The sequence below is a fragment of the Trachurus trachurus genome (genome assembly GCF_905171665.1).
Source record: "Trachurus trachurus genome assembly, chromosome: 4".
NCBI classification, from domain to species: Eukaryota; Metazoa; Chordata; class Actinopteri; order Carangiformes; family Carangidae; genus Trachurus; species Trachurus trachurus.
In genome coordinates this window covers 9,464,510-9,608,688 of record NC_139898.1, presented here as the reverse complement: position 1 = coordinate 9,608,688, position 144,179 = coordinate 9,464,510, and the positions used below count along the sequence as shown (strand labels likewise).

General features: G+C 41.8%; 4 protein-coding genes across 5 annotated transcripts; 2 read left to right on the top strand and 2 right to left on the bottom strand.

Annotated features, from left to right (window-relative positions):
- Positions 1–12,287: 12,287 nt before the first annotated feature.
- LOC310984759 (protein-glutamine gamma-glutamyltransferase K-like) lies at positions 12,288–22,212 on the top strand (the record flags this gene model as incomplete). The annotated part of the gene is made up of 13 exons (XM_083970074.1): positions 12,288–12,576; positions 12,667–12,858; positions 16,477–16,728; positions 17,997–18,115; positions 18,211–18,318; positions 19,628–19,805; positions 19,888–20,026; positions 20,138–20,330; positions 20,449–20,602; positions 21,035–21,319; positions 21,570–21,730; positions 21,822–21,958; positions 22,059–22,212. The coding sequence occupies 13 exons, from the start codon at positions 12,288–12,290 to the stop codon at positions 22,210–22,212; spliced, it is 2,361 nt and encodes a 786-aa protein (XP_083826200.1).
- A 25,792-nt stretch (positions 22,213–48,004) lies between these two features.
- Positions 48,005–52,810, bottom strand: LOC310984317 (histamine H3 receptor; the record flags this gene model as incomplete). The annotated part of the gene is made up of 3 exons (XM_083969503.1): positions 48,005–48,862; positions 51,864–52,030; positions 52,573–52,810. 3 exons carry the CDS (start codon positions 52,808–52,810, stop codon positions 48,005–48,007), a joined length of 1,263 nt encoding a protein of 420 aa, XP_083825629.1.
- A 2,573-nt stretch (positions 52,811–55,383) lies between these two features.
- Positions 55,384–89,468, bottom strand: impact (impact RWD domain protein). The gene is made up of 11 exons (XM_083969820.1): positions 89,313–89,468; positions 87,498–87,626; positions 87,332–87,384; positions 87,141–87,203; positions 86,920–87,005; positions 75,456–75,590; positions 75,275–75,369; positions 73,416–73,489; positions 72,831–72,921; positions 59,037–59,171; positions 55,384–55,598 (listed from the first exon to the last, which is right to left on the bottom strand). Exons 1-11 carry the CDS (start codon positions 89,358–89,360, stop codon positions 55,539–55,541), a joined length of 969 nt encoding a protein of 322 aa, XP_083825946.1. The 5' UTR covers positions 89,361–89,468; the 3' UTR covers positions 55,384–55,538.
- A 319-nt stretch (positions 89,469–89,787) lies between these two features.
- Positions 89,788–118,379, top strand: LOC310984653 (oxysterol-binding protein-related protein 1-like). Of its 2 annotated transcripts, XM_083969921.1 has the most exons (29): positions 89,788–89,997; positions 92,178–92,307; positions 92,383–92,468; positions 92,559–92,633; positions 92,779–92,890; positions 93,047–93,132; positions 93,702–93,846; positions 94,673–94,740; positions 94,847–94,891; positions 98,078–98,151; positions 98,321–98,384; positions 98,488–98,589; positions 100,876–100,998; positions 101,088–101,169; positions 101,262–101,368; positions 105,220–105,382; positions 106,943–107,129; positions 107,891–107,966; positions 108,691–108,825; positions 108,954–109,051; positions 109,775–109,957; positions 110,061–110,168; positions 110,274–110,363; positions 112,488–112,614; positions 112,818–112,931; positions 114,141–114,264; positions 114,354–114,444; positions 114,792–114,812; positions 117,568–118,379. In XM_083969921.1, exons 2-29 carry the CDS (start codon positions 92,184–92,186, stop codon positions 117,668–117,670), a joined length of 2,913 nt encoding a protein of 970 aa, XP_083826047.1. In that variant the 5' UTR covers positions 89,788–89,997; positions 92,178–92,183; the 3' UTR covers positions 117,671–118,379. The 2 variants fall into 2 exon arrangements, with proteins under 2 accessions (XP_083826047.1, XP_083826048.1); XM_083969922.1 differs by lacking the exon at positions 114,792–114,812.
- Positions 118,380–144,179: the final 25,800 nt, after the last annotated feature.

The following is a 144,179-nucleotide window of genomic DNA, read 5'->3' as shown; positions in this document are numbered from 1 at the left end:
TTTCATTACTGGATTTTGTTTATTAATCATGGAAACTTTGACTATTTATTATTCACTTCTTCAAAATCAAACCATTAAATACATTACACTTTTTATCTTAATAATACATATGAATGCCACTAATCAAAATTCAACAAATGCAAATAATTAATTAATTTAATTAACTTTTAAATTCCGTTATTCTATGTTTGATCTGTCTTTTTTGTCATTAAAAACTTTTTATAAGCCTGCCACTTGTTTCTCAATAATGACCTTGAAGTGGCTGTTTCAGGCAGACAGCCGCTTTAACCTTATAACGACCTTCAAATGGCTGTTTCCAGCAGCCAGCCACGCTCGCTCAGCAACCAGTATCGTATTTTTTTCACAAAAGCTTAAAACATCATTTAACCACCGCCAACAATAACTGCGCTGATTTATTCTCAAAAAGCAGTAACAAGTTCTCAAGGATTCTTCCTGTTTTTCACTAAACCTTGGAGGCACTATGTCTGATCCTGGCGGTCAGACATGCCCACCTTCACAGGTTTCACACGGCTTGTCGCCAAATTCAATAACCTTTTATACCAAACCAGTATGCCACATTCAAAGTTATTTATTACAACCAACGATTATCGTTATTTATCTCACTCGACTTCATGCAGCGGCTTTATGCTTTCAATCTTATCATCCATCACACACCTCCCTTTCACTCCTCCGCAGCTCTCAGATCTCTGCCACGATCTCAGAACTCTGCCACAATTATTCACACATCACATTTATTCATGTATCAAACCTATTCACTCTGTCACTCTTATTCACTCTATCGCACTTTATTCACAAATCACACTTATTCACTCTGTCACACTTATGTCCGGACCATTCGCTCTCACTCAGCAGTGCGCACACACACCTGCCACACCATATACAGAGATTATTTGAAATTACACGATGCACTGTGGACTAATTTTCTACTTTGTTATTACATGTATGTACAGTATGGCCACAATTATAAGCTTATTTCTACTTCTAGTCTCGATAGAAGTCTTCTGTACCTGACCGATTAACTACCACTAATGTGACAGATTTTACTATAATCTTACACAGGACAGGAATTCTTTGTCTCACCTCCTGACTGATCAAACTTCCACTAACGTGGGAGATTTGCTCTTACACAGGACAGTTCCTGACTGATCAAACTTCCACTAACGTGGGAGATTTAATCTTACACAGGACAGGGATTCCCTTGAGTTTTTCTTGTTCCTGACTGATCAAACTTCCACTAATGTGGCAGACTTTGTCTTACACAGGACAGGGATTCCCTTGAGTTTTTCTTGTTCCTGACTGATCAACCTTCCACTAACGTGAGAGATTTAATCTTACACAGGACAGTTCCTGACTGATCAAACTTCCACTAACGTGGGAGATTTAATCTTACACAGGACAGTTCCTGACTGATCAAGCTTCCACTAATGTGGCAGACTTAATCTTACACAGGACAGTTCCTGACTGATCAAGCTTCCACTAATGTGGCAGACTTAATCTTACACAGGACATACACAGACAACTACTCTTTAATAGATAGAAAATAAGAGGTTAGTAGGACAAAAGAGAGGTGTTAACAAGGCACTAGGTCAGATCCACCTTAACAGCTTCATATTACTTATTTCTAGGTTCTTTTGGAAGTGAGATGTAGAGAATTACCTGAGAGCAGGCACGCCTTTCTCATGTTTTCCAATTAAAATCTAATCAGTAGCCGGCCGGGCTTACCTTTTTGTGTGATTTAGGAGAAAGCGTGGCTCTGCTCCCAGTTGTTCTCGTCTCAGAACTCCTCCTGGCACAGGGTCGCCAATTATGTCGTGATAAAAAAGCTCGTCCTTTGGGCCGTGAACTTATCCGACATGTACTTTAAAGACTCCAATTAAAACGCTGACCAAAGATGGATCCGACATAGAGTTGTCTTTTATTTACTCTTGAACAGAAGTAAAGTAAAAGCATACACCCCGAGTCACTTACAAAATACAAAGTACACGAAAAAGAGTTTCGACAGGAACAAACAAAACAAAGTGACTGACTTCATATCATCAAGGTGTGGTTTATATACTGGTGGGCAGGTGTTGATCTCAGCATTTCTCACTCCCACCTGTTGAGGTCTGATCTGTTGACGGTGCACTTTATTCTGTGACCTTGATTTCACCCTGATACTTTTCTCCGGATGTGTCCCACTTTACTAGCCTTATTTGGACTGTTACCATAGACTTCCATGCACTAAGCGCACCTCCTCGATCCTTGCCTGGTGGCCATTCTATGTAAGTGCGCCGGAAGCCAAAACTACTAGCTCAGCAGAAAGTATTATACGGGTCATTCATAGTTCACATCCATCCCCACTCACCACTAACACCTTGCACTCCGCATCCATCCCCGTTCACCACTAAGCCTTGCACTCCTTCAGAGAAGTGCACATAGGTGGTGCTAAGGAGCATGTTGTAATTTTGGAGATCAAAATGGCTGCCAGTAGAGATAATGCAATGTTGAAATGAAACAATGTAAGAACACAAAATAACTATACTTTAACTGTTCAAACCCACACAAAATGACATTAAATGTAATGTAGTCATTATTGAAATAATAATACAGTTCATACGTGATCTTTAAAGGTGGCATAACACTCTGTTCACTGGTCTTGTTGTTATCAAACTTTTATGTCATTTCCCATAGAAAAATGCCACCACACCTCCCCATTCCCTGTCTCTCTCAAATCAAATAAAAAATAATTTAAAAAATATACTTTTAAAAAACAAAATGCTTTGCATCACACTCACTGCGGTCACTTTAGGCTATTTGTAATTTTCTAATTATCATATAAAACAATCATATTCTCTGTTTTACAAATAACTATAGAAAAACAGTCCCTACAATAAACAGAGACAGATCAAACCCAAAATCAACGTGACAAACTAGTCACAACAGACAGGCAAAGACAAGAGGAAAAAACAAACAAACAAAAAGAACGAAAGTGTGACTAATACTTCTTATTGCTCAAGGGCAGGTGTAATCATTCAGAGTTCCAGTTCCAGACCAGGTAAATTGTTCACATAACTTAATTAAAATGTTGTCCTCTAGTCTCAGTCGTCAACTACAATCTACAGTACAATTCACAACAATATGACTATAGTGTGAGTTCAATGAGGAAAAGTCTATCCACAATTCTCTCATTTCCCCCTCTCTCAGCCCACTCCAGCCGACTTCATCGGCAACCAATCGAATGTCACTACCGTCTCAACCAGCCAATCACAACGTTCCTGTCATACTACTACTACATACAATCTGTTCTCCTCTCTCCTGCCGTCAGCTGTCACTTCAGTGTATTTTGCTGGCCCCCTCCTCTACCCCATTCACCTCCACCCTTCCTTATAAAGAGCAGCCCGCACTCACCATCACTCCTTATCACATCCCGAGCTCAGCTTGTCTTTTTCCCATCAACAGGACCGCAGCCAGTGTTAAGACCCCAGGGTGTTTCCCAAACCCACTTTTCACATATGATGACATCATGATGGGTGTTACTGCCAAACACTATACTCTCACTTTTCCTGTCTTCTTTGGTACATGGCAATAAAAGTTTACTAACATAAACAATGTTATAGGGACTGAGACAATTAGTATAATGTTGCATTTCTATTTAGATAGGGTAGTCTCTTACTGTTATGGAAATTAATAGAAAATAGAAAAAGGTCATAGGACTCAAAAAAGCTTTCTGCCTACTCCGTTTCAATCTGCAGGGATTTTTGGAACACCTTGATTTCATGTGCTTGGTTTGATTGTTTATATACTATTGGTTATGTTTTTAATTCATTTGAAATAAATTGATAATAAACAATAAGTTAAATGAAATCTCCTGATTGGACTGGACCATTGCACTGAACATTGCACTCTTGCCTGTCTCTGTTTCCAATGGCAACACACAAAAAAACAATAATGTAATATTCCTCATAGGATGTGACATTTGTTCACTGTTTCCCCAAATGATGCAACAGAATTAGGCAGCTTTAAGTCACCTGTCACACAGTTGAGAAACATGGTAAAAAACCCACTCAACCAGTCAGTGTGGATAACAGGTGATTCATTTGCCCAGCCCCTTTCATATCAAGCCCCTTTACATACGTAACATACAGTACCTCCTATGAACAAGGTGTGAACCCTCCCACACAGAGGGTTGAGCCAATTTGGACTAAAGCTCACCAGCTGATTTATGGACTTTCTTTAACAGAGGACATTGCAACATGTCAGAAACGGAGAAGCACAGGGCGTGAATACTAATAATTAATGATTTTTGGGAAATCCATTAAGCTTCCTTAATTCTGGTATTGTGGATGCTGGCTCGCCGTCATGGCGTAGTTGGACACTTGAATAGGATGGATGCTGTTTAATAAATGAATAAATTAATGCATTAATTCGGGATAATGATGGGACACAATGGACTTCAATATCACTTGTGCAAATAATGATAATTATGGTAATGTAGGATTCACTGGCCTGGTTTTTCCATCAGATATTTACATATCCCAGAACTATAATCCTAAAGAAATAACTTGTAATAAAATACAATAATGAAACGCTGATTACTCAGACATATCACTAATCTGCAGCTTATTATGGATAACACATTGCAGATGACAAAAAAAAGAAACTGTTATGCCCTGCCCAGATGTTTCAGCTGTTGTTTTTGGACAGCTATATTGTACGCTGAAATTGCTGTGAGGGTGTGTCCTCTCTGTCTGAGCTCACAAGTATTTAAAGGAGGTCTGAACGTGTAGCCACCAACAGAAGACTTCTTCCTCCAGTCTGCATTGTCACACCTCTCCAGCCACTGAACTGAGTGAGTTTGAATCTGTTTCACATGGAGCCTATGTCTGTCTGTAGCCTGGTAGTGATTTGACTTAATGTTGTTAATATTAGCTCAGGTTCACTTGCAATCAAACATTTCTCCTTACACCGTGCTGTTAGATTTCATGTAGTACAGTTACAAATCAAGTTCTGTATGCCAGATATGCCAGGATTATAAAAAGTCTTTACTGCCTGATAAATCTGTCAAACTTTGTTCTTAGTGCTGATTGGCTCGCTGAATTGACTCTTTGTCCACTTACAACTGCATGAGACATCTATGAGTTATACTGTTGTTTAAAACCCCATGACCTGAGACCACTAAGGGCAAAGGTTTGATAAATATGTGGCTGTTTATTATAGTCTGATTGGTGTGAAACACATATACATTACTTGCCTCAAGATCAGGTAGAAAGTCTGCATTATAAATTAAGCCCTGTGACTGCTTTAATTCTGTGAGGGTCCCTTTGTTTCTCTCTTAATGGCCCCTGAGGCAAACTGGTCATGAGTGTAGCTGTGGGATGCTTCCTGGATCATCACCCTCCCGGGGCAAAATATTCAACTTTGACGAATAGACATGGGTATATCTGCTTTTGATGTCATGGGAGTGAACTTAGACCCACCTCATGACATTGACTGAGTTTACTGGGCCTCTGTGTGTGATTCAGTTGTGCAGGCTCATGCAGCAGTCACTGACTGCACAGACAAGTGCAAAAGCTCGGTGGGAGCCAGAGAAAGTCTGCTCTGTAACGCAGCAGGTGATGAAGTGATGACAATCTCAGGCGTCTCATCATCCACACTGTGTCACACGGTGTCACTCTCACTGCTGTGCAGCCCCGCTTGTACATCTCACTATATTAGCGCCAACATCTTATGTTTTATTTAACACATATTGAACATGGAGGGGAGGGGGTCGGGGGGGGGGGGGGGGGGGTTGTTGATCTGTGTGGGTGGCTTGCCCTTCTGGGTCTGAGAGATCCTGCAAGCAGACTGTAATCTCCAGCATGGAGCACAGTTCCCTGCAGTCTTTATGCTCACTAACCTCTCCTTGTGCTCCTTGTGTGTGTGTTTTGGCTCTAAAGCAGGCATTGATGGATTTTATTTTCACGCTAAACAGGTTTAGAGGGCCGACCCCATGGTAAACTTTCACAGATTGTTGAGCTTTCCAAGTTATAAAAGTTTTGGTGTACTGGTGTTGAAATCACATCTGTGAGAAAGCTGAAACAGAGACTCGATAGAAACATTTAATTATGCGGTGCCAGCATGGCAATAAGGAAGACAACTATAAGATGGACTGACTTGAAATGTATGTCTCCCTCATGGAATCAGGTGACCTGTAAAACATCTCATCTCATCAGTCAAATACCTTCACCACCAAAAACCGGACAAGTCACATTCTGGTTGGGTCATATGTCACAGGTCAAACATAACTAAAATAAAATAAATAGAAATAGAAAGTGGCCTCAAATGATTCATCAAGTCAAAATGTAATAGTATTAGTAGTAGTAGTAGTAGTATGGTAGAGATAGTAATAATAGTATGGCATTCAGTTTCTGGATCCAACACATACAGTATAACATACAACATACAAAAGTTAATGGACAAGCTGCTATAGAGCCAGTTATTACCATAGCAACGTGTAAGCAAATGTAAATATGCCAACATGCTAAATGTGTACATGTGCATGTGTACCATTTACAGTACACACTGTAAAACATTACATCTGTAAAAAGTCAGTATTTAAGCTTTGTCGTGGAGAGCATGTTGGCACACTGGCTGACTGAAAACACTGTTGTGCCTCTGACATGGCTGATCATCAAACAAACAAACATAAAATCCCAAATTGTCATTGTCATATCAAGTTGATCGTAAAATAAAATGTATGCTTTATAATTATAATTAATAATAATAAATCAGCGCAATGTTATTTGCTAAGCAGATGTTGTATTTTTTTACAGGACATGAGGCTTTCATTGCACACACAGTGGTAGTCAGCATTTCTCCGAGGCTGTGCACCTTGTTACGTTAAAGGATCATAGGGCAGGATTTGTGAGAAAATACCGGAAAATACCCATGCGTTTTACGTTTTTTAAATAATAATGGGTGAGGAAGCGTTCAAAACCAAAAAGAACGAGCCCACCCGCGTATCTCTCCGTTGCTCTGACCGGGGTCTGTGCTGCAAAATGCGCTGCAATTCAGGGGGTGAATTTCGCGCGCTGGCCGGCGGACCTGACGTCAGCGCGTCCACGACTGCCTTCGAATGGATCAATGGAATGGTACATGAAGAGGGCAACCGCGGCAGAGCGACTGATATAGTAACAGAGTGGCGACACTCCCCGTTATATCAATCGCTCTGAACCACGGTGGATCCAAATTACTGTTACTGCCAGCAAACGACCCAGCACAACTGAAAGCCCTGTTAACCCCCCCCCCCCCCCCCCCCCCGCCGCCGCCGCCACTCTCTCTCCCCCTCCCTTCACACAACAGCAGCAGGCAGGTCACTAACTTACACACCCTCTCCCTCATCACTACTGTCTTATTATTAGCCGTTAGCCGCAGCTAGCGGTTAAAAGCCGACGTTATAACTTTAACAACGTTATCAGGCAGGTGGACAAACGTCCTCTTTTGCCCGGACACGTCCACTTTTCACGTCCTGGCCGGCGTGTCCGCGACGCGTCCGCGACGCGTCCGTTTTTTTTTTTTTTATGAAATCATGAATATGTCCGGTGTTTATTGGTTTTCATGGGACCGCGGACCCTGACAGATGCGGTCCGACACCCGGACCCGGCGCGTTAATTCTCGGTACCGGCCTGTAGGAGTAGGAGCCCATACAGATCCATGCAGAGGAGCTCAGAGGAACAGACACGCAGCCTCCTGCTGCAGCACAGTGAAGGTGTGTGTGTGTGTGTGTGTGTGTGTGTGTGTGTGTGTGTCTGTCTGTCTGTCTGTCTGTCTGTGAGAGCGAGAACCTACAGTAAAATACCCCCCCTCCCTCCCTCCCCAGATAGGAAAGACTGTAAAGAGTAAAGTAAACAGTGAAAAGTCTGTGCGCGCTCCCGTGCCGGTGGCTTCGCTGGTTGCTGTAGTTACGCGCAGCGGCCGTCGCGTCACTGGCCGTTCTCATTAATCCTGCCCTATGATCCTTTAAGGTCTATTTAGCCCCATCTCTCAGCAGCAAATATGACGCACAATCCAGAATGAGGAGGCGTTCACTTCCTCCTACTACTGCACTATATGCACTCCCTCTCAGCCTAATAAAATTCTTTCTCAGTTGTTTTTGTTGCTTCATCAAGCCTGTTTGTCACTCGCTCTGTTACTGTCACTGCTACTGAGGAATGCAATGCATTGAGAGAATAGAAGGGCTTTCACAGTTCACACGTACGTACAGGCCTATTCATTCAAGGCTGCTGGAAAGAATAAAGACAAATCATAGTGTGATCAGCAGAGAAGAAGCCAACGTACAAAGGGAGAAAATGAGAAATAGGATGAATTTTGATGATCTTTTTTTTTTTGCAGCATTCATTTGCCTTTATCCTCAATTCTTTAATAGTTGAGAGATGTGATGCTATTTTCCATTGTCAAGATCTGACAAGGCATTTTGAGTTTTTACACCAATAAATTATTTTATTCCATAGCACAGTTTGAAACAGGAGCATTATGCCTCCCAAGAAAAAAGAAAAAAACTCCTGGATACTTTCAGTGACTCACTGCAATTCAACATCAGTGAATCAGATCCAGATGTGTTGTTGTGGTATCCCATTCAAAGTGCACACACCCATTATCTGAGCCGAAGAATACATCCTCCCTCTCTGTGTTTAGTCAAACTTTAACTTGGGTTGCTGGAGTGCTTCTCTTTTCTAGATATTTTATTGCAAACAAATTGTTGTATTGTTTCGTATTTCTTTGAACTTGATTGAACTTGATGATTTTAAAACAAGCTACTGAATACATTGACTTTGCAGACCCTGTGAAATAACAAACTCTATGGTACAAGGTTACTGTAGAAATAGACATGAAAATGCAATTAACTCAACAAACAACTTGTCATCTTCTCCCATTATACTCAATTAAATATTCAAACAAGCAATATGCTTCAGTACAAAACTCAAGTAAAAGCACCTTGTTCTGTCCAACCCCTGGCATGAGAGATATGTGTCTGTACAGAACTATGATAACCAGTTCAAGGCCATTGTATAAATAATTCTCAGTGTAATGGATCAAAGTAGTGCATAATAATGTCTTAATGCTTAAAAGAATTGAGCCATATGATCACTCATTCTGTATGTCTGCGAAATCATTTCTGTTACTCTATGGACTGTATCTGTACCTAGTGCATAACCCTATATGTGCTGATGATAGGAGGAATATTAATGGGACATGTATATGCAGTGCACATCATTCTAGGTCGAACCCTAACCTTAATTCATGATTCTCAACTAGAGGTTCTAAAAAATGTACACATCCATATGTAACAATGGACACTTATTCACAACTGATTGTGATTGAAAATGTATAGTTGTAACTGTATAATTAAAATAGTTAAATAGAACATTTTAAATGCTAAATAAAGGTAAAATATACGACATAGCTACAAATAAATGGATAAATTAGACAACCAATTATTACCTATTTAATTTATTATCCATTCTGTTTACCTTTATCGGGTCAGAGCCAGTCCTGGGGTATGGTGGTCACCAGTCTATCACAGGCCTGACCAAAAGAGTCATACAGTCAATAAGTAGGAATTAACCCCCAGGCAGGGGAAAGGCTTAATACATAATTCATAAGGCTTAATAAGATCCAAGTAGTTTAATTTGGCACATTTGAATGGTATTAGTGAGGGCTTGTGACAGGGCAATTGAGAAAACTGACCGCTGTCATAAATTGTTATAAGATTATCGATATAATACACTCTTTTATAATTCCTCTGTTGTTGATGGCAGCAATTTTTTTTTAAATAAAATAATTTTATATTTTTTGTTATGAAAGGCTTGACTCACTTAATCAGTGGATCAGCAAAACCCACTCATTCATAAATCAGGGGATTGATGTAAAACTTAAAACAAAACAAATGAACATAAATACTATATGTATTATTGATCAAGCTCATTCAATACGCTGTCAGTCCCACGGCCAGCTGTGCCATTGTTGCTGACTGCTCTTTGTAATGGGGCAGGTGTTTGCTCCTCCATTTCTCTGTAGTATCTGTTTACTTCTTGAAATAGCTAAAATAATCCATCCCCTGGAGCTCAGTGGTTGAGCTCCAGATAAACAGCTTTTCAGAGATTTTGATTTTTTTCTTTTTCTTTTTGGGTTTAAACAGAATCCATCGGATGTTATTCCACCAATTTTTTCATAGCTCTGTCAAGGATCTACTGATATTAGGCTCCATTCATGTAGTTGTTGTGGTGTATAATACCATCTCTGTGTTATTTCCAGCTGAATTGCCTATTCACTTGAAATAATGTTATTGAAATGCCACTTATAATGTGCAGAAGATATGTCTGCAGACAGGTCTCTGTAAACTGCAGATCGTGGGAGTTATGTCCTGGCATGAATATTATGTAATCAGCAGATCTTTAGTCTGGGCGTGGGACGGGTAAGAGAGCTTTCCATCCATTTAGACCTGGCACTTTCCATTTGGTCATACCTCCATATCTGATTATGCGATAGTTGGCATTTGAATAGCATCTGGGTGAAGTTCAGGAAGTCAAAGAAAATGCAGGTAATCCCAGTTTGGGCCACTGAGGTTATTTTTTTCTGTTTTTCTGTCTGTCTCCAATTACAATTCACTTATTACTCCAGAGCAGTTACAAAAGGACGGCTGCAGGCAGATAAACCACCGCCAAGTTGAGCCTCTATCTGGAACCTAACTTGCCCTCCTCACAAACTTAAAATGAATAGTCCAGAGTGCCCTTCGAACTATAGTGTCTTTTGAAGACTAATTTTAACTAGTAGAGTCACACTTTTGAACACACTTTCTTCTGAATGGAAAATTGTGTCAAACACTTTTGACTGACTGCGTATGTATTCATTCCAATGGACAGATATTATTAAAAGAATAGTTCACCAAAAAATGAAATTCAGTCATTATTGACTCACCCTCATGCTGATGAATACAAGTTTTTTATTCCTCAAAGTGCATCTGGAGACCCGGGAGGCCGGTTCGTAGTCCAACAAAAACTTTATATGAGAGTAATAGCGCCCGACACAAAAACGTCCATAAAACTACACAAAAACATTTAATATTCCTCCACACTGCTCGTCTGCTGCAATCCAAGTGTCCTGAAGGGATATAGTCCAGAGTTTATTCGAAACAACGTCATTTAGGCAAGTCCGGTCATGTCGGCGCCCCAGGCAAATTCAAAAATTTAGGCTGTAAAAATGTCCTAAATGATGTCGTTTCGAGTAAACTCTGGACTTCAGGACACTTGGATTGCAGCAGACAAGCGCAGTAAGGAGGAAATACAGTAACAAGGTTTTTTGTGTAGTTTTATGGAGTTTTTGTGTCGGGCGCTATTGACTCTCATAAGGATTTCGTTGGACTACAAACCGGCCTCCCGGGTCTTTTTTGCCTTTATTTGATAGCACATAGTGAGATAGACAGGAAAGGGGGAGGCAGAGAGAGGGGGAATGACATGTACGAAAGGTCTGCCCGACGCGGGATTCAAACCGGAGACTACTCTGGAGTATTCATCAGCAGGAGGGTGAGTCAATAATGAATTTCATTTTTTGGTGAACTATTCCTTTAACAACCACATTTGTCGGCACATAGTAATTTCATTCAATTTGTTTTGAGGCTGTCACACACATCACAAAACAGATGCTGCACTGACAGTGATGTTGTGCTCAGCCGAGTTAATTGAACTGATAACATCTGCATGCACAACAGCATGTTTCAATTCCAGCAACGTTGCACAGCCGCTGAGGAGGAGCAATCAACAACCTGATCAACTATATCTGTACCTTTGTAGCTCAGGTCATTTGAATCATTGAATTATGTGCTTTAATTTTTTCCCCAAATATTCAGCTGTCCTCTCTAACATTACCTTTTATTTTGACCAGTCCAAGCCACAACCTAATCAGCATCTTGATATGTCACCTGTCAGAAGGACGGATTACCTCGAGAAAGAAGAATTGATTTAAACACACATGGACAAAATCTGAGAGAAAGGAGCTTTTATGTGACTAGAAGTTTAAGATCTTTCATTTCAACTCATCAGTAAAGCAAAAGCAAATGTGTTGGATTTATATTTTTGTTGAGTTTATGTCGAACACCTATTGAAGCGTGAAATCCTACTGGATGTTCACTCCTATTAAAAATAACATTTTTTGGAGCTGCACATATATATATATAAAAAAAAAAAGTGATTTAAGGAAACTATTATAAGTGAAAAACTTCTGATTTCCTCACTGCCTGTGTTATTGCCAGGATGCCTGCAGAGATCAGTTCGATCAGGAACAGAGCTGCCGTGGGTCGGTTTCCCACTGTCACTTTTGGATCTACGGAGGACACAGAGGCAGAAAAAGAACAACCAGCAGAAAATGACGCCCCAAAAGGAAATGCGTGTCAGCAGTGGCTGCGAAAGGTCTGTCCGTGCTGCTATCCCAGGCCCAACAATGATGACATCACAGACACTGTAATCACAGGTATCGATGATGGGGATAAGGAAGAAGGGACAAATGGCGAGAAACCTGACACTGATGACAACGAGCTTGATGGTAACTGACACCGTGAAAAGCTGCCAGATGTGTTTTTTGGTCGCACACAAGATAAAATGATCTCCCTCTCACACGTATTTGTTTTTGCAGAACTCCTCCTCAAAGTACAATCAGTGGACCTGATGAAGAGCAGATCAGGGAAGAACCGCACAGAGCACCACACAAATCTCTACCAGAGTGATAACTTCATTATCCGCAGAGGGCAGACCTTCCAGATGTGGATCACCTTGTCTCGTCCTTTTAACCCAGACAGTGACAAACTTCACTTAAATCTTGAAACAGGTCAGTCAGCAACTATGCAGTGCATGTGAACCTTTACTTTGAACAATTTGTCTCTTAAATCCAAGCATTTAAAGGGATAGCTCAACATTTTTGGCATTGCCATAATCCCTAAAGTCTTAGGAGGTTCGTTATCTTTGTCGGTGCAAGCTATTTTTTGAACGGCAGAGCAGAGCCGCAAGCCGCTCAGAGCTACGCTATACGGAAACTAATGAAATCTCTTGGTTTCCCTCATCAAACTCATCAAATACACAATCCAACAACTCCAGGAGAATACAAAGTTTATGTCACAAATTGATATGACATAAAAACAGAGTGATAGAGACAGAGAGATAACTCAGTGCATCATGGTCGTTTCAACAGCAGCCTGGGGTTCTGTCTGAATCACTCATTCATTCATAATTCCCCACTCACTATCCTGTGAGGTCATTGTGGATGACTTATATAGTAGTGAGCTCATCAAAAACAGGAAAAAACACTTCCAGATATATGCAGTGCATAAGCAGTGCAGTGCCTCCTGAACCCAGGAGAGGTTTAATGTCATCTGGGTTCAGTTTGGCTTCTTCTTCTAAACCACATACAGTATATCAAGACTCCATAGGCCGATGCCATGCTTTTGAATACTAATTTAATTTCTGTATGAATTTCTCACATCGGTGGTCTTTAATCTAGAAGGTGTGAAACAGGATGGGCACAGTCCAGCCTGGCCACACTCACATGCTTCCATGACCCCGTGAGAGACCCTGTGTAGAGCTGCACATGATAACTGAGGGTCTCTCTCTCTCTCTCTCTCTCTCTCTCTCTCTCTCTCTCTCTCTCTCTCTCTCTCTCTCTCTCTCTCTCTCTCTCTCTCAGAAGGAAACGGCAAGAACTTTTGCTTTATGCTCATATGCTCTGTGCCATTTCGTATGAGATTTAAAGATGGAAGAAGGGTGGGGGTCTTAGTTACAATTGCTATGGTAACCCCTCTGGTTGCTATGCTCCAGGTAGAGCATTTTACAGATGAGTCCTCATTGCTCTAACTAAAAATCCAGTGACAGTTTGCCATCAGCTGCACTGACACCACCAACTGTCTGAGCCCCCGGCCTGTCACCTGTTTACTCACATCATGTTCGTCTCTGCCCCCTCACCCATTGTGTTGAGTGCTGCGAGACCAACAGACCAACACGTATCCCACAATTACAGCTGTATGTGATAGTTTGAAGAGAATAATTACATTGTGTCTCTTTATTGCTGAAGACTGACTAGAAAATGCACAATTGTATGATTGCTACAATATTGGTTGGGAAAGAGAGACAAAACGCATGTTGTTCTGCCCTATGAAGCTCACATTGATATGTATTAACAAAAATAACAGCACTGCTGATCTTGAATAATTATTCAGTAACATTAAAAAGCCATCTGTCGTACACTAATAGGCAGAAGGACAGCAGCTCCAGCTAATGCAAATTTTCTACGCTTTGCGAAAATCATGCCACGGCTCTCCAAACGGTTGAGATTACATTTCATGAGAAAATTCCAAGAGCAAAGAGACAGTTTTCATGTTTTCCATTCATATCTCACTTCAAACTGTTTTTAGCTGTGCCTACACAACCCTGTACTCAGTCCAAACAGTGAGGCGCAGAGATGCGAGCAATGCGGCATGGAGGTAATCGCCGCTCAGTCCACCGACACGGAGGGTTGTTTTTGAAAAATTCAGGCGAAAGTCAATGAATGCTCTGACTTTCTGATTTGCTGTGTGTTTCAAAGCTGTACCAGCGGCTGAGAGAGGCTGCAATTTTCAGACTACCTCGCAGAGTGAAGGTCTGAGGCAGGTTGAACTGCACAGTTTTGCAAGCAGTTTTCTGTCTAACTCACAACTGCTGTCGAAATGAGATTGTGAGGTTTTCTTCCTGAGGGCGACAAAATGTAATGAAAGGAATTCATGATGTTATCAACAGCTGTTTAAAGATGATTAGATGATTAGATTAGTACCGGATAACTTTTGTAGTCAGGACTCACCAATAAAGCATTCAAGAGCAGAACTGCCAGCATATCAGTCTCCCATATCTCAGCAGACCATCAATTCCTCTGCAATACAGATACACATACAATGCTGCAGAAGCAAAGACACTATCGGCAAAAAGACTATTGGCCAAATAGATAGATAGATAGATAGATAGATAGATAGATAGATAGATAGATAGATAGATAGATAGATAGATAGATAGATAGATAGATAGATAGATAGATAGATACATATCTCTACAACAACTACTGTCTCACTGATCATGACCAAGCACCAGTATATTAGGACGAGTGTACAGTACAGTCCAGCACTGGATAGTTTGATACTGCCACTTATATTTACCATCAGAATCACACAGGGCAGATAAATACAATGCAAGCCAGTGATGTAAGTAAATACATTTCAAGATTTATATTAGGATTAGGAAGTGGTATGATCCACTTATGAATCTTCAAGGCATGGATATGGGAAAGAGGTATAATTCCAGTGTTGCTTTTACCTCCTTTGGTCCAGGGTCCATGTCTTTATTTACAAATCTCCCCACTGATTATGAGAAGATCATAAGAAGATCAATACCAAAATATAAAAATATGACTCTAAGCTACAGATGATTTGCTAATTTAGCATATAAACTTGAAACAGTGCTGTCCTCTGGGGCTGAATAATAAAGCAAGCACTGAATTGCTAAAAACTGCAGTTCCTCTAAAGACCACTAGGATCTGGTTCCAACAGTGAGTCAGTGCCCACAATTGGTTTTGCTCTGGATCTATAGCTCCTTCAACTGTACATTTTATTGTGACGTCAAATTATGTTTAATTGAGGGCAGTGGCACCTTGAGTGACAGGAAATATGTTGGATATTTAAAGTACGTTGCACACACGGCGCCACTGTGATGTGTCACTGCGTGCCAACATGTGATAAGTGCTGCCCCCATAGAAAGCTTTGCATCCTGTCGATGGCAGGAGGATGATGCCAAACAAGCTGCTGAGGGACTTAACTCTTAGCTCGCTGTTAGCTGGTGACTCATCGTGCCACTCTTTAATCTCCATGTTAATGTTTTAGTTTGCTGGTTGGTGTAATGCAGTGGCCTGTACGTCTGTTTACAATGGTAATTTCTTTCATCTCTGTCGAGTCAGGTTCACGTTCAAGTTGTTACATAATCAGAAGTCTGTCTCTCAGGATAAATGTCTCATGGGGAAATGCAGTGGTGTGATTACACTATTGTGAGCTGTCCATGAGAAAGCTCAGTATTTTTTTCTGTAAGTGCAGTTTCTTCATTATAAACCAAACTGTGTTATTTTGGTAGCACTTGCTTAAGATTAAGATCTGCTAACAAAGTTTCATCTCATAGTCCTGCTGCATAGAGATTAAATACGGTTATGAAATGCTGTGTGAGCATGTTTAATGTGAGCACACCTCACATAAAGGTGCATAACTGGATTCTTTCTGTTGGGTTTCTGTTTATTCAAACAATGCAACACTAAGTAGGAATGCAGGTGTGGCAAAAATAAATACAGTGGTTATAAACCATGTGGTGCTTTGTCTGGGCATGGTATGACCAAGAGTTAGTCATAACTGTCACCTGTCCCCTGTGTCTCTCTGTCTCTCCTCAGGGCCGCTGCCGACAGTGTCAAAGGGAACCCATGCAATCGTCCCTTTGGTGGAAGAGCTGCAGGACGACCGTTGGGAGGCTGCTATTGTGTCAAAGGACGACAAAAGGATTAAATTGTCAGTGAATTCTCCACCCACTGCGATCATTGGTCAATATCAACTCACAGTGGAAACAAATAGCACCAGCGGCCAGGCTGTTTCCACACATGACCCTGCCAATGACATTTACATGTTGTTTAACCCCTGGTGTGAAGGTAAACATAATACGATTAAAAAAGTTATATTGTCAGCTTCAGCTGGATTCACTCCTGTGGTTGAAAGTGGCAAAAAAAGAAAAACAATACAGCAACATGAAATGTGATAATTGCTTTTCAGCAGAGAGGTAAATGAGGCTTTTATTCATGGCAGCCAGCTAGTTTAGCATTAAGACTGGAAACGGGAAACAGAAAACCTTCCTCTGTTTATTAACCTGCCAGCACCTGTAAAGTTAGTTGATGTAACATGTCTCTCCACTTGTTGCCTGGGAAAAGCTCAGTGCAAAGACATTGTCCAATGAACTGCTCTTTTTGGTTTATGGCTTTTGTTTATATGAACAAGACATGACATGTTAATGATAGAGCTTAACGGGTGTTGGCAGGTGGATTTTGTTTAGACAATGTAAATGTTTCCTCATGGTGTTAGGGTGTTTGTGCTCACCCAAGTAACAAACCTCATATATATACAGTATATGTGGTAGTATTTCATACTCCAAAAACCATATTACCATATGTCTGCTGTTTCCTCCTCCTTCTTCTTTCCTTTCACCTATCTTCATTAGTTTATTTATGCACGCGAAATGTGCGCTCTGGCTGGCTGGATTTTCCATTCGGGCTGCCGTACAAACATGGCAGCACAAGATGGTGAAAGAAAAAATTTAAAGAATAATTATAAAACTAAGAAAACCAAACTAATTTTTATTTTATAGCGATTACACACTTATACTAATATATTCATGGTTAGCATATTCAGATTTTTTCCAATAAACCTTGACAAATATTACACACTGGACCTTTAACAGACAGATAAAACAATGGCCTTAATCTTCCCATCTGAATGAAGAGATTAAAAAAGTCATGTGTCATTAATGGCTAATGGAGAGACTTCAGCATCACTCATAGGGCACTTCTCAGTTTTGCATGTTTTTAATCTTGGCTAGACACATTAATTTCCTAGAGAACATGTAGGAGGCTTGTTTAAATAATGAGCAGAATGGGCCTTAGATAAGACATTTACTGAATAAAAACGTGAATAAAAAAAGTCTTCGCAAACGAACTGACAGACAGTCCCAGCCTCAAACAGTCAAACTTTACTGTTAAGTATATTGTTTTACATTTTCTGTTTTGTCACAGTGAAACAGATACATCTTACTGATGTAAGATCTGAAACTGACAAAAAAAAAAAACTACATAAAAATAATGGTAACAGGTAAAAGGATTAAAAAGCTTATCTTCTTTTGTGTCATTTCTTTCCTGCTCTCTGTCAGATGACGCAGTGTTCATGGACTCTGAAAGCGAGAGGCAGGAGTACGTCATGAACGATGTCGGACGAATCTACTACGGCACAGAGAATCAAATAGGAGCGAGGACCTGGAACTACGGCCAGGTGAGTGGGCTGCTTTAATAAGGCATAATATACTGCCACATCGGTGTGTGAGTAGCAGCAACTGAACTAATTGTTTACCTCTTTTTCTGGTTCAGTTTGATGATGGGATCCTGGCTGCCTGCCTCTTTGTGCTGGGAAAGAGTGGAACTCCTCCATCTGGCTGGGGAGACCCGGTTAATGTGGTGCGGATCGTCTCCGCCATGGTGAGACTGTGCTTAGTGTGGTTTTTTTTTTGCCTGATTTATCCTAAATTTATATCTCTCTTCCCCATGTGCCAGTGCACACTGACCACAACAACAGAACCCCCTACTCAGGATATGATGTTCAACCACCTTTGGCCATAATAGTCTCAGCAGTAGGTCAGCAGGATGCCTGTAGCATAATGTGGTGCAGGCTGATCAGTTCTTTGAGCACCATCACTAAATGTAACGTTCAGAGGCGTCTGTCTTATATCTTATACTGACACAGTCATGCCATCTTTGACTGTGGTAAGGATGGATGAAACAAAAACAGAGTCACTCTGCTGATCCACCTCTTTAATTTCAGCACCACAACTACTGGGTGTACTTTCAGGAAATATTCTGAGAAAAGTTTGTTGATCCGGTCACCTTTCCTTAATGCCACCGTAGGGTGACATTTCTTTTAGTGCGCTGTCTTGACAGCTTGGTACAGATACTGGGTCATTAAGGATCCTGTGGCCCTCCCTCTGGCGCCACCAGCAGGTCAGACTTTTCACCAATCCTGTAAAATGCCTGATGTAGTGACGTGAAATGTCTTTTCCTTTGTTCTATTCATTTTTCTTTTTGAGAAGAAAGTGTATGTTGGAGGTGACCTGACCTCTGAGTTGTTAGGAGGCATAAAAAAGACTTTGAGCTTCATTTGCGACAATCAGGCTGTTAACTTCAGTGATCTCTCTACTTGTATTTCATGTCTGTCTCCACGTTTGCAGTCAAATAATGTATGCCGTATACATGAATGACCTAAAACAATAACTCTTAGTAAAAAATACTTTGAATCTACAGTATGTGCAGACACTATAAAGCTGCCGACTGCATATGTACATAGAAGGCAAGGCAAAGGAAATGTATTTGTATAGCACAATTCATACACCAGGCAAAACAGAAAAACACATTTAAAAGAAAAAGAAAGAAAGAAGACAGTAAAAGATGCTAATAGCAATTATAATGATTAAGATCATTAAAATATTAAAATCAAAAACCGAAAACTACATTTAAAAGAAACAAAATAAGACAGTAAAAGACAATAATAAAGACTAATTAAAATCATTAGAATATTGAATTTAGTTAAAAGCTGTAGTAAATAATACTGTTTTCAACCTTGATTTAAACAAATTGACAGTTTGCACAGAGCTCAGGTGCAGGGAGATTGTTCCACAGGTATAGTAGCCGAATGTCGCTTCATTTCACAAGGGAAGTGCTCGGCCCTTCTGCAGGGACACAGCCTCTGTATTCGTTGAACTGAAAACTAAAACCACTTTCTTCATTTATCCAGATCAACTCCCCCAACGACCGAGGCGTCATTCAGGGAAACTGGTCAGGAGATTATTCTAATGGGAGTAGCCCCACACTGTGGAGTGGAAGTGTGGAAATCCTGAAGCAGTACCACAAAAGCAATGGCACCCCTGTTCGGTACGGCCAGTGCTGGGTCTTTGCTGGCGTAGTCACCACAGGTAAACATCATCATCATCACCGAGTCTACTGTATGTGACTGTAAATGCGGCTGACGCTGACCCCTACTGTCTCATCCCTCAGTGATACGCTGTCTGGGCATTCCCTGTCGAACTGTGACCAACTACAGCTCAGCTCATGACACAGACGTCTCCTTGACCATGGATGTGTACCTGGATGAGAACTTGGACCCCATTGATCACCTCAATGCTGACTCCATCTGGTGTGTTCTGCCTCTATTGTTGCAATGCTGCGACACACAAGATATGGCGCTACATCTGCCACACAACGCTCTTTGGTTTATCAAACTTAACCTTCATATCTGTCCCTGAAGGAACTTCCACGTGTGGAACGACTGCTGGATGGCTCGCCCAGACTTACCTCCAGGCTACGGAGGCTGGCAAACTGTTGACTCCACGCCCCAGGAGACCAGCCAGGGCATCTTCCGCTGTGGCCCCGCTTCCCTTGCTGCTGTCCGCAATGGGCAGGTCTACCTCAAATATGACTGTCCGTTTGTGTTTGCTGAGGTTTGTGGATGTTTGTTCATAATTTATCTAAGAGAACTACTGTAACTAAGGATAAACCATTTGTTTTTGTACTTTCTAATTTCCTCACTCTTTCTCTTTTGGCTTCTCTGTGCATCAGGTAAACAGTGATAAAATCTACTGGCAGAGGAATGCAGATGGGACCTTCAGTCAAATCTACAGTGAGAAAAAGACAGTGGGCCACAAGATCAGCACCAAGGCTGTGGGCTCTGATGAACGCCTCGACATCACACACCTTTACAAACATCCTGAAGGTATCAAACAAAACGCGCACACTAAAATACATCCAGGACACACACAAGGGTATCTCCAGGAAAGATAGTACAATACATCTATTCACACTTGGATGGATGGATGGATGGATGCATGCATGTATGTATGTATGGATGGATTGATGCATGGATGCATATACAGTAACTTTGTGATATCACAACAACAGTCACTGCCTACAGCCACACGTCAAGCCCCCACCCGGTCACACCATCATCCAAGAGTTTGATATTTAGATTTTTTTTTTACACTTACACTGAGCCTTTTTTGTCCTTAAAACCACAGACTCTTATGGGTCAGCTAAAAAAAGAAAAAAAAAAACATCCCTTACTTGCAGAGTGCTGAAATTGTCAGGGTCACCATAATTTCTATTGTCTTGCTTATTGAAATGACTTGACATTTCTGGTGATCATCAGGCACACAGGAGGAACGCATTGCCGTGGAAACGGCAAGCAGATACGGCACCAAAGCAGATGCTTACTCGTCTCCCACAAAGGAGGATGTCTCTGTAGAAGTGACCATGGATGGCGAAGGTCCTAAAATGGGAGGGAATGCTGAGCTGAACATCAAGTTGAAAAACAGCAGCTCAGAGCCACGCACAGTCCTCCTGCACAGCCAGGCATCTGTCATGTACTACACCGGTGTCCACAAGGCCACGGTCAGAAAGGACAGCACAGACGTGGACTTGCTGCCTAATGAGGGTAGGTGGATAGTTTTAGGATGGATAACCAAAGAAACCATATGAAAAACAATAAACGGAATATACAACATAATGTGGAAATATATTACCTCCCTGTACATCAAAGCTATTGCTTTACGGAATTTTGTTATCTAAATTATCTAAAACGATAATATAAAACTATATTTAATCAGAAAATAAGAATCAGAAAAAGTGTTACACAAGATGACAGATGAAGATTAACAACGTGTGTTGTCATTTCCTGTTTACAGAAAAGACTCTGGAGTGGTCTCTGATGTACAAGGACTACAAGGACCATCTGATAGACCAGGCCGCCCTGATGCTGACACTGTCAGGCAGGGTCACACAAACACAGCAGGTCCTGGCCACTCAGTTCAGTTTCCGACTCAGGACCCCAGACCTGATCATAAAGGTCAGTCAGCAGTTTTGTAGGATGATAATTCAATGATTAAAAGACATCACTCCTGTTTTGACTTTGTTTTTCTTCTGTGTTGTTGTCACAGCCAATCGGGAAAGCTGTCGTAGGACAGAAGTTGACCATGGAGATTTTATTTACAAACCCGCTGCCGCAGGTGCTGAAAGCAGTGGTGTTCCACGTGGAAGGACTGGGCCTCGTAACTGCTCGAAAGATCCATTATGGGTGAGGAGAGAAAAATGCACTATATCAAGCTCAGTTTTTTTTTAAACTGTTTGATGTTCTCTTTTGTGACTGCCACTGTCATTTCCTGTCCTACCCTCAGAGATATTGGCAGCCATGCCTCCGTGTCGCTCACTGAGCACTTCGTCCCCACGCTGCCTGGGCCGAGGAAATTGCTGGCTTCATTGGACTGCAAGCAGCTCACTCAGGTTCACGGTGTGGGCAACATTACTGTTGTGGAAAAAAGCAGCACCTAGTGATTTTAAAAGAGAGTCAGATTTTACCATGTAATTCATAAGGAAAGCTTTGATTTACATACATAATGATATTATTTTGCATGACAATCTGAAAATGACAAAAGACCACAGACGGCTAATCATGATACATCTGAGAAAAATCTGGTGTCGCTGCAGAATACACAGACCCTTTTGTGTCGTATCCCACAGCAAATAGATTTATTTTTCAATGTGGAAGATTTGTGACATTGTTCTACAATGTGCAGATATGTTTGGTACTCTGATTATTATTCCAGAGTGGTTGTAGTGTTTGCAAAACATGGCAGCTCTAATGAAAGAAGTGTACTTTTGTAAAGACAGGTTTAGATCGTATTTTCTATTTATATATTCTATACAGTATTTATTTTGTTTACGTTGTTTGATGGTAAGAATTATTTATTTTAAATAGTAAAAATGTACCTTGTATTATTAAAACATAATTAAAGATGTATCCTGGAGTCTATGTGTCTTAATCATCTTCTGTGCACACATCACAACAGAGTGGTTTTAATTGGTGTTTGGTTGCCTTGGAAGTTCACAAGTGTTCAAACATAAAGTGTCCGTCCATGACACCACATCTGCTCTGATCATTTAATTAAAGCTGAGTTAACTGTTGTTAGTTTGATACATCAAAAGACACTGTATCATAAGTCAAGGTGTTTTATCAGACATCAAAATGACTGGAGATCTTGTGATCATAATATGCAAGATTTATTCCCATCATGCGAGAGAGAGAGAGAGACCCTGTTCTTGTTTACCCAGCTTCATTGATGCCTTGCCTGGTGTAAACAGCTCCTGTGCTGTGTGGCTACATGATGTTAGCTCTCCTGTAGTTTAAACCTTGTCACATGTCATAGTCCCTGCTGGATTAGCTGTTACATTGTCATGTTTTTCTGTCTCTCTCTACTGTTGAAGTTCCTGAAAGTAAGATGGATTCATGCTGAAACGTTCATGTAAATGACAGATTTCATGCTGTGTTCATGAAGGGAGTTCAAGTCAAATTTTCTTGCTTCCCACTCACTCCAGTCAATGATCAGAGAAGCTTTCCATCTTTTTCACTGTGTTAGGTGATGGTGATGGTGGATGACTCCTGACCGGCTATTAACTAACAAGGACTGAACAGTCAGACACAAATTACTGAACAAGCTTCTGACGTGTTGTTCTCCACAATGGGATAAAGGTCTTGTGACACCAGACAGACGTTGTCATGTTTTCTGCCACTGACAGATGACTGATGGGTCATACGTACAGCTCTCTTCCATTATTTCTTTGACTTGATTTTCCTCCTACACACTACAGTGCAGCAGAGTTTCTAACAAACAGTGTTTGTAATGGTAAAAGAACTAACACTTACAGTAGTGATTTTTGTTTTCAACCACTCCAAGCCACATTCACTTTTTCACACACATATACATACAGCACTTCTACCATACACACACTTATGCAGTGGTGGAAAAGCCATCAGAGTTGAGTTTGAGTGGTATGTTTGCCACAGCTGCTTTAAAGAGAAAACAAGTCCACTCAGGCAAACATTTGGATATAACATGTTTTTATTTCACCTTTTCCTTATTAGGCCCCGAGTGCAACAAGGTGCGACGAGGACCCTGTTGAAACTGTACTGTTTATTATTATTATTATTATTATTATTATTATTATTATTATTATTATTATTATTATTATTATTATTATTATTATTGATATTTGGAGTTTAATTGTGTCATAATCAATAGAATTTGTCAGCAGTGTGTACAGTGTGATATAACTGTGTACTGTAAATAATCAAATTTCCCCTTGGCCTTCCTGATATATTTCATTCACAAAAACATGACATCACCATGATCTTGACCTTTGCCCTTTGACCACCAAAACCTAATCAGTTCACCCTTGAGTCCATGTGAATATTGGTACCAAATCGAAGAGGTTCTGTTGAGGCCTTTTACTGAGATTTCATATCCGTGACTCTGGCTGACACTGGTGTGTGGAGGAATAAAACTAAGGCTCACTCCCTGTGATTATTCATACAATGGATCAGCACAAGCCTAATCAATATTGTTAATGATGACTCTAAATTGCATTTATATGTACAAATCATAATGTCTGTCTCTGTTAAACAGTGTCAAAGAAACACAATGTCAATGCTGCACACCAGACCTGAACTGAATACATATTCTGTTTGTGTTGAGACTGTCTCCGTGTCACTGATTACTGATAATATTGATACAAAACTGTATTTTATTCTAATGAATTTCAAACATTGTTTTGAACTCCATCTGCATAAGTAATGGAGGGAAATAAACACTGTTAAATGGAGGTATTATTTATTACAGGGCAGTTATATATTCCTTTGTGCAGGTGTTTCTAGTTCTCTGGTTGATTAATGGAGCGGATGATGAATAAATAAAAGCTTTGATTTTTTTCCCCTGTGAAAGTAATGTGCATAAATAATGTTTACCTCAGATCTTCTACAAAATATGGAGAAAAGTATTTTTATCAACCAACAGCCATGTTATTAGACACTTTGTAGTGTCCTAGAAAGTGTCTGAGACCTGATTCAGTTAAGACCCCAGGGGACAGAGTCCGTCTAAGACCTTTACCACAAATATATCAGTATGTGGGAGGCAAACACCAGCTGTTTTCTTGACGTAGTAACATTTCTCTGTTGCTACTGCCACATTGGATGATGTCTCAAATACTGTCTGGACACCGTCTGCTAATATCAGTCACCGGTATTTAACCTCTGTTGGTCAAGCAGGATGTGAACAGTGCAACAGCAGAAGTGAGGAACTAGAGCATAAAAGTTTAATGGGTAAAAACAAACTGTTCAAGGAAAAGCCCTGAGGGAGTTAACACCTTCATTAGGGCTAAATCCTTGAAATTTGTTATTTAAATGTGAGATGTTTTGCATATGCACCTGGATTTGTGTCAAAAATACACAAAGACAGACAATAACGTTGATTTTCTAAAATGCCTTTTTATCCGCTTTGCACAAGCATGAATAGTTAAAAATTTCAAGGGGCACATTAATAACCGGTGGAATTTAGAAAGTATATCAGGGAAAATGTGTGTTGACACAAGACGATTTGTCCTTAGCTTAGATACAGTTGGACGAGTGATAGTTCAATACCTTAAAGGTCCCTTAATTTACGCTTTTACAGTATGGACATCTAACTTTATACAATATGGAACTTGAAATTTAGGGCTTGCAAGAAAACTGTGAAGTTTAGATACACACACATGAAGATGTTGAGTAGCTTCTGATGCAGATGCCTCCCGTGCAGAGGAAATTATGTTCTCGTGTCTGATGGTTGTGCTGCGTGCCAGACGCCGCTGATGGCGTGTGTGCTGATTAATGCGAGTAGCTTCCTCCCATGGAGATGTGCATTTGATTTAAAGAGGTTTTACATGATGAAGTTTAATGAGTGTTGTTCCTGAAACATAAAGCAGCCTATTTTCACACTCACTTCAGTGATCCCTGTGTGTGTGCGTGTGTTAACAATTGTCTGCTGTTATTGATGATGATCAGTGATGATTATTAGAATGATGAAAAGTCTTTGCACTGGGGTTATTGTGTATCTTACACTACAGCATCCTCATCTTGGTGCTTTGTAACTTAAGCCATCATGTTTAAATGATAGAAAACCAAGAAGAATCATAAACATTCAAATATAGCTGATCAGTTTCTTGTTCCTTGTTTCCCAGGCTGCTGCATTGTCACACTGTAAACAGCCTGTCTTAAGCGTAAATCATGGGATTTAAACTAATAGATTTATTTTACTACTCATGAATTGTGGTTTCTTTTTCAATCATTTGTAATGATCTTCTAGACATGACAGTGTTTGCTGTATGTTGAATAACGTAAGCGTTATTCTGCACAGTAATGGCACATTTCTCCCTCGAAAACAACAGTTTTCATCAGTTCACTGTCTCTCCCTCTCTCTCTTCCTGGCTTCTTGGTGACACCTACTGTACTTCTACTCAACCCAGCGCTGATCTTTGAACTACCGGTAGTTGCAGAAGCACTGCACCCCACACAGCAGCAGCAGCAGTTGACAAATAACACAAATACTGTTTGTCTTCAAGTTTGGCAGCCATCTCCTAATGGCCCCAGTCAAAGCAGTCTGGAACGTGGCCTGTGGTCAACTGTAATCTGATTGGATGTCCAGTTAAAGGCCAGTGGCGGACCAGGTCAAAGTTTAGATAGATTAGATTGTTCTGCCAAAATATTCAGATTCATTGCCCATTCTACAGGAAGATGGTGATTCAGGCCAACACAAAGCGACCCTTTTTCTCATAAAAATCTGCAGTGACCCCACGTGAATAGTCTGAAATGGACTAATAGAATAATCCCGTTTGCGCCTTGGTGTCAGCAGTCATTTGCTGTATGCATCTTTTGTTGTGTGTCAGTAGAATCTCTTGTGACAGACCGGAGGATATGAGAGCGAAGATTTACTTGCACTTTAATCAGATCTGATTTATATCATGGCCACAGAGCTGATCTTTATGCCTAATGTTTTCCCTGAGTAATAAACCAATTAAGTTCTGACACCGTTATTTGCTCTGTGTGTAACAGTGGCACTTTGTTCAGCTAGTTCACTCACACCTGTCCAAACCTGTTGGGGTTGTTTTGATTGGGTATTAGCTCAGACGGCGATAACACTACAAATCTCCGCGGTGAATACTCTACTCAAGGGGATTGCAAGGGAAGGTGGAGACAGATCAATTTGTGCCTCCGGTCCATCCCTGCTGCACATCCAACACAAATTGAGTCACTGAAAAGGTTTGTTGATCTATTTCTTTACTGAATGTTTCATACTTGCCAACATTGGGTTGTTGTTCATCGGTTCATTCGCCAGGTGTGGCTATAAATTGTCGTCATTTCTTGCCTTGTATTTTAAACCTGATGAAGGAACCTTGTTCTGAAACTGTTGTTTCTTTGATATTCAATAAATTATTCTGTTTACCATTGAGGACAATGAAAAAATTTAATTACTTATATTATACTAATAACAATTTAATTGTTATTAGTACTTATATTATACTAATAACAATTTAATTGTTGAAATGAGTACCAGAAGGCTGACCAAAGGTGACCCTGTAGGCGTGCATAGGCTACCTGAAGATGCAGAAGGGGTGAAAAAGGTGAGTCACTAGACCCCTGTTCGGGGGTCTGGGGTCATACCCCTCCAGAAAAATGTTGTGATTTTAACACATAAATTATAGCTGCTGCGCAGCGATGGATCCGGTCTGGGATATTTTTTTGGCAAATTTAGACAAATTCTGAGCAACAAACAGGAGAAATGGAAGATAGAATGGTTGACCTTATTTTGCACCAGTTGGGGATTGAAGCCGCAACTTCTGGAACCAAAGGCCATTGTCTATCGCACTGAGCTAATTGACAAGTAGTAGTTCGACAGTGGCTTCACAAATTGAGTAAGCCATTCACTGTCGTGCAGGCAGATTTGAAACCACTGTAAAGAGAAAATTCAGTTTTTGAGGAAAAATTCTGATATGTATTAAACATCATCTACTATGACTATAAGATTTTTTTTTACATTTGTTTAACAAAGACCATTTGGTATTTTGATGTGTTATCATCAATTCCCTTGTTGGGTCCTGAACCCACATTGTCTGACAGCAAGAACCAGCTCCTAACTCACTGAGCTAATTGTCTGGAAGTGAAACCTGCTGTGTGGTTTCTCAAATAGACTCAGGGAGTCACAGGCCAGGCAGTTATGGATTTTTTTTCATTTATGTTATTTTAGGTAACCTAAAGATATGGGCTATATGATGGTAACGTGTTTTACTGTGTAAAATCTCATCATACATGTATAGGTATTTTAAATATAGGCTGCCTACATGTATGTACAAAATCTACTATAGTTGGGTCTTGGGTGTTATAAAGTATAAATGTGACAATTATAATTGTGACAAATGTCAACAGCACTGTTGGTAGACACACATACAGTATAGGCTAGCTACTGTCTGGGTAAATATTGCTTAAACATAAAAACTCAGTAAATATTATTATTATAACAATGTGATTATATTTCCCTTCTTTGTACTTGAGCCTAGTTAATTTTGTTCTATAGGTTTTACGACTCATACAGAGGGACATGCTCAGTGGTGCTGTGGTTAGAATAACAATATGAACACCCCAGCCATGGAATTGTGGTTGTAGGACTGAGATTCAAAGGCTCAAACCCTGAATGCAAAGCATAGCTCCTCTGTGATGTGGAGACTCTACCACAACAGAATATTCTGAAAGTAGAAGTCAAACTGATGTTGTAATAGTTTTCTGGCATGGACAAGAAAAAATGATTTAATACAGTTTCAAGGTAGAAAGAGACATTTTTGGCAAATGGGAGACATAAAGTTGTTTCTGCCCTTGGCCTCAACTTGTTTGTGTGAGAATGTGGGGGATGAACACCCATCGATACTGCTATATGCTCTTTACTGATAACATGTTTCCACACAGCCAGAGAGCAACATTTATGCCTCGACCGCCTGTGGAATCAATATGGCTCCTTCAGGGACTGATTTCTCTTAGTCACGCTAAATGTTTTTTTGTTTGTTTGTTTTTGACATTTGCCTTCTTTGAAGATCATGTGCTTTAGGACTCCAACTTGTTGCAGATGCTTTATCAAAATATATGTATCGCAGTTTTATTCATTTCAGTTACAACACGAGCCAGAGCAGAGGTTCCCTCAATCCCTACAGATCATCCATGCTGTGTGTTAGCCTTGCTGTGCTCTCTGTGCCACCTTGTACTAACAAGTTAATGATGAAGCTCAAGTCACAGTGCGTTGTGTGTATGGCAGCAGAAGAACCAAGACTCACCATTTTTGTATTTAAGACCTTTTGTGGTGTTGTTGCACAAGATGTTTTCACTGTTTTTTTTTAAGGGTCAAGGCCTTCAACACAGCATCACAGAGCAGGCACAAGCCACAGCTGGCTACAGTATGTGATGCATTATTAAATTCTATACCTGATATAGAGTCCCTGCACATACTTGTGTGTGTGAAATGTCTGTATTTTGGGAGCACACGTATGAGCGCACAGGTGGCTGTGTGTGTCAGGGTGATGTGATTGTTGCAGGGTGATGTAAATTCTGCTGCAATGTTGATGTAATAGACGTGAGCACAAAGGTCTGTCAGTGTCACGGGAGACAGGTTGAATCTACATGCACACCATCACTCACCTGGTCTAAAATAAATCCCTGGTACCCGAACATGTCAGTATATTGCAGGGAATATTGTTGGCTGCTGGCTGGCACAGCCCAAAGACAGAATCCGCGGCCCCCATCATGCAACAAGTGGTGAAGAGGTTTTGTTTGTCTTTGTGTTTGTGGCAGATAAACACACACACACAGTCAACAAAGGCTTAGATCAGAGTTCGTAATGATTCTGAATGAGCTGTAAAGCAGCACTGAGGCTTAGTCTCTCAACTGTGTGGAAGACATGAAGGATTTCCTTTCTGTGATTCAGGCCACTCTACAATGTTAAAGCAGTTATAATAAGTGTATTGCTTTAAAATAGCAGTGACATACTGGGGTTTCTCAGTGATGAACATATTGGTCATTATCATAAGAGCTTCTATAGCCCCCCTCAGCTTTACAGTGAGTTTCAGCTCAGTTTTGCTAAAAAACTTAAATATTTTTGCTTCCCTCTCACTGCTGTCAACAGATTTTCAGCTGCTTGCAGGCATCTCTGAAAACCCGCTGTACTCTACCTGTCCAGCTGTAGCCTATACTTCCCTCAGGAGCTGCAGAGAACAAAACCAAGCTAAAAGGGGATTTACCCTCACCAGATGGCAAGGAACACGACTGTGAATGAACATTAATGTTGCTGAAAAAACACTCACGAACACAACACTATGCTTCTGAATGATCAGAAAGTGTATTTTTTTCAGTGGATGTTGTCACCACATGTGTTCTGTGTATCTGAATGCATTCATTGACAGTCTACCCAACCCACTGAGGATTTGAAGAAAAAAAAAAATAATTTTAAAGGTACAATATGTAAGAAATCTAAAGCAACTGGCCGTAAAATCCTTCTAATATGTCACAGAGACTCAGGAATAATGTTCATATAACATGATGAACTCACCAACCACAATAGTACAGCCAGAGTATTCGCATTAAAAATCTTTTTTTGCAGACTGCAAATCATGTTTATGTTTTGAATTTACGTGTTTACATGTTGCGCCACCTAGCCCTCTCTCCCAGTCACGGCAGCGTCAGTGGCGTTTCAGCCTCAGTCTGCTTCCACTGAGCTGCCGCTACGGCTGGGAGAAAAAACGAGATCGCTGTGTTTTGAATTTGACTGCAGTAACTGTTTTTGGCCACATTCTTACATATTGTACCTTTAAACATTTTTCTGTCAACAAATAGAGGGTGCATACAGTGAAAGCCATATTTTTTTTTTTTTTGGCGATATTTCCGGCAGAGCAGACCCTTCAAGTATCGTTATTCTTTAGTGTCAAAGTTAACAGAAAAAACACAAATAAAAAGTAGACCATGTCAGGTTCAACCCATTTTCTTGAGCTTTTGAACCTGTGGCTCCCTGACTATAGATTACACTCAGCCACATCCAGGCAGAGCTGCAGCTTCACATCACCCAATACCACAAAGGCACTTCCACCTTTCCTACTAAGCATTTTCTTGAAGTAATTAATTACCAAAGTCACTATCGTAACCCAACTTTTCAACACTAGCAAAGAGACGAGATTTACATTTAAGGGAACAAAGATGCAGGAGATGGTGCAATCTCTCATCAGCTCCAGAGACAGTAAAACACACCATAAATCATTCAATGGCAAGTAAATACTGATTTTTTAAAAATGTGTATAAATAAATAAGGGAAGATGTTTCTTTAACAGCAGCAAAATGTCAAACAAAGTGTGTCACAGCACGTTAGGAGGTGAAAGTGCTAATTTGTTTGCAAAAGTAGTTGCTCAACTGATTAAAGTAGGGGAGATTGAGGACAGTTGTAACATATTAGACATTTCAGTATTTTGAACTTCTTTTGAGTCAGTGTATTCAAAATTGACTAAAAGCTAGTTATGTATGTCTGCTGTTAAAAGGTGCAGCTGTCTGTTATCTCTGCAGCACAAAGAAGAAATGTATGGTTTGGACTGTAATAAAGTTAGTCACTGTATGATTTACTGATGATTAAAGTTAGTCACTGTATGATTAATATTCTACATGGAAAAGTAGGACGAGGCAATATAAAGATGTCACGATCTGATACAATTACATGTTAGGTCAGCTCTTATCTTTATAGATCTAATTTTAGAAGAATGATATTCAGAAATAAAAATTGAAATTGAACGTTTTTATTGTCAAATTGAATGATGAAGAAGGATTTTAGAAGAAAAAGAAGAAATTTAGAATTTTAGAAGAAGGATTTTAGAAGAAGAAGAAGAAATTTAGAATTTTAGAAGAATGATTTTGGTCTTGTTGGTGCAGCGGCTGGTGTCGTCCCCCTGTGTGGCCTTATTAACTTCAATTTTTTCAGTCTTCACCAGCACAGACCTCCAAAAGATACTTTATAGCTCTGAAGATGAAGGACCAGAAAGGGTCGAGTTCAAGGGCACTCATGATGCTGAGGAGGCGATCTTCCCATCTACGCCTGTTGTTCTGCTTTTCGGACCAAGCAGAATAGTTCTTGATGTAGAACTGCAAATACTGAATGATGGCTTTTTCACATATTGCTGCTGTGACAGGATGGCAGACTCCAGTTTGCTCCTGCTGCCAAACCTCTTTGACAGGGTTTTGATCGTGGCCTTGCAGATGTGATAGATGCCCTCGCTGTCCGGAATGAACCCTTCGCTAATGGTGAGGCCCTTGTTTCGCCAGTTCATCAGCGTAAAGGTTAAAATCATAATATGTCCAGACTTTGCGAACGCGACACTGCATGAGCAATTCAATGACAACACCAGCAACGAATGCAACAACGTCTTTGGCGGTATCCGGTATTGCCTCTTTTGGGACTGATGACTCTGTAAATTGGTCTATGTCCTCAATGTCTTCCTGAACCGAATCCTCCAAATTTTGGGTTCTTTGTGAGACATGAGAAACATCACAAGGAAAAATATTGGACCCGCGGCTGTAGACTTTGATTTGTTGCTCCGAAAAATCAGAGGCAACATCATTCCGTCTCCACAACTTTGAAAACATCGCTGCTTCAAGAAGGTTCTGTGTCGGTGTTCCACAAGTATTTTTTGCTTCTTGTATCTCCACTGTCTTCTCTGGACTGATACGTGGTGTTCAGCAACCATAAAAATCTAAATTCATGTGTGACGTCAGAAAACAATTAGGCAGTGTTCAGAGACAGAAACTTTTAAACATTTCTGCTATTATTATATGTTTTGATTAAAGCAAATATTAAAATGGTTTTGTAATTAATACATTCAGGGAAAAAATCCCTTTGATGTATTCTTGTATGATTATGATATTGTGCATGCTGTTACTTTTAAGATCGAGACCAGATATGCTGCTCTGAATTGATTAAGAAAAAAATATTCATAATATGTCACATACTCATATGCTGACTAGAGACCAATATACCACCTGAAAACAAAAAAGCTCAAGGGTTTAAATGTTCACTTCCTGCAGGCATGCTATGATTTAATTTTAGCAGAACATACAGACCTTGCAGGGTGTGTGTGTGTGTGTGTTTTGAAATTATAAGAAGATTGTCTTTTTAAGTAATGCTGTCATAACGTGTTTTTCAGCAGTACACATTAATCCTTCCCAGAGGAACATCATTTGTGTTTAGTTGTTGCATGTTTTGTGCTACGACGACTGCATGGGGAAGGTGAGTGGAGGATGCTGTGTGATCCTCAGCAGCATTTAATCTTTTCGTGCAGCTCGTGTGCCCAAGCCATTTCTCATTGTTTATAAATAATTAATTAAAAGTCAGTACCAGGTGATGGGTGGGAGTGGCCAAATTAGTGGCAGACTAATGAATAAAATAATACATTTATTTTTCCACTTATCGCCCCATTATTCTCCATTGTTCTCCATTGCAATAATATAATTAGTAAATCCTCACCAAGAAATGTCTTCACCATCGTGTTTAGGATGTTGTGTAACATCACGTATTAAAATGTTGCATTTTAGCTCCTGTGGTAAGCCCCCAAAAAAACTACTCAAAGTCGGGGTACCTGTAACCAGATTTGCAAAAATTCAGCTGTTTTCATCACTAATCATTGTTTTCATACATTAAGTTATTATGCGTATTGGGAGTGTGTGAGAGAGAAAACAACAAAAAAAAGTGAGGAAGTTTGAAGTTAGCTAGTGCCAGACATGCTGAAGCCATTTGCGACCTTCCATCATTGACAGATACTACTACGTCTGATACATTAATAATATTATCTACATCTTTTTTGAAGAACTTGAAGTTTTTCATGTCACTTAATTGATAACATGCAAACCTACAAATTGTCACCTTAGCTTAATTGTTAGTTGGCTAACAGTAAATACCATGGCTCATTAGCCAAATCTATGTGAGTGTTACAGTACACACCCCAAACTGCATCTGATGATCATTTTATTTTCTTAAATGCTACAGTAGCTGACTGTCCCATTAGCTAACTGTCTAGGTTTACATGGTGTAGGCCTATGGTTTTAGAGAGGATGTTTGCAGTTAAAGCAGAAGTAAGCGATCCGGTGGTTTTGGCTAATGCTGCGTTCCAGGCAGGCTTTTGAAACTGTAAATTACAGCTTCAAGTCACGACTTACGACTTTGTAGCGTTCCAGGCAACCCACTCGTGTTTTTCCGACCTGTTTTACCTGTGAAAGTCACTATAACAGCCACTCGTAACTTCCGACCCGTGAACTCGTACCAGATCGAACTGGTACGAGTTCACAGGTCGGAAAAACACGAGTTACGGGGTGCCCCGAACGCACCATAACGTCTTGTCAGCCGATGGAGTTAGCAGCCCCTGCCCTCGTCATGGATCTATTGGTCCTCGTCCCTACGTCACCACATTCACGGCGTCCCTTGGCCGCACACACAGCCCTTCATGCTGTTCTCTCTCCTCATTGGATAAAACTTGTAGGATACGAGAAAAGTTTTCTCCTCGGCTTACAGCAGAGCAGAGTGACTGAGAGACCCGTGTTTCGGTCCAAACACTCTATATAAGTGATTGCTGTCGGAAGATATAACTATTTAAGACTTATATTAACACAAAAATATCGCTTACTTCTGCTTTAACATTAGGCTATTATAATAAATGTGATCTCTTATTCCTCCTCAATAGAATACATTAAGATATTCCTGCTGACAGAGGTTTTCTTTAATGTCACAAAAATACTTATATTACTACTAAATACTTAATATAATATAACTCATATTCTACCCTTTTTACTTTGTAGGGCATTATAGTCTACAGTAACCAGAGGTTGCCAGGTAGTGAGGGAAATAGGTGAGTCATCACTCTAATTGCGGTTGATAACTTAAGGGTGACTCTTAAAACATCATTAAATCATTTTTATGAGTGACAGTTGACTCGCAGCTGTGGTTTAATTATTACACAGCTTTCTCATTATTAAGATTAACAACTCATCTATTGTATCATAAGCTGGGATGTTTACCAAAGCTTCAGATTGATAATAATAAAAGTTGTGAATTGAAATTGGAGGACAAAGGCCTGTAGTACACACAACTGTGGAGGACACACACATTAATTACGTGACGCTTACTGTATAAACATTTAAGATAATGAAATAATTGTTTGGTCTTTTCAGAGCATCTGCAAAGAGCGGCTCAGACTAACCGAGTGCCGCAGAAGGCACTTGAAAAATAACAAGTTAAGCTGTCAGACATCTGTGTTGTTTTTTTTTGTTTTGTTTTTTTGTTTGGTTGAATAAAACGCATGAAAAGCAAATCAATAGCACAGAGAAACTGTGCATTACAGTTGGAGTATTACTGTATCTTTGGTCTTGCAGACAACAAACAATATCATAGTCAGACCCTGTCAAACTCACTGCCTCGCAACCCGATCACACTCATTATTTCATTTGTGTTGTCTTGTATATGCGGCTTTGGATGGTTTGGTCTAAGTTGGGGAACAGGATCCCTCTGAAGCAGAGCGAGGAGCATTAGGAGAGGATCAGCTTGCTTTAGCTCTCAAATCAAAATTACCTATTCACCCTTATCTTCTGCAAATTGTCTCCTGGTTGCAAAAATGAAGAACAGGATCCCAAGTGCTGCAAACTCTGTAAAAATCCATATCTTAGGTAATGATGTAACTGGAGTCGTAATGTCTTGGTGAAATGAGAGACCTCAACCACCAATTCTGCTGGTGAGAAATAATTCAACTGTGTAATACAGAGCGTGTCCTGTGATAGATAGACTGGTGACCTGATAGATGGATGGATATACAGTAGAATACATTTTGAGAGTAATTTTGAAAAGATTTTGACACTGTTAGCTGGCTGTTTGCCCGTTCCGTGTATCTCAGTACCTCAATCTGTAACACTGATTTATTAAAAAGAAGTTGTGCCAAGAACATCTAGTACTCCTCTGTTCTGACTGTCAAAAGGTGAAATCATTTTTTAAAAACTGAAATCAGATTTTCCCTCAGATAAATGGCTATTCTTCTTTCCATGGACAGAACTTCTCCGCTGCAAGAAAAAAATATTAAATCACAAATAAAGGTAATTTTCCTGGAAATGTTGGAATAGGATCTGAAGTAAAAGGGGATCTATGTGAACTGCCACATGGGTCTTTATCTTTGTTTCTCATTTTCTGGAACTGACATGTTGGTCTGCTTTGAAACTTGTGTGTGTTTGACGTTAGTGGACCCCAGAAGATGAATCCCTCTGACTTTGGTGATCCCATGTTTTTAACATCTGGCAGAGGTTGACATTTGTTCACTTGGTAAACAGCAGAGAAGCCTGAGGGCAGCCGACAGCAAACTGATTTGGGGCTAGCTCGGTCCCGGGGGGTGGGGGGGTAGAGAAGGCTGTTTAAGTGTCAAAACTCTTCTCCATCAAGGATGACATCTCCCATCTCTCTCTCACTGAACTCATAAGAGCTCCTCTCTTCCTGTGGCCTTCCTCTGCTGGTTTAAGCTTCTGTCCACACACGTTACACCTTTCATTCAGGTATAGCTACTCATATTACAGTCAGTGTGCAATTGATCACATTTCACATTTATACTGTACTCTGTGCGAAATACAGGGGATTTTAGATCACTTAATTGACAGGTCAGACCCCCTGAAAACTTAAACTGCAAAATTCTGGGCAGCCTCAACAAAGGTTTTTTTTTTTTTTTTTTTTTTTACAAGGCTTGCAACTGGCAGTAATAACGTCTTTAAAATGTTGTCTGGATTTCATTACTTAAAGATTCCAAAGATGAGTAGGCTACAAGGTCTCAGCACACCTGGAGGCACAGGTGCGTAGGAGGAGGGCATAACCCAAAAAGTGCAAAAATCAAAAAAGGCTCCCGCACACTGTCTCACTCTCAGTTATATGATTTTATCATAATGATTTTTGCATTATTTAAAGATTAAAACTTTAAGTCAGAAATATAGCTTATTTTTTTATTGTAGTGTTTCTGGTCCATACTTCTGTTGTGCTCCTCCCCTGTAAACTAAATCTCAGTCTCACAACTAAACACCTCCACATGTTTCTGATGGTGTTTGCAGGATCTGCACAGCTTCCTGTTCTCTTAGATCCCTGATCTTCCTCTTCTCTATTAAACGCATCGTACCTCCTGCCTGTCTGGCCACATGACATCCATTATATTGGCTCTCTTGTGAGTTTCAAACCCTACAGTACTTCAACACAACTCTGCAATCTTGCCTGTTCAAGTCCACTCATGTCCAGTCATTAATTCTACATTTTACACCATGTACAGTACTAGCTATTTATTATTTTACTGTGTGTTGCAAGGTGTCCTTGAGTGCCTTGAGAGTCACTTAATACCTAATTAAAACGAATCATCATGATTTTTTTTTTTGTTGTTGTTCTGTTTCCCCCCCACTATGACTACATTTGCATTTTTCTATTGCTCTACTATTGATACTATCTGAGTGTTGAGTAACAATTAATTTCTCAACAGGAATCAATCAAGTTTTTTTTTTCCGGTTGTGAGAAGTGATCAATTGAAATTGGAGCGATATCTGAATGGAAACTCGGCATGTGTGTGTGTGTCTGCTGTTTGCTGCTGAGCACCGCTGCTTTTCTTTTTTTTTTTTTTCACTGACAACAGCTGTGAGAGGAAGCAGAGCAGTAATGTTGCAGGCACAGCAGTCAAATGATGGGCTGAGGCAAGCTATAAATCTTCTGAGAGCTGCTGCGAGCTGCAGATTCAAACATAGAAACCAGTTCTCCATCATCCACCTGCCTGTTACTCCGGATATTCATCTAAGTTAGCTGTTACAGTTAAAACCACCGTAGAGGGTGATTTAATCTTTTATGTTGACAATGACAGCCTCAGCTCAGCCTCTTAATTCACTATTAGCCTCAATGGCTTCTGTCAGAATGTAAATAGACCCACTCACTGTTTTAATCACACCCATGACCTGGCTCTGGTTTATGGCATAGGAACTGAACATTAATGATTTCCTCAGTCTGATGGTTTAATGGATTACACAGTGTTTCAGCAGGTGCCTACCCGACAAGGTTGTAATCAAATAAAAAAGAAAAATAAGACCTTCAATATGTTTTAGTCCACTACTGTGAGTCAACACAGCTCAACCTTATATTCTAGTTGATGGAGTGGCAGCTTCACTGAGTACAACAGATCCCTGGTACAATTGGCAAAGACAGTGCGCTCTAAGGCAGGCATTGCGGGGAAAAAGGAGTTGTGTTAATCTCACACACACACACAGTCACAGCTCTACTGAGCAGCTCTTCCCTTAATGCTCAGAAATAATGACTCAACCGTAAATAAAATTGTGCCTGTTTTTTAGAGAGAAAAAATCACCTTCTCTTCCCCACAGCTGACACACATGTTAAGTACTGGAAGGCCTGGTTTATATTTAGACTGCATCTCTTTGTGCAGTTTCTTTCAACAGTTTCTGCATCTCAACCATCAACTCTCTCCCCTATTCCAATAATGTTTTTTCTTGAACCAACACTTGTATGTTAGATGTGATCAATTTATCTTAATTAACACAGGCTATACTGTTGAAGTAATTCATCTTCGACTTAGCCTAGTCTTTATCTAGATGTTTTATCTAGACATGTGCAACTTCTACCTTTATTTCTAAAATCTTAAAATTAGGGGGAGCCTTTAATGAAGCAAAGCCTGTGAGCTAGTTCAGGCTGCTGACCCGAGCTGTGCCGCCTCACTCGATCATACACACTGTCACAATTTGGAGCTGGGAAATTTACCCATCGCTCTCTTTGCCTGGCAATGACACTGCTGCCTTGCAAACAGCCTACAGCATTACATCTGCCCCACGGTCCCCACCACCACCCCAGCATCCACCTGCATGGCTCTAGGGGGTTAAGATATTCCCTCATCACTCCCATATACTTTAATGAAATCCTATTCTCAGGGAGTGATGTGGTTGGAGTCTTGCTGCCAAAGCAAAATGCAAAATGCATACTAAAGCTGCGATTGACATTTTAATCATGAGTTGTCTGACTGAATTTTCATTGTGGGAGTCAACTATTATGTCTGTGTATTGGCCGTTGTTCATATGTATAGTCTACATGAAGCCAGTAGTGCAGAGTAATGAGACAGGTGGAGTCTACATGGGGCACAGGTGCACCAGACCAGCTAATGATGCATATGTGATGAGGACATCTCAGATTTTGCCACTGTAATGCTGGGCACACAAAAAGGCAAACCAGCCATCTTACCACCATAGTTCTTATTTGCAATCTAAAAGTAATTTGCACTGAACTGAATTTTGATTAAATGGGAACTTCATCTAGCCTGCACATCTATTCATTCTATTCATAAGGAGGTCCTCTCCCCGCTGGGTGGCTACTGTCTGGTCAGGAGAGTCGCTACAGTTATTATAAGTTCTGTGATGAAATCGCTCATGCATCTGCACCCTCAAATGGTGCATGAATACAAACACAGACAGGACCAAAAAAAAGAACAACAACAACAAACCAACAAACCACTGATCATTTCTAATAAAAATGAACAATATAGAAATGATGTACGAAATATTAAAAAAGAGTTGATATTATATTGTACAATAATAAATAATACAGATAATAGCCTATTGAATGATACTGATAAATAGTGCACATGGATATAAATAGCAGGGATGAATAACAGTTGATTTGTTGATCATTACAGAACAACGGTGTAGGACAGTGGGTCAGTGCTTATTTGCATCTAGTGTGCTAACAGTCTTGGGGAAGAACCTGTCTGTGAGTCCACTTATTATTCTCTGTAGAGTTGTCCTGTCTTCTACTGAGCAGTGCGTCAGTGTGCTCTGAATGGTTTCAGAGTTAAAGGCTACCAGCAGCTCTCGATCCAGGTTGCTGTTCCCTGAGCATACTCAGGAAGGGTAATCATTGCTGTGAATGTGTGTCAGAATATGTTTTGAGCACTTTGCTCTGTGCTCCATCAGGGCCAGCAGCTTTTTTTTTTGGGGTTCACTGACCTCAGCATATGTCTCACTTTGTGCTCCTGCAGAGTAAATGCGTGGGTGTAAGAAGCTCGTAGAGGTGGATCATCCAGTGCAGGCCTTTTGACCTCAAACCAGCCAAAAAAAAAAAAAACACTTTATTTATGGCAAGGTGTCAGCAGTAAAAGTTGCTGCTGTAGTTTGTATGGTCATGTCATTATGTGACGTATCCAGTGATATACCTTAGTAGTCCTTAATTATGGCCCCAGAAATGTACTCCATACCTGTCCTATCAGATAGCAGTGCTGCATTTGATAGCAGCAATCAGAAGATCTTTTTACAGAAACTAGAGCCTGTCATTATCATTGAAGGAGCTGCACTGCGCTGGTTTAAGGCTCACTCACATATACCACTTCACCATTACTTTTCTCATTAGATAATATTCCTTTAGGTAATACTAATGGGAAGCTCCACTTAAATGTGATATAAGCAGACATTACAAAGCTGTACTTATCCATGGGGTCAAATGGAACTAATCAGGTGGTCAAACTTACTGTAAACCTCAGAGGCATAAAGACCTGGGAGAGCATTGCCTCTGGAACATCATGTCTCAAAGGGACACTGAAACGGAAACTAGTCCATACCTCTACTGGACAGTTGAAATTCTTTATTATCAGATGTTCCCATGCGTAAAGGAAAACTTCCAGCTGATTTAAAGTGCTGCAGTGTGAGTACTGACAGGAACTAGGAGAGATCAGAGGAGAACCCTATTATCTGAGCAGAAGACTGCTGCAGACTGTTGGCTACTCCCATGATGCACTGTCTCTCCCTCTTCTTCCCTGGCCTCATTCTGCAGATATCTCTGGACCTGTTATCAATTATTACTATTATGAACGGGTGCTGCATATTCCCACAATGTTGCTCATAATGGGAACTGGTATTTGGGTCACGATTTGAATTAATTTGAATTGAACTTAACTTAGTATCAACTCAAAATCACACTTTGTTCATTGCTGTTCTAAAAATAAGAATGATAGCATATCAGTGTCGAGCATGTCGACATGCTGATTTTTAGGTCAGCCCACTCATGGGGCTGTTAGCACGGCTCTTGTTTTGACATGAAAACAGGATGGAACATAAATTATTATTAGTTGTCAATTGCTCTAAAATGATAAATGAGGTTGATGTCTTGTAACAAGTAGTTCCTGTTGGTCCTGTCCACCACTATCACAGCGATGATGAGTGAGATGTTTCCTGTCGTCATCTCTTCACTGGCTGTCACTCAGCGTGGCACCACTTCACCAATAACATAAACCCAGCAGGGAACGTCTGCCCTGCTCTCACATTAGGAGAGCAGCACTCTAAAGACTAAAGCATGTAGTTGAAAGTTTTCCCATTTTCCCTCAACTATAATTTTATTTCAGTAAATCCAAGTTGCTCCGAATAGGGAAAGTGGTTTTCAGTGTGATGAGTCCTAAAAACCAGAAATCAGTTAGCATCTTAACCCTTGGATGCATGAGCTACCAATACCTACACTCTTCCATGAGTGGGGTCAAAAATGACCCCAATTAGAATCAATGCGTTTTTGCAATAAATGTCTTTAATTTTGGTTAAAGATGATGATTTTCATTATATTTTGGTCAACAAAAGAATGATTTCATTTTTGACATGTTCATGTATCACTTTTTATTCACATTGATCACAAAACAATCAATCAGGTATCAAAAAATGTCAAAATCCATTGTTTGTGTGTCCGTCTGTCTGTTTGACTATGGAGGATGAACAGAGAACATTCAGTAGATCTGGGGACCATAACACTGTCCATGCATATGTAAACACACAAACATCTTCTCTCTTCTCACTGTGTGCAACAGGATCATTTGTCGGGCAAGGCCCTCAGTAATCCTAGCTGGCCTCCTATAGCAGCCATGATACTTCAGATGAGAAAACATAAAAAGGACAATGTTTGAATGGCACACAAAAATACTCTATAAATCAATACGTAGCCATGAAGTAAATGTATCTGCATCTATATGTAAGTAAATACACACACACACACACACACACACACACACACACCATATACAGTAGGCCTACATACATCACATCAATAATCAACGTATAACAGAGCTTTTATTACAGAGAAATTATAAATATATTAAGAGTCTCACTCTCTACACAACAAATGCAGTAATGTTAGCTACCTTACTAAACTAGCTAACATCAAAGTACTAACATTACTTTGTAGTTAGCTAAATAGTGCCTCATTTGTAACAACAAAGTAGGCTAATTTGATGACGTTATACTCTATCACAGAAAAGTCATGGATGTGGAAAATAAGTTCATAAATGAAGATAATACTTACATGTATGTTGCTGTATAAAAATGACCTCCTGGGTGGTGAGACTGCTGACATTAGATGTATCAGTGGGACAGTAACAGTATACTGCCAGTCAGTGTTGATAAGAATCAAAGGTTCCTTGGAAATTCCATAGGAAATGCTTGGGGTCATTTTTGACCCCGCTTATGGAAGAGTGGGGTAGTGATACAAAAACTGCAATTTCTTAAAATTAATGAAATATTTTTTAAAAATATAAATGGCCTCATGTCACAAACATGTTTTATGAGGAATACCTGGAATATGAAAATATAAATACTTTTAATTTCAAAGATTTTGAAGAATAACAACCCCTGGGGTCATTTTTGACCCCACTTATGCATCTAAGGGTTAAGACTTCAGGTGAAGTTTCTGCATTTTGTTTGAGGTTTTATCTGGATGAATTAAGTCTGTGGTCAAGAAGGGGGCTTCAGGAGAAGAGGTCTGAGCTCAGTCAAACTGCATGTTGAAATTTAGTGGTGGTGACACTGAGGATGGATTATTGCAGAAGCTAACATTACTGTAACATCAGCTTTCCATTTCTGGTGATTGTGTTTCCCTATTTGCAGTTATCTAAAGAACAAGCTGACAATCCCGTTGACTTTTTACAGTGGGAACCAGGCTGATCTGGGATGGGCTAAAACAATAAACGTCCCTGCAGTACTCCATGAACGTGTTCAAAATATGCATAGACATTTGAAATATATAAACAAAGTAAATAACCAAGTATAACATGAACCCACATTTTGTAATATCTAGGAGCAGATGTATGTTTGTGGTGTCAAATTAACAAAAAAACAAAAACAAAACAACAACAAGCAAACTTCCTGGGCCGGTTTCAAAGTAAAAAACACAGCTGATGTTCCAGAAGGAGGTCACCTAAAAGATAGTAGGCTTATGTGGTTAAAACAGTGCACACTTCACCCTAGAAACCCGTCACCTTGATGTAAACAACTAGGACCTTCACAACAAATTTCAAATTGTTCAGTTCTATGATATTAACAGAAAATTAGCTATTTTAGAACATAGAGGACTCTCTCCATGCCTCTCTTTGCTGCCTGTAGTGTGACTAGACATAACAATGATTGACCCTGAGAGACAGCACACACAGTAAATATGTGTGAGGGATGTCTTCATCAATCACAGTTATTCTATAATCTCTTACCACAACAACATCCCCGAAACATCATGAGAATGTTACACCTAAATAATTCTATCTTTGTTAACAACACAGGAACATTATTTGAAATACTAAACATCATATAATGTTCTTAGATAAAAATGTTTTCTTTAAAACAGTAGCAGAACCTGGAGGGATGTTAGCCAATCCTGCAGCGGGAACTTCCCCTGCTTGCTGGGAATATGTTGCTGCTGCTGCTGCTGCTGCTGCTGCTGTGTGTCCCAGGGTTAAACCTAAACAACCTCCAGGGGTCTGAATCCAGTAAAATGTTGCCCTTTATTCCCACAGCACAGAGAAATAGTGTTGTTTCCTGGCAGTCTTAAAAATCCCAGAGGACGCTGTTCTGGATATATTTTGATTCTGTTCATCTGTGCTGGAAATGTAACCGAGGTCAAAGCCCTGCAGTTCTGTCACGCCTTTCACTTATCTTGTAGATCAGATAATAAAAGCTGGACAGCAATGTTCAAAACAAGAACTCCTTATTTTCACTTCCTTTTGTGTGGACTTTGCTTTTTGATGAGCTCATCTTAAGCAGAATCAGTATTGCCGTCTATCTGATTAGTTATTTTTCTGTATAAACACTAATAGCCAGGTAACTACCATACTCAGACAACAGATGAGGGCCAAACAACATGAGATTCTTCTCACCTCACTTGAACCAGCTAATGTCAGTCTTATCTTATCACAGAAACCAGAGACAAAACGCACAGGCGTCGTTACAACATTTTAGTAAATGAGCTTATTTGCTTTTCTTGCCAAGAGCGAGATGAGAAGATTGGTATCACTTAGGTGAGCTGCATTTGCTAGATGGATATCCTACAGCTTTTCTTCTATTATCGAGTTTCTTTACAAAGAAGCCACACACACACATGCATGCACACACACACACACACACACACACTCACACACACACATACCATATTCATACCGCATTTCCTACACTGCATGCAGATAAACACCCGCGCGCACACTCTTTCAACTCCTTCAAAATTTTGGTAAATTGGCCCATTGCCATAATCCCTATAGTTTTAGGAGTAGGTTCGTTACCTTTAATTGCCGCTGCAAGTTATTTATAGAACGGCGGAGCAGAGCCGTGAGCTGCTCAGAGCTACACTACGGAGGCTAATGGGATTTCTTGGTTTCCCTCATCAAACTCATCAAATACACAATCCAACAACTCCAAAACGTTCTCGTGGACAAGTTGTGACCTGCACATTCACCACACTATGAGGGAATAATGGAAGGTTACGATACAGAGTTGTTTTAGAGGCAAAATAGTTGATGCGCATTCCCGTCGAAGGCAGTCTTTCTGCATTTGCCTCGAAAACAACTCCGTCTTGTAACGTTCCGTTATTATCTCATAGCGTGGTGAATGTGCAGGTCACAACTTGTCCACCAGTATTTGATGAATTTGAGGGAAACCAAGAAACCATTAGCCTCCGTAGCGTAGCTCTGAGCAGCTCGTGGCTCTGCTCCACCGTTGCTCGCACCGACAAATAAAGGTAACAAACCTACTGCTATGACTATAGGGATTATGGCAATGGGCCAATTTGCTACCTACAGTAGCAATGGACACACTGAGTGTGTGGGTCATAGTGTTTCTGTGAGTTTGTGTGGATTCAGCTTAGCCTCTGACTGAACTCACAACTCACCACACACTTTTTTTGTCTCTGTAAGTGTTGTTTAAAATCCTCATTGGCACAGATTTTTTTTCTGAAGTCTTGTGTCACCTAATTCACAATTCACATCTAATCTCTTCGTTCCATTTATTACTTACAGAGTCAAATCACATCTAACATCTGTCTGTGTGAAGACGTTTGGAGCCGGAGAAGGCCAGGAGACTGTTTCCAGTCTTTATGCTAAGCTTCGCTAACTCTCCTTGTTCTAGCTTCATATTTAGCATGCAGGCATCTTCCCATCTCTGTGTCTGCAAGGAAATTGAATTGGATGCATTCCCAAACTATTCCCTCTATGCTTCCTGCTCTTTCAATTTGACCAATAACATGGACAGTTACAAACCTGCAGTCACTCTTCTTTTTATTCTTTACTTGGCTGATTACACCAACACACATTCACAGCCAAGACACAAATTAAAGTCAAGCAGTGGCTGGACTGGTAGAATAAATACTGCACTTAACCATCTAGTTTGGCATAGATACAATGGTACAAAAAGTTTGAATGCTCTCAGTTTATAGTCTGTACATTTTGAACAACATCAACAAAAATGAAGCAGAGACTCAGTGTTGGCTGATAACAGCCCATTCACCCTGCACCTTGCCTACTTTTCAGATACAATAACAAACATCACTGTAAATAAAGAACACTCAGTAGTCAGTGAACAACTCTAGGTTGTTTTCCTCTTTTCAGATGCTCTGATATTTTAGAACTCCACATTTGTCATTGTGTGAAGTGCTGCTGCTGCACAATGAAAAACTTGAATCATCCTGAACATAAAAGCAAAGGACCTTTTTTTTGTCAGCGATGAATTCAAAACTCTGAAGTAGAACGGTTTCTTGTGTGGAGAGGTTAAAAAACTTTTACAGAATAAAATCCTTCCTTCACATCATTTTGATCTAAGTAGTGGTTGAAACGTTCTTCTTACAGCAGCCATGTGAAAAACTGAACAAACACTGACTCCTGTTGTCTCCCTCCACTGTGCCTTCATTCAGACGGACCAGCTTTATGTGCTGTAGGTCTCTGTAAGAATCTAGATTAAATCATGCTGATCATCATCAATCAGGCAGAGTAAATCATCATATCGTAGCCTTCGAGAACTAAACCACATCGCTCTTCCTGTCCAGCAAACAGAGGCTGTCTGTGAAGGTTAGCTTATACTTTGGAAACTGTTCAAATCAGGCTCCGGCTCTTAGGCTCTTAGACACTACAGTTGTTAAAGTGATGGTTGGAGTCATTTGACATGAGTTTGTATGTACTGATCGATAGTCAGTGTGATACCTTTAGTAGATCCAGATCAGCAGGGGCACAGAGACAGACTGATGAGCTGCTGTGGACTAGGACATCCAAAATGTGTTAAATACCCACAGAAATACACTGCCCGTCCAAAAAAAAAGTCACACTCTAATATTTTGTTGCACCGCCTTTAGCTTTGATTACTGCATGCATTTACTGTGGCATTGTTTCAATAAACAACATTTCTGTCCAGGGTTGAAGTAATTTTTGGAAATATTCTCTGTGGGGTCTTAAGGTCTGGACTCTGTGGTCACACTGGACCACATTTCTTCTCTGAAGATGATGTTTCCCCACTATCCTTTCAGTCTTTAATAATGTGTTGGACAGTTCTTAACCTAATTTTAGTAGTCTCTGCAATCTCCTTAGATGTTTTATTGCTTGATGCCACTAATTTGACCCTTCTGAACCGATGAACATCTTCTCCACGACCACAGGACCAACATGGTTGTTTAAGAAATGAGACTGCATCAGTTAGAGTTAGATAAGTTGTTGCCAGCTGAAACATAATCAGCCATGCAGTAATTATCTTACCTATTAGGTTAGTTAAGTCCAAGTGGTGACCTTTTTTTTGGACGGGCAGTGCATACAGTATACAGAATAAATAGTGAAATGTATGATGTCACTGCTTTACTGTATCTCTGGCGAAACAGACCTTTACTTTGGAACTATAGTTTATCACCTTGTTCCTACCTACAGTACACTTACACTGGTCACACACTGCCTGTGTTGTGTGTGTGTATGCGAGGCAGTAGCTGCAATGAGCTGCTGCTGCTGCTCACATGCTGGTGTGGCGAGCTTTGGCGCTGCTGTGCTGCTGTCCCTGACAGTTCTGTGTCTCTAGATAGAGTATGTAGGTCACTTGATTGTTGGATTCCTCTTGATTATAAATCATTATAAACGTTTTAGTGTCACTGTCTCCAGATGCAGCTGCTATGATGGTCAGAAATATATGTTTCTTTCATGCCCATGACATCTCAATCAGAGTCAGCCTAGAAATTGACCATTATTTTTTCTGTGATGTTGCTGATACGATGTCGATATGACATCCCCGGGTTTGCTCTCTTGTTGTTAGCCCTTGCAGGGAGATGAACACAGCCGCCAAAATCAAAACCAAGACATTCTGCGGCAGTGACGCACATGCCATGCACCCACCATCTCTCTCGCATCGGCTCTGTCTGACTCAGTGCATGCTGTAGTTGTGCTTGTGTGTAGTAATACAGTGGTTCACACACTGTAGTTCAAAAGGAAAGTGCTGTTTTGATACAAAATAAAAGTGTGAAAATTTGCAAAACAAAATGCTCACTTAAACTAATTTGTTTTTTTTTTTCTGTTGGAATATTTTTAAAAGGCTCAAACAAGTTTTAATGCTGATGCCTTCCAGCTCATTCAGCCTCTGTGCCAAAGCTCCCGCTGAGAACTCATTGATCTGAATCTACTGCTACTACACTGACTAATAATCAGTCCCTCACATCAAATGACCTCAACTATCACTTTATGGATATTGTAACAACATTTTCCTTTTCTCACACACTTTTCATGAGCATGCTGTGTTGTCCTATTGCTATCAGGCCTGCAGCGCCAGCACCTACTTTAATACAAACATCTGTTTTTGATGGAAGAACAGTACATGGATTTTTTACAGTGGTTGACCAACAACGGTTACTGCATCGATTTATCAGTGTAGCGCAACAGAGTTCATCTAACAGGACTGAGCCTCAACCTGAGGCTGCACCGACTGTCTCTTAGGACACAGTATCTTAGAGAAAGCTCTTCGAAAGCTGCTGTGGCACAGAGGATACAAGAACGGGTTGATGGCAGAGTTCAGCCACAGGAGCCAGAACGTGATCTCGTACCAGTGGTCCGCCACACATTTACCGCCGCAGGCAGCACGGATGATCATTAGCAGAGTGTACGGAGCCCAGCAAATCCCAAAGGTGCAGACGATGATGGCCAAAGATTTGGCGATCTTTTTGTCTCGGGAAAGGCGCGATCCATGCGTCCTGTGACCAGGCGCCATGCAGGAGGCTGTGTGCTGAAACAGCCTGGAGTGTTTTCGGTTAGGAGAGAACCTCTCCCTCTGCATGAATATCTGACTGGTGTTTGGGTCCCCGCTGGAGGACGGTGACAGGACATCATCGTCCTCGATGACCGCAGTGATGGCGGTCGGCTCGCTGGACGACACCTTCCGCGTTTTGACAAAAAACACGGACCAGGCTCCTCCGTCTCTGTGCCTCTTACCGTTCCTTTGGGTCTTAAGGTCGTCCTCGGCGCAGGCGTTGCTCTGCTTGTTCCTGCGGTGGATGTTCAGGTAAATGCTGAGGTTGAAGAAGGCCACCGACACGAACGGAGTGAAGAACTCGAAGGTCGAAGCGCTGAGCAGGAAGTACCAGGTGAAGTAAAACTCAGCGTAGCATTCGTGGGCTGGGACGATGCTCTGGCCCACGAGTTCCTCCCAGAAGATGATGGCAGGGCCGTAGAGGAGGAAGGCCAACGCCCACACTGCCAACATCTTGAACACAGCCCGACGGGTCATGTTCCTCTGTGCTCTGTATTTGACCTAAGCAGAGAGAGAGAGAGGCACAAGAATGAGTCACAGTGAGAAAGCCAGAACATCAACTCCACATCCACACGTTTCAACCAGCCACAGCTGCTCACACAGTAATAACATGCTGACAAATACACTTCTGCTCCGAGTGTCTTGTTCAATTGAACCCCTGTTTGTATTGTGCTGCCTCGGAGCGGCAGGGAGATGCTGCGAGTGAAACCCACTGGTGAGTGTCTTATAGACTGTATATATATATATATATATTTGTGGGGTGAGAGCCACATTTACTGATGCAACACAAGAGTGTGAAAGAGACATCTGGTTCCTCCCGGCCCACTCCTTCCTCCTCATCAGCCGTCGTTCATTCTCTTCTCTTCTCCTCTGCTCCATTTTCACTTCACCTCCTCTCAGCCTAACCTCTGTTATTCAGCAGAGCTCCTCTATTTACCACTTGCCCCTGTTTCTTTCTGTTGTGTCTTCATCTATTCTGCGCCTAAAACCATTACCTGGTTCTGGGTTGTTGTAACAGCTGGTCGGTTAGTGTGAGACACTGGTCCTGTTAATGTGACTGTGCAACTCCACTTTTAGACTTATTCTGTCCCCAGACTCTAGCGTTTATTACAAAGGCAAGGCAATACCCATTTACACTCCCACTGAAAGCCAGCTCACTGCTGTTCTTAAATACAATCGATAAATGAACAAGATTTCAGACTAAACTACTGAGATGAATTCATTGATCAAAACGAAATAAACGTAGCTTCAAGCAAAGAGGTGTTATTACCAAACACTGCTTAGTAAACAGCTAAATAAAGCTCTCCTCCTGTAAATGTTAAATGTTTTTAAGGTCGACATCAACCATGAACAATTTAACATAATCTGAAAAACCTTGAGATTTTATCTTGGGAAAAAAAATCTATTTCATAAAAAAAAATAATAATCAAATATTAAATCTGTTTTTAAAGCCCCTGTACAGACTTTTCATTTAGTGTTGATTTTGGCGGCCCCTGTGGACGAAAGGGGCAGAATGAAGACTGCATTTCCCACTGTCATGAAGACGTTTGTCTGGTCGGCGCGTGTAGATTTGTTTTGGAAACGTCGGAAAAAAGACAGGACTTGCTTTTTTTTAGCAGCGTAATGTATCTATTCGTATCGTTTCGTCAGTGGTCCGACCCGACCATGCCTTCCAGAGGTATAGAATTAGACTACTTAAATAGCGTATCTTCACATTGATGGGCTCATTTGCTGTTGTACTGTAGGTAACAGAGACACATCAGCAGAAACCAGAGACTTTTGCATGTCCAGCTAAAAGCTCCGTACAGGGGCTTTAAGCATGTGGTCAAAATCAAACCCCCAAGGCAAAGACATCCCAAATTGTAGTCTAGTCTAGTAAAGCATATTGAGTTGCCCTGTGCATGAAATGTACTATATAAATAAAGCTACCTTGCCTATACATACTTCAAGTGATATCCCCTAGACCTCAGAGACAGTAGAGAAACCAGATGATTAATTTCCATTGTGTGACGTGGGTCTCCTCCTCTCTGCCCCTTTAGGAGACCAGCAGCAGGTCTGAGTCTGTTCAGTCCAATGGGAGAAGTGAACACGATCACAGGTTACGACAGATTCTTTCGCACCATAGTCACCAAAATAAATATGAATCCACTTTTCACAAGCCACAGATCCTCCAAAGAGTCTGACGTCAACGCTTTACTTGTGACCTGCTTCTGTCTCGGCTACAAAGTCTTATGCGCTCTCACAACTTCTCTCCTCTTTCTGTTGGTTTTGAGTTCACTGCTGCTACTTAACAAGCAGAATCCAAGTTTGCAGGTATACATTTATTATCATTGAACTGTTTTGGGAGTGAAGACAAAGCATTATTAGACTGATATGATCTTGTATTGGGTTGATCACATATCAGGATAAGACAAGCTGCAAAATCAGGTGCAAATTCACACAGTATATCACACAGTATCCATCATCATCCCTCCCACTTACAGGAGCCTAAACCTGTAATGTGGTATCTTCTGTATAAAGGATTGTTAAAAGGATGCCGCAGAGGAAGTAAAGCCCAAATCCCAAACTGATACCACACAGATGTCATCACAGTGAGATCATTAGAGTAATCTTTTCAACCTCATTCACTTATTACTGCCCATTTGTTTAATATACTGTAGATCTATTCTTCCTGCCCATGTAATATACACTCCACAGTTTACCCAGTAGAGGGAAATAAATAGAGATCTTATACTCTTACCATAACCAACACTCTCAGTTGTTCCCCTGAGGACACTGCACAGTGGATGAACACTGAATTTGGACACTTGAATGAAATGTCATTGTGTGATGCTATACTGTATATAAGCTGTGCTTTAAGATCCTTGGTTTTAACAGTTGGCAGTTGAACCGAGCTGTAACCCAACATTTAATAATGTCATTCCCAGACTCTCTGACTGTGCTAATTGCTGCAATGTTATTTTCATTAGTGGGCCCATGAAGGATCCACCTACAGTACTGGAGCCAAGACAAAAAGGACGCATCCCTCAGCTGCATTGGAAGAAGCCTTGACAATGGGACGGCCTAGTTGTGCCACTGTGGAGAAATCTGTCAAATGCAGCCTGTGACGGTTGCGACGCCTGAACAAAGACACAGCTGGAGTGATTTCTGAAACAATCTGAATAGCTTTCATCGAGAGAAATGAAAGTGTCAGAAATTAGAGCCCCTCTAATAGAATTACAGTTATCTGTCAGAAGGTTTGATTTTACTGCTAATGTGCAAATTGACTATTATTTACTGCCCGGATTAGCCCAGACTGTTGGAGGTCTGTCTCCAAATTGCCTGGACAAGATTATAGATTAAAGCCAGACACTCTTGTGTTGGGACACAGCAGTGAATGACAATGACTCCTCTCTGCAGAACAAACTGCCCCAGGAAGTGGCACCTTTTAGAGTGTGTGTGTGTGTTCGTAGGCGTGTGTGTAGGTGTGTGTGTAATGAGCACCTCCACAGCCTATACTTACAGCTCTCGTGACTGACAGGAAGCGGTCATAACTAATGAGGACGATGTTGAAGACTGAAGCTGTGCAGAGCAGGTAGTCCACCACCAGCCACACCTTGCAGAGCCCTTTACCCAGCATCCACCGGCCTGTCAGGTTGTACGGGATGTACATCGGGATGCAGAAGGCACCTGCCGAGGACACACACACACACACACACACACACACACACACACACACACACACACACACACACACACACACACACACACACACACACACACACACACACACACACACACACACAAAAACATATAAATCACCACTGTCTCCTCTCTACAACGCCTGGATGTGATCTGTTACCTGTACCAAAAAAAAAACACCTGTTCAATCACTGCGCGTTACTAACAAAAAAACCTCTGCGCTGAGTGAGAGAAAGACGTGTTAGAAATAAAAGCAGCACTGGGTGTTGAGAAAGACAATGATGCTGCACAGTGACAGGGCTGTGAGAACCACATGGAAATAAAATAAAGGGATATTACAGATAATCTGCCCCAATACTGTAACAGAGAGGACGGTAGGAAACATCACTGGCTCACAATGATTATATTGTGGGAATAATACAGTGCAGTGTGTTTGGCGCGCGTACAAAAAGTGCTTCTTTCATAGGCAGGAACAAAACATGAATTTAAGCGACACGACACACAAAGAAGGAGAAGATGCACCAACTCACCAACGAGAAAATCAGATATAGCAAGGTTCAGAAAGAAGTAGTTGCTCTGATTCCTAAGGGTCTTATCCACAATAAAAGCCATGATGACCAGCGCGTTCCCCGCAACCACCACGACAACCAGGGTCACCATCAGAACCGACAAGACCACCACCAGGTAGCCCGGGAGGACGGTCCCAGCCTCGGACACCGCGGGAGTCAAGTTGCCGCTGGAGTTGGACTCCAGAATACGTCCGTCCATAGTTAATGTACAGTCGCAGTCATTGTAGACCGCTTTCATTTTACGCACACGGACAAGACGCAAGTCCAACCGCGCGCCACGACCCTCCGCTCCACTTTACCAAGGAGTCACACAGGACTGAGGACCTGTGGCTGAATGAAGACACTTTCTCCACATCTCCCATTTTTCCTGCCGAGTGGCTCAGTGAGGTAGAGACAGGCTGATGAGACTGAAGCTTGTGTTTTAATGAGTAATAATAATCAGTGTATTTCTGCAGGTGCTCTGTTCCCGGTCAGCTGGTTTAGTCCACAGTGCTGCCTGCTGGATGTGCGGGCTCCGAGGAGCTCACAGCTGCTTTTGTCACACACATATCTAGTCTGCTAGAGAAGATAACAACCACTACATCCGGTCATATTTTCAAAATAAACTTCCTTCTTTGTAATTTAACATGAACGTATACGTAATTTAGGGTAAATGTGTTAAAATACAGTGACTGTTTACACATAGTATCCTACGTGACACCCGTTCTCATTGAGTAAAATGTGCGCAAAACCCGGAGGATTTCAGTCTTCTTCCGATGAATTATGCCAACTTGACTGTTTGCCTCCTGGTCCACTCTGATCAGAGGTTCAGCCTTTGATGAGGTGAAGCAGAGTGACATGAGATGACCCGAGGCAAACACATATTTACCTATAGCATCAGGATCAGTGATCAGTCCTGATGACAAGAGGACAGGAGGGACTACCTTGTTTTATTTAGACTATAATGTAGCCTATAGAACCCAAAGGTGTTCCCATACTGTACAATGATGTATTTCTAAGGAAGACATTGCTGCAAGATGAAAAAGAAGCTGCAACTCAGTCTACAAATCATAGTCTTCCAGTTTCTCAGTAAAGAAACTTAAATATTAAAGAAGAAATTAAGAATAAATTGTGTGAGAATAGGTACAGTACCAACACTGGAAAACATTGAACTTATGATGAATATTTGTCCCATTAGTGGTATTTTCATAATAAAAAGTTTTTTGTTTTGTTTTTTCATTTTAAAATACATTATTTGTGTTATTACAGCACTTTTCTCAACCACACATTTATTTCAGACACCACCTTCCATGACAGACATGGACTGCCAGCTACAGACTCTATTACTTGGACAGTTCATCAGACAGCTGCTGCCATATGGCTCTTTATTTTGACACTGTTACTCATCCAAACTTAATCCGAATCAAATTCAAACCAAACTACAACAGAGTTCCCTCGAACAGCAGCAGCAGCAGCAGCAGCAGCAGCAGCAGCAACTGTATAAATGAAATGTGAAAACTCCTCAGTGGCCCACGTCCTCTCCTCAGCACAGAGCATCAATTTAGCTGCAGGAGTTCTTCACCAGCCTGTAAAAAATACTGTTAGGGGCAGAGACGATGGGTTCGATGTGGTGACACCTTGTCAGGGAGAAACAGCTCTCTGCTGTGTGAGGTAGCTGTAATTATTCTCAATGGCTGACACAAGCATGGAGTTTTTTTTTCTCAGACATGGAGGACATTTCAGTAATCTATACATTATCATTCAAATGAAATCCCTCTTGGATCATGTTCTCTGTCATTTTCCCTTCCCTTTAGATACTAAACACTGATAAAAGTCAATTACTTTTCAAAATCACAATGTAGGTTGAGGCGATGGAACTGCTAAATGCACAGATGAGCCCTGAATATTTTTAGAAAGCAGCCCTCATCTGCTTGAGGCCAACACTGAAGTGGTTAATATGCAGATTGTTTCTTTCCAGAGATTAAGTGACACCAAAAAGGAGAGGTGAGGCAAACCTCACAGGAGCCGGGGAGAGGAAAATGCTCTGAGGGAGCACGCACCCTTGTAAAATGAATATTAAGCAGGAATCAAGTAGATGATACATGCGCATGTGAGCACGGACGTGTGAATTATACACAAGGGTTTTTATTGAGCTGTGATGTTTTATCATATTTCTTGGAAACGCTGAATGACCTCTGTCTGGATTCACTCTGATCCAGATTCAGCTGATTTAACACCTGTTTATATTGTTTTCTAACAGACTGTCATGATTTGTATTTTTCGTCCCGTCTTTAGTTCCTGTTTTATTTTGAACTTGTCTTACTAGTGTTTGCCCTCCTGTCATTACCTCATGTGTCTCACCTGTGTCTTGTTTCCTTAACCTCAGTGTTTTCCCATTGTCCTTTGTGGGTTGGTCTGTGTTATTACCCTGTGTTTATCCTAAGATCTCCTGCATCTTTCTGCTGCTTCGATGTTCATCCCCTGTGTTCTGTGTTCTTTTATACCCCTGTGAGTTATTAAAACATTTTCATTTCACTGCACCGTTTTTTGTGTCTATGTCTACATCTGGGTTCAGTCCCTTCCCAGCCGTGACACAGAGAGTGGCTCAATAGTTTTTGGTGGATTTAAAGAAAAAAACACACTTGATGTCTGTTTTCTGTACAAATCCCCATGGTTGGGTTGTTTTAATGAAAACATTTTGTACTGTAAACATTTCATTCCAAGGCTTCTTTGTCAAAATGCTTCATTATAAAGGCAAGACCATCTGAAACAACAAGTCCTAATTCCCTGGAGACATTTTTTAATACCATAATTTCTCCCTAGTTGCTAGGAGTCATCGCTTGTCTCCATTAAGATCGATCTGAAAACATTTAAGAATAACCTTTTCACTTCAAAGAAAGCCAAAACAATTAAGACAAATACATGTGTTTGTTTTTTTCTTTTAAAATTCATTTTGTCTTCTTGCTTTTTGGCTTCTTGGTCTTCCCTCCTGCTCTGGCAGATTCATCCTGGGAGAAAATAGTAAAAATTAGACAATAAACAGACAGACAGTTATCGTACACCAGCACTGCTCTTCATGGTGCCAAATGTTAAATATTTGAGTGGTGTTTTACAGCGACATATGTTGCCTAGAGTCCTGCTGTGATTTCCTGTCTTACAGAAATGTATAATGCACTGACTGGTACACCACAAACTTCCAATAATTACTGGGGAAAAAGGGCAAGCAAAAATCTCCATTCTCAAACATGCACATGCAGCAGGATGATAAATACTGACAGGTTTTTAATGTTCAGCTCCTTCATTACTCATGTTTGCACCGAGGCTGTAGAACAATTACTCTACAGTCCTGAGAGAAACTGGTGTTTCCATTCTTGCTGTCTTTAGTCCAGTTTTACCCTGTGTATATAATATATCAGCAATAAAAAGCTGAAGGCTAAGAGAAGATATCAGGATATTTTTATTTTATTTTATTTTTTTCCTGGATGGAGCTTTTAGACTGATGAACCTCAAGGGTCAATCCTGGTTCCTGTTTATTTTCCATATACACACTTCCTTTTCCTAACATTCTTGGCCAGCAGCGTTATTGTAGAGCTGCTGTGAGTCAGGTCATACTGTAAAATCCTGACAACTACAGGAGAATGTGGCTCTGCTGGAAAAAAGAGTTTAAAGCAGCGACCATTTGTCACAACAGGGAACCTTTGTGATTCATGTGTTGTCGCTCATTTTCTCCCCCCACTACAGTCATCAGTAAAACAACACGATAATATTACCTCAAGCAAATTAACAATTAAAATAGATATGAATCCCCGGGATATTTTCTTTTTTTTTTTTTTACAATGTCAGAGAATCACAGATTTTGAAACAGTGAAACTGATTTATTCATTTAGTGCTTTTAACCCCCAGGTCTGTTTATTACAGAGGATTCCTCTGTGGATAAATAAAAACTCCTGAACATCTGGCTCATAAGTTATAAAAGACACAATCAAAACAGAGGTTAATGACAGCTCCAAACCCCATCATATATCTGCAGTACAGAATCAGTGAAACACTTGTGGTGGTGAAGACAACATTTCCCATGATGCCAAACAATTTCCTTACACCGCACCATCTAGAGGCTGAAGTTACACCCTGTGTGTTTGAGCTTTACCTCCATCAAGAGGTGGACATTTGTAAGATTGACAGCTGCTGGACAGATTCCTATGAAGATTTTTCAGCTTTACCTTTAAACATCACACATCACAGTGTCTTTTGAAGTGTTTAATCTGCTCGGGAGCATTGCATAGATTCAGTCCGCTGAAAGAACCAGTCATTGATCACCTCCACTGCAGACATTGATCAGCTCTGAAAGATTGCTCTTCTTTTTTGACCAATCAAATCAAAAGGCCTCAGACGTGGTTCAGTCAGTGTAAAGCCAGTGGTCATCTGTGTGTTGCGAATTGGTTTAAATGGTTCTTGTTTATCTATAAAGCGCCTCATGAGCATGGAGGAAATCCACGTATGTGGCTGCTGTCAGGGTGGGGATGAAATACAGTGTGGATGTGTACAATGAGTGGATGGATATGTTTAAAAATAGGTTTGCAGTACCTAATCTATGTGAGGCAGCAGCTGAAGGGTGAATGGAGACATCAGTGAAATAACTTTGCAGAACACAAGGACAGCTTCAAAGCTGCGTGGTCCTAACTTCAGGCCAGTGAACGCAGCACGGGAGTGTTTGATCTCCACAACAAGTGGCAACCAGACACTTCAGATCAACTGACGTTCCTAACATGACAGCTGCTGAGGAGTTACCGTGGCAACGTAAAGCAAGGCACACACTACATTATTATAATACAGCTATGATGATACTGTGACTACAGACTTTCTGACTCTGCTTCGATTTTCAGAAAGGCAAGAAAAAGACTGGCTGTCATCTAAATGGAGAGGATTAAGATGTAAGCTCGCTTCAGTCAAATGACGACTATGAAAATATGTCACTGTCAATATTCTAAGTCCACGGATCGTTTTAAATACCTTCGTTTATCTGTGGTAGCCAGTCATTATTAAGCTGCCTTAATGATTTCTCACTCCTCTCCTGCTCTGCCAGAGAGAGAGACGAGACTGCGGTGTGCGTGAACACACACATTAACAAAACATCTGTCCAACATTAACAAACTGAAAAGAGATATTTTCATCTGTGTGTGTCTTTTACGCAACAATATAATATATGTATATTATATATATAATATAATAAGCCAATAGTGCATTAGTGTGAAATGTTGTCTGTATGCAAGTCTACCTGATTATCTTTGTTCAGCAGTATTCTTAAAGGGAAAGTTCAACATTTTGGCAAATTGGCCCATTGCCATAATCCCTATAGTTTTAGGAGTAGGTTTGTTTAATTGTCAGTGCAAGCTATTTTTAGAACGGTGGAGCAGAGCCGCAAGCTGCTCACACTACGGAGGCAAATGGGATTTCTTGGTTTCCCTCATCAAACTCATCAAATACACAGTCCAACAACTCCATGCAAAATTCATGCAAAACCGCAGATACGTGTTCCCGTCGGGGGGGCAGTTTTTCAGCAAGCAGTGCGTGGTGAATGTGCAAGTCACAATTTGTCCACCAGAGCGTTTTGGAGTTGTTGGATTGTGTATTTGATGAGTTTGATGGGGGAAATCAAGAAATCCCATTAGCCTCCGTAGCGTAGCTCTGAGCAGCTAGCGGCTCTGCTCCACCGTTCTAAAAATAGCTTGCACCGACAAATAAAGGAAACAAACCGGCTCCTAAGACTATAGGGATTGTGGCAATGAGCCAGTTTGCCAAAATGTTGAACTATATATATATATAAATATGGTAGATTGTTAAAACTGAGCAACTGGCTGAGACAAACCAACCAAACGCAACCAACTCCTGTTCTGTTAAGTATATAGTCTAAGCTGATCATTATGGATAAGATAAAGACAGAATCTTACCCGTTCCTACAGCTGCTTAGTGTTTAACTTTGGGAAGATGAGCAGCAAGTCACAGTTCAAATCTTTTCACTATAAATCATTAGGATTCACTTGTTTATCCTGTGTTATTTTGTGATTAATTGTTTTTTTGTGGTGCACAGTGGGATCAGTCAGACACACATGTGAAGCTGGCCGTCAAGAGTTTTTAGTTTTAAAGCCATGAACTCGTCTGCTGCTGCCTTAAAATTGACTCTGCACAAGTGTTAGAGAAAATGTTAAAAATCCAGACTCATTCACCCTGTCAGTGTCTCATTTAGATTTTCTCTATTATCTATTTAATAACACTGTAAATAAAGGAATTGATAGAGTAATAGTGGTTGTTGCAGCCCGAACAAGGCTGTAAACCAACTGGAGTACAAGATACCAGATGGCTTCCAGCATTAGAGACCTGGCAGCACAGTCAGATTTGACTGATGATGTGTCAGAGGAAGATGATTGAACAATATCTACGAGTCTCACCGACGAGGCAGTGTATCCCTCCTCCACCAGGATGTTTCTGGCGCAGTTGTTGATGTGTTTGAAGCGGTCAGGACCCAACAAAATGCCTCCGTACCACCGAGACACCACCACCATAACGTTTCGCACGTCCAGAATCTAGTGATGAGACACAAATGCGGTATAGATGTGAAATGTGTGAAATGAGCATGAAGGGGACAAATACATTGAAGTGTGATACAACAACATCCCCTGGCAGGAGAATATTTCACACCAGATGTGATACAGTGGGTGAGTCTGTATTACGTGTACATGGCTCGGCTGCCGGTCTAAACCTGATGGCCTGACATTGGCAGGATTTGCATGTCTTCATCAGAGCTTCAGTCTCATCTGTGTGTCAGTTTGTATAGCTTCGGTTAGAAGAGAAACATCATATTTCAATTCATTCATCCAAATCCAGGACAGCACAGCACTTCCTGTTTTCTTTAGATATGAATACTTACAAAATTAAAAAAAAGAAAAACGTAGACACACAAAATAACCAACCCCTCAAACCAAAATGACATGTAAAAATAGTCAACCAATGAATAAAATGTATCTTTTTTATATTTACAATGGATAATGGTCCTTTACACCTGTCTGAGATGCCTGTGTATGCAGAAACTGTTTTTGTAATCACCATGTTCACAGCGGATCAGATGACATGACATATACATATTGTTATGACTGTCTTGCCAAAAATGTTGCTTTTCCTGTTTGAAGTATTAATCATGTTGTTTTCAGATGCAGTAGCCAGCTGTTTCCATCAATTAAGCTCAAACCACAGGATTTGGGAAAGTGAATATAACACCCCTGTTGCTGTGTATCTGTAAATATAGCTGAGCATTTATATATCTCCAAAGATGTGTGTATTCAACATTTATGTGATATCATTTAACAAGCCACTATCTCTGCAGCTGTTCATATAACAGTGGTAACATCTCACGAGTCCTGTCGTCACAACCCTGGTGACTCTTGGAAGTACCGTTGACTCGTGTCTGGCTTCTTTTGTTTAATCTTATCCTCTCTACTGCACATACACTGGTTAATGATATTAATCCCATCAAACGCCATGCAAAAACAAAGTAATTCCACAAAACGCTCATGTGTCTTTAAATAAAAGGGGAGGAATTGGCTCAAATTTAAGGACACTCATCCACATCTGGCCGCTGACACTATTCATCACTATTCATCTTTTATTCATCAACTTCACACTTCCACGTTCACTAGCAGAAAGCACAAATCTCAATGAGGAAATGGGCAGGCAATGAGATTAGAGAAGAATGGATTAAGGGGAAAGCTCTTCATGTAAATTGCTCAGCATGCTGAGAGTGTCACAAGTAGAAGATTAATCAGTGTTGCTCAGAGGGAGGAGCAGGATCTGATGCTATCACTGCAGCTACAGTGTGTCAGTCAGCTGCAAGATGTGACCTGATAGTGTGTCTTTTTATCTGTATCTGCTCGCATGTGCTTAAAACAAGACTGGGTAAACTTTCAGTAGATGGCTGGATGGTGTGTGGCTGTGGGCAGGATGCAGTTGGAGCCGTCATCAGTGGATGAGTCCAGGGCAGAACTTCTTTCCTGGTCTGACCATCTGCCACACACACAACCACAAAAAAGCTTCAATGCTAATTTTACATGGCAGCATTGACTTCCTATTTCAGCACCACGGATAGCACCCAGGTCTGCCAAAATACCTTTTTAACTTTAATATTTAATAGAAAATAACAACAAAATACAACATCACAATGAGCTGTCAATATGACAACATGCATCCATCTCTGACCCTGTGTGTGGGCTTTTCATTCATTCATTCATTTGGAGTGGACTGGGCTCACACAGGTAATCAGCCCTCACCAATGCAACAGGAACTTCTAATACATATCAAACAGAGGGAAATGAGAAATGAAAGCATGCATCAAACAGAGGCCTGTTACCTTCTGCAGCTGAGGTGAATAAAGACCCTGGTCTCTATTGAAAACTCTTAACGCCCCCTGATGACATAATTGTAACGGTGCCAAGTTGTTTTAAAAGAACAGCCAATGGGAAACGTCACTCACTCAGTCATGGACCTCTGCAGCTGTAGCGCTGCTCAATGGCCAGTATTATTTAAAAATGCATGCATAGGATGAATGGATGAGTTTGCATTTATCTTCTACTTTGACTGAGTTTAGATCATTTGTGTTTCAAATGGTCAGGGTCAGAAATGGATGAAACACCACAGACCCAGAGCAACATGTGTTTCTGTCCATCTGGCAACATAAACTTCTATATTTTCTTTCAGCTCTTTAATCTTTAGCTGGTTTTATGTCTCTACCAAATCCTGAGGGAAACATCGGTTTCTGTAGCTGTTCCACTATGTCACTGGCTGTGTCTGTGTGCTGTTGGGTACATTTTACATTCAACTAATCGAACCAACTGAACTAACTGCCTGCTTTTGTCAACAACTCTGATGTGGGCTAGAGAGAGAGTAAAAACAGTTTGCAGGACTTTAACTAAAATAGAGCTAAATGACATCACAATGCTTTAGGACAGCTTTAATGTGAAGAACTAAGGCGGAAATGTCTCCTGGGGCTGGGGTTGAGGAATAGATCTACACGCCTCAAAAAAAAGTTTCGAAACACTTTTTCAGTCAATCATTTCTCCCCTTCAATAATAACCAATTGGTGTTGTATTTTATGTAGAGTGACCAACACCATGACCATCATGAGGAGGAGGTGCCTAGCTGCTGTGGCTGCGTATGCATCTTCCACATGCTACTGAGGTCCCTGGCACTGTAAAATGAACAAAGTGTAAAAATATGTGTTGTTGTTCTTTCCTTATGTGGGGGAGTTCAATCATCCAATCCACCAAGCAACACAAAACAAGAATGAATATTAACAGGAGAATACTGCAGCGGATTTTGGCACATTTTTGGGGGCGCTACCCACACTTTTAGCTGTGTCGCTCATTCCACGAATGCACCATCCTCACAGGTTGTACCTCATTGTAAATGTGACTGATCTGGCTTTCCAGCGATATAAAATACAACACAGATTGGTATTATGAAAGCAGAGAAATTATTAACAGAAACCCTTTTGGTAACACTCTCTATAACGCATTATAACCATACTTATAATGAGTCATAATGCAGTTATAGCACTGTATAACTATAGTTACAAACACTCATAAATGATCACAATGCTTTATAACAATAATCATAACACACTATAAAGCATTTTATCATGACTTATAAGGTCAGGTCTCATAATACGTTATTATTGTTAGTAACTCACTGACAATGGCCACATCGATAATGTATTATAAATATAGTTATAATGTGTTATAATTGGCTTATAGACGTGTATAACTATCATTATAAACACTCATAAATTACTATAAGGCTTTATAACAATAAGCATGACACATTATAGAGTATTATAACTCTATGAACTCTAGGAAGAAAAGAACAAACAAGAACACAGTTCTACAAAGATCCCTTCAAGTTCCTAAAGACTCTCTTCACCAAGGAGAAAAGTGGAGTTCTGAAAACAACAAAGAACGACCTGGAGGAGCACTTGAGAACAACACACTCTGATCCAAGGCGTTATGAACATCTGGCCACTCCCTCAGACATTCCACCAGTCAACTTCCCAGAGCATCAATTTGAGACTGGCCCTCCAACTTGGAAAGAGGTGGAGAAAATCGTCCATCGGGCAAGAACAGCATCAGCTCCTGGGCCAAACGGAGTCCCATATAAAGTGTACAAGAACGCACCAGATGTTTGTAGGTTCCTGTGGAGGCTCATGAGGACAGTATGGCAGAAGAGGATCATACCTAAAATATGGCGTAGGGCAGGTGGGGTCCTGATCCCAAAGGAGAAGGATGCAACGAACATCACTCAGTTCCGCCCGATCTCCCTGCTTAATGTGGAGGGTAAGGTCTTCTTCAGTGTCATTGCACAGAGGATGGCCGAATACCTGCGCAGAAACGAGTACATCGATACATCCGTACAGAAAGCAGGGATACCGGGCTTCTCTGGATGCCTGGAACATGCGAGCATGATCTGGCATCAGATCCAAACGGCAAAACTGGAGAAAAAGGACCTTCATGTGGTCTTCCTGGATCTGGCTAACGCCTTCGCCTCTGTGCCCCATGAGCTCATCTGGACTGCCTTTAACTTTTTTAATATCCCGGACACCATCACAACCCTGGTTAAAGCCTACTTTCAGGACCTGCAGTTCTGCTTCTCAACGCCTGAATTTATCACCTCATGGCAGTGCCTGGAGGTAGGCATTATGGCTGGATGCACCATCTCTCCCTTGGCATTCACTATGGCGATGGAGATCATTATTCGAGCCTCAAAATGGGTTGTAGGTGGACAAAGAGCTGGCTCTGGTCTACGCCTCCCTCCCCTCAGAGCCTATATGGACGACATCACCACTTTGACTACCACTGTCCCATGCACCAGGAGACTGCTCGGAAAACTGGAGGAGAACATCAGTTGGGCCCGCATGAAGATCAAACCAGCTAAGTCTCGTAGCATTTCAGTTGTGAAGGGAGCGCTCGTTGACTTGAAGTTCTTCATCGGTGATGACCCAATCCCCACGGTATCAGAACAGCCTATCAAAAGCCTCGGAAGGTGCTACGACGCAAGCCTGAAAGACAAAGACCAGGTGAAACAACTGCGCAAGGACATCAATGCTGGCCTACAGTCTATCGACAACACCCATCTACCTGGGAAGTTAAAGACCTGGTGTTTCCAGTTTGGTCTTCTACCCCGGGTGCTGTGGCCCCTTGCAATCTATGAGGTCCCGATCTCAACAGTAGAGAAGCTGGAGAGAGGAGTCACAGCCTACATCAAAAAGTGGCTCGGAGTTCCACGCTGCCTCACAACCATAGGCCTCTACGGAGACGGTGTTCTCAAGCTGCCCCTCACCAGTCTCACGGAGGAGTTAAAGTGCGTCAAAACACGACTGCAGATGACACTGAACGAGTCCAAAGACGTTGTGATGAGGGAGAATGCACCAACCTTGGCCACTGGGCGCAAGTGGAAACCAGCAAGGGCAGTGGAGGAGGCAACATCAGCTCTCAGACATGCTGACATCGTGGGGAATGTTCAGCAAGGAAGAGGAGGCCTTGGGCTAGCAGCGAGCCGCCCAGTCTGGAGGAAGGCCACTGCTCCGGCACGGAGGAAGATGGTGGTGGAAGAAGTGCGCCGTCAGGAGGAGGCAGCAAGATGGGCCAAGGCAGTCTCCCTTGGCAAACAGGGGCAGTGGACACGGTGGGAGAGTGTCGAAAGGAGGAGGTTGAGCTGGAGGGATGTGTGGGCCATGGAAGCGAGGAATCTGAGCTTCGTCATCAGAGCCACCTACGACGTCCTTCCAACACCAACAAATCTCCATCAGTGGTTTGGTGAAGAACCCGGGTGTGCTCTGTGCTCCAGACCAGCCTCCCTCCGTCACATTCTCACAGGGTGTAGGACAAGTCTCACCCAGGGGCGATATACTTGGCGCCACAACCAAGTACTTAAATGCCTTGTGTCCACACTGGAAGGAAAACGATCTAGCACCAACTCCCTACCACTGCCAACATCTAACCCCTCACGAACAATTAACTTTGTCCGTGAAGGGGCTACAGCTGCTAGGAGCAACCCTATAGCATCAGAGAGGCACCAGCTGTGCCTAGCACGAGACTGGAAACTACTGGCGGACATTGGCAGGCAGCTGGTGTTTCCTCCAGAGATAGCCACGACCACCCTGAGACCTGATGTGGTGCTCTGGTCCCCTTCTCTGAAGAAGGTTTACATCATTGAGCTCACCGTACCCTGGGAGGACTCCATGGACGAGGCATATGAGCGAAAACATCTGCGCTATGCAGAGCTAGCTGCTGAAGCACAACATCGCGGCTGGAACACAGAAGTCCGCCCAGTGGAGGTCGGATGCAGGGGGTTTGTGGCAACATCTACCACCAAGCTGCTAGGGGACTTGGGAGTCAGGGGCCAGAGCCAACGTGCAGCTATCAAAACTGCATCAGCAGCAGCAGAGAGGAGCAGCCAGTGGCTTTGGCTGAAGAGGAACGACCCCTCTTGGGCCCCCAGCTAGCAAGCCATATATCCCCCGAAATGTTTGCTACATGACAACAAAGCAAATTAACTGACTGATTGGGCATGGGACGCAAGCTGGGGCCTGATCAGCCTGTAGCTGGCCGCCTCTGTTGAGGGTGTATAGTGATAAAGGCCGAAACACCCAATGAGCCAGAGGAACACTACTGACGATGCGTCCCAAAATTTGACTTACCTACTTACTATCCACTATTCACCGGCAAGTCCACCAGTTCTTTTGTATGTGCTCGCACAGAAATTTACATCTCATCCTGTGTTTTTCGAATCTGACCATCTGGACCTGTCCAGTGACTGCTGAGAAAGATCAGCTGACGACAGGGGAAAGTCCTTGTGACGGCATGGAGAGACAGCTGGCACGAGGGAATAGACCTCACCAGGACAGTCTTGGGTTAGCTGCCCATTTCTGTAGTCTCTCATGCTTTGCAGCATGTTGGAGACACCTACCATAGCTACGAAAAAGCAAAGAAGGAAAATACCCCCAGAGTCTGCGAGAGCGGGGGCGCAAGATGACTCATCGGCTGATAACACGGTAACGACTGGACCGGAAACGACTATGAGCAAAGACAGCACAATTCAGGAGAACACCACGGCAATCAGCACACCAACTGCAACAGCAAACCACAAACTGCAGACATGTGCCTGCGGATGGAGTAAAGTAACATCTTACCGGGGGTTGAGGATCCACCAGGGGAAGAAAAGGTGTTTGAGGGAAGAGAGACAGGGGCCTCGCATTGACTACCTTTTACGAAAGGGGTCAAATCAGTCGAGTGAAGCACACCAACTGGATGAAAACCATAGCTTGGAGTGCATCAGCACCACTGTCATGGAAGTTGCAAACTCAAACACAGAAATGGTGGAACAAACATCAGTTGTGGAACCCACCCGAACTCCTAGACCTGCAGTAGAACGGAGACTTCCAGGGCACAGACTGCGTGTGAAGTGGCCCGGTGCTGCGGAAAAAAAGCTGTGGGAAACGGTGAATACTGACCTGGCCCTGACCCTCGAACAACTTCGTGGCACAGTGGAGAAGAAATTGGAGAGAATGGGAGACATCATCTATCACTACGGGGTAGAACGCTTTGGTATACAAGAGGGGAAAAATGCTAAACAGGCCCCAAACCCTCCAGTCTCCAGGAGGCAACAGGAGATCAAGCGCCTTGTTCAAGAAAGGAGACAACTGAAGAAGCTATGGAGGAAGGCCTCTGGAGCAGAAAAGGAGGGCATAAGTACTCTCCAAGCCGATATTAAAATCCGTCTGGCATCCCTCCGCAGAGCAGAGAATCTACGGAAACGAAGAAGGAAGAAAGAACAAACAAGAACACAGTTCTACAAAGATCCCTTCAAGTTCCTAAAGACTCTCTTCACCAAGGAGAAAAGTGGAGTTCTGAAAACAACAAAGAACGACCTGGAGGAGCACTTGAGAACAACACACTCTGATCCAAGGCGTTATGAACATCTGGCCACTCCCTCAGACATTCCACCAGTCAACTTCCCAGAGCATCAATTTGAGACTGGCCCTCCAACTTGGAAAGAGGTGGAGAAAATCGTCCATCGGGCAAGAACAGCATCAGCTCCTGGGCCAAACGGAGTCCCATATAAAGTGTACAAGAACGCACCAGATGTTTGTAGGTTCCTGTGGAGGCTCATGAGGACAGTATGGCAGAAGAGGATCATACCTAAAATATGGCGTAGGGCAGGTGGGGTCCTGATCCCAAAGGAGAAGGATGCAACGAACATCACTCAGTTCCGCCCGATCTCCCTGCTTAATGTGGAGGGTAAGGTCTTCTTCAGTGTCATTGCACAGAGGATGGCCGAATACCTGCGCAGAAACGAGTACATCGATACATCCGTACAGAAAGCAGGGATACCGGGCTTCTCTGGATGCCTGGAACATGCGAGCATGATCTGGCATCAGATCCAAACGGCAAAACTGGAGAAAAAGGACCTTCATGTGGTCTTCCTGGATCTGGCTAACGCCTTCGCCTCTGTGCCCCATGAGCTCATCTGGACTGCCTTTAACTTTTTTAATATCCCGGACACCATCACAACCCTGGTTAAAGCCTACTTTCAGGACCTGCAGTTCTGCTTCTCAACGCCTGAATTTATCACCTCATGGCAGTGCCTGGAGGTAGGCATTATGGCTGGATGCACCATCTCTCCCTTGGCATTCACTATGGCGATGGAGATCATTATTCGAGCCTCAAAATGGGTTGTAGGTGGACAAAGAGCTGGCTCTGGTCTACGCCTCCCTCCCCTCAGAGCCTATATGGACGACATCACCACTTTGACTACCACTGTCCCATGCACCAGGAGACTGCTCGGAAAACTGGAGGAGAACATCAGTTGGGCCCGCATGAAGATCAAACCAGCTAAGTCTCGTAGCATTTCAGTTGTGAAGGGAGCGCTCGTTGACTTGAAGTTCTTCATCGGTGATGACCCAATCCCCACGGTATCAGAACAGCCTATCAAAAGCCTCGGAAGGTGCTACGACGCAAGCCTGAAAGACAAAGACCAGGTGAAACAACTGCGCAAGGACATCAATGCTGGCCTACAGTCTATCGACAACACCCATCTACCTGGGAAGTTAAAGACCTGGGGCCTCATTTATCATTGTGGATACACCTTTTTTTACGCCATTTTCCCCTCGTTTTGTGCGTACGCACTTTTCTCCGCCAAATTTGGGATCTATCAAGCCAAAACCTGACAGGGAAAAGTGCGGACATTTACACCCATTTTGACCCTGGCGTACGCCTTTTTTGAGGAACAGGAGGAATTGGCGACACCGTTGCTGAGTCAGAGAACTGCAGTGTGAGAGGGAGAGAGGAGCGGAGTACATTTAGAAGAGCACAGAGGATTTTTTAAAGTAATTGTGGTAGTGGTGGACCGTTGATGCTGGCAATCCAACCCGCTCTATAATAACACTAGGCTTTATGTTAATTGATAAACAGAGCGGATTGTGGATTTTGCTTTTTTGATTAGGCTGTGTGACGTCCGACAAGGATCAAACCATCCAAGTTTAAAAACACACCGGCAGCAGCGCACACTGATCTGCAGCTACTGAGACTGTTATTATTCTGTCACCTGAGTTAACGAGGTGCACGTGTGTTTGGAGCTGACGAGAGCAGAGAATAAAGAGTGAGACGACGCGGCCCTGAGGAGGAACTGTGAAGGACTCAGCTGTAATGGAAAATGACCTAAACCGAGTCCAGTAGAGCTGTAACTGTGTAGTGGGAAGGCCTGCAAAGTAATGGTAACTATCGTCCTGCTTCCTACATTGTTTTAACATCTAGGTAAAAAAAAAAAAAAAAAAAAAAGATTTTCTGGGATAAACGGGCAGATTATATAAGATTCTTCTTCTTTCTGCTCCCTTTTGTTGAGATTTGGGAGGTTTTTGTTTTTATTGTAGCTTATTAAAATGCAAGATCATTTTTCTGACTGATTTATTGTCCGTGTATCTGCTTTCGGAGAAGCGGAGAAGTTCCGCTTCTTTCCCCCGTCCTCCGCCGGTTGTCTCCGTTGTCACTTTGTTGTCACAAAAGTTGCTGCGCCACAGAGAGCACATGGCTAATTAAATATGCACGTGCTGACCATATAGAGTTGTATATAGGCGTTCCGGGGGTGGAGTAAGAGGTGTGTTCATGTGTGCACCATTCTTGAGTCCTGTGTGATTTATTGCGGAGAGTTGTCCGTACGCACAGTTTGATTGATCTGAAAAAGGTGTAAATATTTAGGGTGTACGCCATTTTCGTCTTTTCGCCGTACGCAAATATTTAGTAGCAGTTTTACACCCTCTTTCATAAATGAGGCCCCAGGTGTTTCCAGTTTGGTCTTCTACCCCGGGTGCTGTGGCCCCTTGCAATCTATGAGGTCCCGATCTCAACAGTAGAGAAGCTGGAGAGAGGAGTCACAGCCTACATCAAAAAGTGGCTCGGAGTTCCACGCTGCCTCACAACCATAGGCCTCTACGGAGACGGTGTTCTCAAGCTGCCCCTCACCAGTCTCACGGAGGAGTTAAAGTGCGTCAAAACACGACTGCAGATGACACTGAACGAGTCCAAAGACGTTGTGATGAGGGAGAATGCACCAACCTTGGCCACTGGGCGCAAGTGGAAACCAGCAAGGGCAGTGGAGGAGGCAACATCAGCTCTCAGACATGCTGACATCGTGGGGAATGTTCAGCAAGGAAGAGGAGGCCTTGGGCTAGCAGCGAGCCGCCCAGTCTGGAGGAAGGCCACTGCTCCGGCACGGAGGAAGATGGTGGTGGAAGAAGTGCGCCGTCAGGAGGAGGCAGCAAGATGGGCCAAGGCAGTCTCCCTTGGCAAACAGGGGCAGTGGACACGGTGGGAGAGTGTCGAAAGGAGGAGGTTGAGCTGGAGGGATGTGTGGGCCATGGAAGCGAGGAATCTGAGCTTCGTCATCAGAGCCACCTACGACGTCCTTCCAACACCAACAAATCTCCATCAGTGGTTTGGTGAAGAACCCGGGTGTGCTCTGTGCTCCAGACCAGCCTCCCTCCGTCACATTCTCACAGGGTGTAGGACAAGTCTCACCCAGGGGCGATATACTTGGCGCCACAACCAAGTACTTAAGTGCCTTGTGTCCACACTGGAAGGAAAACGATCTAGCACCAACTCCCTACCACTGCCAACATCTAACCCCTCACGAACAATTAACTTTGTCCGTGAAGGGGCTACAGCTGCTAGGAGCAACCCTATAGCATCAGAGAGGCACCAGCTGTGCCTAGCACGAGACTGGAAACTCCTGGCGGACATTGGCAGGCAGCTGGTGTTTCCTCCAGAGATAGCCACGACCACCCTGAGACCTGATGTGGTGCTCTGGTCCCCTTCTCTGAAGAAGGTTTACATCATTGAGCTCACCGTACCCTGGGAGGACTCCATGGACGAGGCATATGAGCGAAAACATCTGCGCTATGCAGAGCTAGCTGCTGAAGCACAACATCGCGGCTGGAACACAGAAGTCCGCCCAGTGGAGGTCGGATGCAGGGGGTTTGTGGCAACATCTACCACCAAGCTGCTAGGGGACTTGGGAGTCAGGGGCCAGAGCCAACGTGCAGCTATCAAAACTGCATCAGCAGCAGCAGAGAGGAGCAGCCAGTGGCTTTGGCTGAAGAGGAACGACCCCTCTTGGGCCCCCAGCTAGCAAGCCATATATCCCCCGAAATGTTTGCTACATGACAACAAAGCAAATTAACTGACTGATTGGGCATGGGACGCAAGCTGGGGCCTGATCAGCCTGTAGCTGGCCGCCTCTGTTGAGGGTGTATAGTGATAAAGGCCGAAACACCCAATGAGCCAGAGGAACACTACTGGCGATGCGTCCCAAAATTTGACTTACCTACTTACTATCCACTATTCACCGGCAAGTCCACCAGTTCTTTTGTATGTGCTCGCACAGAAATTTACATCTCATCCTGTGTTTTTCGAATCTATAATACTTGACCGTATAAGCCATTACACAATTCTCTATGATGTGTTATGCTTATTGTTATAAAGCATTATGATCATTTATGAGTGTTTATAACTATAGTTATACAGTGCTATAACTGTATTATAACCAAGTATGGTTATAATGCGTTATAGAGATAGGCGTCAAGTAAAGTGTTACCAAACTTTTTTGAACTTCAGGAGTGTATAAAAGATGCATACACCTTTACAAGCCTCCCAACATGCAGGAGAATGTGTAGTTAAATGTTTCAGCCAGTCTGCAGCTGTTTACTCATTTATCCAAAATATCCAGAATTTCAGAAAATTTGAGTCAAGAGAGAGAGTGTGCATAAGTGGCTGACTTTTTTGGAAGCGAACACTGTATTAGTCAGAGCCCGATTCATCTGGATTCAGAGCAACAGATCACAGCTTGTGACACGCACCCAGAATCCAATGCAGTATTTCACAGTGATTTATCTCTCTAAAAGGGTCACAGTGGTTGAGACGACTCCCATCATCTTATGAATGAGCGTGAATGTAAATCTCATCTGGAAAAGCTCTGACATGACTCTGAACCCTCCGGTAATGAGGATCACAGAGAGACTAGAAGTCATCACCGAGCTCTGATTACAGCAAACTTTCTGTTTAGTCACAAAGCTTCCACTGGCCTTCACCCAATATCACAGAGAAACAAAAAGTGTGTGGATCCGTACACATTTCAGTGTGATGTGGGTGTCCGTATGCGTGTGTGCGTGACTCACAGCGTCATCTGATAGCACAAGCCAGTGACAAGTGCCTCTTTGATATGTGGAATGAAAAGATAAGCAAACTGTAGTGAGGAGGAGCAGAGTGGAAATGTGCACATGATCTAAATACCAGTGATGTGTTTTACAAGTGCAGCGGTTTCCTGTTGTAAAAGCAGAAAGATTCCGTTTCTGTGTAGCTAGTTCTTATTAAATTACGTTTTTCAAAAGGCACATTCGTTTTAATTAAAGGTTCTGTCTTCAGGATGAGAGAAGAATAATGATGTGGTAACATCAACCCTAATTGGCTAATGAACATGATGAATGGTGATAATTGCATATGAAATATTGAAATTATATGTTTTTTAAGTGTTTTCCTTTAACTCCTGGTGACATTTTGATGATATGAATTTTGGCTAATGTGAGACAGTTTTCTGCAATTAGTGAAATAATTACTTATGTCAGTCAAAACAGGGACTAGAAATTATCTTGATTTGTTTAGCGCCTTTCATTTTTGCTGATTGCAGTTTCTCAAATACAAAGGTTTTCTCTGAGTTAAATGAGTTCAAATTAAAAATTTAGATTTTGGATTGTTGGTAGGACATCACCAGAAATTTGACAACTTCAACAACTTTGTGCCAGCAGTAATACTCTAGGGATGGGAACACTGACTAATGGTTGATCATAATGATTTATGAACAGCTGCAGAACTAATAAAATTCCCATCAACTTCAGTATTCAGTGCCAACTGTCAAATGTTACCATGCTAACGCCTGCTTAGAGGGATAGTTCAACATTTTGGCAAATTGGCCCATTGCCATAATCCCTATAGTTTTAGGAGTAGGTTCGTTACATTTAATTGTCAGTGCAAGCTATTTTTAGAGCGGCGGAGCAGAGCCGCAAGCGGCTCAGAGCTACGCTACGAAGGCTCATGGGATTTTTTGGTTTCCCTCATCAAACTCATCAAATACACAATCCAACAACTCCAAAACGCTCTTGTGGACAAGTCGTGATGTTGAACTATCCCTTTAACATCAGCACGTTATTATGCTTTCTCCCAGTTGTAACAGTTTCTTACTTACAGCTTCAACTCATACAAAAATCGATGTTCAGAGTTTTCTAAAGCTCTATGTAGTTGTTAAAGCAGTGAGAGAGATGTTGATTCAACTTAAGCACAGGAAACATGAGGTTGAAGTTCACCGCCGGAGGCAGTGCAACACTCCTGACTCATAACACCCCAGTTTAAGAGCCGCAGCAGATGCCTCATTATGTAGACTGGAAATGACCGAGGCCGCTTAGAGCAGACACCAATTATGGATGTAGAGGCCAAACAAAAAGTTGGATGCAGAAAGTGAATGTGGGTCTGACATTAACTCTGCCTAGTTCTTTTGCAATATTTTTCCTTTTTAAGAAATGTTACAATTGGTTTGTTATGAAGCTGATACACTCGTCTGTTTTGAGGTCAGTGTTTTGTGAATCGAATGATAACCTGTAGTAAGTGAAGCAATCTCCCCCCTGCAGCCGTCTCCCCGTCGTCCTCACAGTCCTGTAAGAAGCTGTGCTTGTCCTCACAGTAAATCCTACAGACACAATGACAACAACAGGGCATTAGAGGCGGGGGAGCGGTGAAACATTTTTGGTCAGAAAATGGCACCGTGACACCGACGGCCTCCTCATCAGAAACTGTTTTCTCCTTTAAAGTGGTCTTAATGTCAACATCCCCTCTCTGTGAGTAATGGCCACCCAGGGAGTGCATCAGCAGCTCGACATGGACTTCATTAGATCACGCTAAAATAGCTTTTCCACACAGAGGTGTAAGAGAACACACACACAAAGGACAAGATACATACTTACTTACTTATTTGCATAATACACAACACTGGTTTGACCTTTAATTGCAGTAATGTGACCTCCTGAGAAGACAGATAGGCCCTGGATCTGTAATCATCTCATGTTTTTCTCCACTAATGAAACACACTATTAACTAACACATTGTACACATTATAAAGCCTTGACAGACACACAGGAGGCAGTACCACTTAATGGTTCAGGACCCCACTGTGACGTTACTGACCTGTATGCATAAATATTGTGAGTGGCACTGGCAATCTTTTTGTTCTCGTACAGATTCTCCAGGACCATTTTAACCTGCAGAAACACAACAGGCAGAAAACTGAACATCATGCCATGTTGCATTGTCACTGTCACACATTACTACTTCCTCATTGTAGATGACAAATGCAGAAGCCAGAATGACTCTCTGAGAATGACCTCAGCGAAAATACCAAACCTTCAGTCATATGAAACCCTGCATGAAATTATTAAATATGAAAAAAAATAAGCTTATTGAATTAAAGCAGATATCAGCTTCACGGCCGTTTCGGCTAATGCTGCGTTCAAGGCAGGCTTTTGAAACCGTAAGTTACAGCTTCAAGTCACAACTACGACTTGGTAGCGTTCCAGGTAACCCGTAGCTCGTGTTTTTACCATCCTGTTGTCTGTGAAAGTTCCCTATAACGGCCACTCGTAACTTCCGACCCGTGAACTCGTACCAGATCGAACTGGTATGACTTCACAGGAAGGAAAAACACAAAGTACGAGTTTCTTTGAACGCACCATGAGTTAGCAGCCCCCGCCCTTGTCAGGCATCAATTGGTCCTCGTGCTACGTCACCACATTCACGCGCATCCCTTGGCTGCACACACAGCCCTTCATGCCGTTCTCTCTCCTCATTGGATAACACTTGTATCCCACAAGGAAAATTTTCTCCTCGGGTTACAGCAGAGCAGAGTGACGGAGAGACTCGTGTTTAGGCTGAAATACTTCATGTAAGTGATTGCTGACGGAAAATAGGACTATTTAGGACTTATATTAACAAAAACATTCCACTGATATCTGCTTTAATATAACATTATAGTTACTGTTGGTACAGTTTCATTAGCTATTTGCTATTTGTCACAGTAAAACACATTTAGTCATTAACTGTCCCTTTCAGTGAACTGTCTGCCTTATTTTATTCTATTATTTTGTCTTAATTACTTGATTTAATTACCCTTTTGATGTTTTTCCTTTTTTGTGTGTTCTGCTATGAACAAGGATTTCGAGGGTGGGCAGTATGTTTTGTTTTTTGTTTTTTATTCTTTACCTGTGACGCTGTATTCTCCTGCTGCTGTGCTGACGTGATAAAAAAAAAAGGTTTGGGGAAAAAAAACAACTAAAAAAGGGAAGATGAAGTCAAAGTTGAAACGAAGTGAGATTGAAGATGATGTGCAGATGACTTCAACGTGCCGTCTGACTCATGCACAAAGCAGCAGTAGTCAACTGTTTATGAGTCACATTTCATACAAACAAAACTGAGTTTGAAAGGCTAAAAATAAGGTTTTAACAGTAAACTACGATTCTGTCTCCCCCCTCCTCTGCCACTCTGGTCTCTTTCAGTGTCTCAGTTACAGTAACAGGATGGTTATGTTTACAATGGATTTCACATTTCCAGTAATTGTTTGAAGATGTTTTGTCCTTGTATGTGTTCCATTGTTTTGTGAGACAAATTCAGAGGCAGTTTAGACATTAAGTTTCTCTCTTCATTAAAACTTAAACAACTCGACACTTGTGGATTATCTGCCAGACAGGATACGTAAATTGTGTCCCAGCCTCAGTTAATGCTGCTCTGCTCTCATGAGGACGCCTGCGTCAAACAGCACTTCACAGCAGGTGGAAGCTTTTAAGACGAGGCGGTACATTAAGACAAGGCCCCACAGGAACGAGCCAGACGAGTTTTCAATCAGAGAAAAGATTTTTCCTCCTCCAACAGTCTCATCAGAGAATTTCTGTCTGAAATCTGTATGAGCTGTCATCTGGCGTGTGTCTTCAGCTTTGACGCAAAACAAGGTAATTTGGTCATTTAAATAAACACAAGTCGTTCATGCGTCGCACCTGTCTGGGAGTCACAACAGGTGCCAGGTGAGGCTGGAAAGTGCTGCGCCGGTCCGTGATGGGATTCCCGTGTTTTATTGGAGGCAGCTCTTCACCTGCAGGGAAAATGTCAGACACGTCACACCTGTGAGCTCTGCTCTGCATGTTCATCTCTGATCCAATGCAACAAAACGAACTGTACCGTTTGCATGGTCCATGAAGAGATGTGCGTTTTCTGTGTTCAGTTTGAGAGCCCTGAAGTCAGGTATGTCTTCATCATCGTCATCATCGTCCACCTCCTCCTCAGCCGTCAGGTTCACCTTCTCTGGCTGATCCACTGAAACAGGTTGTGTAAAATCATCATATTTGACCTGATGCCACCTGAGCAAATTATCACCAGATTACCTTTACACTGACTTTAAAATTACTTATTATAGCAAGATGGAACAAATTATGCTGTCTAATAACAAAACCAACAAATCACCTGAGCAGAGTGCAACTAGTGCGACATTATTTTCATAAAGTGAAGTGACTTCAACTAACTAACTGTTTTAGATTAGAACTTGGCTATTAATTAATTCTCTTTTATGTTACTACTGTAAGATGAATTTTATTTTGTTATAAGGGACTATTTTATGTTGTGTAATTAAAACTGTTATGTTAGAATGTTATAGGGCGGAATGATCTGGTTGGCCTAAGATAGAATGTTGGGGTGTTTATGTCAGTTGAGGAGTAGAGGAGACGAGTGACTGGCAGTTGTCGTTTTGGTCTGGTTGTGTAAATAAACCATCGTCCTTAAACTACTCCGGAGCTCCCGTGCTGTTTCTCATCTACGACCCACGGATCTCTCAGATCGAGGTGACGCTAACAAGGCAGCGTTACACTGGTGGCAGCGGGTTTGTGGACTGTAAAGTTTGCCGGGGACTTCACGGAGTTAGAAGCTAACGGACGACGGAAGCTAGCGGACTTTTTCAACTGCCACAGCAACAACGACGGACATCGTTCAGCAGTGACAGAGATCGGTGTACTGATTAACATTGGACATCAACTTCTCTGCTTTCTGTGGATTACTCTGTGGTGTTGCTCCTGCTCCAAGATCCGGTGAGAGCGTAACATTTCCGTTTGATGTGACCGCAACAGCGAGAGAGAAAAGAGAGAGAGGAAAAAGCGACACGTAGCAACGGTTACTTAGTAACGGAACGGACTGCCTGTTCGCTCTACTTCAACTCGCTACTATGTTGCAACATTGTAAAGGCGATTTCCCCCACGTCTTCATGGGAGATGGAAAGGAAGACTTTGCTGTATGGTGCAGACGTTTTGAAGTAGCTGTAGAGGCTGCTCCAGACTATGATGAGGACAGTTTGGCCAAGCTGCTGCCCACACGTCTTGGTGGCGCTGTTTTTTCTTACTGGGACAGCCTGCCTGACAAGACAAAAGATGACTACTCAGCTGTAAAAGACAAACTGAAGACAGTTTTTGGACAAACTGCTTATCTGTCCACATTCCAAAGCTACATAAATGCACGCCCACGTCTGCCTGGTGAAGCCCTTCCAGTGTTTGCAGCTGAAATTAGCCGACTGGTGGAGGAAGCTTTCCCCACGTATGGACAAAATGCGAAGGACGGTGAAAAGTTCAGGCGCTTCATTGCTGGCATTGAACCCTATCTTCAGGTGCGCTGTCATGAACAAGGCTTGAACACACTGGATTCTGCTCTTCAGTTTGCTACACAGATTGAAAATGCTCACCATGCCAGCAGGTTGTTTTCAACCCCAAACAATCTGCATCCAAGTTTTTCACAGACACAGGTTTTACCTGCTGTCTCACCTGTGACAACCACTCAACTGCCTGCATCGCCCGGAGTTCACTCTGCCACCTCGGATGATCTTCGACGAATGCAGTCTATGCTGGAGACGCTGTCTGACAAGGTGGAGAAATTGCAGCTGGAGGTGCAACGGCAACAGAGATCCCCACACCGTGGTTCATCGGACTACAGACCTCGTCAGCGGAGCTTCACCCCAGATAGGGAGCGAGGACGCAGCCATTATCATCCTGCAGACAGGCGATCTCACGGCGACTCTTCGTATGACAGATATTCACCGCGTGAGGATTCATACAGACCATCAAGACACGACAGGGACCGGTACAGCAGACGGGACACCTACACTCATCCTGGATCACCTGAGCGCTATACACGCGGTTATAGCCCATCACCGAGAGACTTCACACGGCATGGTCGCTCACCTGACCACAGAGAGGAGAGACAACAATCTCAACGCTCTCCAAGTCCTCGCCATGTACGGTTCCATTCTCCTTCACACACCAGATCAGAGAAGGTAAACTACCAGTAGTTGACAATGAGGGTCAATTGCCAGCTACTGATCTCAGCCAGGCCCATAATGACAATTGTAACACACCTGATTTCGCCAGAGACAATATATCTTTGGTTAATATGTCAAGTCGATATGTGTCAGTCGTAATCGAGAACACTGTTGTCCATGCTTTTGTTGACACTGGGGCTGATGTCTCAATTATCAGTGAAGAGTTTAGGATGTCCACACCTGCACTTCAGAAGAAGCCAATAGTTAAGCAGGTTATTCCTCTCACTGGTGTCACAGGTCATCCTCTTGATGCTGTTGGTTCAGTCACAGTCAATTTAAGTATGGCCCATAAATCTATGACACATACTCTTCAAGTTGTCAGAAACTGTACAAAACCTCTGATTTTGGGTTGGGATTTTCTGGTTGCTAATGGTGTCATTGTAAACACAAGAAACATGTCACTTTTAGTGGACGACAAATTTGTCCCATTAGTCAGCCCATGTCAGTATGTCCCCAAATTAACTGAGGTTACAGTATTATCTACAGTTGAAGTTCCTGCTATGTCAGAGATGGTTATTCCTGCTAAACTGGATGCACCACTTAAGGGACTAGTACCTAATGGTTATACAGGCGTGTTTGAGCCACATTACACTAACCAATCATCTACTAGTTTTGCAAGAACAGTGGCAAAAGTTAAACAGGGTTCCATCTATGTGAAAATAGCTAATCCTTTAAGTGAGAATGTCATGTTGCATTGTGGCACACAAATAGGAACTTTTCATGCCACCTCTGGTAGTACGACAGATGAATATACTGTGATGGAAGAGTCTGTGTGTAATGTAAACATTCAGGTGCCTGTCGTCTCCAACCCATTTGAACCTCAGGATGTGTCAAACCCTGGTCTCACAAGTACACAAAATGAGAAACTGAAAGTACTGTTAAATTCATTCTCTGATGTGTTTAGCCAGCATGCACATGACTTTGGACGGACAAACCTAGTCACACACAAAATTACAACCAGCTGTGACATTCCCATCTCACAGAGAGCCTATCGTACCTCTCCTTCCATAAAAACAGAAATCCACCGTCAGGTGGAAGACCTCAAAGCCCATGATCTGATTGAGGACAGTGTTAGCCCCTGGGCCAGCCCAGTTGTCATGGTGAAAAAGAAGGACGGTATGTACAGATTCTGTGTTGATTTCAGAAAGCTAAATGCAGTTACCATCACTGATGCACATCCTCTCCCAAGAGTTGATGACAGCTTGGATGCGCTCTCTGGTTCTCAGTTTTTTTCCACCATGGACATGTCAAGTGGGTACTGGCAAGTTGAACTGGATCCAGCAGACAGACCCAAAACAGCTTTTACCACTGGTGATGGTCTGTATCAGTTCAAAGTGATGCCCATGGGTCTGAAAAACTCACCACCAACTTTCCAGAGACTTATGGAGCTAGTTCTAAGAGGTCTCCACTGGACCACATGTGTCATTTATCTTGATGATATTATTTGCATGGGACAGAACTTTGATGATCACCTTAAAAACCTGACAGACATTCTCACACGTTTCAGACAGGCTGGGCTCAAGTTAAACCCAAAGAAATGTGATTTTTGCAAGCCGGCAGTAAAATATATGGGACACATTGTTTCACGTGATGGACTGGCACTAGACCCAGTAAACAGTCAGCGCATATGGGAATGGCCTGTCCCAAAGTCACCCACTGAAGTAAGAGCATTTTTGGGTTTGTGTTCTTACTACAGACGTTTTGTGCACAAGTATGCATTCATCGCTCATCCTTTGCATAGACTCACACAGAAACATGTGTCATTTGAATGGACAGAGGAGTGCTCAACTGCATTTCAAACATTAAAGGATGCACTCACCTCTCCTCCTATTATGGCTTTTCCCAACTTTCATCAGCCATTTATTCTGAGTACAGACGCATCAAACTGTGCAGTTGGAGCAGTGCTTGCTCAAGTTCAAAATGGTAAAGAGCGGGTGATTGCATATGCCAGTCATGTTTTGACTCAAACAGAGAGGAGATGGTCTACATATGACAAAGAACTGTGGGCCATTGTTTGGTCAGTCAGACACTTCAGACACTATTTGAGTTGTAATCCATTCACCATCATCACTGACCATCGCCCTCTCCTCAGCCTAAGAAAACTGGATATGACACATGACCCCACAGGACGACGAGGTCGCTGGGCTTTGGAGTTGGATCCATATCAGTGGACAATCACACATAAGGATGGAAAGAAACATACAAATGCAGACGCTATGTCACGGATCCCCGACTCACATCCAGCGGCCACAGAATGCTCACCTGCAGCTTGTCCACAGCAGGATCACAGTCTTCCAGCTAAAATGGAAATTCCTTCTCCACTCCCAGTGTTGCAGAATAAGCCAGAACAGTTTGCCTCTGTGGTCAGTACAACAGCTCAAGTTTGTGTGTCAGATAGAGATGATTCTACTGTACAAATACAACACAACACAGGTGTGGACTTGTTGATGCATACATTGTCAAGTCAGGGAAATGACATTGTAGCTGAACAACTTTCTGATCCCATTCTCTCAGAAGTATATACCTGGGTAGAACAAAACAATAGGCCTTATCTCAGACAGGTTAAAGGGAAGCTGCAAAGAAAATTGTGGTGGCAGTTTTCAAAACTTGTACTGTGTAATGATTTACTCTGTCGAAAAGCTCACACAGCACCTGGCAAACCTGTTGTATTTCAAGTAGTGATACCCAAAACACTCATCACAGAGACCATGAACATTTTACATGGTAATCCCTGCTCTGGTCATTATAGTGCTGATCGCACATTCAAGAAGGCTCTAACCATGTGTTACTGGCCTAGCATGCGGTCTGATATTGAGACTTTTTGTGAGATGTGTTACACATGTGAAGCCTATAGAAAGCCTGTTCCACAACTGAGAGCTCCTTTACAATCTATACAGACAGATAGACCATTTCAGTTTGTATGTACTGATATTACTGAGCTGCCTGTAACTTCACAGGGACATAGGTATGTACTTGTAATCCAAGATCATTTCACTAAGTATGTCAGTGCATTTCCTATGTCAGATCAGAAAGCAACAACTGTAGCACAACTACTCTGTGAACGTTACATACCTGAATTCGGCATTCCAGAGGAACTGTTCTCAGATCAGGGTAGACAGTATGAATCCGAAATCATCAAGACAATATGCCAAAGACTGAACATCAAAAAGAAACGAACATCACCATACCATCCCCGTGGTAATGGGATGGTTGAAAGATTCAACAGAACTTTAAAAGAACAGTTGGCTAAACTCATTCATCAAAATGGTGGTGAATGGGATCAGTATCTTCCAGCAGTGGTCCTCTCATTTAACTCCATGCCACATTCCAGCACTGGGTACTCACCTTACTTTCTTGCACATGGCAGAGAGCCTCGTCTGCCTGCTACTGTGACTCTGTCCACGCCAGTTGTGTCAGTGACGCCACAGAATTATGGCACAGAACTGGTGAAACGGCTTGACACAGTCTTCCAAGCTGTTCACTCCCACCGTGAAGAACAGAGACTAAAGCGTGAGCACTACTACAACCAGCATGTGAGATTCAAACCATATCAATCTGGAGATCTTGTGTGGCTGGATGATCCAACTACACAGAGAAAGAAACTTGATCCTAACTGGACTGGCCCCTATGAAGTGATCTCATCAAATGATCAGGAACTTTTATATAAGCTGTCAGATTTGAGACATCCCCAAGCTGGACAAAAAGTAGTTCACTATGATCGTTTAAAACCATATAGATCCACCTGGGACACATCCACAGCACAAGTGAACCAACCTCTGGCTTGGCAGCAGGACTCTCTCCCCACATACACAGCACTATCTGGTTCTCTCCCCTTACATCCGAGACAACTTGACACTGGACAGGCTTCTGTTCCTGCCTGCCCCTCAGTTCCCCTGCTACGGAGACCATCAGGTCGGGTCTCTCAAGTCCCATCTCAAGACAACCTAACACAGGATACTGCTCATACAGTGCCTGTCGGGACAAATGACACATACACTACTCGTGCAGGACGGGTTGTTCACAGGCCTCAACGGTTGGGGTTATAACATGTTCCTTCCCACTTACATGATTAACATGGACTGTTTAGTGTGGACTGGTACATACATTGGTGGGAATACTATTGTGATTTGTGTTTAAAAAAAAAAAAAAAAAACTGTTAAAGCTGTCAATTTTCAAGTGTTTAGTATTTATGAAAAAAAAAAAAAATTGATGTGATATATAAGTTTATGTGATGTACATATATGCTTATACTTTAAAGATGAATTTTATTTTTGAAATGAGGACATTTCATTTGAAGAGGGGGAAGAATGTAAGATGAATTTTATTTTGTTATAAGGGACTATTTTATGTTGTGTAATTAAAACTGTTATGTTAGAATGTTATAGGGCGGAATGATCTGGTTGGCCTAAGATAGAATGTTGGGGTGTTTATGTCAGTTGAGGAGTAGAGGAGACGAGTGACTGGCAGTTGTCGTTTTGGTCTGGTTGTGTAAATAAACCATCGTCCTTAAACTACTCCGGAGCTCCCGTGCTGTTTCTCATCTACGACCCACGGATCTCTCAGATCGAGGTGACGCTAACAAGGCAGCGTTACACTACTATTACTGGTTTCTGTTTTTAGTTCATTTACATAGATTATCATATTGTCTTTCTATTGTCTAATTGCATTGTCTGTTCTCCCTTATTTCATTGTACTATTTTATTGTTCTTATTTCAAAGCCTTCCACCTTCCCAAAAAGCCTGAGGGTTGTGCACAGGGTCAGCGGCCCGGTCACGTAAAAAAGTATTGCTACAGAAACATTGAAAAGGGAACCAAAACAGAGTCTAGTCCGGGGAGAGGGAGGTTCTTCAGCCAGAAGACATATGACGTTGTGTGGTGAAAGCCAGGAGTTCCTGGAAGCCTCAGGACCGACTAGGCTACCCTTCTCTCTCATTTCAAAGCCTTCTCAACAGGGGCGGGTCCAGAGTAATTTCTGGTGGGGGGCACAGGGGGTAAACATTAATATTAATATAATATTTATATTGTACAGTTAAATACTGTTTACAGTATGTCTTCATCTTGCTTTTATTGGCCACACTGAATCTTTTACTTTTGTAAGGAACATGCCAGGACCTTTTCATTATCCGCTGTCAGTGTCAATCAATCAATAATCAACTCCATGTTATAAACAAAAAGCAGAATAAGCAACATAATAAATTCTCACAATGACAACAATATCTTATACACTTACCCAGTAGTTAGAGCTCAGCTCTCTACAATAAACATCCCAGTGTTTTGTGTAACAGTCAATGTATACAGAATAACCAGAACAAGCATCACTCAAATGGTGAAATTGAGAACAATGACAATCTTACACCATCTTCTTTATTTACTAGACAGAACACTGTTTGAAGTACAGAGTTGAGTAAGAGGCTTAGCAGAAGTTAGTGCTTATAGCTCTGTACAGTGAACATATGAGTGGCTGACATTACCACAAGTCAATGACCATGGGGGGTGGGGGTGGGGGGTGGAAGACCCACCCCTGGTTCTCAACTACATCTGTCGTATGAAAAGTGCTCTATTAATAAAGTTCATTATGATGATGATTACTACTAATGGACACATTGATGGGGTTGATGCAGGTAATGACATACTGTATACTGTATATGCACTGTGTGTTAATGCAGTGGGATAGGATACAAAAGATGAACAGGTGAGCAAAATGAGTGCAGTGTCATGGCAACGAAGGTGCCCTTCATGTGAGTACAGCCCAAATCAGCTGATACTCTATGCATATAAATCTAATTCATCAAAAAGATTGAGGAGGACTGTGGGCAAATGTGTTGTCCTGCAGAATATTATGTGTCAGTGTCAATGTGGTAAACTGATAGCACATCAGCGCCATGAGGTGTAATCCATCATTGATCAAGAGCTCTGGCTGATAATACTCTGTCAAAAGTGAAAAAACTTCAACAAACAATGAATCAAACCATCTCTCAATACTAGACAACATCCCCCAGCCTTTCTATAGCTCTCAACCCCTGAGGATTCAACTGATGAGTCACAAAATCACTCTCTTGTTCACGGAGACTCAATAATTCACCCGGAGAAGAGTAGTAAGGATTTGAGCCATTTATCAATTATTATCATTTTGCATCATTGCAACTGTTGAGTCACTCAACTCTGATTTGTATGGCTGTAAAATATGGAGCAGTACATTGATGGATAGTTAACAGAAACTAGCAAACGTGCTATGGACATATAGTGGTCACATTCACATACTGATAATTCAGACATGAAGGTAAATACAGCACTATCTACTAAATGGGGGGTTATTTCAGACACAGCCGGACTTCCATTTTCAAAAAGGCTCAGTAATGATGCTCAACCAGGAGGACATAGTGAAACATTTGCTGGTCTGGTCTGAAAGACATGCACCTTGAAAATCAACAGGAGAGCTCATGTTCATTCAGAGCAGCGGCGTGATTCTTTGATGCGCTTTGGAAAACAAGCAAGAGCTAAATTTCCTCCGGGGACGTCAACACATCCTCCATAATTTCACAGTTTCACGCAGATTTCCTTCCTAAAACTCTCTTATTATTCTTCAGTCACTGTCTAACCACCACGGCACAGATGTAATGAAAGTGTTCACACACTCATCAAAGGTGCATTCAGTTGTTAGCCTGCACTCAAAGCAATGAGATGAGAGAGCTCTACCTCTCAGACCACATGGAGAGAGCTGGAGCTGAGAGGAATACCAGCATCCTGGAGGAGTGATCACTCAATTTTTCCAGGGATCTGACTGGTGAGCAGTTTTCCATTTTGACTAGGTTTTGATCTGATCCTCTGAAATCCACCTGCTTCAGAGGAAATTAGGAGTTAAGTATCAGTTACAATGGCGATTTACCGCAGGAACAAGCAAATCCTCGTTGCAAGACTGAAAACCTGGCGTTAAGGATAACCAGATCACCCTGCTGACCTCAAATCCTGCTTCCTAGTACAAACCAGTGCAGACTCTGCTCAGACTGAACAATCTGTTGCTACCTCTGTTTTCAACACATATTCATCATGAAAAGGCTCTGGTCATTTGTACATGTAAATACATGTTTTAAAGTTAAAAAAAAAAGAAAGAAAAGAAAATGCTCTGGTCTGACAGCAGAGCACAGAGCTTTTTGTATAACTAACAAAGAATCACAAATACGTTTAAAATTTGGTCTACACAGCATGTCACAGAAAATACCGGCACTTCAATCAATGGTGTTGTTTTTTGTTTCGTTTCTTCTAAATTGGACTTAATAAGAGGAAAATATCCCCGGGTTTATCATTTAATGTTTTTCATTAGAAGTAGATGAGCTCCTGCTTAATCACCACAGATGACCATGATAAAAACAGGAAATGACACAATAAAAGTTGAGCTAACAGAAGCTGAGAAGTGCCTGTGCTGTTTATTGTCGACTGTTTGTTCTGTGAATACACACACACACACAAGAGCTGCCAGAAATCTTTCAAAGAACGAGGGCCTCCGTGTTTAGGAACAAATCACTGCTCTGATGTTTTTTGCTTTTTGTCTGGTCTCATTCAACCGAACTTTATCATCAGGCACAATATTTCTTTTTCCTTTTCAAGTCCTTCCCTTTTCTTTGAAATGTGTGTCTTCAGCCTTATTTTTCCCATTCTCCACCATGTCTGTGTCATTTGAATGGGAACAAGCCATCAAACCTGCACCTCGGTACCAAAGTGCTGCCAACAGTCATTTTTAATACCACATGCGAGAGAGGACGATTTGTGCTCCACAACAAAGGAGAGGAGAGTTAATGCTTTCCAGGCTTGTGGCTCAAAGGAGACCATCAGCCTTAATAATAGACAGTACTGGTCTGAACTGTAGTCAGACCGGACCAACCACCAGAAAAACCTGACTCATGCTGTCACTTGGTATCTTTTGCTCTTTTTACACATCAACACTTTTTGCCGAGGTAACAGAAGGCATTACAAAGATATTGATCTTAATTCAGTCAGACATCGAAGGGTTTTTTAAAGCGCCTACAGGCCTTTGTGTTCATCTAACGACAGCTTCAGATCACAGCAGATAGCTCTATCATTGAACAAAAAACAGCCTAAACCCTCTTTCTCTTCTAAAAGTGATTCAAACTCCCATATTTTACACTTCTCCAGTGTTTTTTTTTTTTTTACTGTAGATATATTTGTGGTTTTGGACGTGGTGGTAACTCAGCTCTCCTTTGACCATGTGGATACACACTTTTCCAGAGTGAATTAAGTAACAGTAATGAGACAATATTTAATTCTATATAATTTATTATAAAGCAAAATGACCGACTTCTCAGGGCCTCATTCATTATCATCATTATGGTTTGTGCTATTTAGCAGCAATTTACAATTCATATGCAGAAATAATAAAAGGAGTAGTGTGCTGAATGTTTCCTTTTACATTATCTTTCATTTGGTGAACTGTTTTAACATTAACTCATCACAACTGAAACATTTCTAGTCCTGATGAATGACGTTCAGGTTGAAACTGAACTTGACACATGACAGTGATCGTACTGGAGTACACTGATGCAGGTTTTTGACTCGGTTTCATGATCTGTGAAATTGTCTCACCTTTCTTCTCCATGCCACTTGTTGCACAAACATTGTTTCAGGACGTCACTGAGAGTGATGACTGCTTTGTTGTGACATAATGTGACATGTGACACATGGTATAAAGGCTCAGAATCTAAATACAGGCTCTGTGAATTTCTCCGTGGACTGAGGCTTTGATACTTCAACTGTATTATTTTTTAGTTATTAGGACCCCCTCGAAAATTACATGATTCATCTCAAGGGGCTATCCTGAATAAATAAATTCAAATATTACATTGCATTTTTAATTGTATATCTAATTTGCATCATTTTTATATGTTGCTTTATCATGAACCTATTTAAGTTTTTGATGGTCTTTGTAAATCAACTGGAAATAAGTCAGGTAGACAATCATTATCTTCCTGCTGCTAACACCTGCTACAGACCGCTGTCATTTTGTTATTGAATAAAGATGAAAAGCCCTAATTGTTGACAGATAAATTTGTGTGGTAAATTTGTCGCACTGAAATATGTCATGGACGACAGTTACTGAAGAGACATAGTTTAACAACTGGTCAAGTAAAATCAATGAGTGAAACAAAAATATCTGCACTTACTGTTCTACAGCCTAAAGCACTATTAAGCTTCTTTCAAGTGTCACCGCAAAACATCACAAACTGCTCATAAAAGCGTCGCCCCAAAGCATGAATTTAATTTTTCACACCTTACCTGTTTCTGAGCTCTGGGACTTCTCCACCAGGAATTCTCTAATTTTTTCCACCCACAGGTAGAGGATGCTCTCTCCCATGTGCTCCCTGTCGAGATTTGAATAATTTTCAATATATGAGGCACCGACTGAAGAGAGACAGCCAGGGAAACAATCATGAAAGGCCTTTGTTGTCACTCTACAGCGTGTCCTCGTGAAGTCACCAATTATGAGAGGTACTCACACATAGAGGTCTTCAAGGCTGTTTGCCAATTTGGCCCTCTCAGGGCCTCGCAACCACGCCGCACTATAAAAGCCGAGAACAAACAGAGGGTTATTGAGCAGCACGAGGAGTGGGCTTTGGAGTGGCATGTTGTTGTTCTATCAGTTCAGCAGATTGCCACAAGATTACATTTGAAAGGCAAATTGACTTACTTGATCTGGTAGATGGGAGGGGCTGCGCTGGGATAATCAGGTGGGAGAATTATCTATCAATGTGAAGAAAAAAAACATAAACTTACTTGACACAAAAACAAAATGCACATGTGACTGATATAAGATAATATATGGACTGATATTATATAAAACATTTTCCCTCTACCTGCAAACATGCCGTCAGCTTTGGCTTGTCTAAGTCGTTGGATATTTTGATGCAAAATATTCTGGATGCTTCATCTATAACACACCACTCATCACCGTATATGGATGACAGAGCCTCCACCTCTTCAATCTACAAGGAGAAAGTCAAAACATAATAAAAGCATCAATGTGTGTCTGTCAGCTTCAAGTATGAATTAATCCATTTAGTCATTTCATCATTTGGACCAGTGATGTGTTTAAAGCTGAAAAATTCCCTGAATAAAATTCACATCCAAAGCACACAATACTACACCAGAGCTTTAATAATCCCCAGGTTTATACCATCTGCATGATAAACAAAAATATTCCCTTCACAACCTGACAAAACATTGTTTGACTAATTCATTAGGATTTGATTTTAAACTGCTAACAAAAGATGGATTAAGGAGATTAAATGTTTGTGCTCAGTTTGTAGGCTACAAAATATAAGAGGTTTGCCACCATCTACATCAATGTTACTTTCCACTCTCATACAACATAGCTAGTAGTTCATTTTCCTTTGACAAAAAACATTTTTTTTAAATTGAGGAAACATGACATCTCTGTCCGTCTAGTTAAGAAATGGAGTCAAGTCTTTGGAGACGGATCATCACAATGCTTCTCAGTGAGTGCTGTTAAACAAACCCCTGTGTTTTTCACTGGTTTCCTTTTTGCTTTCAAAATTGGACACTTTGATCTGAATGCACTCTCAGTAGGGTGAGTGGCACAACCATGACAGACACACCGAGTAAAAAGAAGCTCTGTTCTCATGCACAGAGCTGAAGGTTAAATGATGTGGTGCTGATCTGTGGTGTAGCCTATTTTTTGGCTGATGTGCAGCCTTTGTGCAGCACCTGCTAAGTTTCAAACATCACAGACAAACTGTGTTAATGAATCCAGCCTAGGGGTGGGCGATATGGCGATATTAGATCGTGAAGGATTAGAGTGTGTAGACGATCTGCCAAAGTGCAGAGATCGTAGGATCGTCTGGGGCACATTCTATAAATTGCAGTTCTATGCTGCAAAGCGCAAACAAAGGACATTTGCAAAGTTTGCTAAAAGAGATAACAACAGTTACTTTAGTTTGTATTTTTATTTGACCCTTTTCAATCAGCTATTTAGTTAGTTATTTAGTTTTGATACACTTAAAATCCTGTTAAAATGACTGTGTTGAATAAAACAAACAGTAATGTCTTCATTAATATTTTACTTTCATGTTTATTGAAAGCTACCTTTTATGTTGCAAGAGTCCACTTTATCAGAGTGTTGTTGTTTACCTTTTACTATGTTGTTTGCACATGTTGGCAAAACTGCAACTACTTAGATTAAAATCTGTTCAGAAAGGCTCTTTGGCCTACATTGTCTGTTTTTCTTTTTTCGATTTAAGATCGTGATGAAATCGAAATCGTGACTTCATTTAAAAAAAATCGTGATATGATATTTTTGCCATATCGCCCACCCCTAATCCAGCCACCTTGGGAGCTACCTGGATCGTGTGTGTGCGTGTGTGTGTTCCTCTTTATTTTATGGTCTATGCACTTTAATTATAGGACCATTATGATTCTCAGACAGATACTGAAAGGTTTGTTGTGCCATTCATCTCAGAGTTGTCAGATTTATTGTGCCTGATTGTTATTGAGCTGTCTGCTGTAGGCCTATGACCTTTGTTACACCTGTCCACAACTTCAAATTGTCTTGAGCGAGCTCTGCAGGCCACTGAGAGTAATCAGGCAGTAAACACAACTTGCCAGCCTTGTCTTGAATCAGTCAGACAGGCTGTCGAGGACAAACATCTTACTTGAGCCTGAAGATCTCCTTCATTCTCTTGGTTTATGATGTCGGCCATTTGTTCACAAGTGTCAATTGTTGAAAAGGTGGAGAAGTCAAGGAGATCGAACTAATGTAGGATACAACTCCAGCCTGCATGTGTGTGTAAGCATAAACTTCTTCCGGGTACTCTTTCCGGTAGGATATGAGTCGTTTTTCACTCAACAAAGGTGAAGCGTTTGAATAGATTTGGCAGAACCACAAACAGAGCGTTTACCTGTTGGTATGAGGTTTTTAATGCTAAACGGAAGATCACGTGTAACAATTCGCACGACTTGAATCTTATTTTAACTTTATTCTGGTTTGAAATAAGCGCCCGAGCTTTTATTTTGAAAGGCGCCAACGAGTCACACGGGATATTTCCGCTCTGCAGAGATCAGCTGACGCGAGTGTAAACAGAAAACAGAGATATGAGTGAGTGTGACACAGACAGCTGTATTTCGCCACCCGTCAGCTCACCGTCAGCTGGAGTCGGTAAATGAGGAGTGCGCGCGCGTGTTCATTTGATAGAGAGATGCGTCGGTGTGTCCGCGCGGCGGTAGAGCGGCAGGAAAACGGCTCAGAGGCTTAAAGCATCACATGCAGCTTGACCCGGGGGCCCGAGTGAGAGAGAGCAGCTCTGGACCTCAGCTCACAGGACGGGACCAGCTGAAGCGGTAAGAGTGAGACTGTTTGAACTGCCTGCTCATCGTTATGCGTGTTATCCTGTTGTCAGACAAGCCTGTTTGGTGTCACCTGCTCACAGCTGTTGCAGTCAAACACCTGGTTTCATCCCAAACGTGGTCTACAGCTGGCTGGGAGTAAACTGTGTTATAGGCTACAGTATATCGTAACATATCATATTTAATGAGCTCATGTTTGTTGATACAATCTGGACAAGAAGATGTAAATTACAAGGCAGCACTGGTAGGGGAACTAATCCTATCGTACCTACTCCTACTTTACATAATACTAACTAGTTTGGATTCATAATCCTAATCCCACAGTACAAATACTCACTGCACTGCAAAAACATGTATGTGACTGATAATGATTAAATATCACACTGTAAAATTATGCTTAGTTTGGTAGTTCAATCTTGTGGTTCCTAGTCTGGGTTCAGGTCTCTCCCAGGGCTGAGGAGCCATGGTTGATGATGATGGATGAGAGAGAAGAAGAAAATTCAACTAATTTGCATTTTCTTGGCTATTTTTAGCTTCTTAATGTGTGAAACTAAATATTCAAGGACATAATCAATTGTCTGCTGCTTTTACTCAAATCATAGCAATTGTTCTTCTTCTTATTATAGGTAGTTTAGTAGTTTTTTCTGTGAGTTGATAATTATCATTTCAGCCTAATGGCCAGCAGCTCAAACAAGAGACTTAATAAAGAGATTTAATAGGTCAAAATGTATAGGTCAATATGTCAAAGACAACTTTGCAGGTCCACTGAACATACCATGTAGTTACAGTCTACACCCAGAGTGTTTGAATGTCTCTTAGTCAGACTGAAGTTATCAGTAGAACGACAGGCATGCAGTAACTGCCTTTGTCACATGCTCTCCAGTCCCAGCCAGGTAAACATGTTTCAGTGGCAGCCAATATTTTCTTCCGTATGTCCTGCAGACCTCACAGTAACACTATCTGATTCATCTTTCGTTGTTGATGTGGGTTCATCAATCTTTGCTCACAGCCACATGACAGTCTATACCACTGCATAAAGCGAGCTTTCTCTTTTCTGTCTGTGCAAACTAACATTGTGATCACAAATCTGATGTGTCATGAGGTTGTTGAGAGGGAGGAAAGATTCAGTTCCTTACTGTAACACTGCTCTGGTGACTGACATATTTTGTAATCATGTTGATTTCCTTCTTCTCTTGTCCTGCACCTCCTGACAAAAGAAACTCTTGTGACTTTTTGCTCACATGTCATGAACAATATAGGATGATAAACACTAGGGAGGGAGTTCAGGGCCACATATTTTTGTCTTAAAGGCAAATGTCTTTTTCTGACTGTTTGGTGATTTTGTCAGATGATACTGATATAAAGTCAAGTCGACAACAGCTTGGCAAAAAAACAAAAGAAGTTGTCTTAATGGGCTGTGTTTCAGTCACTACTTCAAACTTGTTCAACAGTGGAAACAGGAAAAGAATCACATAGATAAGAAGTAAAATCCTGTATTAAAGTGTTGGTTATGTGAGACAGAGGAAGAGAGAAGTAAACAGATAAAGAGCTGAAACCTGTTGACTCTGGACTGAATACAAATAAATAGCATGTGATGTGGACATTTGTTTACATCTGTTCAACAACTGTTTTCAACTACTTACTCACTTACAATGACATGACACAATCCAGCCAGATACAGGCTTTTGCCCTATATAGGGGTATTTAGTAGAAATAATTAAAGTGCAGGTCTTCACCAGAGAGAGAGTGTGTGTGTGTGTGCAGAGGATGGACTCATTATGATCATATTATTCATTAAAATCTGTCTGCTTGTTTGTCCCCCATCTTTATTGCCAGGGACAAAGTTGCTGGAGTGCCACTACATGGCACAGTGTTTTTCAACCTTGGGGTTGGGACCCCATGTGGGGTCGCCTGGAATTCAAATGGGGTCGCCTGAAATGTCCAGTAATTGATTAAAAAAATTACTGATAAAAATAATTTTTAAACTAATTAATATTCTTTTTTAAATCAAGTTCAAATAAAATGCAGCATATAAAAATATCTGAGCTGGCACATCTTGATTGACGGGGTCGCCAGAGATTTGTGATGTCAAAATGGGATCATGAGCCAGAAAAGGTTTGGATATAGCAGCATAAACCTTGTGTAGCTCACAGTACAATATGTTTCCTCTGCAGGGCTCCATGGAGGAACTGGACCCAGAGGAGCAGTTCCTGCGCTGCGCCAGGAACGGAGATCTGCCCGGGATTAAGAAGCTCCTCATGTCCAAGATCAAAGAGGAGACGCAGATCAACATCAACTGCAAAGGTACATGACTACCACATGGGGGAAAAAAATCTCAGTGACAGTGTTGGTTTAATGCGGTGTGTAACGTTTCCTTAGGCAAGAGTAAGTCAAACCTGGGATGGACGCCTCTGCACTTGGCGTGTTACTTTGGACACAAAGATGTAGTGGAGGAATTACTTAAGGTAGAGTGGAGGTTTTGAACCTTGTCACATTAACTATCTGTAGGTTTTACATGAGTGCACAGCCAATGAGTGTGTTGTTATACTCTGCAGGCGGGGGCCGACGTCAACCTGCCCAATAACATCGGAGACACAGCTCTGCACAAAGCCGCCTTCACAGGAAGAAAGGTACCTCAGTGTGTAATCAATTTCTCCTCTCAAACTTTCCGTTTTCCTTCCAATATTTGCATCTCTTTGTTGATAGTATGATTTTGTGCACGCATTATTCATCCATTCAGTCTATCAATCAATCAATGAATCACGTATTGATCAGGAGGTTGTCATGCTGCTGCTGCACTATGATGCATGCGCTACTGTCATCAATGGGACAGCACAGATTCCCAAAGATGTCACGCAAAATGCAGAGATCAGAAGCATGTTGGAAGGTGAGAGAGACACGTTGTCATTTAAGAAATTTCATGACAGCTTCTCTTTTTAATTACAAATCTCTGTGTTGATTTTTAATATGCATACACTTTGTTTACATAATGTGCAAATTGTGAGAGCATGCGTTTCTCGTTCTTGTACACCTCGGACACCAGCGGCTGAAAGAACAGAGGAGAGGAAGCTGGAGGAGAAACTTTTAGAAGCTGCACGAGAAGGAGACCTTTCAACTCTGACTCAGCTGGTTAGTGTCACACACAGTTACAGTACATGTATTTAGATATTACATGTTAGGCTATACATGTTTTAACTTTTTTATATCATTTATATCATATTATTTTGGGTTATGTAAGTGCTGGACGATCTGAATTTCCCTTCTAGGGATTAATAAAGTATTTTCTACTCTATTCTATCACATTTTGAGCTCATTTGGGGCAATACCTGCAGCAGAGGTGGGGCAGAAAGGGAAAGGGAGTGTTATTGTGGGTAAAGTTTACTGTAGATATATTTGTACCTGAAATGACAGTTTTATTCTCAACTGTCTTCACGAGTCACAGCGTGTCTAGAGGCAACTACGCCCTCGTCAGTGACAACAAAAGAATTGGCAATGATGACCTCATTGAGAAAAGCTCTTGTGGGGATAAAGTATTGAAAAGTGTATTCCTGCCCCAAACTGTGGTCACAGAGCGAGAAATTATAGAGCCGTAGTTTACTTCTTAGTTTCACTTCTCCATGTCTTAATTGCACCAGAGGAAAGGCAGGACACTTGGATCCAGACAGCCCATCTGTTGTCGTCCTGTTTGTTCACTGTAGCTCAGCAGGAAGAAGCCTCCAGATATCAACTGCACAGACCTGCTGGGCAACACCCCGCTGCATTGTGCAGCCTACAGAGGCCAAAGGCAGTGTGCCCTCAAGCTGCTGAAGAGCGGAGCCAGGCCCAATATCAAGAACAAGAACAGTAAGAGGCCAGTCAGAACAAATGACTCCTGTGTGTAATAAAAAAATTGGAACACTTTGTTTTTCACAAGAGGAAACGGCTCTACAGTGTACAATTTTCTGACAGATTAAGGTAGCTAGCCACTGCCACTGTGTGCTTTACCAAAGTGATCGAGGAGTCCTCTGAGAAATGTCACACACCCTCAAGCTCGCTTAAAGACACCCCTCTTCAAAAACTCCAGTCATCTTCTTCTTAAGTACAGGTCAAGAGGGAAAAGATTGTGGGAGTCTCAGCCAGCAATGAGAAAAATCTACCAGACACCAGGCTTATCTTTTCACGAGCTGCACATCCCCAAACTCCTATATATATATATATATATATATATATATATATATATATATATATATATATATATATATATATATATATATATATATATATATATATATATATATTGACGATATGCTGCATATTTATTTTAATTTTTTTTCATTTCTGCTCTTAGTTTGAATAAATTTCTCATGGTCATTTCTTCACTGAATATAAGTAACCAACTGAGTGATCAGCTCTCATTTCTGCAGAAATGCTAACATCTAATTATTTTTGCCAAAACAAAGGTGTCATTTCTATGACTTGAATGTTACAGTATTATTAGTGAAAAAAATATATAATAGCATGAGAGGCACAAACTAATTGAATAATTACTAATTACTAATTAACTAAACTAATTTTCAACAGCTACTAAAACTAAAAACAGTTGTTGTACTTTTGCAGTCCTTTTTCTTCACTTCATGTGTGTGTGGGCTCTGTTGTGCTTAAGACAATACACTTGTCTCGTGTGTCCCAGACCAGTCAGTGTTTGACCTGGCCAGCGATACGGCAATGAAGCAGATCCTTGAAGGCAGCGCTCTTCGAGTAAGTGCTCATCTGAATGTCGACTCCCTGTGAAGTTACTTCCATTCATTGTTTGATTTTCCTTTCTTTTCTAACTGTCATTTATTTTCTCATCTGTACATTGCAGGGTATGACCCATCACGTCAAGAAGTTTGAGGGACTGCTGTGGAAGGTAAGCTCAGGGAATTAGAACGTTTTTTGTTCTGTTTTGGGGTTTTTTCACGGTGTCGTACACTAAAAGCCCGCATGGGCTTACAAGACACGCAAGTAATAAAGAACAATAAACAAAAGAACATCTGCACATACTGTATGCTATCCAGACGTATACAGTCCTCAGTAAGCGTAATCCACTATCAAACATAAAGCGCAGTAGCACACCCATGCACTGTTGGTAAGCAGTCAACACATATTGAGCTAAATAAAACACTTTTTCACGAAACAGGTATGTTAGTCTATGATCATCAGACATAGAAAACAAACATTCCGTGGTCATTTTAAGGAATAGCTTATGTCTAAATTCATGATAAAATGGACAGTAAAATACAAAATGCATTTCATTTTCAACCTCACTCAAGTCACACAGGTGACACTTTCTATTCTCATCTGGAATTGAATCTAAACATCCAGTTTCAACCGCCAGAGGCAAGATACCACATCTCAACTGGGCACAAGCAGACCTCTGCGCTCTGAAAGAAGAAATAAAACAGAGATACTGTATCAGGCTCACTGCATGTAGAGACAACATGAGCAAACACAAACACATTCAGCACATTTTATAACATGCCATTATTACTCTTAATACCAGGTTATAGTATGGGTTTACTGTACAAACCTTAAAAAAGTAAAATTCTTCACTCATTACCTAGTTCTCATTTTTTCTTTTTCAAGACAAGAAGTTTCTCATACAAGCTATGAGAAATAACTTCTTGTCTTGAAAAAGAAAAAAGGAAAACTAAATACTACATTCGGACATAATGAACTTCCACAAAGTGTTTCACTCATTACCATCAAACAATGAGCTGTAGTAAACTCTACAAAGATTATCCACTGTCACTACTTTATATGTCAAAATATGAATATTCATCTTAACAACACATTTCATTTGCCATTTTGTCAATGTATTATTATTGCAGTTACAGCTCTGCTGATTTTGAGGGCCGTGTCAGTGTGTTTTTAATTAGGACCATAATATCACTTGAGACATTCGATGTCCATGTGAAGGTCATCCTAATTATTTTTTGCTTGCAAAAAGGACTAAGACTAAAACTGGCTGCCCCCAGGGAATATATATGGTGTCTGCTTTTATTCTGAAAAATAATCTGTAAAAGAAACTGAGGAAGCCCAAGATGTGTTTCAAACCTTTGGGTTGGATTTGGATGGTGATTATTGCTTCAATGAACGTAAAGACAATGATCAGACAGAAGATCCCAAAGATAGTTCAGACTTTACTGATGTGATGCCCCCCCTGGTCTTGGGGGGTCTAGTCTCTCTGACCAAACACAGCAGGCAATTACTTGTCATTGGAGGGTTGTCAGCTGATACAGTTCACCTGGCCTTTGCACTCTGTAGACTGACCCATGACCTCCCATGCTCTCTCCCTCTAACTGCTGACATCTATTTATTTTTGGTATTATCCTTGCAGCATAATACCTCCACAGCACACATGCCACTCATCCTTGCGTTGCATATCATGGCTACACCTTCTGACTTCCACACCCCATGGTCACATTTAGGAACGAGACACTGCAGGCTCATTGACTCACACAGGATGACTGTTGTTCAAAAAGACATTGAAACAAGTGAAATGATATGTACAGTACAAACTGCATATAGTGTGATCAGTAGACCCTTTTCACAGCAATATTTGTGGATTTATTAACCTTTATGAAGACTGAATGGATGCAGCCATCCACAGAGTCATTAAGGACCTGTCCTGCTTTTAGTCTGCACTTAAAGAGACTTGTAGTTACATTTGTGTTTGAATGGAGCCTCTCTACAACAGCTGCAGCCACTCGAGTGGCAGTGACTCAAGTTTAATTTAGAACAACTTGGATAGTAATGACAGTACTGTCATAAGATGACATAACATAAATCAATGAATTAAGTATGTATGTACTGCACAAATACAAAACAATAGTTTAATCGTGCTATTCAACTTGTAATCATCTTGATGTCAATTTAGGAAAATGGTAGGGCTTTATTATTGTTTTTATTCATTTATTAGTCATGTTAAGTGATTAGAACATTTTTGAGGCTGTCTGTCTCTTTCACATCCTCCCTTCACTATGCCTGGCTCAGCTTGTTGGTTTACTGTCACTGGAGGTCAGTTCAAGTGGGACCATCAAGTGTGAATTTGGTGCTGCTGTTGAAATGAAAGACAGTTTGGTTTTACCTTTCATAAATATTTTACTGTTGATAATAAACCCACACCCACTGATGGGTGGTAGCCTTATTGCTTGATTTAATAGTATGTATGCTCTTTTGCTAAGCTAAGCTGGTGTCTTACATGATCAGTATCACCTGTCAAATGACTTTTCATCACAATCACATTCATAAACACAACGCTGACATATTGACACATGTCAGCTTGTATAGCTAATGTGTTAGCAACAGTTCCTTACCAGAACAGCATTAAGCAAGTATTTAGCAGCTAAATGCTCCACTATGTTGACAGCCAGTTGTCACCTCTGTCTGTTGGTGCCAGTTGTGTTCACTCAGTTGCCAAAAACAGCTGCCTGCTGTGGGCAATAGCTCTGCCATTACAGTAGACAGAGTGACCCAGATGGAAAAATATTGAATATAGCAGTCAACATTAATGATACACAATCAACAATTAGCTTACATCCTGCTGGCATTCGTTGCTGCAGCCACAGTTTCCCCGGGTTTCCCTGAGTGATCACAGTGAAAATAAGCACTGTAGTTAATTTAGATTCAGCCACACTGACACGGTTCTCTGAACAGAAATTCTAGGACACCAGATGTGTATTGTATTGTATGTGTATTAATCCCTGCTGTAATTACCACTTGGATGCTGTGAGAGTGCTATTTAAATTTCGGAAATAGGGAATTATGGAAGCTTCCAGTGACCACAGAACCAAAAACCCTGTAAATTGACTTTTTAATTTTTAATCCTTCTAAGTAGCAGAGCAAACCGAGACCTAGACCTAAACCTTTGGTTCGAGTGTGGGTGTATTGTGGCTTCTTTTGTTTCTAGCATTTGCAGTAAATGCAGCAGTATTATATTCTTTTGAGTTGCTGTGCTCACTCACAACTAAAATTACAATATAGAAACATTAAACAATGATAGAATTCACCAAAAAGCAAATGGCTGATTCTTCTCCTGTGTGTCGTCCTGCAGAGCTCCAGGTTTTTTGGCTGGCGCTCCTACTGGGTCATTCTTCAGGATGGGGTTTTATCCTGGTACTCAAAACAGTAAGTACCATCTCTCAACTGGTCTTTAAATCAGACAAGGGCAAACATCTTCAGAATAGATAAATGAAGTGGAGCTTTGAGAAGAATTTTTTTTTTTTTTTTACACAACTTCAATGTATTCTTGCAAAAGAAAAGACCTCAGCAAAAAAGCATTCTCTTTCATATTAAGGTCAGATGCTGCTTCTAATGCCAGGCGTCAAGGTTGCAAGTCACTCACACACGCCCACTGCTTGGTGAGTCGACAACGGCAAACTGCACTCAATTTTCTTTAAACCACTGTAATGATTTTTTGTGTGTAACCTTCGTACAATGCATTACTTTCGCTCTTATTCCCAGATCCGAGCGAAAGATATTTGCTTTTTTACTCTGAAGTGCTTCGATGACAGTGTGCACCACTTCAAGGTGTCTCCCAAAAACGACCCAGAGGCAACAAGAAAAGTGAGTTTCACTTCTGATTGTCTTTGAAAAATTAACGTTTTGTGTGTCGTCCGTTTTGTGTAACCTTTTCATAGGAGAGGCTTAGAAGAGGTCAGAGATAAATCTGAAGTTGAGTGGTGGTAACACTGAAGTTATGTGATTGTGATGCAGTTGGTTTATAGCTTCACATGAGTTTTTTACTGCTGCTAATTGTGTTCAGGCTTAAAACATCAGATAAGTGGTGTTCATTAGTGAAAGTTAGCATGATTTACTTTGTTGAAGGCTGTGGGGTGATGGATTGGCTAAAGTACGACCCCTGCAGCACAAGGGTTCCCACGTGTCCTGGAAAACCTGGAAACCCTGGAAAATGGTTGACCAATTTTCCAGTCAAGGAAAACATTATGTAAAATGAGAAAAAAAAGTCAAATGTCCTGGAAAAGCTCAAATCATGACATCAGCTACCAGAGCTCGATTTGACTTTTTCAGACACCACCAAGGATCTGGCACTTTTCCTTTAGCAATTGAAGTAGGGAGGTACAAGGGTATACCAGAAGAGCAGCGCTTGTGTGTTTTGTGTGACCTTGGCACTGTTGAAGATGAGTTGCATTTTCTGTTTCTGTATGAAAAACTGAGACATTCCCTGTATGAGGAAGTCCAGACAAAGAACCCAGACTTATTCTGGATGTCTGAACACGATATGTTGTGTTGGTTTTTTAAGGAGGAGATCTACAGTATGCTCTAGCTAGATTCATTGATGGGGCTTGGAAATTGAGACAGGAAGGATTATATCCCACATAAAACCATGGTTTACTGCTTGTTGTTCTGTATCCTGGAAGCCTGTCTGTTTGTTTCTGATTTATTGTGCTCTGTTTGTTTGTTTTTTTTAATTCTCCTTTCTTTCCTTTTAAGGCGACACACTATAGCCAGCCACTCTTGAATGTATACATTTGTTTATGACACTTAAATAAAACAATCAATCAATCAATCAATCAATCAATCAATCAATCAATCAATCAATCAATCAATCAATCAATCAATCAATCAATCAATCAATCAATCAATCAATCAATCAATCTTTTCCAAAGAAGTGCCTAGTGAGAAAAGTAGAGACTTTGAGTTGATGAGTGTTTCCATTATTGGACCAGGAGAATGAAGGTTTTTTCTCTTTGTTTCCTTTGCTGAGTGACAGGTAGAGGTGCAGCAGAGAGCTGTAGTGGCCATGGTTTGAAAACAAAAACATTGTTCTATGATGAATTTGTCATAATTTCTAAGCATCAAATAATCTCTTATTTCATAGATAAGTTAGAGCCATAGACTGCACATCTTTATATCAGACCTCTGGGGGTGAGAGAGGAATAAACATAGAAACAATCATGTACAAAATAAGGTACAACTGTCAAAAAGAACACTTCTCCAAACCATGAATGGACGGGGGATGTACTGTATTAGTGTAAAGGGGGCGGGACTAGATAAGCTTTTGCTTCTCCCGCTTTCCCTTTCGGCCATGTGTATTGTATTATTTGAACTAAGATGACGTGTGATGATGATGATTTAAATTGACATGCCCGAAATAAACAAATTGATTGATTGAGTGTATGGCGTGATAACATGTCTGTCAAAATGTAGCAGCTGAAAAGGTTTAAAACCCTGTTAATGATGCATTGAGGGACAGTATAAATCCACTGGAGTGTAATAATTCTCACTATACATTGGGACAGCACTATAAAATAGCTTACTCACTTTAAAGTGGACTACACAGGGAGAAGTGAGTGATCTCAGATGTTAAGTTCCACCCGTGATGCTTAGCATAGCATAGATATAGTATAACAACTGGGAAGGTGAGGAAGCTCTGCATCTTTACACTCCAGTAGTAAAAAACTAAACAAAAAAAACAACAACATCTCAGTCTGTACACACAGAGCCAGGCAGACTGATATGAGAGTGGTCTATCAACCATCGTGATTCAGCTAAAAAGCACATTTCCCATGATATCAATCTCTTCCGTTTAGACTTAGAGCTAAATTATTATCAGTACCCAACTCATTTTAGTGAATAATAGATTGCTTGATTCTATCAAACTGTGATTAGTTCATATTTTATTTTTATATCATAACATTAGTTCTCAGTCTTTGGTTGTATCTGCATTTTGAATTAAATACTGTAGGCAAGGCAATGAAAGGATTTTATATTTCACATGAGGATGAGTTGCTAGTTGTTGTAATCTTACCAAGGCCACAACTAGCTGCCTAAATCACTAATGTGTTAAGTTATTGTAACAAATAAAAGAAATCTGTCTTTGTCTTCCAGGCGTGGCTGGAGGCACTGGAGGAGCACTCTGCCTACAGCACACACTACTGCTCCCAAGACCAGGGCAGCGAGGAGGAGGAGGAGGAAGTGGTGTCACTTGGGGAGTTAACAGAATCACTACAGGTGGCTGTAAACAAAGAAAGAGAGGATCAGTAATTAGTATGTCATAAAATAGCGTAGCATCATGGTCTGCTCTGTCTCTCTGACTCCAGGCAGCGGAGGCCAGCCAGAAGAAGCTGGAGAAGGAGGTGGCAGCTTTCCTGTCCATTTTGAAAAATGAGAGGCTTGCAGAAAGTAAAGCCTGTTATTTTATTGTCAACTAAGTTTCTTTTTTTAACACACAAACACATATACACATATTCCAATTATTACGTTTGTCCCCTCAGGCTTTCCATCATCCATACTGCAGAAGATGCAAGAAATCTGCGAGTTGTCCGGTGAAACCACCTCCAGTCTCAGCGTCTGTCTCAGCCTTTTCTCCAGACAGGACGGGGTGAGTGTCTACCTCTTTGGGACAGGGTTGTACAGCACCAGTTTCCCATTCATTTAAAAGTTGGAACTTGGAAAGACTTGCTCTAAAACTTTTCCTGTCAACCCACTAACATGAATGTGAAATAGACGTCAGTAGTATCTGGATCGTCATTTTCAAAAATAGCAATCTTCAGTGCTCCGTAAGAAAATATGTGAGTGAACTGATCATTTAAACACACATGAAGATTATAAATACTGTAATCAACAGGATCCTTACCAAGTGACCCTCTGATATATAATCATCTTGTTTTTAAAGACTCTGGAAACAAAACACATCATAAGAAAGTGTCAGCTCAATTCACACCTCCTCATGAAAGCAGCTCGGTGCAGTGTAGTGATTATAAACTGTCAGCTGTGGGTTTTCTTTATATCTCATTCAATGGATCTGATTAATAAAAGGGTTCAGTGGGGAGATTACATCCCTCCAGGGACAAAGAAGGACTTGTGAAATGGAGACAGTCCCCTATAGCTAATGAAATTTTATAAGTTTGACATTGTTATATACAGTTGTGATACAGTATGGTGCATTGTGTGGAAAATCAATTTAGAAAGTGTCCGTGGATAAAACAATTCAAGTCAAAAAGTCTAAAGTCTCTATCTAAATGTTAATCAACACCAAACACAAAGTATAACTGTCTCGTGTTGAACATGAACTTCTGAGGCAAAATCCTTCTAATATGTGTCAAAGTATTTCACTCAAAACCACAAATGTCAACCCACAAAGTCAGTAGTCTGGTCAGTAGATGTGAATCATGACACATGTAGTCAAAATATTCCAGTCTGTAAAACAGTAGTGTTCTGACTGGCACATCACTTGCCAGGCTGCTGTTATTCAACTGCTGCCATAATCAATCCTACTCATGTGTTATAATATATGTATAGCCAATACAATATAAACTATAGAAACAAAATCTGACATCAGACAGATTTGTATAGTCCAGTGCATCTTCATACTGCCCACCACTAATGCTCAGTGCTTCTCCTGCAGTGGGACTGAGTCACTAAGAAGTGATGAGAAACTGTCTGAATTGAAAGCCATGCGCACTGATGATGCATGAAATTGACAACATTTATCAGAGAAGTCATATCTCAGTTTCATCATAATCAGATCTGAGAGTGGGAGTGTCTCCTCCGAACAGATCTCTGTCTGGACGTCACACCAGAATAAGTTGCTCTTCACTCGCTACTGATAAGCAGCAGGGCAGCTGTCTGTTTGATGCCTGTTGCATGCGGATGCAGTGATGAATCACACTTCAAGATTCAAGATTCAAGATTCAAGATTCAAGATTCAAGATACTTTATTGTCATTGTACTTGTGTGTACAACGAAATTCAAAGTGCACAGTCAGATACGGACTCGTTAAAAAAAAAGACAGGAGAATAAAATAAATAAATACTAAAACAATATACATCACTCACACAACATCATTCATTCACTGATCCACACACATTCTGAAGCATCACGCACTCTCAACAGTACCAATGTACCCTATACAGACATTGCACGATACAGTAAACAGTACTACAGTACAGTACTAATACATTAAGGTAATAATTCAAATTATGGCTGTAGTGCATTGTACAGTATGTGTGAATGAAGGTGTGTTTGCCTTAACATTTTAAAGGGATAGTTCAACATTTTGGCAAATTGGCCCATTGCCATAATCCCTATAGTCTATAGCTTGCACCAACAATTAAAGGAAACAAACCTACTGCTAAAACTACAGGGATTATGGCAATGGGCCAATTTGCCAAAATGTTGAACTATCCCTTCAAGCCTCTGATAACTTTCCTCTCAACAAATAAAACATGGAACTCGAACATTACCCACACTGACAGAACTGTTGGATACCAAAGTCTCAGTCATGGTGTGCTCATCAGCTTTCTTGTTTTCCCCACTCTCTTGTTTTTCCACCCACTTGTATGAGTGGGTTGAAAAAACAAGATAACTGAATTTCTCAATCTTCAGAGGAGATGGCTCCACTGGAGTGCAGAGGAGCTGCCAAAAACCATTTGAATGCTCGCACTTTGACAGCCAGTCCACTGCTTTCAGGATTTACACCTGGGCCGGGCCTCAATCGCTCAGCTGTGCAGCCTTTTGAACTATGATCTGCAGAGGCAGAGCTGGTAATAAAGCGCTCACAGTCTCAGAACTCGGCGGGAATAGGCCTATGTTCTCAATGAATAACTCAAATATGTACAGCATATCTCAGTCTGCACAACGCAGTACAGTGTGAATGAAGCAGCAGGGTCTGTTCTTATTCCTCTACCCTGAAAAGGACAGATCCTGAATCACTTCCAGCTCCTGCAGCGCTGGTTTGCACTTCAGCACCACGTATGGAGGGGTCAAGCAGCTGGAACATTCTCTGTAGAGCTCAGTAAAGTGAAATAATAGCAAATTATCTGGTCTTTAAAGGGATAGTTCAACATTCTGGCCCATTGCCATAATCACCATAGTTTTAGCAGTAGGTTTGTTACCTTTATCTGTCGGTGCAAGCTATTTTTAGAACGGCGGAGCAGAGCCGCGAGCTGCTCAGAGCTACACCACAGAGGCTCATGGGATTTCTTGGTTTCCCTCATCAAACCCCTAACCCTAACCCAAAACGCTCTGCTGGACAAGTTGTGACCTGCACATTCACCACGCTATGAGATAATAACGGAACATTACAAGACAGAGTTGTTTTCGAGGCAAATTCATGCAAAACTGCTGATGCGTGTTCCTGTCTGGGGCAGTTTTTCGGCAAGCAGTCTCTGCATTTGCCTCGAAAAGGTGAATGTGCAGGTCACAACTTGTCCACCAGAGTGTTTTGGAGTTGTTGGATTGTGTATTTGATGAGTTTGACGAGGGAAACTAAGAAATCCTATTAGCCTCCGTAGCGTAACTCTGAGCAGCTCGCGGCTCTGCTCCGCCGTTCTAAAAATAGCTTGCACCGACAAATAAAGGTAACAAACCTACGTCTAAAACTATAGGGATTTTGGCAATGGGCCAATTTGCCAAAATGTTGAACTATCCCTTCAAGATTCACTTCACCTGACCCTACTTCACCGGCTGCTCCATCCTCTAGATTATAAAATACTATAAATGTTCCTTCTAGTGTTTCTTTGACAGCAAAACACTGCCTCATTAGCACTCTCTAACTTTGCAGATGAAACAGAACTGGTATACAGTATTTTTTTTTTTTAAAGAAAGAAAGAACTCAATTAAAGCAGCTCAATTATTAGAGTATCTATGTTCATGTGTTCGGTAAAAAGGAGGATTGGTTTATATCTGAGTCCATTACCTGTCATTGGATCCCCTCTCCTCCATGGGAATCATGTTCTCCATCAGGCCATTTGAGACGGCGGCGTCACAGCAGCTGCTCACCAGTACAGGTAAACATGTCGCATCCCTCTCAGCCCCAGCTCTGTCTCTCTCCATGGGTCGGGTAATGAGAGGACGGTGCAGAGAGGAGTATCAGTCAGTCAGCATAACCTGCTGCCATCACTGCCCATCTAGTCACACACACACATTATTTTTGTAATGAGTGAGGGAATGAATATCTGGTAACCATGAGAATATTTATTTGCTATCGAATGTGGAGGATGCAGTTCTTGTGGGGTTATGTTTCTGTGAGTGAGTGATTCTCTTTCTGTGTGTGTGTGTGTGTGTGTGTGTGTGTGTGTGTGTGTGTGTGTGTGTGTGTGTGTGTGTGTGTGTGTGTGTGTGTGTGTGTGTGTGTGTGTGTGTGTGTGTGTGTGTGTGTGTGTGTGTGTGTGTGTGTGTGTGTGTGTGTGTGTGTGTGTGTGTGTGTGTGTGCGCATGTGTGCGGCTCAGGTGCGCAGTCTGAAATTGGAGCAGGAGGTGGAGAAGAATAAGATCCTCTCTGAGGCTCTGCAGACTCTGGCCACAGAGCATCACGAACTTGAGCAATCCGTCGTCAAGGGATCTTCGCTGCGCAGCGTCCTCAGTGAGGATGAGTTCCACGACGCCGTGTCTGGTGAGTTGACAGAGCTATCAAACACGCTGAGGAGAAGCAGGAGACTTTGTGAACGAGCTCCTGCTCACACTCACCACTCTGTCCTCCTCGTCTAGGACACTGGAATACTTTTTCCCGCCAGTGAATGTCTTTGGTATGTTTGTCGCTCGTCAAGCGTGACGTAAGCTCCCGTTTCCTGGTTGTGTTGCAAAAAGAATTTCCACACGAGTTGTTGTCTTTGGTGTTGAGAGCCTGCGTGGTGGAGTAGCATTAAAACAATATGTCTGGCTGATGCTTGAGGATTTTGCTCGTTTTTATTTGAAACTAACGTTTTGACCCCTCGTGTAACCAGAACCCCAGTTGAAGGAAAGATATAACATGTCGAGACTGAGAGAAATGAAGTGTATCCATGCAGCTGCATGAGAGATCTGCCTTTTATTGTTGCCAATAGATGTGTGTGTACAGATTATATATAAAGAAAGAGATAATTACATCCTGAATTAGATAGAACCAGCATGTGTATCTAATCCTAACATAGCAGAGGTTAGAAATATTATTATTTTTGTTTTATTTCATTGCCATCTGCTTTAATGAAAATGACTCACTTGCATTCCAACCCAATCAAACCGTGTGTTGTAGGATGATACAGACCATTTATTATTCATTGGCTGATATTCTTTGTTTGTCTTGTTTGTTTTTGTGGTGACAGTCACAGAGACTGTTAAAGGCCACAGTCACTGTGACCTCACGTCATGTTGGAGGGAGTTTTGTTGACGACAAAGGTGTTGACTCGGACTTGAGAATCAACTGATCCGTTTTTTGTGGTCAGAGGTCAAAAGCAAAGGTCTCGGCGATTCATACATTAATTATGAGCTAATTTACACCAGACATCAATGTTTATTAGGGTAAAATGATGACGCGACAACATTTCATATCAGTGAGGTCAAAGGTCAGCATCACAATATTGTGAAAAAACACTTCAAACCGTTATTAATTTCTATGCCTCAGGAGTAGAGGCAGAGATTGTGATCATTTTTCCTGCAAATGAACTGCTTGGTTGAGGCAGTCAGAGACAGGATGGTAGTCCTGATGAGCAAGTTTCTCACAGATGTAGCATTTTTTTTTTGTAATGTCTTTCAGCCCATCATCTGTCACATCTGCAGTAAAGACGGCAGGTGACACTACGTGATGAATTTATTTTCAACCTTACATGAGTCCTCAGGAACTCCTCTGAGAGACTCATTCTAACCACTCTACAGTAGCAGACCACGTTACTCCGATACTTTCCATTCAAAGAGAATTATCTGATATTGTGGACATTCATTTGTCCCGTCCACTTATTGCGTTGTCACGGCATTTAGCAGAACTTGTCAGTGCTCTCTGGTGGACAAACTATGTAATAGTGACACTTTTTTGGCAAGAGGCCAAAACCAGCCGACCCTGTCTTTGACTGTCATGTGTTACCACTGTGTTGGTGTGGAATTATAAAACATAGAAAACAGGTACTGGAGTAGGTGCATTTTATACAAAACATTTTGTGCGTGCACTGAATGTGTGTGTGTTTCGGTCTCCGTCCTTCAGAGTCTGACTCAGAGTACTCCCTGAGCGGCTTCGAGACGGTGGCCAGCCATTCCTTTGACGAGGACGAGGAGGAGGACGAAGGCTCTGTCATGCTAAGCAGCCCTTGCAGCAGCCCCACCAGCATGTCGCGGGAGGATCACCATGGCGACAAGGACGAGACTCAGCCCAACGGGATCACAAAGCATAGGTCAGTGGTGCCGAATGCCCCTACAGTCTCCTAAATGGACTGCTGATCCCCCTGTGCTTTTATCCTCTTCTCATCAAAAGATGAAGCAACTCACCAAAACACTGTCTGATCATATCACACTCCTATTGTTGCTCTTAACTGCAGTACGTGTCTGTCAGGCGTGTGGTGTATCTCCCAAACAACAGAGGAAGTTGTGTTTGCTCAGTGATTTTCTTTTAATTTTTACGTCCTCCCTCAGGTTTTTCCACTTAATACTGTAAATAATTCATAGCCAGAGGCAGCCTGCTGAGGGCCGGAGGAAGAGTTGTATTGAAAGAACTGAGCCGTGTGTTGGAGTCGTTAACTATTGATAAGGTCACACACAGTGTAATGTAATAATCAGTCTGCAGTATGATCCCATGTTGGCTAATTCCTATTTAAATTGAGTTACTATTCTAACCACTAATGTTATTTTTATATTTTGCATAATAAAAAGATACAATTTTAAAAATGTTTGACAGATCTTTGACCAGGCTCTTTCTCTGTATCTGAGATAAATGTTACTGATGGATGATTCCAAGTCTTGTGATATTGTGTCTCTGGGCTTTGCTCCAGTTTGTCACACAATATGTCAAAGGCTTCCATTGGCTCCAGTTACTTGAACAAAACCTTTGCATGTCTGGTGTATTTGCTCTAATGAAACATGTGTATTTATGGAGAAATCAGCGCATCAGTGCATCACTTCGCACCTTACTGTGTGTTGATGTTGTGTGTCATATTAGGACCAGTTTACCTGCACCGATGTTTTCAAGGAACGACTTCAGCATCTGGAGTATCCTGAGGAACTGCATTGGAATGGTGAGAACCAAGCTCTGTGTTGTTTTTATCAGCCACACTGGCAGCGCACAACTGTAGAGATCTCAGTGTCACTCTGACAGTCGATCCCCAAAGGACGCATCATACTGACTGACCCTCTAGTCTAGTGCTAATGTGAGGGTCTCATTTCTGTTTTTAGCACAATGTCGCCACAACTATTGGATAGAGGACAGTGGAATGAAATAAAACACACACTCATGTTCCCTTCAGGATTTATTCATCGGAGCAAAATCATCAATTCAGACTTTTAATTTTAAGTACTTGGGGTTATACTGTGCATATAGACTGTAAATTAAGATGGATATAGTCTCTGAGGTTTATGAAAAGCAGAGCTGCTCCACCTTCACCATCTTGGCATTATCTGACTGGAAACCCCCCAAAATCCAAAGAGGTGGTTCTTGTGTGGAGCTCATATACCTGAAATTACTGAAAGCAGAAATGTGAAAATAATTATTTAAAAATCTATCAACACAAATAGCATTTTCTATTACCAAATTTAAATTTATTTGGCATTCATTTAGGCATTTAATTATTTATTTCTGTCTTCATTTATTTATGTATACATTGTACTATATGTCACATCGTGTCCTACAGGACATTTGAAGCACATTGAGCCTAATCAACTCTCAGCATGAATTTGAGGCATACTGTGTGTAGAGATGTTATAAAGCAGTATCACTCAGTTTTTCCTCATGTGTCTTTTCAGGAACTCTCTAAGATCACAATGCCGGTGATTTTCAACGAGCCGCTCAGCTTCCTGCAGCGTCTGACAGAATACATGGAGCACACGTACCTTATACACCAGGCCAACTCCTCATCAGACTCTATTGAGAGGATGAAGGTAGTCACACTCTGTAGCATCCTGGACATGTCACATGCTAACGGCTGAATAGGCATTGCAACACAGCATGAATTCAGCAGTATTAAACCTCGGGCTCTGGAGTTTAGCGCTTATTGTTGTGTGTTTAGTGTGTGGCTGCGTTTGCGGTGTCTGCTGTGGCCTCCCAGTGGGAGCGCACAGGTAAACCCTTCAACCCCCTGCTGGGAGAAACTTATGAGCTGGTCAGGTGAGTGTAAATTAACACCTTAAACATTGATTCTATATTAAAGGGATAGTTCAACATTTTGGCAAATTGGCCCATTGCCATAATCCCTATAGTTTTAGGAGTAGGTTCGTTACCTTTATTTGTCGGTGCAAGCTATTTTTAGTACGGCCGAGCGGAGCCGCGAGCTGCTCAGAGCTACGCTACGGAGGCTAATGGGATTTCTTGGTTTCCCTCGTCAAACTCATCAAATACACAATCCTACAACTCCAAAACACTCTGGTGGACAAGTTGTGACCTGCACATTCACCACGCTATGAGATAATAACGGAACGTTACGAGACGGAGTTGTTTTAGAGGCAAATGCAGAGACTGCTTGCCGGAAAACTGCCCCTGACAGGAACAATCAGCTGTTTTGCATGAATTTACCTCGAAAACGACTCCCAACTTGTCCACAAGAGTGTTTTGGAGTTGGTGGATTGTGTATTTGATGAGTTTAATGAGGGAAACCAAGAAATCCCATGAGCCTCCGTAGCTTTGCAGCTCTGCTCCGCCATTCTAAAAATAGCTTGCACCATTGCACTTGCACAAGGTAACGAACCTACAACTAAAACTATAGGGATTATGGCAATGGGCCAATTTGTCAAAATGTTGAACTATGCCTTTAAAGTAAGCAGACAGACACACAGCACAGCCATGATCCTCTGTCTCTCTCTCTCTCTCTCTCTCTCTCTCTCTCTCTCCTAGAGACGACCTGGGCTTCAGGCTTATATCGGAGCAGGTGAGCCACCACCCACCAGTCAGTGCCTTCCACGCCGAGGGCCTGAAACAGGACTTTGTGTTTCATGGATCCATCTACCCCAAACTCAAATTCTGGGGCAAGAGTGTGGAAGCTGAGCCAAAAGGCATCATCACGCTGGAGCTGCCCAAGTACGAGCTTCTAGTTGATTAAATAATAATAATAATGTTTTGTTGATTTTATGACCAGTTTAAACTTGTGCACCCTCCTCAACTTGTGTTTCTCTCTCTTCAGGTACAATGAAGCCTACACATGGACAAATCCTACATGTTGTGTTCACAACATCATTGTGGGCCAGCTGTGGATTGAGCAGTATGGAAGTGTAGAGATTATTAACCACAGGTACAGTAAGAGACACGACTCAACAACCATCCAGCAACAAAATGGACAGAAGAGATGAATGGTTTGGCAGAAGGATAATCCTGCTCATTTCCCCTTCTCATGTAGAACTGGAGAAAGGTGCTTCCTGAATTTCAAACCATGTGGCCTTTTTGGGAAAGAACTGCACAAAGTTGAGGGATATATTCTGGATAAAAGGTACGGATCACAGCAATGCAGAGTGTTCAGAGTCGTCTAAATGTCTGTTCTGAAGAGTCCTCATATGAGGTTACTGCAGGATAAACGTTACCTGCCACACAACAGAGACACAAGTCACAAACTGGGTCCTATGTTGATGAGATATGATCTATTTATAATCTGTTTTTTCAAATTATACTGATTTCTCATTATGATTTTTATACCCTGCTTCTTTTATTTATTTTCAGCAAATTGAATGACCTCTGTGTCTGATAATGTGCAGTGCAAGTAAATTAGTCTTGTCTCACCTTCAGGTGTCAGGATTATGATTTGCAACTTGACGCAGACTGGAGATTTGTTCAATTTGGTCCCACGGCTCCATCCATCAGTTTACAGCTTATGTGTTTGCATCTTTATCAGCATTTAACTCTGAGGCAGCAGGGAACTGTTGACGCCTCACTTAACATGTAAAGTGCAGTTTAAAAACACACACACACACACACACACACACACACACACACACACACACACACACACACACAGCAATAAAGTGTCAGAAAAGCACTGACATAAGAAGTTAAAATCCAGAAAATTGCTTTAACCAGCAGCGGCGGCTGCAGACAACAATCTGCGCATTCATCGAGATAATTCTGCTCTTATTTCATCAAAAATTTTACTACAGACAGATCAGAGGAAATGAGAAAAACCTCTAAGATTCAAATATGTCGAAATGTGTCTAATCTCACATCCTCTACAGTTATTGACTTATAGAGGAAAAGTGAGAGAAAAGTTTAAAGTGATGGTTGTTCTGTTTCATGTGTGTTCCTACAAATTAATGCCAATTAATACATTTGTACAAGAGATGCAGCACATGTTTTACAACAAAGAGATGACACGCATCACATGAAAAAACACACAGCATAAAACCATATTTGAAACCAATAGAGATCAATAGAAGTAGCAAAAATGAATGAAATAAATATTTACAAAAGTACACAAAAAAGTAAAAATAAAATAAAAACATGAAATCGGAAAGAAAGTGCAGAGCATTTTTATCTGTTCAGTACAGAGTTGTATTTTAATTTCTCTGATAAGTTGTTGATGGTGATGCAGAGGATGTTTTGAATTCCTCAGATATGGTAATGCTTTAATGTTTTAAATGGGACAGATGGCTGCACCAGTGACAGAACAATCATCACAATGTGAGATTTGACTTTGACAAGAATAAAATGACTTGTGTGCATCTCTGTAATATTCACCACTCCATGGGGCCATGGAGAGCGGTCTGGCTGCAGACCTCCAGCATTAGGGCTGCCATGAGGGTCAGACAAAATACATTTTCCTCACTGACTAATTAGCTGGGATCACAGCTGGTGTCATTGCAGCCAATTAATCTAACTATCAAAATATTTCCTTAATACACCTTTATATTTGAGATGATTCAATAAGCCGTTTAAATGGGGCTCATTTGCAGATCACGACTTCAAAGCTCAAGGCTGGGTTCATCACGCCAGAGCCAGTTTCTACGTTTCCAAGTGTGACACCAGAGCCCATTATAAAATCAAATCAGCATGCAAATGATCAATTACCAATTCAGCAGATTAATAATTCATTGCCACCACAACCATCTCCTGGGTTTTAGTCCAAAAATGCAAATGGAAAAGACAATGGACGGAGTGGAGAAGGCAGCTGACATGAGACTGAAGCAGGCACAGTAACCAAGACGGAGGAGAGCAGATGGATCAGACGAGTGGTTTCTAACTCAACAGAGGCAATGACTCAACATGAATAACAGGACACAAGCCTAGTGCACAACCACAAGAACAAGACTACATTTTGCAACATGGAGATGTGCAGATACCCAACATGACAGTGAGGGAAGTTATGAAGAAACATGAGATGCTGATAATGAGCGAAGAGACGAGAAAATGTTGTGTGTTAACTCAGCGTGACGATGCCCGATGATGCCTGGACTTTTCCCCCCTATCTTTTAACTGAGATTGTTGACATTTTCAAAAATCTGCCAGCGTGACTTCTCATATCAGAGTGTTTATTCTGATTTTTGGAGCTTCACAGAACGGACAGAAGTGATTAACTAGTTTTTGAGCCAGGTCAAGTCATTTGTGTGTGTTTTTTTCCCCTCAGCAAAAAGAAGCTCTGCGCTCTCTATGGGAAATGGACAGAGTGTCTGTATGTGGTCGACCCCGCTACTTTCGAAGCACATAAGAAAAATGACAAGAAAGGAGCAGAGGAGAAGAAAAGCAGCAAAGCGGTATGAAGTGTTCTCTCCTGAACATCAGGGCATCGCTTTGTTATCATGAGTCATGTGGGAATAAAACAGTCAGACTGAGCTGTTGGAGTCAAGTACAGTGATCGTATCAAAACGTCCACGATAAACACTATTCTGTCAGTGAAGCAACACACATAATTATGCATCTTGTTGAGAACCTAATGGATCTTTATTCCTGTTTGCAGGGTTGCAGTGAGGATCAGGAGGAGGTTCCCTCACCCACTGCAGACACTGTGCAGATGATTCCTGGGAGCCAGCTGCTGTGGAGGATCGCACCCAGACCAACCAACTCTACCCAGGTGGGACTGACTACACGCATTCATAGGAGCGCTGTCTTAAAGGGATAGTTCAACATTTTGGCAAATTGGCCCATTGCCATAATCCCTATAGTCATAGCAGTAGGTTTGTTACCTTTAATTGCCGTTGCAAGCTATTTTTAGAACGGCGGAGCAGAGCCGTGAGCTGCTCAGAGCTATGCTATGGAGGCTAATGGGATTTCTTGTTTTCCCTCATGAAACTCATCCAATACACAATCCAACAACTCCAAAACGCTCTCATGGACAAGTTGTGACCTGCACATTCACCACGCTATGAGATAATAACGGAACGTTACGAGACAGAGTTGTTTTCGAGGTAAATTCATGCAAAACAGCTGATGCGCGTTCCGTCGGGGGCAGTTTTTCGGCAACCAGTCTCTGCATTTGCCTTGAAAACAACTCTGTCTCGGAATGTTCTGTTATTATCTCATAGCGTGGTGAATGTGCAGGTCACAACTTGTCCACAAGAGCGTTTTGGAGTTGTTGGATTGTGTATTGGATGAGTTTCATGAGGGAAAACAAGAAATTCTATGAGCCTCCGTAGCGTAGCTCTGAGCAGCTCACGGCTCTGCTCCGCCGTTCTAAAAATAGCTTGCACCGGCAATTAAAGATAACAAACCTACTGCTATGACTATGCTATGAGGATTATAGCAATGTAGCCTGGTCGCGCCCACACTAGTGACGTCACGCCTCGCAAAAGCGCTGCTGACTGCTAGTCTGGCCAACCGTGCTATTAACTGGATTTCTGTCTCCCGAATTTTCGGGAACTCCACCCTCTTTTTCGAGAGCCAATCAACGTCGAGCCTCTCCAACGGCTCTGGGTAGAGGCGTGTTCAAGTAAGTGACGCAGTAGAGCAGCAACCGGAACCTCATTGTAAACAGCAGCATGGAGCAGCGGACAGAGGAAAGAGCGGTGTGATTGGTTTAAGCTTCGACACCGCCTATTCTGGCTTCGACCAATAGCAGACTGAGGCATTTGAGGGGGGCGGGTAAACCAGGTTTGAAGGATGCGCTTTGAGAAATGGATTCTCTTAACGTCTTGGCCAGACCCAATGCTGAGTATCAACATTGGAAAGTCGTGCCAACCAGGCTAATAGCAATGGGCCAATTTGCCAAAATGTTGAACTATCCTTTTAAGATCAGGAGATGTTTTGAATAGTTTTTAACGTGCAAAACATTCTTTAACTCCAGATGTACAGCTTCACGTTCTTTGCAATGCAGCTGAATGAGCTGCACAAAGAGATGGAGGGAGTCATTCCTCAGACAGACTGCAGGCTCAGGCCGGATATACGAGCCATGGAGAACGGTGACATCGGTAATAATTGAATACATAGTTAATGCACTCATATTTTTATTATTATTATTATTAATATCATTATTATTATTATTGTTATCTTTCAATAGATCAGGCCAGTGAGGAGAAGAAGAGGCTTGAGGAAAAACAGAGAACTGCTCGCAAAAACCGCTTCAAATCTGACGAAGAGTGGAAAACAAAGTGAGTTGAGACAGTGTCTCTGTTTAACAAGGAGCTTTTGTGTCATCAGCTAATGTGCAGCAAGTTCTCATTTTGACATGCAAGTGCTGTTTTTTGTCACTGAAAGGACTAAATTTTAAGAAATATAATGACAGCTTTTATCAGCTTTAATCAGCATCCATAAAATAGCAATAAGTCATGGTGTTGTCAGCTCCAATTCTCCTCTGTTAAACATGTACTATGTGTAGTTTCCATTGTGGCTCTATCTCTTTTCTCCCCTTCTGGGTATAATTATATCTTTTTTTTTTGTGCCATTCTTTTCCCTTCACCTCTCTTTTTTGCTGTTGCATCCTCGCTTTGGCGTTAAGGAGTCCTGCCCTGGGTCCAAGGTTAGAGCTGCTCGCTATTTTCACTGGTGTGATCACTCTGTGTTTCTCTCTTTCAAATATTTTTATTAGAGCACATTGTAACATTGTTATATTATCCACATCATACACACGAGTATAATGTATATCCATATAGAAATATGTGCAGTTAGGACATACTGTCCTCTTTTTGTTTTTAGAACACATAACAATGGTAAATGAAGAACAGATACACATGTATTACAGAGTACAGAAAAATGAACAAACAAAAACAAAACCGAAATAAATCCCTCCCTCCCACTCTACCCAGCCTTACCCATCCGTCAAAATACTACTTTATTATAGTTAGGGGGAAACATTAATTTCCACTACCAGGTGTGAGATAGTGAATGAGAGGTGACCAAACGTTTTCAAAGTGTGGAAGTTTATCCATAAGAGTATATTTTATTCTCTCAAAATGGAGAGTGTTAGTGAGATCACTAAGCCACATCTTTGTGGTGGGTGTTTCTTTCTTTTTCCAATGCATGAGAAGTAGCTTCTTTGCGATGATGAGACTATAGGAGAGGAAACATTGTTGGTAGTTATTTAACCTTTTAGTATCGTCTGAAATTCCCAAAATAATAGTATGTGGATTAGGCTCCAACTGTATATTTTAGAGACTAAACTGAAGATATTAAACCAAAAGATCTTAACCTTGGGACACAGGACGAAGCTGTGAAGCAACGTGTCTTCTGCAACAAGGCATCTGTCACAAATAGGGGACATCTCAGGGTATATTCTATGTAACCTCTCCTTAGAATAGTGAAGACGATGTAAAATCTTAAAGTGAATTAGGCAGTGCCTAGCATTATTAGAACAACGATGAGTATGTTCCAAACTCTTTTCCCATAGAGGGTCCGGGATCTCAGTGCCCATTTCTTCCTCCCATTTTGTTTTTATTAAAGTGGAGTTCACTGGATTGATAGACTGCAAAGTGTCATATATATAAGATATTGATTTTTCTGAGCAAGACATGGGCCGGAGGCATCTATCAAGAGAAGAGCCTGAGAAAGTCTCAAAATTATGCAAATATTTTCTTACATAGTCTCTAATTTGCAAGTATCTAAAGAAACTACCACCCGGTATATTATATTTACTCTGTAGTTGTGCAAAGGATGCAAAAATGCCTCTAATGTATAACTCACCTATTGTATGGATGCCTCTGTTCTTCCAGAGATTAAAAGTATTATCCAGAGTGGATGGAGGAAACGTAGGGTTACCAGTGATAGGTAAAGCATAAGATATGGGTTTCAACTTAAAGTGTGATTTGATTTGTTTCCAAATACTAGGGGTGCACCGATTATTCGGTAACCGAATATATTCGGCCGAATATTGCAAAAAAAGCAACATTCGGCCTTCGGTGGAATGAGCGCAAAGCAAGGCCGAATATTAAAAAAAAAAAAAAAGTCTGATAAATACGCGATCGCGCGACGATGGAAACGGCAGCTTAAACCCCATGGAGCTTTATTAGTAGGTGACTCCTACTGCTGGAAAAACAACAGCAACAAGAGCAGTGGGGTGCAACGGTGCACAGCGACCGCGCGCACCGTTGCACGTCGCTCCAAGAGCCCGGTGCGTCCTGTCTGCAGCGGAGACACGGCCACTGAGAGGACTGAGTGAGGGGACCGTTCCTGTAGGAACGCGCCTTTTAATTAATCATTTAAAAACCAAACAACAACATGCTGAGTAGGCTACGAAAGGGATCACGGCTGCAGCAGTTAAAACGAAAGTTCCTCGTCCCAGCATGTCGCCAACTCCGTCCGTGGCCGACGTCTTTTAAAACAGAGTTTCCCAACCTTGGGGTCGGGACCCCACGTGGGGTCGCCTGAAATTCAAATGAGGTCGCCTGAAATGTCTAGCAGCCTAATTGATGAATTAAAAAAAATCTGACCAAGAAAGGTTAGGAACCACTGTTTTAAAAGACACTTGGGTTTTTTTGATGAGCAACGGCAACTGGAATGTTCAAAAACTGTCAGAATAGTCAATAAACATTTACTTTCTTTGAAAATTAAGTTTAAAAAAATATTTTATTTAAAAACTTTATAACCACTTTCAGTATTCGGTATTATTCGGTTATTCGGCCAAGCGTTTTGATTTTATTCGGTATTCGGCTTCGGCCAAAAAAATGCCATTCGGTGCACCCCTACCAAATACGCACTGTACTCTGGATCATCACATTGCTATTGTACAAAGACTTCTCAATAGTGTAAGGTGCCAGAAGGATGGCACCTACAGAGTTAGGCTGGCATGTCTCTTGTTCTAATTCGAGCCAGTTGGGTGGGGTAGCTGTGTTATCCAGCCAGTATGCCATAATCTTGATTTGTGAGGCCCAATAATATGATAAAAAATTCGGAGTGCCAAGCCTCCTTCTATTTTAGCTTTACAAAGGTGTTTTACTCTGTGTTTCTCTACATCTGAAACTTATCCCTGACTGTAATAAGATGTGACAGCCAATCACGGTTTGGAGACAGTGTCCCTCCACCAGCATGTTTGCTCTGCTTAGTGGCACTAGAAAGAATTAACTCAAACGTCACATAACTCCCCCACCTGAGTGATTTCCCTCCTTCCTTTTAAACACTAAAGATATAACAAGACTAAATGCACTGTACTAATAAACACACGTCGGCTACCCTGCATTACCTATAACCTATGAAGCACGAATGGCGTTTCCTCCTCCCTTTGTATTATTTGATTGAGATGTGATCTCCTGGTGTAATTGAATGTGCGTGTGTGTTCTCAGGTGGTTTCAACAGGGACAAAACCCCCACAACAGCTCCCAGGACTGGCTCTTCTCTGGTGGATACTGGGACAGGAAATACAACCAGCTGCCAGACATTTACTAATGGACACACACTTCCTGGTCAGAGCAGCATTACCAGTTTTTTAAATCGAGCGACTACAGTAACTACAAGCTATATGCAAATAGTGTACTTAAACTGTGTGGCCTTATTCTACTTTAAAGGGTAAAACTGTGCATACAAATATCAAATATCTAAGATCCAAAATGTGAATTGTTTGACAATGTTGTGAGATGTAGTATTTGTATTTACACTTCAGAATGGATTTTTAGCACAATGGAGAGGTCCTCGTGATGGCTTTAGTGTCCATCCAACTTCTTTTAAATGTCCGTAATAGTATTTTGACTCTAACTGTAAATACTAAACACAAATCCAGCCGTCAGTGACCTCATCATGCTGTTCACATTTCTCTTGGACTAATGTTAAACTTAAACCACTTACAGTTAATTTAATGAGATTGATGTGGGTGTCAAGTATGTCTCCTTATATATTTTACCTTGTAAAAAAAATATTGTTTTTATCATCTTGTCCACTGAATACTGTCTGTCATGTTCCATATGATATAACATAAACATAAGAATCAAGCTGTGTAAAAAGGTTGATTAATATTTTTGCTGAAACTAAAATGTGTGCATCAAACAATCTATCAGACAGTCTAAGCAAAGCTGGTAAACTATGTCGAAAACATTGAATTTTAAAGTTTTTTTTTCTTTTGCCTCAATTATACTATTTTATTGTAAACCTCAATAAAACTGAGTGCATTCACGACTGTGTTTACCATTTATGTGAGGGAAGCTGGGAACGCAGGACAAATTTCAAAGGAGTCTAAAAATAGAGTGTGATCTGATCTGATTTCTGTAACAATGCTTTTTTCTGCAGGAGGTAATCCAGTGCATCCCCGCTTCTCCTTTTCAGTTACACAAAATATGTATTAAAAAAAAGATAATGGCTCAGTGTGTAGTCCATGAATGAGACCGTCAGTGGTTTGATTCCTGGATTACAAGTATATGTGAAAGTTTCCTTGAGCCTGATATTGAACCCAAACTTTCCTCAAAATATTGTGGTGAGACTTGGTGGGAGGCGGAGCAAGGACTCCGTAATTAGCTATCTCATGCAGGTGTGGCGGAGAGGGGACAAAGAGAGGAGCAGTGAAGAGACTCACAGATGCAGCAGCTGGGGTTGGAGCAACAGTCACGGCAGCACGGCACTCTGTCAGGAGGGTCTAGGGTTTCGTTCGCAGTGATTCAGGCCTTGTCCACACGAGCCCGGGTATTTTTGAAACCAGAGTTTTGCTCCGCGTCCACACGAGTGGTGTAATAAAAAATACTCCGTACACACGCAACCGTGGAATCCGCTACCAAGTGACGCAATGCACGTGTGGAAGGCTAAAGACAGTGGAAACCGCTTATGGATCAAAAGGCTTGGGACGGAATCATTTCTATACAAATGCTGTTTAAATAATTCGTTATCAAGAAATCTGCTTATAGTGTTCATTTTTGGTCATTATATGGATGAAAACATGCGCAAAAACAATTTCAAAACTACGTGTGTAGCCTATTTATTTTATTTTCGGCGGTGTTCCTTTGACGTGCACTGCTGCAGCAGCCTGCACATGTTGCTGAGCTGTGTCTTGACTCTTGTGCTGTGTGCGTCACCTGGCTGGCTGATGGCTGTCGGTGCGGCGCAACTCATTATCACTGGCTGTTGTGTTGTCTGTCAAAACATGGATGAATGAAACATATCCACTTTATAGGCTATCGACCACGGACGTCACAAATACATTTTCGGTTTTTGGCTCGTTCCGTTCATCTCCGCATAGGCTCTTTTTATCACTGCATGACAGCAGTGCGACCCCCCTCCCGTCGTACCCGGTCTGACAGTGACATAGGCTATTGCCTGTTCATTCATGAAAATCATCCCGAAAAACTCTCAATCAAACAAGGTGGGGAATAAGAAACTGCGGCGCGTAGTAGTTCTGTAATTTTAAAAACACACCGGCAGTGTGTGTAATCTGTAGCGTCACTTTCCACACAGCATCATTTACAGTAACAATTGTTACTGTAAATGATTAATTAAATTTACAGTTACAATTGTTACTGTAAATGATGCTGTGTGGAAAACCAGCTGTGGTCTGTGATTGAGGGTGAGTTTGGAGCTGACAAGAGGATCGCCCTGACGACCGTTTCCTTATATTTTTCTCATCGAAAAACTATACAAATAGCAAAGATGATGTGTGAAGTGAAATTTTTGCGAGCTCACGTCAACTTCTGCAAACCGCTGCAAACAACCTCTGCGGGCTGGCAGTGTTTACATCAGCACGTGTGCAGCTATGACGTAAACGAGAAAAACAATCGCGGTTGCAGTGTCCACACGCACCTGGTGAAACCAACCCCGCCCGAAAACCCCACCAAAAGCGCGGTTGCGTGTGGACAGGACATACAACCGGGAACATATGTTCACGGTTTCAAAAATACCCGGGCTCGTGTGGACAAAGCCTCAGAGCTGCCGGCGATGAAGACAGGTAGCCAGGGGAGTTAGCTGCATAGGCTAGGGAGGCTGAGTGCCTCCTGTAGCCAGACTAGGTTCACACCGGACGCGGAAGCGCCGTGACGCCGGGTTCACACCGGACACCGAAGCGCCGCGAATAGCCGCGGAACGGAGACCGCTTCCCTTCGGCGCCCAAGTTAAAGGGACAACGAGGAGTTTCTAATCGGTTATAAAAAAGTCTCACGTTAATGTGGATGAATCTCCGCTACCCACACTTGTTAAAGGAGCATTATCGCAAATACAGCAGTAATAGCATAAAATAAGCTGACATATGTAAAAGATGGGTCGGGGGGAGCCATAACTAAATTTACAAAAAAAATCGCCAACAGTATAGTGTTCGTGGGGCAAATGCAGCATTTGTCTTTGTTATGATCCAAGCCGGCCCGGCGCTTGCTGCGTTAAAATGCACTCGGAACTCGCAAATCAGACCTCCGAACCGGACAAATATGCAACAGTAAGTAATGTAGCAGTGTTAGGGTGCTCACAGTCACTGAATCGCTGGTAGAACACTTTGTCTCCACGTCCCTGTGTCTTTCTTCAGCTGTCCTCTCAGCGTTATTAAGGAGGAGGACGTTTCAGTTGTTGTTGTCGTTGTTGTGGTTGTGCGCGACGTAGAGCTGCCGCTTCCACTAGCGAGTTTTCTTTTTCCCGCGATTGCACGTTCATTCAGCCTGGCGAGGGAGGAGGAGGAGGGAGGGAGAAGGAGGGGGGGCGGGGGGGGGACTAAACGAGGCTGCTCTCTCTCTCTGACAGCTGCCCACTTGTTTATATCTGATAAGCTCCGCCTGGCTCCATCTAGTGGCCGAATTTTGCGATAATACTCCTTTAATGGGCCCATTTTCGATAAATATATCATTCTGTCTCTATCGTTATTTTGTTATTATTAGTGGTGGCGGAGATGCTGGTCGAGCCGACCAGCGTTTCTTTACTTTCAGTTTCGCAACGAGTCATGAGAATAACGCAGCTGAATCGCCGTTTATGGTCGGAACTACGACGGTATGTGAACCTCTTTGAACCTCTGACTTTAATTATTGATGAATGAAAACATGAGTCCGTCTTGCGCCGGTCAAAATAATTTTACGGTGCGCGCGGAGGCTCATAAATGTAGTGTGAAAACGCTTCGCTTTTCCAAAACTCTCGCCGTGCAGTTCCAAAGCTCGCGCCGTGCAGTTATCGTTTCCGCGTCTGTTCTATTTTGTGCGCGAGCCGCGAGCAATCGCGTCAATCTTGGCAGGAAGTCACACATGAAACAACGAGAGAATCCGGTCAATTTTCAAAATAAAACACTTTTCTAAATAAAATACAGCGATTGACAAATGCGATCTTATTTATATTTGTCAGACTCTCAACAGAGAGCAAGAGAGATGAAAACACACACACAGGATAGGGAGACACGGAGTGGGCTGGCTGCAGGGAGGAGGAGGGGGGGTCAAAACACACAAACAAACAGGGAAAGAGCGAGAGAGAGGTAGAGACGAGTTGTTGTCAAGTGAAGGACGACGTGAAATTAATCTTGGAAGTGAAGTACAGGGAGTTGTTTGACCCACAGCACACGGTGTTATAATTATATGAGGTTATTTATTTATTTATGATGAAAAAACAGCTCTGAATGTGAGTAAACAACAGCTGAGGAGCAGAGGCGCTCGCGACCGCCGTGGAGAAATCAGCGTCTGGTGTGAACTGGAGGGACGCGGCTCGCGCACGATTTCCGCGGCCGCTCCGCTTCACGGCGCTTCCGCGTCCGGTGTGAACCAGGCGTGAAGCGGAGAGGCCGCGGAAATCGCGCGCGAGCCGCGTCCCTCCAGTTCACACCAGACGCTGATTTCTCTGCGGCGGTCGCAAGCGCCTGCTCCTCAGCTGTTGTTTACTCACATTGGCCCTCATTTATCAAACTTGCGTACACCAGAAAAATGGGTGTACACCAAATTCACCGCAAGGATCGGCATTTATTAATCTGAGCGTGAGCGTACGGTACGCACAAATCTCACGCCAGCTCTGACCAGGTGTACGCACATTTGGAACCAGCTTAGAACATGCAGGAACGAGTGCTGCTGTGTCAGAATGATTATTAAACCACAGTCTAATAACGCAGCGATGTGGACCACATATTGTTGTTGTTTATATTGATAAAAAGATAAAAAGTAGCCAAAAAAAAAAAAAAAGAAACGCTACAACCAAGTCCGTGTTGAAAATGTAACTCGACTTTTATTTTGAGCAACTGAGCTGAATTAAAAACCACGATGTGACAGATGCTCGTTAATCAGCTGTGTTAACAGAAACAGTCAATGACAGACAGACCTGTTATTGTAGATCACACACACAAACTTCCAACATCTCCTGCACCAGAGCATGACCGGACGGCTCCTCAGTCTCTCTCTCTGCCGGACACCGGAGCCGGCGGGGGGGGGGGCTCGGTGCTCCGCTACCAGTGCAGCTGATCTCGCGGCGGAGTCTTTTTTTTTTTCTCCCCGTCACCGGGACCTGTCAGCGGGAGATCGAGCCGGTGTTTCACATCCCTCCATCAGCCGAACCATGCCAGCGGTGCTGATGGTCATAAAGTCGCGTTCGCAGCAGTAATATGCCTATATGATGAGGCATATTAGGGCCGTGATTCTCCTCAATCACTTGTGTTTAGTGAACTGCAGGAGCATTTCATGAGGTCGCTGGTTTTCCTGACGTGGTCGGTGACACGTGCGTCTGCAGCCTCCATCCACCGGGATGACGCTTATCAATCACAAAATCTATCAATCTATCAATGTCCAGATATTTAATGTTGCCGCCCTCTCCCTGTTCAACGCGGTAATGTCAGTAAAGTCTCTTCTTGGCCGTCTTCCGTGTCTCCATGTCGTAAAAGGGGCAGGGCGACGCCTCTAAAGCAGGAATATATCGGGGCGTGACATTTAAATTACGCTGGTTTTCAGCCGCCGGATTTATCACCACCACGCCGGTTCTACGCCGAAATCAGCAGCGTACACACTTTTAGTAAATCACACGTGACACTTGGCGTACACTGATATTTACACCAGAATCTACACCAGATCCTGCGCAAGTTTGATAAATGAGGGCCATTCAGAGCTGGTTTTTTACATCATGGATAAGTAAATAACCTCATATAATTATAATGCTGTGTGCTGTGGGTCAAACAACTCGCTGTACTTCACTTCCAAGATTAATTTCAGGTCGTCCTTCACTTGACAACAACTCGTCTCTGCCAGCTTGGTCGCACTGGACGCGGAACCGAAGCGCAGCGCCCTGGAGCGGAGGCAGTTTCAGATCGGCGCACATGTTAACCGGTCTGCCTGGTCGGCGGTCGCACATCTCGCGCTGTGGAGCGCTGTGCGCGCGCCGAGGGCGCCGTCTGTCAAGCTGGATAGACCGAATCATACCAGACAGGAAGTCGGGCACAGAAAAGGCGAGAGAATCCGGTCAATTTTCAAAATAAAATAATTAAATGATGATTAACTAAGTTGTTGCTTGTCCATCTATACATATTTGACCGTTGCGTCTGCACATGAGACACACACACACACACACACACATGTTTAAAATGACGTGTGTGTGGAAAACCGAGTGAATACGAGTATGAACGACTGCAGTCGATGTCTGACCGGCGCGGAGAGAGGAGGAGAAGTACGCTCCTAGTGCGACCACCCAAGCGCCCGAGAAGCCGCTGAGAAGCCGCGCGCCCAGCTTCCGCGTGCAGTGCGACCAAGGGGTGCCTCCCTCTCTCGCTCTTTCCCTGTTTGCCAGCCAGCCAGCCCACTCCGTGTCTCCCTGTGTGTGTGTGTGTTTTCATCTCTCTCTCTCTCTCTCTGTTGAGAGTCTGACAAATATAAATAAGATCGCATTTGTCAATCGCTGTATTTTATTTTGAAAAGTGTTTTATTTTGAAAATTGACCGGATTCTCTCGTTGTTTCATGTGTGACTTCCTGCCAAGATTGATGCGATTGCTCGCGGCTCGCGGACAAAATAGAACAGACGCCGAAACGATAACTGCACGGCGCGAGCAATCGCGGCGCTTCGCGACGCATCGCGTCTGGTCTGAACTACACAACCTGTTAACTTAGGCGCCGAAGGGAAGCGGTCTCCGTTCCGCGGCTATTCGCGGCGCTTCGGCGTCCGGTGTGAACCCGGCGTGACTCTGCCGCCCGCTGTGCTTGCTGCAACACTGAATCCAGTTCCTGTCTTCGCCGTCCAGCGAAGCCGTTGCCCCGGGGAGTTGGACGGCAACACAAACTCAGATCCCGGGGGAGGGTCTCGCCTAGTGGGCGAGTTAAGTATTACACTTAAACCACACATGTCCATTTTATATTGTGTGTAATGTGTTGTCTTATTATTGTATGATTTTAATGGTGTGTGGGAGAAGTTCTTGGGGAGGGGTGGCAAGCCGTGGGCGGGACATTTTATGGTTCTCCTTGGTGTGTGTTATATTGCAGTGCCTAAAGAGGGTGTAGCATGCCTTTTGCCTTATGCTAAAAGTTTAGCCGTGTGTAGTGATTCTTCAACTTAGGCCCCGTTTATACGTACCCGGGTATTTTTTAAAACGGAGACATTAACCATCGTTTGCACCCTCCGTTTACACGCAAACGGAGAAAACACCCCTGAAAACGATGCTTTTTAAAAACTCCGGCCAGGGTGGAGATTTTGGAAAAGTCCGTGTTCACGTTTGCATGTAAACAGAGAAAAACGGAGATTTGGGTAGCCGACGTCAGACCCTGACGTCTAACGCCGGGTTCACACCGGACGCCGAAGCGCCGCGAAGCGGAGCGGCCGCGGAAATCGCGCGCGAGCCGCGTCCCTCCAGTTCACACCAGACGCTGATTTCTCCGCGGCGGTCGCGAGCGCCTCTGCTCCTCAGCTGTTGTTCACTCACATTCAGAGCTGTGTTTTTTACATCATGGATAAGTAAATAACCTCATATAATTATAACACCATGTGCTGTGGGTCACACAACTCCCTGTACTTCACTTCCAAGATTAATTTCACGTCCTCCTTCACTTTACAACAACTCGTCTCTGCCTCTCTCTCGCTCTTTCCCTGTTTGTTTGTGTGTTTTGACCCCCCCCCCCCCCCCCCACTCCCCTCCTCCCTCCTGCAGCTAGCCCACCGTGTCTCCCTATCCTGTGTGTGTGTTTTCATCTCTCTTGCTCTCTGTTGAGAGTCTGACAAATATAAATACGGCCGCATTTGTCAATCGCTGTATTTTATTTTGAAAAGTGTTTTATTTTGAAAATTGACCGGATTCTCTCGTTGTTTCATGTGTGACTTCCTGCCAAGATTGACGCGATTGCTCGCGGCTCGCGCACAAAATAGAGCAGACGCCGAAACTGGCGCTCCACGGCGCGAGCCGACCGCAGAGGACCGCGACGCTCCGCGTCTAGTCTGAACTACAACACCAGTTAACGAGGGCGCCGAATAGAAGCGGACTCCGCTCCGCGGCTATTCGCGGCGCTTCGGCGTCCAGTGTGAACCCGGCGTAACCGTAACCATATTACATTACATACATAAATTGTGATTATGAAGTTTTTAGCCAAAATCACAAAACCTGTGCCATTTCCCAGGGCTCTCCTTCTGCACAGCACCAGCAGCTCATTAGCAATGCACCTCTGGAGGGTGGGCGGAGACTGCGCTGCTCTGCCCCGCCCAGCCACCCCCCCGCTTGCTGACAGCTGGACATTGTACAATTACCGATTCAGCGCGTTTAGCGTAAAACTGCACACTGGGATTCAATCCCAGACTGGAATATAGTCCTTGCTCATGGTGCAAGCTGCTCTACCAGGTGAGCTATACCTGTTATACCTTGACAGCTACACCGAGCTGTCAAGCCTTTCACCTCTGAGCCAGATACAGAGTGGGGCGGGAGCCACTAGTGCCCTCCCCTGGAGCTGTGACACGTCAGCTCCAGTCTCCCTGAAACTGCCAGTTTGCGTCTGCCATTGGTTCACAGCAATTTGAAGGCAGAAAAACTCAGAAATGCAATTTTGCACTTCCTTTTCTGCTGATATGTCCTCTAACACAAGAAAAATGCCACAGGAACATGTGAAAAGCACGAAAAACACGATTTTCAGTGACTAGTCCTGTGTGTAGTGGTTCTTCAATTTGTGTGCTGAGATTCAACTTACAGGGAGCCTATGTGTTCCCCGGGGAGCATACATCAGTCCGACTGCCCAAAAGTCCGACGGCTCATTTATCCGACTACCCATTCTACAGTGTTATGGTTAGGTTTAGGGTAAGGTTAAGGGTTAGGGCTACTTAAGTCGGAGAAATGGGAGGTCGGACTAATGGACGCAAAAATAAAGAAATGTATGGTCGGAGAAATGGGTAGTCGGACGGACGTCATGCGCCCGTGTTCCCCCCCCCCCCCCCCCCCCCCCGACTGTCATCCTTACCTTGCCGTAACTCTCCACTCCTTTTTATGAATTACTCTTGCTGTTAATAAAGATTGTCCTTTTTGTACGCCACTCTCTCCACGGTGTGTTTGTTCAAGGTTCTGACATTCCTGGCATTCGTTGACAAAGGTAAAACCCACTTATATTACAATATCATCTGTCTGTGAGTGTGTGAATGATTGCACCAAAAGTGCCGTAAATGTTCATGAATGTGTGTGTAGATAAGATAATTCATTATTAATTCCATAGTAGCCGTATCACAGCATCAAAGTGGAAGGACAAAGAAGAAATGGACACAGTTTAATATCAACACTATCATATATCGTTGATCAACACTTTGATACTAAAATATAAGTACAAAAACAAAAAGATATATGATACTGCACATGGTGTGTTTCAAAGTGTGACACATCCTATCACACTGAGGAACACAGGAATTGATGAATTAAACAAAAGCACCTGCTGTGTATTTGTATTTGTCTGAACGACATCAGTACCTGAACCACCTCGCAGCACAGGCCGATCAGGTCTCCAGTGGACCTGACCAGACAGCACCGTGTGAAATAAATATTCTTTGTTATGGGGCCTTTGTATGAGTACAGTTGCAGTCTCAGAACAAGTCCAGTGGATGCTGAAAATTCTAAATTTTGCTCTGATCAATCAAATGTGAACACACACATTCCTGGTTTATCACTCTGCAATGTGAATGAAGTATTTCTGGTTTATTCAATCATAACAAAGGATACTACTGTATACAAGTACAAGTAAAGCAACTATAATATTTTTAATCAATTCACACTTTACAGAGGTTCAATTAAAAACAAACTCTGAGACCTGTTGTATGTTAGTTGGTAACAGTAGTGAGCTACACATCAGAGGATGTGCCGCTTTTTGATCAGAAACTGATATGAGTCTTACAAAAATGCATTTGAGATGATTGTATTATTATCAGCACAAGTTATTACCAGCTAGGGGTGCACCGAATGGCATTTTTTTTGGCCGAAGCCGAATACCGAATAAAATCAAAACGCTTGGCCGAATAACCGAATAATACCGAATACTGAAAGTGGTTATAAAGTTTTTAAATAAAATATTTTTTTAAACTTAATTTTCAAAGAAAGTAAATGTTTATTGACTATTCTGACAGTTTTTGAATATTCCAGTTGCCGTTGCTCATCAAAAAAACCCAAGTGTCTTTTAAAACAGTGGTTCCTAACCTTTCTTGGTCAGATTTTTTTTAATTCATCAATTAGGCTGCTAGACATTTCAGGCGACCTCATTTGAATTTCAGGCGACCCCACGTGGGGTCCCGACCCCAAGGTTGGGAAACTCTGTTTTAAAAGACGTCGGCCACGGACGGAGTTGGCGACATGCTGGGACGAGGAACTTTCGTTTTAACTGCTGCAGCCGTGATCCCTTTCGTAGCCTACTCAGCATGTTGTTGTTTGGTTTTTAAATGATTAATTAAAAGGCGCATTCCTACAGGAACGGTCCCCTCACTCAGTCCTCTCAGTGGCCGTGTCTCCGCTGCAGACAGGACGCACCGGGCTCTTGGAGCGACGTGCAACGGTGCGCGCGGTCGCTGTGCACCGTTGCACCCCACTGCTCTTGTTGCTGTTGTTTTTCCAGCAGTAGGAGTCACCTACTAATAAAGCTCCATGGGGTTTAAGCTGCCGTTTCCATCGTCGCGCGATCGCGTATTTATCAGACTTTTTTTTTTTTTTTAATATTCGGCCTTGCTTTGCGCTCATTCCACCGAAGGCCGAATGTTGCTTTTTTTGCAATATTCGGCCGAATATATTCGGTTACCGAATAATCGGTGCACCCCTATTACCAGCCAATAATGTTTCTCCCAAACCACCGGCCCGATTTCAACCAAACCTTCTGCATTTGACTCCCCTCGGACCCCCAGATGATGTACCCGAGTTTGGAGAAATTTTAATTTTTGGTCAAAAGAAAAAAATTGAACCCGCGGGGTGGTCGTTTTTTTTCAAAATGGCCTGTGTGGTTTTTGGTCATTTTCTCCAAAACCACCGTCCCGATTTCAGGTAAACTTCTGCGTTGGACTCCCCTCGGACCCCCAGATGATATCACTGAGTTTGGAGAAATTTAAATTTTTGGTAAAAAAAAATAATAATTTTGTTCAAAAAAAAAAATGTAACCCGCGGAGTGGCCTTTTTTTTCAAAATGGCCTGTGTGGTTTTTGGTCATTTTCTCCAAAACCACCGTCCCGATTTCAACCAAACTTCTGCGTTGGACTCCCCTCGGACCCCAGATGATATATCCGAGTTTGGAGAAATTTTAATTTTTGGTCAAAAAAAAAAAAAGTAACCCGCGGAGTGGCCTTTTTTTTCAAAATGGCCTGTGTGGTTTTTGGTCATTTTCTCCAAAACCACCGTCCCGATTTCAACCAAACTTCTGCGTTGGACTCCCCTCGGACCCCCAGATGATATATCCGAGTTTGGAGAAATTTTAATTTTTGGTAAAAAAAAAAAAAAAAATTTGGTCAAAAAAAAAATGTAACCCGCGGAGTGGCCTTTTTTTTCAAAATGGCCTGTGTGGTTTTTGGTCATTTTCTCCAAAACCACCGTCCCGATTTCAACCAAACTTCTGCGTTGGACTCCCCTCGGACCCCCAGATGATATCTCCGAGTTTGGAGAAATTTTAATTTTTGGTAAAAAAAAAAAAAAATTTGGTCAAAAAAAAAAAAGTAACCCGCGGAGTGGCCTTTTTTTTCAAAATGGCCTGTGTGGTTTTTGGTCATTTTCTCCAAAACCACCGTCCCGATTTCAACCAAACTTCTGCGTTGGACTCCCCTCGGACCCCCAGATGATATATCCGAGTTTGGAAAAATTTTAATTTTTGGTCAAAAAAAAAAAAGTAACCCGCGGAGTGGCCTTTTTTTTCAAAATGGCCTGTGTGGTTTTTGGTCATTTTCTCCAAAACCACCGTCCCGATTTCAACCAAACTTCTGCGTTGGACTCCCCTCGGACCCCCAGATGATATATCCGAGTTTGGAGAAATTTTAATTTTTGGTCAAAAAAAAAAAAGTAACCCGCGGAGTGGCCTTTTTTTTCAAAATGGCCTGTGTGGTTTTTGGTCATTTTCTCCAAAACCACCGTCCCGATTTCAACCAAACTTCTGCGTTGGACTCCCCTCGGACCCCCAGATGATATATCCGAGTTTGGAGAAATTTTAATTTTTGGTCAAAAAAAAAAAAGTAACCCGCGGAGTGGCCTTTTTTTTCAAAATGGCCTGTGTGGTTTTTGGTCATTTTCTCCAAAACCACCGTCCGATTTCAACCAAACTTCTGCGTTGGACTCCCCTCGGACCCCCAGATGATATATCCGAGTTTGGAGAAATTTTAATTTTTGGTCAAAAAAAAAAAGTAACCCGCGGAGTGGCCTTTTTTTTCAAAATGGCCTGTGTGGTTTTTGGTCATTTTCTCCAAAACCACCGTCCCGATTTCAACCAAACTTCTGCGTTGGACTCCCATCGGACCCCCAGATGATATATCCGAGTTTGGAGAAATTTTAATTTTTGGTCAAAAAAAAAAAAAGTTACCCGCGGAGTGGCCTTTTTTTTCAAAATGGCCTGTGTGGTTTTTGGTCATTTTCTCCAAAACCACCGTCCCGATTTCAACCAAACTTCTGCGTTGGACTCCCCTCGGACCCCCAGATGATATATCCGAGTTTGGAGAAATTTTAATTTTTGGTCAAAAAAAAAAAAAGTAACCCGCGGAGTGGCCTTTTTTTTCAAAATGGCCTGTGTGGTTTTTGGTCATTTTCTCCAAAACCACCGTCCCGATTTCAACCAAACTTCTGCGTTGGACTCCCCTCGGACCCCCAGATGATATATCCGAGTTTGGAGAAATTTTAATTTTTGGTCAAAAAAAAAAAAATAACCCGCGGAGTGGCCTTTTTTTTCAAAATGGCCTTTGTGGTTTTTGGTCATTTTCTCCAAAACCACCGTCCCGATTTCAACCAAACTTCTGCGTTGGACTCCCCTCGGACCCCCAGATGATATATCCGAGTTTGGAGAAATTTTAATTTTTGGTCAAAAAAAAAAAAGTAACCCGCGGAGTGGCCTTTTTTTTCAAAATGGCCTGTGTGGTTTTTGGTCATTTTCTCCAAAACCACCGTCCCGATTTCAACCAAACTTCTGCGTTGGACTCCCCTCGGACCCCCAGATGATATCTCCGAGTTTGGAGAAATTTTAATTTTTGGTAAAAAAAAAAAAATTTGGTCAAAAAAAAAATGTAACCCGCGGAGTGGCCTTTTTTTTCAAAATGGCCTGTGTGGTTTTTGGTCATTTTCTCCAAAACCACCGTCCCGATTTCAACCAAACTTCTGCGTTGGACTCCCCTCGGACCCCCAGATGATATATCCGAGTTTGGAGAAATTTTAATTTTTGGTCAAAAAAAAAAAAAGTAACCCGCGGAGTGGCCTTTTTTTTCAAAATGGCCTGTGTGGTTTTTGGTCATTTTCTCCAAAACCACCGTCCCGATTTCAACCAAACTTCTGCGTTGGACTCCCCTCGGACCCCCAGATGATATATCCGAGTTTGGAGAAATTTTAATTTTTGGTAAAAAAAAAAAAAAATTTGGTCAAAAAAAAAATGTAACCCGCGGAGTGGCCTTTTTTTTCAAAATGGCCTGTGTGGTTTTTGGTCATTTTCTCCAAAACCACCGTCCCGATTTCAACCAAACTTCTGCGTTGGACTCCCCTCGGACCCCCAGATGATATATCCGAGTTTGGAGAAATTTTAATTTTTGGTCAAAAAAAAAAAAGTAACCCGCGGAGTGGCCTTTTTTTTCAAAATGGCCTGTGTGGTTTTTGGTCATTTTCTCCAAAACCACCGTCCCGATTTCAACCAAACTTCTGCGTTGGACTCCCCTCGGACCCCCAGATGATATCTCCGAGTTTGGAGAAATTTTAATTTTTGGTAAAAAAAAAAAAAAATTTGGTCAAAAAAAAAAAGTAACCCGCGGAGTGGCCTTTTTTTTCAAAATGGCCTGTGTGGTTTTTGGTCATTTTCTCCAAAACCACCGTCCCGATTTCAACGAAACTTCTGCGTTGGACTCCCCTCGGACCCCCAGATGATATATCCGAGTTTGGAGAAATTTCAATTTTTGGTCAAAAAAAAAAAAGTAACCCGCGGAGTGGCCTTTTTTTTCAAAATGGCCTGTGTGGTTTTTGGTCATTTTCTCCAAAACCACCGTCCCGATTTCAACCAAACTTCTGCGTTGGACTCCCATCGGACCCCCAGATGATATATCCGAGTTTGGAGAAATTTTAATTTTTGGTAAAAAAAAAAAATTAAAATGTAACCCGCGGAGTGGCCTTTTTTTTCAAAATGGCCTGTGTGGTTTTTGGTCATTTTCTCCAAAACCACCGTCCCGATTTCAACCAAACTTCTGCGTTGGACTCCCCTCGGACCCCCAGATGATATATCCGAGTTTGGAGAAATTTTAATTTTTGGTCAAAAAAAAAAAAGTAACCCGCGGAGTGGCCTTTTTTTTCAAAATGGCCTGTGTGGTTTTTGGTCATTTTCTCCAAAACCACCGTCCCGATTTCAACCAAACTTCTGCGTTGGACTCCCCTCGGACCCCCAGATGATATATCCGAGTTTGGAGAAATTTTAATTTTTGGTCAAAAAAAAAAAAGTAACCCGCGGAGTGGCCTTTTTTTTCAAAATGGCCTGTGTGGTTTTTGGTCATTTTCTCCAAAACCACCGTCCCGATTTCAACCAAACTTCTGCGTTGGACTCCCCTCGGACCCCCAGATGATATCTCCGAGTTTGGAGAAATTTTAATTTTTGGTAAAAAAAAAAAAAATTTGGTCAAAAAAAAAATGTAACCCGCGGAGTGGCCTTTTTTTTCAAAATGGCCTGTGTGGTTTTTGGTCATTTTCTCCAAAACCACCGTCCCGATTTCAACCAAACTTCTGCGTTGGACTCCCCTCGGACCCCCAGATGATATATCCGAGTTTGGAGAAATTTTAATTTTTGGTCAAAAAAAAAAAAGTAACCCGCGGAGTGGCCTTTCTTTTCAAAATGGCCTGTGTGGTTTTTGGTCATTTTCTCCAAAACCACCGTTCCGATTTCAACCAAACTTCTGCGTTGGACTCCCCTCGGACCCCCAGATGATATCTCCGAGGTTGGAGAAATTTAATTTTTGGTAAAAAAAAAAAAAAATTTGGTCAAAAAAAAAAAGTAACCCGCGGAGTGGCCTTTTTTTTCAAAATGGCCTGTGTGGTTTTTGGTCATTTTCTCCAAAACCACCGTCCCGATTTCAACCAAACTTCTGCGTTGGACTCCCCTCGGACCCCCAGATGATATATCCGAGTTTGGAGAAATTTTAATTTTTGGTCAAAAAAAAAAAAGTAACCCGCGGAGTGGCCTTTTTTTTCAAAATGGCCTGTGTGGTTTTTGGTCATTTTCTCCAAAACCACCGTCCCGATTTCAACCAAACTTCTGCGTTGGACTCCCATCGGACCCCCAGATGATATCTCCGAGTTTGGAGAAATTTTAATTTTTGGTAAAAAAAAAAAAAAATTTGGTCAAAAAAAAAATGTAACCCGCGGAGTGGCCTTTTTTTTCAAAATGGCCTGTGTGGTTTTTGGTCATTTTCTCCAAAACCACCGTCCCGATTTCAACCAAACTTCTGCGTTGGACTCCCATCGGACCCCCAGATGATATATCCGAGTTTGGAGAAATTTTAATTTTTGGTAAAAAAAAAAAAAATTTTGGTCAAAAAAAAAAATGTAACCCGCGGAGTGGCCTTTTTTTTCAAAATGGCCTGTGTGGTTTTTGGTCATTTTCTCCAAAACCACCGTCCCGATTTCAACCAAACTTCTGCGTTGGACTCCCCTCGGACCCCCAGATGATATATCCGAGTTTGGAGAAATTTTAATTTTTGGTCAAAAAAAAAAAAGTAACCCGCGGAGTGGCCTTTTTTTTCAAAATGGCCTGTGTGGTTTTTGGTCATTTTCTCCAAAACCACCGTCCCGATTTCAACCAAACTTCTGCGTTGGACTCCCCTCGGACCCCCAGATGATATCTCCGAGTTTGGAGAAATTTTAATTTTTGGTAAAAAAAAAAAAAATTTGGTCAAAAAAAAAAAGTAACCCGCGGAGTGGCCTTTTTTTTCAAAATGGCCTGTGTGGTTTTTGGTCATTTTCTCCAAAACCACCGTCCCGATTTCAACCAAACTTCTGCGTTGGACTCCCCTCGGACCCCCAGATGATATCTCCGAGTTTGGAGAAATTTTAATTTTTGGTAAAAAAAAAAATTTGGTCAAAAAAAAAAAGTAACCCGCGGAGTGGCCTTTTTTTTCAAAATGGCCTGTGTGGTTTTTGGTCATTTTCTCCAAAACCACCGTCCCGATTTCAACCAAACTTCTGCGTTGGACTCCCCTCGGACCCCCAGATGATATCTCCGAGTTTGGAGAAATTTTAATTTTTGGTAAAAAAAAAAAAAAAATTTGGTCAAAAAAAAAAAGTAACCCGCGGAGTGGCCTTTTTTTTCAAAATGGCCTGTGTGGTTTTTGGTCATTTTCTCCAAAACCACCGTCCCGATTTCAACCAAACTTCTGCGTTGGACTCCCCTCGGACCCCCAGATGATATATCCGAGTTTGGAGAAATTTTAATTTTTGGTCAAAAAAAAAAAAGTAACCCGCGGAGTGGCCTTTTTTTTCAAAATGGCCTGTGTGGATTTTGGTCATTTTCTCCAAAACCACCGTCCCGATTTCAACCAAACTTCTGCGTTGGACTCCCCTCGGACCCCCAGATGATATATCCGAGTTTGGAGAAATTTTAATTTTTGGTCAAAAAAAAAAAAGTAACCCGCGGAGTGGCCTTTTTTTTCAAAATGGCCTTTGTGGTTTTTGGTCATTTTCTCCAAAACCACCGTCCCGATTTCAACCAAACTTCTGCGTTGGACTCCCATCGGACCCCCAGATGATATCTCCGAGTTTGGAGAAATTTTAATTTTTGGTAAAAAAAAAAAAAAATTTGGTCAAAAAAAAAAAGTAACCCGCGGAGTGGCCTTTTTTTTCAAAATGGCCTGTGTGGTTTTTGGTCATTTTCTCCAAAACCACCGTCCCGATTTCAACCAAACTTCTGCGTTGGACTCCCCTCGGACCCCCAGATGATATATCCGAGTTTGGAGAAATTTTAACTTTTGGTAAAAAAAAAAAAAAAATTTTGGTCAAAAAAAAAAATGTAACCCGCGGAGTGGCCTTTTTTTTCAAAATGGCCTGTGTGGTTTTTGGTCATGAGATGATATATCCGAGTTTGGAGAAATTTAAATTTTTGGTCAAAAAAAAAAAAGTAACCCGCGGAGTGGCCTTTTTTTTCAAAATGGCCTGTGTGGTTTTTGGTCATTTTCTCCAAAACCACCATCCCGATTTCAACCAAACTTCTGCGTTGGACTCCCATCGGACCCCCAGATGATATCTCTGAGTTTGGAGAAATTTTAATTTTTGGTAAAAAAAAAAAAAAAATTTTGGTCAAAAAAAAAAATGTAACCCGCGGTGTGGCCTTTTTTTTCAAAATGGCCTGTGTGGTTTTTGGTCATTTTCTCCAAAACCACCGTCCCGATTTCAACCAAACTTCTGCGTTGGACTCCCCTCGGACCCCCAGATGATATATCCGAGTTTGGAGAAATTTTAATTTTTGGTCAAAAAAAAAAAAGTAACCCGCGGAGTGGCCTTTTTTTTCAAAATGGCCTGTGTGGTTTTTGGTCATTTTCTCCAAAACCACCGTCCCGATTTCAACCAAACTTCTGCGTTGGACTCCCATCGGACCCCCAGATGATATCTCCGAGTTTGGAGAAATTTTAATTTTTGGTAAAAAAAAAAAAAAAATTTCGGTCAAAAAAAAAAATGTAACCCGCGGAGTGGCCTTTTTTTTCAAAATGGCCTGTGTGGTTTTTGGTCATTTTCTCCAAAACCACCGTCCCGATTTCAACCAAACTTCTGCGTTGGACTCCCCTCGGACCCCCAGATGATATATCCGAGTTTGGAGAAATTTAAATTTTTGGTAAAAAAAAAAAAAAATTTGGTCAAAAAAAAAAATGTAACCCGCGGAGTGGCCTTTTTTTTCAAAATGGCCTGTGTGGTTTTTGGTCATGAGATGATATATCCGAGTTGGAGAAATTTAAATTTTTGGTCAAAAAAAAAAAAGTAACCCGCGGAGTGGCCTTTTTTTTCAAAATGGCCTGTGTGGTTTTTGGTCATTTTCTCCAAAACCACCGTCCCGATTTCAACCAAACTTCTGCGTTGGACTCCCCTCGGACCCCCAGATGATATAACCGAGTTTGGAGAAATTTTAATTTTTGGTCAAAAAAAAAAAAGTAACCCGCGGAGTGGCCTTTTTTTTCAAAATGGCCTGTGTGGTTTTTGGTCATTTTCTCCAAAACCACCGTCCCGATTTCAACCAAACTTCTGCGTTGGACTCCCCTCGGACCCCCAGATGATATATCCGAGTTTGGAGAAATTTTAATTTTTGGTAAAAAAAAAAAAAAAAATTTGGTCAAAAAAAAAAATGTAACCCGCGGAGTGGCCTTTTTTTTCAAAATGGCCTGTGTGGTTTTTGGTCATTTTCTCCAAAACCACCGTCCCGATTTCAACCAAACTTCTGCGTTGGACTCCCCTCGGACCCCCAGATGATATATCCGAGTTTGGAGAAATTTTAATTTTTGGTCAAAAAAAAAAAAGTAACCCGCGGAGTGGCCTTTTTTTTCAAAATGGCCTTTGTGGTTTTTGGTCATTTTCTCCAAAACCACCGTCCCGATTTCAACCAAACTTCTGCGTTGGACTCCCATCGGACCCCCAGATGATATCTCCGAGTTTGGAGAAATTTTAATTTTTGGTAAAAAAAAAAAAAATTTTGGTCAAAAAAAAAAATGTAACCCGCGGAGTGGCCTTTTTTTTCAAAATGGCCTGTGTGGTTTTTGGTCATTTTCTCCAAAACCACCGTCCCGATTTCAACCAAACTTCTGCGTTGGACTCCCATCGGACCCCCAGATGATATAACCGAGTTTGGAGAAATTTTAATTTTTGGTCAAAAAAAAAAAAGTAACCCGCGGAGTGGCCTTTTTTTTCAAAATGGCCTGTGTGGTTTTTGGTCATTTTCTCCAAAACCACCGTCCCGATTTCAACCAAACTTCTGCGTTGGACTCCCATCGGACCCCCAGATGATATCTCCGAGTTTGGAGATATTTTAATTTTTGGTAAAAAAAAAATAAAAATTTTGGTCAAAAAAAAAGAATGCAACCCGCGGAGTGGCCTTTTTTTTCAAAATGGCCTGTGTGGTTTTTGGTCATGAGATGATATATCCGAGTTGGAGAAATTTAAATTTTTGGTCAAAAAAAAAAAAGTAACCCGCGGAGTGGCCTTTTTTTTCAAAATGGCCTGTGTGGTTTTTGGTCATTTTCTCCAAAACCACCGTCCCGATTTCAACCAAACTTCTGCGTTGGACTCCCCTCGGACCCCCAGATGATATAACCGAGTTTGGAGAAATTTTAATTTTTGGTCAAAAAAAAAAAAGTAACCCGCGGAGTGGCCTTTTTTTTCAAAATGGCCTGTGTGGTTTTTGGTCATTTTCTCCAAAACCACCGTCCCGATTTCAACCAAACTTCTGCGTTGGACTCCCCTCGGACCCCCAGATGATATATCCGAGTTTGGAGAAATTTTAATTTTTGGTCAAAAAAAAAAAGTAACCCGCGGAGTGGCCTTTTTTTTCAAAATGGCCTGTGTGGTTTTTGGTCATTTTCTCCAAAACCACCGTCCCGATTTCAACCAAACTTCTGCGTTGGACTCCCCTCGGACCCCCAGATGATATATCCGAGTTTGGAGAAATTTTAATTTTTGGTCAAAAAGAAAAAAGTAACCCGCGGAGTGGCCTTTTTTTTCAAAATGGCCTGTGTGGTTTTTGGTCATTTTCTCCAAAACCACCGTCCCGATTTCAACCAAACTTCTGCGTTGGACTCCCCTCGGACCCCCAGATGATATATCCGAGTTTGGAGAAATTTTAATTTTTGGTCAAAAAAAAAAAAGTAACCCGCGGAGTGGCCTTTTTTTTCAAAATGGCCTGTGTGGTTTTTGGTCATTTTCTCCAAAACCACCGTCCCGATTTCAACGAAACTTCTGCGTTGGACTCCCCTCGGACCCCCAGATGATATATCCGAGTTTGGAGAAATTTTAATTTTTGGTCAAAAAAAAAAAAGTAACCCGCGGAGTGGCCTTTTTTTTCAAAATGGCCTTTGTGGTTTTTGGTCATTTTCTCCAAAACCACCGTCCCGATTTCAACCAAACTTCTGCGTTGGACTCCCATCGGACCCCCAGATGATATCTCCGAGTTTGGAGAAATTTTAATTTTTGGTAAAAAAAAAAAAAATTTTGGTCAAAAAAAAAAATGTAACCCGCGGAGTGGCCTTTTTTTTCAAAATGGCCTGTGTGGTTTTTGGTCATTTTCTCCAAAACCACCGTCCCGATTTCAACCAAACTTCTGCGTTGGACTCCCATCGGACCCCCAGATGATATCTCCGAGTTTGGAGAAATTTTAATTTTTGGTAAAAAAAAAAAAATTTTGGTCAAAAAAAAAAAGTAACCCGCGGAGTGGCCTTTTTTTTCAAAATGGCCTGTGTGGTTTTTGGTCATTTTCTCCAAAACCACCGTCCCGATTTCAACCAAACTTCTGCGTTGGACTCCCCTCGGACCCCCAGATGATATATCCGAGTTTGGAGAAATTTTAATTTTTGGTCAAAAAAAAAAAAGTAACCCGCGGAGTGGCCTTTTTTTTCAAAATGGCCTGTGTGGTTTTTGGTCATTTTCTCCAAAACCACCGTCCCGATTTCAACCAAACTTCTGCGTTGGACTCCCATCGGACCCCCAGATGATATCTCCGAGTTTGGAGAAATTTTAATTTTTGGTAAAAAAAAAAAAAATTTGGTCAAAAAAAAAAATGTAACCCGCGGAGTGGCCTTTTTTTTCAAAATGGCCTGTGTGGTTTTTGGTCATTTTCTCCAAAACCACCGTCCCGATTTCAACCAAACTTCTGCGTTGGACTCCCATCGGACCCCCAGATGATATCTCCGAGTTTGGAGAAATTTTAATTTTTGGTAAAAAAAAAAAAAATTTTGGTCAAAAAAAAAATGTAACCCGCGGAGTGGCCTTTTTTTTCAAAATGGCCTGTGTGGTTTTTGGTCATTTTCTCCAAAACCACCGTCCCGATTTCAACCAAACTTCTGCGTTGGACTCCCCTCGGACCCCCAGATGATATATCCGAGTTTGGAGAAATTTTAATTTTTGGTCAAAAAAAAAAAAGTAACCCGCGGAGTGGCCTTTTTTTTCAAAATGGCCTTTGTGGTTTTTGGTCATTTTCTCCAAAACCACCGTCCCGATTTCAACCAAACTTCTGCGTTGGACTCCCCTCGGACCCCCAGATGATATCTCCGAGTTTGGAGAAATTTTAATTTTTGGTAAAAAAAAAAAAAAATTGGTCAAAAAAAAAAAGTAACCCGCGGAGTGGCCTTTTTTTTCAAAATGGCCTGTGTGGTTTTTGGTCATTTTCTCCAAAACCACCGTCCCGATTTCAACCAAACTTCTGCGTTGGACTCCCCTCGGACCCCCAGATGATATATCCGAGTTTGGAGAAATTTTAATTTTTGGTCAAAAAAAAAAAAGTAACCCGCGGAGTGGCCTTTTTTTTTCAAAATGGCCTGTGTGGTTTTTGGTCATTTTCTCCAAAACCACCGTCCCGATTTCAACGAAACTTCTGCGTTGGACTCCCCTCGGACCCCCAGATGATATATCCGAGTTTGGAGAAATTTTAATTTTTGGTCAAAAAAAAAAAAGTAACCCGCGGAGTGGCCTTTTTTTTCAAAATGGCCTGTGTGGTTTTTGGTCATTTTCTCCAAAACCACCGTCCCGATTTCAACCAAACTTCTGCGTTGGACTCCCCTCGGACCCCCAGATGATATATCCGAGTTTGGAGAAATTTAAATTTTTGGTAAAAAAAAAAAAGTAACCCGCGGAGTGGCCTTTTTTTTCAAAATGGCCTGTGTGGTTTTTGGTCATTTTCTCCAAAACCACCGTCCCGATTTCAACCAAACTTCTGCGTTGGACTCCCCTCGGACCCCCAGATGATATATCCGAGTTTGGAGAAATTTTAATTTTCGGTCAAAAAAAAAAAATGTAACCCGCGGAGTGGCCTTTTTTTTCAAAATGGCCTGTGTGGTTTTTGGTCATTTTCTCCAAAACCACCGTCCCGATTTCAACCAAACTTCTGCGTTGGACTCCCATCGGACCCCCAGATGATATCTCCGAGTTTGGAGAAATTTTAATTTTTGGTAAAAAAAAAAAAAATTTGGTCAAAAAAAAAAATGTAACCCGCGGAGTGGCCTTTTTTTTCAAAATGGCCTGTGTGGTTTTTGGTCATTTTCTCCAAAACCACCGTCCCGATTTCAACCAAACTTCTGCGTTGGACTCCCCTCGGACCCCCAGATGATATATCCGAGTTTGGAGAAATTTTAATTTTTGGTAAAAAAAAAAAAAAAAATTTGGTCAAAAAAAAAAATGTAACCCGCGGAGTGGCCTTTTTTTTCAAAATGGCCTGTGTGGTTTTTGGTCATTTTCTCCAAAACCACCGTCCCGATTTCAACCAAACTTCTGCGTTGGACTCCCATCGGACCCCCAGATGATATCTCCGAGTTTGGAGAAATTTTAATTTTTGGTAAAAAAAAAAAAAATTTTGGTCAAAAAAAAAATGTAACCCGCGGAGTGGCCTTTTTTTTCAAAATGGCCTGTGTGGTTTTTGGTCATTTTCTCCAAAACCACCGTCCCGATTTCAACGAAACTTCTGCGTTGGACTCCCCTCGGACCCCCAGATGATATATCCGAGTTTGGAGAAATTTAAATTTTTGGTCAAAAAAAAAAAAGTAACCCGCGGAGTGGCCTTTTTTTTCAAAATGGCCTGTGTGGTTTTTGGTCATTTTCTCCAAAACCACCGTCCCGATTTCAACCAAACTTCTGCGTTGGACTCCCCTCGGACCCCCAGATGATATATCCGAGTTTGGAGAAATTTTAATTTTTGGTCAAAAAAAAAAAAGTAACCCGCGGAGTGGCCTTTTTTTTCAAAATGGCCTTTGTGGTTTTTGGTCATTTTCTCCAAAACCACCGTCCCGATTTCAACCAAACTTCTGCGTTGGACTCCCATCGGACCCCCAGATGATATCTCCGAGTTTGGAGAAATTTTAATTTTTGGTCAAAAAAAAAAAAGTAACCCGCGGAGTGGCCTTTTTTTTCAAAATGGCCTGTGTGGTTTTTGGTCATTTTCTCCAAAACCACCGTCCCGATTTCAACCAAACTTCTGCGTTGGACTCCCATCGGACCCCCAGATGATATCTCCGAGTTTGGAGAAATTTTAATTTTTGGTAAAAAAAAAAAAAATTTTGGTCAAAAAAAAAATGTAACCCGCGGAGTGGCCTTTTTTTTCAAAATGGCCTGTGTGGTTTTTGGTCATTTTTTCCAAAACCACCGTCCCGATTTCAACGAAACTTCTGCGTTGGACTCCCCTCGGACCCCCAGATGATATATCCGAGTTTGGAGAAATTTAAATTTTTGGTCAAAAAAAAAAAAGTAACCCGCGGAGTGGCCTTTTTTTTCAAAATGGCCTGTGTGGTTTTTGGTCATTTTCTCCAAAACCACCGTCCCGATTTCAACCAAACTTCTGCGTTGGACTCCCCTCGGACCCCCAGATGATATATCCGAGTTTGGAGAAATTTTAATTTTCGGTCAAAAAAAAAAAATGTAACCCGCGGAGTGGCCTTTTTTTTCAAAATGGCCTGTGTGGTTTTTGGTCATTTTCTCCAAAACCACCGTCCCGATTTCAACCAAACTTCTGCGTTGGACTCCCATCGGACCCCCAGATGATATCTCCGAGTTTGGAGAAATTTTAATTTTTGGTAAAAAAAAAAAAAATTTGGTCAAAAAAAAAAATGTAACCCGCGGAGTGGCCTTTTTTTTCAAAATGGCCTGTGTGGTTTTTGGTCATTTTCTCCAAAACCACCGTCCCGATTTCAACCAAACTTCTGCGTTGGACTCCCCTCGGACCCCCAGATGATATATCCGAGTTTGGAGAAATTTTAATTTTTGGTAAAAAAAAAAAAAAAATTTGGTCAAAAAAAAAAATGTAACCCGCGGAGTGGCCTTTTTTTTCAAAATGGCCTGTGTGGTTTTTGGTCATTTTCTCCAAAACCACCGTCCCGATTTCAACCAAACTTCTGCGTTGGACTCCCCTCGGACCCCCAGATGATATATCCGAGTTTGGAGAAATTTTAATTTTTGGTCAAAAAAAAAAAGTAACCCGCGGAGTGGCCTTTTTTTTCAAAATGGCCTGTGTGGTTTTTGGTCATTTTATCCAAAACCACCGTCCCGATTTCAACCAAACTTCTGCGTTGGACTCCCCTCGGACCCCCAAATGATATCTCTGAGTTTGGAGAAATTTTAATTTTTGGTCAAAAAAAAAAAAGTAACCCGCGGAGTGGCCTTTTTTTTCAAAATGGCCTGTGTGGTTTTTGGTCATTTTCTCCAAAACCACCGTCCCGATTTCAACCAAACTTCTGCGTTGGACTCCCCTCGGACCCCCAGATGATATATCCGAGTTTGGAGAAATTTTAATCTTTGGTCAAAAAAAAAAAAGTAACCCGCGGAGTGGCCTTTTTTTTCAAAATGGCCTTTGTGGTTTTTGGTCATTTTCTCCAAAACCACCGTCCCGATTTCAACCAAACTTCTGCGTTGGACTCCCATCGGACCCCCAGATGATATCTCCGAGTTTGGAGAAATTGTAATTTTTGGTAAAAAAAAAAAAAAAAATTTGGTCAAAAAAAAAAATGTAACCCGCGGAGTGGCCTTTTTTTTCAAAATGGCCTGTGTGGTTTTTGGTCATTTTCTCCAAAACCACCGTCCCGATTTCAACCAAACTTCTGCGTTGGACTCCCATCGGACCCCCAGATGATATCTCCGAGTTTGGAGAAATTTAAATTTTTGGTAAAAAAAAAAAAATTTTGGTCAAAAAAAAAATGTAACCCGCGGAGTGGCCTTTTTTTTCAAAATGGCCTGTGTGGTTTTTGGTCATTTTCTCCAAAACCACCGTCCCGATTTCAACGAAACTTCTGCGTTGGACTCCCCTCGGACCCCCAGATGATATATCCGAGTTTGGAGAAATTTAAATTTTTGGTCAAAAAAAAAAAAGTAACCCGCGGAGTGGCCTTTTTTTTCAAAATGGCCTGTGTGGTTTTTGGTCATTTTCTCCAAAACCACCGTCCCGATTTCAACCAAACTTCTGCGTTGGACTCCCCTCGGACCCCCAGATGATATATCCGAGTTTGGAGAAATTTTAATTTTTGGTCAAAAAAAAAAAAGTAACCCGCGGAGTGGCCTTTTTTTTCAAAATGGCCTGTGTGGTTTTTGGTCATTTTCTCCAAAACCACCGTCCCGATTTCAACCAAACTTCTGCGTTGGACTCCCCTCGGACCCCCAGATGATATATCCGAGTTTGGAGAAATTTTAATTTTTGGTAAAAAAAAAAAAAGTAACCCGCGGAGTGGCCTTTTTTTTCAAAATGGCCTGTGTGGTTTTTGGTCATTTTCTCCAAAACCACCGTCCCGATTTCAACCAAACTTCTGCGTTGGACTCCCCTCGGACCCCCAGATGATATATCCGAGTTTGGAGAAATTTTAATTTTTGGTAAAAAAAAAAAAAAAAATTTGGTCAAAAAAAAAAATGTAACCCGCGGAGTGGCCTTTTTTTTCAAAATGGCCTGTGTGGTTTTTGGTCATTTTCTCCAAAACCACCGTCCCGATTTCAACCAAACTTCTGCGTTGGACTCCCATCGGACCCCCAGATGATATCTCCGAGTTTGGAGAAATTTTAATTTTTGGTAAAAAAAAAAAAAAAATTTGGTCAAAAAAAAAATGTAACCCGCGGAGTGGCCTTTTTTTTCAAAATGGCCTGTGTGGTTTTTGGTCATTTTCTCCAAAACCACCGTCCCGATTTCAACCAAACTTCTGCGTTGGACTCCCCTCGGACCCCCAGATGATATATCCGAGTTTGGAGAAATTTAAATTTTTGGTCAAAAAAAAAAAAGTAACCCGCGGAGTGGCCTTTTTTTTCAAAATGGCCTGTGTGGTTTTTGGTCATTTTCTCCAAAACCACCGTCCCGATTTCAACCAAACTTCTGCGTTGGACTCCCCTCGGACCCCCAGATGATATATCCGAGTTTGGAGAAATTTTAATTTTTGGTCAAAAAAAAAAAAGTAACCCGCGGAGTGGCCTTTTTTTTCAAAATGGCCTGTGTGGTTTTTGGTCATTTTCTCCAAAACCACCGTCCCGATTTCAACCAAACTTCTGCGTTGGACTCCCATCGGACCCCCAGATGATATCTCCGAGTTTGGAGAAATTTTAATTTTTGGTAAAAAAAAAAAAAATTTTGGTCAAAAAAAAAATGTAACCCGCGGAGTGGCCTTTTTTTTCAAAATGGCCTGTGTGGTTTTTGGTCATTTTCTCCAAAACCACCGTCCCGATTTCAACGAAACTTCTGCGTTGGACTCCCC

What these genes read in the sequence shown, in the direction of transcription:
- impact (XM_083969820.1), bottom strand. Translation starts at nt 89,360, where the DNA reads ATGGCCGACATCATAAACCAAGAGAATGAAGGAGATCTTCAGGCTCAA. An exon ending in AAGGAGATCTTCAGGCTCAA is followed by an intron (nt 87,627 to 89,312) that starts GTAAGATGTTTG and finishes TTCTCCTTGTAG; the next exon opens with ATTGAAGAGGTGGAGGCTCT. An exon ending in AGCTGACGGCATGTTTGCAG is followed by an intron (nt 87,385 to 87,497) that starts GTAGAGGGAAAA and finishes TCACATTGATAG; the next exon opens with ATAATTCTCCCACCTGATTA.
- LOC310984653 (XM_083969921.1), top strand. Translation starts at nt 92,184, where the DNA reads ATGGAGGAACTGGACCCAGAGGAGCAGTTCCTGCGCTGCGCCAGGAAC. An exon ending in TTGAAGGCAGCGCTCTTCGA is followed by an intron (nt 94,741 to 94,846) that starts GTAAGTGCTCAT and finishes TGTACATTGCAG; the next exon opens with GGTATGACCCATCACGTCAA. An exon ending in ACTCTATTGAGAGGATGAAG is followed by an intron (nt 108,826 to 108,953) that starts GTAGTCACACTC and finishes TTGTGTGTTTAG; the next exon opens with TGTGTGGCTGCGTTTGCGGT.